The sequence below is a fragment of the Struthio camelus genome, chromosome 1 (assembly GCF_040807025.1).
Source record: "Struthio camelus isolate bStrCam1 chromosome 1, bStrCam1.hap1, whole genome shotgun sequence".
Lineage (NCBI taxonomy): Eukaryota > Metazoa > Chordata > Aves > Struthioniformes > Struthionidae > Struthio > Struthio camelus.
In genome coordinates this window covers 103886489-104030667 of record NC_090942.1, presented here as the reverse complement: position 1 = coordinate 104030667, position 144179 = coordinate 103886489, and the positions used below count along the sequence as shown (strand labels likewise).

The 144179-nt window shown below is 38.7% G+C and overlaps 1 long non-coding RNA gene across 2 annotated transcripts; it reads right to left on the bottom strand.

Moving 5' to 3' along the window:
- Window positions 1–51557: 51557 nt before the first annotated feature.
- On the bottom strand, window positions 51558–123166 carry LOC104144199 (uncharacterized). 2 transcript variants are annotated; one of them, XR_011134769.1, is made up of 6 exons: window positions 123095–123166; window positions 107027–107174; window positions 100323–100414; window positions 84736–85118; window positions 80854–80975; window positions 51558–52997 (listed from the first exon to the last, which is right to left on the bottom strand). It is a non-coding gene; the product is annotated as an uncharacterized lncRNA (long non-coding RNA). The 2 variants fall into 2 exon arrangements; XR_694074.2 differs by lacking the exons at window positions 100323–100414; window positions 107027–107174; window positions 123095–123166 and having other exon boundaries at window positions 84736–95355.
- Between the last annotated feature and the right edge of the window lie 21013 nt (window positions 123167–144179).

Below are 144179 nucleotides of genomic sequence, written 5' to 3'. Positions count from 1 at the left end.
GGTGTGCATTGCAGCGTGTACCCCAGGATGGTGCCCCTGATAGAGGAGGAACAAGGGCTGCTTAACTCCGCTAGGAGATCCTGCCTTAGTGATGATCAGTAGTACTAGATAGTTACAGATATTCATCAAGAGTTAAATAGGTACCAGCTTTTCTATTTCAGGTGCAGCTGTGGTCACAGATACTTTAAAAGAAAGTGGAAGTACATACATATACAAAACACTTTAGGATCACTGAACAAGAAAACTCAACATTGAAACACAAACAAAAAATAGTAGTCTTTACTGTTAAACTTAGCAGTGATTTAGGGCTGAAGACAGCTTCTTGCTATCAAATACTCACCCCTGCTAATTACAGAGTTTAAAGACCAATTAAAATTTGAAAATAAACAGCAGTCTTCTATTTGAAAATTTATGATTGGTATTACAGCTGCAAGATAGTCTTTGATAAAAGTTGATAAAAAGAAGCAGGCTGGCTCTCGTGAACACTGGTGTACATAGGCTCTTGAAAACTGGGCGTCGTGACTGTTGTGTGGTGTTTGGCTTATGCCATGTCATCCCAGTTCTTAAGATCCCTGGATGAACATAGATGCATTTCAGATAAATACTGATAGGGATACATGGTAGCAGAGCAACAGAGATTTGTTTACAGTCTCATCAGGAATTTCTGAAATGCTTTAACAAGAATTTTAAGAGTCTTCTGAAACTGGTCTGTTTTTCAGTTAGGAGGAGGAAGTGCCGTTCTTAACTGGCGTGAAATGCAAAACCACAATTGTTTTTAGTGTAGCTCTGGGGGATTAGCAAAGTTATCATCCTTTATGTATTGAATTATATACTTTAAAGCATTTGAATAATAATTGCAAGTTAGAAATTAGATTCAAGACTGGAATGATTTAAAGGTCTTTAAAATAGGTAAGGCATGTGAATATTTTAATTAAGTATAATTAGCTATATTTTAAAATATTCCTAAAACATTCAATTTTAACATAAAAAAGATTAATTTGGCAGGCTTAATTAAATCCTTTAAATTTAAATGTTCCAAGTGACCGATGATTTTTAGCCTAATGGCATGCTGGAATGGTGCTGTTATCATAAATCTTTCTGGATACCATGTCATTTGGGCCCCACAAAATCATTGGTTCCCTGAGATACAGAACTGTGGCTGTGATGTAAATCAGTCTCTAAATTACTTGGAAAAATATTGTGAAAGTGGATCATTTAATGCTTACCTAACTTTTGTAAAGCCTTTGGAGGACTTTAATGAAGCACTTAGGCAACAACTGTGTCATGGACTTCTAGTCTATTAGATGACCAGGCTGTAAAACTTAATTAGCATAATGTTACAATACGTTGGAAATCCTTAACTGCCGTAAATCCAAGCTTCCTTGTCTGGAACAGAGAAAATTATCTGGTAAATAATCAGCTTTAAAGCATTGCACAGAAACTCGTGAAGTAACAAGAAGGAAGTTTTGAAATAGTGGATTAAGACAAAAGAAATAGAGAATAATTATCCATGTGCATGCTAGAAAGTGTTTTGGAATGCTACATGCAGAGTAAAGTCTCTTTATGTTGGCAGGGACATTAGCGTAACAATAATTTCAGGGAAAATTAACTTGAGGAAGCTTTGAATACTCATTGGACATTTCTTAGTCTGGTGAGGAGGATAGAAGGGGGGGAGGAGAAGCTAACTCATTTTCCCAAACCTTAAATTTGAACTTGACTTCCATGTCAAATTCAAAACTCAAGGTCTGAACATCAACAAATAACATCCTGCAGCTTTCTTACACTGTATTAAATCAGCTTGTTCACAGAATAATCTAGCACTTGTGTATATAGTAAAGAAAATAGCAAAAAAGCCTGAAGAATTTAGCAGAAAGGTCCTCATAACATCATTTTGGTGGCAAAGAGATACAGAAAGGAATGTTCCACTTCTATTTGTGCATGTATGTGGGTGGACATATGGCCAAAAGCAGGTGGTTGTGCATCTGATATACACTTTCACTGGAAAGAGTACATGGAGCAAAGTTCTGGTACAGCCTATTCATTTTCGATTCTCCTATGCCTCCCTAAACATCACCCAAACCCATGACAAATTACCTGTCAACAGACTGCAGAGCTCTAAGATGTATGGTTGAAACAAGTTAGATTCTGTTAAATATAAACAGTTCTCATTAAGGCTGTCTGTAAATTTTATGTCCAGCAAAAAAGAATAAGTATTGTCTAGCCTCCAGATAAGCATACAAATGTGAATGGAAAGGTCACTTTTTTTTCCTGACAATAGCAAGAAATGAAACACAAGATAATTTTAGAGCAGAAAATTTTATTACTGGAAAGTCCTTTTGAAATCTACAGTACAGCTTCCACAGTTCCATAACACCGTAGGAGATCTATGCCACTAGATTTTACTCATCAGAAAGAACAATTAACAAAATCCATCAGATTAACCTAGCCTAGCCACAACAAACTGGACAAAGGAGGCTACAATCATTCCTAATCAGAAAGTCACTTATTTTTCATATTGAGAATAGAAGCACTTTTTGCTACTACTTTTGAGAAAAAAACCAAAGTCTAGCCTACACTACAAAGAAATTGATGCAACACTTACCAAAAAAACAAATACTTCTCTTACTAACCAATAATTTGCTAGAGCTCTAACTACAATAGTTTAGAATGTTCACAAATGTGTTTCAAATACAGCAACATTTTTCATGCAGGGTATTTATATATAACTGTTATTCAGATCCTCAGGCTTTGCAAAAGCCAGGAGCAAGGGGACACTTTCTTAAGGCTTTATTGGTTAACAGGGAGTTCTTGCAAATTAGTAACACGTGATGATGTCCTTAAGGCAGTGAGGTTTCAGCTGGAAGGAGCTGCATACTGCGGCTTGTTAAAAAAGACCTGGAGCCAAAGCATCTTCTTTTTTTTTTTTTTTTTTTTTTTTTAATTCAGTGCATGTGTGTGCGCGCATCAGATCAAAAGCATGATCAGATTTACTCTACTGTTAATCAAAGCATTGCCCTGTAAAGGCATAAAATGACAAAAAAATGCAACCTTTTCAAGGCTTTCTTGCCATTTGAAGCTAATGGTAACTAAAGATTCGGTGGAGGATGGGTCACCTGGTGTGTACGACCACAGCTTGGAAAGCCACAGTTCTTCTACAGTGGTTTTTTTTTTGTTTTGTGGGGTTTTGTTGTTTGTTTGTTTTTTTATTCTGCAAATATGAATCAGCTCTCTGAAAGACATATCCCATTCTTCCACATCTGGTATTATATTGGTTGCTTTAGCAGGTGCCTTTTCAGCCATACATTTCTCAATGGCAAAGCTATACCTTTGCTACTTACTGAGAATGTGGTGTCTTGAAGAGAAAAGACATCAGTTATTTCCTGCCGGAGAAACGAGGCCACAAAAGGTAAACCAGGACTTAAATGAAGAGATTTCAGATGTGGTAATTGGGGTGCGGTGCGTAATGGGGAGAGGCAAAAGAAGAGCAGTGGCACATTTTTTCCTGGGAGACTCATGTTCAAAGCAGTGTTATGCTGTGTTTACTCCCTCAGTAAGTCCCCCTGAAGTAGTATCGGAAGAGCACAGCTTTAGCTTAGGAGTTAGGCCTAACTTTTTGGATTATGGAGAATTTTATGTTCAGTTAAAGCCATTACAACTCCTGTATCACAGCTCTGCCTTTCACAGTGAAATAGATGGGGTGTTGAAAACAGTCAGGAGTGATGGCATTTATGCTTTCCACAAAGGGCTGTGAGTATATAAGTTTCCACCTGCGTAAGTACATAAGGTAGTCCACCTACTGCTTGCCTAAGCTGTATAAGTTGCCCACTTTGACTTCTCATTTCTAGGAGAGGAATGACTATTAGAATTGGCTGTGGTTCCTCCTTGTGCAACTTCAGATATGTTCCGTGTATTTTTACCCAATAACTTATCTTCATAAAGTCACAAATAAACAATGGGGTTAAATGAAAGAAGCAGGATTCTGCTATCAACAGCACTGAGCTTGTCAGTATAGGAAAAGCAATACAAAAATGAAACAAATACATACAAAGCCCTATAGGCAAGAAAGTATTATAGGGAGAAATGAACGGGTTATAATGTGCATTCCTTTTTCTAAAATGAATCATTTTCAGATCTTTGGTAAATCTCACTGAGCTATTTAAAAAAAGCAGATTTCTCATTGATAGAGGCAAATTGGGGAACTTAGTTCACTTCCCCTTTGAAAGCATCTGCTGAAACTTTCGTGTACGGAAAAGCATTTATGGATTCAGTGACCTTATAGTGCACAAAGGTGGCATTTCACTGTTATGCATTCCTGTTTATTGAGCATAAATGAGAAGTAAAAGGGGAAGCGCTGTTGAGGGCAGTAATTTGCTATGTGATAGATGCCATAATAGTCAATCACCATCGCTAGTATGGATGCAAAAAAAGGAATTCCAACAACATGCTTCCTGACCCCTGATTTCCATGGAAGGTACTATATGAATTAAAACAGGCTTGACTATTAATTTACCAGTGAATTGTGACTCACTATAGCAGAATGTAGTCTAAAAAATACTCAGTGTAGAACAAGAAAGTGGTAATATTAGCAAACTATATTTAGTGACATCATGACAGGTGAACAACTTACAAATAGTAGCATGTAAATACAAACACACACATTAATATATCACATATGAAAAGCTGTCTCAGGAAAATGTCTACCCAGTGTGACTACAAGAGAGATCTCTTGTACTGAAAGGACAACAAGGTTTGACTTGTTCTGCATCTGAACTATCATCCCAGTTTATAAAGAAGATCTAACATCTAAGAATCCACGTAAGAGCAAGAGATGAAATACACCACAGAAGAGCAGAAAACTTATCTCTTCATGGTACAGGGGATTTGAGAAAGAAAAGCTCTTAACAGGTTCAGTCTCACAGCAAAGAACATTTTTTATTACTCAGTTGCTAGTTGCTCAGTTGACGCCTAGTCAAACCATTATAGAATTATTCTGGTGAGTGAGAGGATCTTATTCCACGCGTGTATGTGGTTTTATGCTAGATGATTGCATTGACTTCTGAAGAGTTACTGTGGATTACACCGATACCACTAAAATGAGTAAGCAACCTCAGAAAAGCCAGTGCCACAGCCAAAGTTAAAAAAAGGCTCATGAGCTTCAAGCAATTGATGCTGTGTTCACAGATATTTTTTAGAAGTCTGGTCTCAGACCTTATACAAAAAGAATATAGGGCAGTAGAAATCTCTCCTTTCTAGACTTCTTAAACAAGAAGAATCTGAATATGGAGTTCAAAAAGTTTGCCACTGATGAGGAAATAGATTCCAACAGGGAAAACTTTTCCCACCAAACGCAAGAGATTTATTTCCTTGTCAATAGCAGGTAAAGGAGTAAGACAAGAGCTACTCTGTGAGGATCGTAGGAATGCCACAATGGGTTGAAAAGAAAGCCTCAAAAAAGCAAGCCACCAAAAGCACTTTTGAGTACAAAGCCATAGAAGGCAGTTGTATCTCACCTGAGCCTTTTTTGGCAGAAATCAATCTTCACATGTTTTGAAAAATTATCCCTTTTCACTGGTCCTATTTTATCTCTTCCATAGACCAGATCCCTTTTTGTCAGACCCTCTTGTTCCAAAAAGGGTGAGCTGGTTTTGTTTTCCCTTGTAACCAGAGTATGCTGTAAAGGAGTGTCTGTTGAAACCTATTTGTGATGATAAGTAGGAACGGCACTAGTAGATCTTAACTTTAGTGATCTTGGAATATATGGATTTTCCTGGGCATGCAAAATTGATAGAAGGGTCACCAGCCAAAAGTGTGCCCATGCTTATATAGAAGCAACAGTGAATTTTTAGAATCTTACAAACACACATAGCAGCTTATATCCCAGGAAGTTGTCATATATGAACATGGTATAGCAGAAGGGAGAAACTTTTTTCGTCTTAATAATACACTCACATGAAACTGAACAAAGCTGTGGGGGGAAAATTTCTCAGGTACTAGTCTCTCTCTGTGGTCTATAAACAGTTGTTAACTTGCTCAAAGTCAGCCTTCTTTTACAGCCAACCTGGATATCTTTTCTATATAACTTCTACAAATAAGAAATTGCAAGTGTCATCTTCAATGCTTATTTGTTGTATCTGAGGTCCTGACTTTCACTGGGGCAGTGCAGTCCTAAAGTTACTGTGCTGCATCACAAACTGCTTGGTGTGAGAGGTGTCAACCCTTTTAGATATCCAGCGATTGAGAGAGTGTGTGACTGTCAGTCTCTTCTCACTGCTTCCTCAACTTCCTCCGACCTACTCTTTTGCAAGCACGTATCACATGTCTCAGCCTTTTGAACTGTTAGAAACAGTCTGCAGTGATTTAAGTTGCTAAGGATGCCAGGTGGGAAAGTGGTGCTATTCAGCCTGACCAGAATGTAAGAAATAATTAAGCTTAGTGACTCTTTTGTGCAGCTCTGCTAGCTAAGAAGGCAAAAGCACAGTCCCACACTCTGTTATCCTGGAGGCTAGAGTTCACCTCCTGGGTTACTTGCTACCAGATTGGAAAGCAGTGTGGTATTTAGAAAGGAAAGTTCATGCTATGTGAGTCAGAGTGAGTTCCTCTTTTTATTCTTTCACCATGTCAGATACCATAGATTAGCAGTTTTCCTAAGTGATAGTTAATGCTAATTACTTCAGGGTCAATGAGCTGTAACCAAAAAATCTTTAATAAGGTTTTTCTCCTGTAAGGTTCAAAATAAGTCTTTTTTTCAGACCCATTTCAATTCTTAGTGTATATCTGTCCATACGTAACCCGCACTACCATGTGCACTGATGTTCAACTTAGGACTTCTGTTTTTCCAGTTATGCTCATGAAATATGCCTTCTACTCATGCAGAGAGTTGCATGGAAGGCATGTGTAATTCAGCTCTCCTTAACATGACAGCAGCACAGTGCAATATGTTCCTCTCATTTAGCTTCCTTTGTGCTGTCAGATAAAGATTCCAAAATGGCATTATAGGCTTGTAATTTGAACTCAGTAATCGAAATCTGTGACCAGGGGAAAACACCTTTTCTTATACAGCATTCAACTGCATTTCAGGTTGTATTTATTGCAGATGAGTTAGTTACCTCCCCACTTCCTGTGTTGCCACAGAGGGATAGGCTTTGTTTGTTTTTCCTTATAAGCATCTGAGCAAATGCAGAGCTTTTCTTTCTATGTAAAAAACAGGAACTTCAGGCTTTTAGGTCTGGGATTAAATGCAGGAGTTACTGAGTGAAATTTTACAGCTCTTTCATTGCAAAAATTAGATTGGATGATTGTCTTTGTTTCTTTTATCTTTCATATCATCTCAGTAATACCATTCTTCAGACATGAGTCAGACCCAGAAAACCAAGGCAGGAGATAAAATTAATAATTTTGAGTGGCTTTTTATTTATTTTTTAAGGTTGTGAGGTTTACATTCTTAGTCTTGTCTCTAACTCCCTGAGGCCAGAAATTTAATTTTTTAAGAAGAGCTGAAATTCTGATATAATCTGATATGCCAAAAGGGGTCTCTGAGCATTGAGAAAGTTTGATCCAGCACAAAAAATCGACCATTTCACAAATGTCAATTTGTGATGACAGTGTTATTTAGATGCCAGCCTTAGGAATAGTCCTTTATTCTTTCCCTAGAGTAGGAAGAAAAGTGTTTGTAAGATGAAGTGCTATTTTCTACTTCGTATATAAAAATGCTGTTAGCGGTGAAAGCATTTAGTTATGAATTATACAGCATTTACGCAGAGGTTCTGTAATACTTTCTCAGAACAAAAATGGATGTTTTAAAACTAATTGTGTAATATTTTATTTAAATATGCTTTTTTTTTTTTAAACAGCTGATCGAAAATCTCCCAAATGATATTGGTCAGAAAAGAGAATTGGACTAGACTTGTAAAACTGGGCTACTATTTTTGCTTCAAGCAATAGCTTATGGTTAGTGTACTCCTGTAAGATTGTGGAAGCAAAATTTCAGTTTCCTGCACAACTTCTAAACTATTTTAGAGCTGCTGTTTGCTCAGGAGAATAATCCATGTTGCAGACATGGATTACAGGAGATGTCCTGTTGACATTTTTCCATTCTGAGCAGAATGTTTTAAGAATCATTAAACAGCAAAGATTGAAAGTGAGAATGACTCTGTAACCTAGTAGTTAGGAGACTTCTCTTTGTGATGAAACACCTAAGCTTCAGCCTTTTATCCAATGCATATTTAAGTATTGTATATAAAGTGGACAAGTACAGACAGAAGAGATTCAAGAAGTGCCATTGCTCAATGTCCTGGTGATCAGACAGTTCCCAGGCAGATGTGTGACGTGGGTACAAATCTCATAAACAAAGAAGGCAATTGAGCAGGGACTTCTAAATACTAGGAAAAAACAGAGGCTACCTCATTTATAAATCTTACTTGATTGTACACCCACTATTCTATTTACATTTTAGTTTGCTTTTGCAACACATAAATTCAGGTTTCAATTTGCACTGTTGCACGGAAAAAAAGGAAGCAGTAACAAAAGAATTAAAATAGGTTAAAATGCACTTAGATCATCAACGTGATGAATTACTGACAGTCCACAGCAATAGCAAATAAAGAATCAGAAAAGAATATTATCACAGTGTTTAGACTTTTGACTGTGAAAATTGAAAAATGAATTTATACTATATATTAAATCAACAAGAAATGTTGCATCAAGTAAATTTTTGACAGCTAGTCTGCACAATGCTTTTGTGCTCTTGAAAGAACACAATTAAAATTTTTGTTATTTTATGATGCCATTGTTCTGCTTGTATGTATACATTCTGGCTATATGAATACAGCATTCACACTGGAAACTTTCTTGATTACAGTGAAAAAAATTCATACAAAAGCACACACCTTAATTCTGAATAAGAAAGGAACAAGACATAGTTACCACATCTGTTGACTTTTTCCTTTTGTAAGTAATCCAGTTCGTTGACAGATATGTTGTTTTGAAAGGTTTTTATAGTCTCTGAAGAAAATCTTCATCTCTCTCTTAACTTTTGGACGGTCATGCCTGTAAATAGACTGAATGCCACAATCCCACCACCAGCGGCAGCCGGTGTTGAGTACAATGCTGGACAGTGTTCATTTTTGATTTAAATCCAAACATTCAGTTCTGGAGTTTTTTCTCAGCATGGAAAAATAGAGGATGAAGAGATGAGGGATTCAGTCCAAAGGAAGATGTGTTCTGCTTTCCGTTTTGGGGAGGGAGGGGAATGAAGGGAAGGAGTAGGTGAATACATTTCATATGAGAGTACTTTCTTTAGAGTTCATTCTTTAAAGAAAAGCAAAGCTTCATTAATGGGAACCCCAGCCTTTTCCTCAGTGGGCAGTGAACCCCAAAGGGTATCCCACAGTGCTGGTTAGACAACCTTTGCTTTGACAGTGAGAAGACCGGTCTTGTGAAAACTCCTAAGATTGCAGGGTGCAGTTCTTTATCATAGCATTTTATTAGTTGCAGACAAGTGAAAAGGAAAGAGATGAGCAGGTAATCTTCAGCTGAGAACATCTGTGAATAATTCTTAGCCTGCATACTTTGAAAGCTATACAGTTCACAAAAGTGTAATGAAATGAGAAAAGTCTGTTAAAACTAAATAACTCCAGGCTTCATCAGAAACTGAGTCCCTTAAATGGAAAAAATGAACCAGCCACCCTCACAACAGTTGAGCAGTGTGACCCACCACTACAGTTAGGTTTTACAAACTGTTTTGGCTTGATTTTATTCATTAAATTCAAACTGAGGCAGCAACTGATACCCAGTACATTTAACTGATTTATCATTATTTCTTCTCTTCTCCTATGAGTTACAGTTTTATACTTAGTGAGTGGATGTACAATACCTGTGTTCTGTAATTCATGTTTAATTCACCCTTTCTTACTTGACTTTAGTTTAATCTATTTTCATGAAAATAATGAAAACTGACATTGCAGGCAGACTTAGCTCCCTCTTGCTCTGTGAAATCAGTTGAAATTTGTATTCGAAGTGGGCATTCATTCCTGATTGAAGTAAACTGCCCACCAGAATAGTAGTATTAACTCTGAAATAAGGTTATTAAACCTGTTTTTAAATAAATATATGTTCATATATATGTGTATGGATAAATATATATGTACATACAGATCAAACTCATATCTTTTGAATTACAGGATCTAAAAATATTCAGATAACTTTCACACAACTACAGAGTTTGAGTACATAAAATGAGTCAGCCCCAGGTTTATGAATCAGCCTAACAACCTCTATGTATCCCTATTTCTTAATGTGATCTCTGCAAATCCAAGCTAGAGTATCTGTAAGGAGTAGGGAATTTACTTTTGTTCTTCTTACTGTTTCCAATAGAAGCACCCAGGTATTCATGCCCTTGTTGTATTCCTGTGAAAGATACGAAAGACAGATCTGACCCTGAACTCTCTCCTTTAGTACTCAGGAAATACCTAGATAGGGAACCAAAGTATTTTTATATTTGTCTGTCTCAGGTTCACCAGTTACGTTTTATGATTTATTCAGTAAATAATATTTCTTTAAATACCCATGTCATCTATATTATTATTTTAAAGACAAAAAAAAATCTAATTGTAAATCCCTTGTTATATGCAGGAGGCACCTGATAGTAACTACCATAGAAAAATCTAAACTTGCCCTACCTTGTCTGTAAAAGTTCAAGTGTCCTTGATAAACCAAGATAATCAAATTCTGTTCTGTTTTGAGACAAGTCATGGCAGGTGATCAGTGTGCAAATCCTGATACCTTACTTTGTAAAGATAACTGCTTTCTAAATAGGAAAATGCATTTGTTTGCAGGTACCGGAGCTTCACTGTCACATTGAAAGTGCTGCTGTATATGAAAGCATTAATTAAATGGGGAAGACTTGAACCAGAAGAAGTCTTTGTTAAAATTGACTAGAAGGAAGATGAGACAATAACATACTATGTTAAAACAGTCTGGGTGAAGGTTACAAATTGAGTTCCTCAAGATGAAAATCTAAAATTATTCTTTATTCATTTTCCTTAAAAATTGTATTCCTGCTTATATTAGTTGATGAAAAAAATTCAAAGACTCTGTTAATGAAGGAGATGATTGAGTTACAACTCAGCCTATAAGCCTGCAAGGTAGAACAGTCATGCCTAAGCCAACTGCATTCTTTAGTTGTAGCAGGTGACCATTGCCAGCCAATGCGAAGCAGTGTTCATTCAGTTTCACCTTAGCAGTATGCAAACAAAATCAGTGATGATCAGGGCCTCTAGATTTTGAGAAAGCTCAGTGCTGATAGTCATCAGGATCTCCCAGAAGCAAAATAGGTCCATGCGCAAAAGCTCGAGAGACCGGTGAAGAGGTCTCAATGGCTGTCGTCAGGGATTGACATCGCTAGTGATCGATAAGTATCTCTAGCTAGTGAGATCAATCGATTTCGCTAGGTATGGCACTGGATCAGCATGGATGGCTGTCGAGACAGAGAGATATCAGGGGGTACCGATCAGGATGGCTGTGTCTGGATGCGGTTTGCTGGTGATACATATGGCAATAAACAATCATCAAGGGCCCTTGATACTGTTCACAGTCAATGTTGCTATCATTCGCTGCCTACCAAGAGCAACATCGTCTGCAGACTGAAAGGTATGCATATGTCTGGCAATGGAGAAGTATGGCTGCCTATCGATAGGGATCGACATCCAGAGATACAGAGCCCCACTGGGATGCATCAATAGTTCTCGAACATGACAGGCATCGTTGCCGATGGATTTCCATAGGTATTGATAGAGACAGATCTCAATAGGGATCAAGAGGTATCAATACCTATGGATAGCAGTCCAAGCCGAGAGTCAGTGATACCTCTCCAACTCAACTGCCCTCTCAAGCGATACAACTATCAAGCTTGATGGCTCTGGATCTCAGGAGGCATCAATACCTGTCGATTCCCATCCCCATCGGAAAGGACCAGGACGGAGAGTCATGGATAACTCTCAATGCCCATTGAAACAGAGTCCTACTGATAGGCATCGACAACTGTGAGTGTGGAGAAGCATATTTATCTTCTGGTCTGGAGTCAGTTTTCCTCTTGTTAGGCATCAAAGGAGTATCTGCATCGATACCTCTTGAGATGGAGAGACACAAATGCCTGTTGAATTCCATCCTTATTGATAGGAATGGATCTTGATAGGCATCGATACCTGCTGCTGTGGAGAAGGAGGTATAGCTTTTGCTGTGTGGCCGTTGTTGGTAGGGGGTGAGGGCTATGGACCTTGACCGTTGTGAGAGTGGCGGGGCCTTGAGGAATATGGCTGTATGTAGTTATCACTCGGGAAGGATATGTGGCGATATCGAGGGCAATCGGTATGAGTCGATAACTGTCGATGTTGTGCGGCATGGATGATGGCTGTGGATTTGCATGGCTATAGGTAGGGATGGATATGGATGGAGAGGGCTAGGTTTTGATGCCTCCTGATATCAATGCCTGTCAAATGGCATCGATGGCTGTCGATGTCGCCAGGCCTGTCATTTTTTGTTGAGGGTCCACATTTGCACTTGGTAGGCCTTGAAGGAGTGTCGACATGGATATGCCTCGCAATGGAAGGGAATGGGTGGCAGTGGGGTTCCATACCTGTCGATAGGCATCACTATCGATCGGGATCGCTAAGTACCCCTTCCATACCTCTATTTCTAGTGACAGAGCTTGCTGTATAGTGCTGCGTATTAAAATGGCTAGCCTTCGAGGCCTGTCACTCCTGAGAAAAGGCAGTGTGGATTGTTATTGTGTCCTCCTGAGAACACAACGCATGAAAGCTCGAGAGGCCAGTGTAGATCGGGAAGTCTCGATGGCAGCCATCAGAGATTTATATGGCTAGTGATGGATAAGTATTGATAACTAGTGAGATTGATCACTTTGGATAGTTATGGCACTGAATTGGGATGGATGGCTGTCGGGATGGGGAGGTATGGATGGGTACCGATCGGGATGGCGGTATATGGATGTAGTTGGCGAGCGATACATATGGCAAGGAATAGTCATCAAGGGCCCTTGATACTGCTAACAGTCAGTGTTACTATCAGTCGATAGCTGCCAAGAGGAGCATGGGCCCCGACTGAAAGCTGTACGTGCCTGTTGCGATCGGGAGGTATGGATGCTTATCAACAGCATTGATGACCATTGTAATCAAGAGGTATCAGTGTCAATACTCGTCTGATGCCTACCAGGAGTAGAATCATCTGCAGATTGTGCTGTCTTGTTCTGTCCAGAGTCTGCAGAGTTTTGAACTGGCTGCCAGTCATTTTCATTGCTCTCTTTTGACCAGTGCAGGTTTCCTCATCCAGTGTCTGACAAATTTCCTCTCCCTATCCAACTTTCTGACAGCTGTACCTGATATTGGAGCACCACGGTCAATCAGTCCATCAAGACTGACTAGTTCTTGTGGGGGACACGGTACTGACTGGATGGGTTTCATAGCCAAAGGCTGCCCGCTGAACATAATAAAAGTCCAGCATTGAAAATGGTTAGTAAATGGAAGCACTTCTTCTGAAACTGAAGTGTTTTCTAGTGGTAGATGAACGTGGATGGTTTCGGTTAGTTAAGGATTCCAAGTTCTTTAGCTACTGCCTAACTTGACACAAGGATGCTCCGCATCTTTGATTTCATCTTCCTGAAAGCCAAAGCTCACTTCACTAGCACCCACATAGCATCCTTGAACAGCATCAGGATTTCCCCAAAACTGTCAGGCAACAATTGAAACAACAGTAGGAAAAAACATTTTTACTGTGAGGATGGTCAGGCATAGGAACAGGTTGGCCAGAGAGATAGCGTGGGCTCCATCTTTGTAGATATTCAAAACCCAAACGGGACGAGGCCAGAGCTATTAGAGCAACCTGCTCCAGCTGACCCTGCAATCACGGTTTGTTTGATGAAACTGGAAGCCCCTGGTTCCACTTTCTGGCGAGGCTGCTACTTCTTGCTGCGCTTAGTACGAGTCATGCTGTTGTGCTCCAGAAAGAATAGTTTCTTCCCCACAGCAGCTGTGGTGCTCTTAGACATTGTAGATTATGATACTGTTAACACCTTGCCCCTCCCTGTTTCTCAGGAACAGTTGTTGAACCTGTTTCAAATGCAAGGAATCTGAATGGGGAATGCAGGCCCACAGTTCATGCCTTTGTGCAGAAGTATATGCAGGTAAGTGTAATGCATGTACCAAGCCTGTAGAAGGCAGTTGGCTATTACAAACAGTTCCCTATTGAGAGCATATGAGGATCTAAAATCAACATTTACTGCAGCATCTCAAGTAGCCACTATTAATATATGGGAGCAGTATTCATGTAGGAGGATAAATGAACTCTGGTTTTCTGGAGTCAGAACATATTCAAGAATATAAACCCTGATTTTCCCTTTTTTTCTGATGGTGAAGTTGAAATAGGTTCTTCATCAGTTTTAGATTACCGTTAAGAAATTAGTCCTTCGTAGAATATATTTGAAAGTTAAAGACTTACTTTGCTTTATGCATTCATTAAATTGGAGCTTTCATTTTAATATAATTCTGTGTATTTTAAAAGGTAATTTTTGTAAGAGAGGAAGAACCAATTACATAATGTATTACACACTCTCCTTAATGACACAATTTTACTGGAATTTAAGTTAATCACCCTAATTGTATGATATGCACTTTATTAATATTACAATATGCTACATTAAATTACTGTAATTTTATTAGACAATTTAGTTCATGCTCCCTGTATCAGAAATGCAAATCTGCGTCATAGTATTAAAAAGGTTTTGAAAAGCTAAGACTTATTCTGAACCATCTGCTGGAACTTTTATAAAAAATAGAAATCTCTCCATACATAGCAAGAAGAAACTGAATATGATTATGGCATATTTATACTATTTCTGAGATTTTGCCATAGAAAATTAGAAAGCACGTCTATTCCATGCATGATGTTCAGCTACTATGTATTAAAGATGGACTACACCAAGAGCATGTTCACAGGGAATATGGTGTTCCTCTTTCTTCCAGGGAAAACCTTAACTTAAGGACATGAGTGGTATGTAAATAGGGCTCAGCCTTTCAGCTACCTCTTTCCAGACATGAGCACTCCCTCTGCAGTGCTCCAAAACATCTGCACAAGATTTTATGTGCCGCTTGGAAAAAGAGAAGAGTTTACAGAACTTCTCCCTTGAAAGAACGGCATCATAAAGTAACATCATGACTTCTAAACACTCAGAATAATCCTCACCAGAATCTCCTAACCCTGGAAGCTAACTGGGTTGTCAGTGTAATTCAGTCTAATATATTAAACAATTACATACCTACACATGAAGTATACTTGTAATATCTGGCACTGATAGGGTCTGTGTAGAGGGAATACCTGTAAAGTCATGGAAATACTGATTTTATTTAAGTAAATGCCACTGTAATCTGTTGTCTGTTCAAGATCAGCAATACTTGATAGTAGGAGAATATTTATGATGCTTTCTGCACTGTTTCTTATTTTTGGGAAAGGAATAAACATAAGAAATCCTATTGAAAGCCTCTTGCATTAATGAGGTAACATTTGTTACGTTGTAAACATTTTTTTTTCATAATTCCTATATATCTGCTTGTATTTTAAAATACATTTTAGTTCAAGGCTGCTCAGAAACAGTTCGTAATAACCAAACTTATAATTCTCACTGTTTTGGATAGAATAGCTAAACAAAAGACAAAGTGGAAGAATGTGAAATTATTAGCTTCACATTATTACATTTTTAATTACTTCTGCAAGTCAAAAGTAACAAGTGAGTGTCCAACATGACAACTGCATGGAGTATCTATGCCTTCCTCAAAGTTTGGATACCAAAACTCATACTATGGGAAGACAGTTTAAATAGACTTATAATGGAAGACAGAATTTAGAATGTAAAAGCTGGCATGTGTAATTGGCTGCTTGAAAGTAGATGGCTTTTCTGAATCAAGTCATACACTTTTTGAAAGTAGATCAAGTAAATATCCATTTTTTTCATAATTTATTTTTGTGCATACTGCTTATTGCTAACATACATAGTTTTGCTATAAAAAAAGAAGATTCATTTCCATGGATAATGGAAAAATACTGTAGAATTCTTATATAGTTTTAATAGCAATGATAACAACAGAGTAACTTTATATGCAGTCCTTTCAGCTGCCACATACCAAGACAGGAACGCTAAAATTAACAGAGCTCAAAGATATTATTTTATGAGAGGGAAAAAAAAGATTTGTTTTCTTTTCAAGATGTCTCTCACTCAGTGCAACCTAGAAAAATGAAAGTCAGTGTTCTTAAAAATACATTGCAGAAGATGTTGACATTGCATTGTTATTTCCAATTAAGCCGCAATTACAAGTCAAAATCTTATGCATTCTATTACTTGGAGTAAGCCATATATTCATAAAATAAGTTTCCAGTTGCAAATAGGGTCATTAGTATAGTTAGCGAAGATGAATCTGATGGTTGAATTTGTCTGACCTTCTTGCTCCTGTTTTATTTTCACAGTTAGTTATTTACTCTGAGTATGGTGAAAAGAGCACAGCATATCATGCTGACAAAGGCTGAATCCTCTTCTCCTCATGCATTTCTATGGAAATTACAGACTTGAGAAAAAAAGATTAATTTGACCAAATCCCTAGCAACTAGTCCCGCTATTTTAGTATAAATGCCAGTTGTGAGGTATAATTTGTGGTCAAAAAGTGGTTACTTTACTTTAGCATCAGATGCCTAGGACTCTTCTGCAAACCCCTCTTTGACTTGAATTTAGTTAGTAAAAATCTCTGTTTAAACACCACCTTTTTTAAAACAACGTAATAAGAATACCTTTTTTACAACTTTCAGAAACCTTGACCATGTAGTTTCTGAGCATCTCTGGCTAAGATTTATCACTGAATTCATGGAAGTGCTTTATGCCAAGCAGGGGACCTTGCAGGATTTGGGGCCCTGGGGTGCTATGGGAATATCCCAGTGGTGCAGGTTGGGAAGAAAACACATTCAAAGAAAGAATTTTTTGGGGGGGCTTATGAATTTGGGATGTAGAAGGGGCATCTGCACTTTTCAAATAACAACTTTTCATTTTGTTTTTGTGTCCGAATTCATTGATTGTCTACACTGAATAAATGTAGTGCACTCCTGGGTTTCTTTGGGATTTTGGGGGGGAGTAAATGAGCTCATTCCCTCCAAAACAATGCTCGTGTGTAGTCTGGGGATTGGGGAGCACTTCCAACAGTTTATATGGACATTGGCTCCTCCTACCCTACACAATCCTTCAACGCTAGCCCAGCAAGCTTTACCCCTTCAAGTGTCTCACATGCCTTGGGAGTGCAACATGGACCTGAAGTTTCATGCAGGCCTCAGTGACCTGTACCACAGCGTCCACATTATTATTTCATTTTCCAAACTGAAGAAAACCACGCGCATGAAATAATTATATTTTAGTATTCCAAGTACTACCAGCATCCTGCTGGTATCACTTAAATCTATCAAGCCAGAGGACAGACTGTAATAGGATATATTAGATCAATAATACATTAGCATCACAGCTTGACTAGCTGAACACAAAAAGAGTTGTTTTGCTAAAATCTAAATCATTTTCATTGTTAAAACTTTGGATGAAATCTGGATTAGGTTTTACTTGATGTACTTTAGATTCTAACTCCCAACCATTTACCAGAATGATTCATTCAAAAATGTTCTTCATTTGGTGTCTAGGCATTCTGTACGGTCACCTTGCACATGATTTTATTTGAAATGTGACTTTAAGGTTGATGTTCCAGGTGATACCAAAGAAAGTTTTATTCTCATTGAACACCAGGATCAGTGACAAACTTGTCACTTGGTATATGAGCTTTCCCACTTGGCCAACTCCAAAGTTTGAGATGAAAGCCAGACCGGCACATTTTTTTCTTTGCCAGCTGAGGACATGAGTTTAGAACAGTGTTAATAAGCAGATTGCACTCCACTAGGTGTAATTATATAGCTGTGGACCAGGTCCCTCCTGATACAGTGTAAATCGGTTCGACCTGATGAACCAGATTAGAGCCACCTCTCGTGAAACTTAATCTCTTTCTTAGCCGGTATTGCTATAACATCTGGCTGTGCCAAATACTTTCTCTCAACAAGAAGTTCTGGAAAGTTAAATCTTTCACTAACTGTGACAATGTTACAAATGGCATATGTTATCTGGAAGAAAGATGGCAAAGTGCATTCTGTGTTTCCTGTAAGCTTGTGGTTTCCCTGATTTTGCTCTGAAGTTGTTTGGGAGCCCTGAAGGTAGGAAGCTTTTGTTTGTTTATTTGTTTATATTTTGTTTTAATTGAACAATATGTGCCATGCACTGGATATCCTGCTAGCTAAGCTGAAAGTGCAGTTGTGAACAAGGCACTTTAATTTTATTGTAGAGAGAAACTAGTCTGGATCATCTACATATAGCAGAGGTAGCGCTTACCTGACTCATTTATCTTGCAGGAAACATTCTGCAAGGATCTTGTGAAATTTTTAGTCCAGTATAGGATGAGCTGAAGGTACTATTCTAATAGGGCAAATTCTGACGCTGAAATTACAGCACACAGAACAATCAGCTCAAGTAGGAAAAGCTTTCAGCACTATAAAGCTTGCGTTTCTTGTCAAATTTTGAGAACTAAAATAATTTCCAGTTTTAAATGAGCAGTACAGCATTTAATGTGCTTAAAACATTTTGATGACTTTCTCAGGCTTTAAAGTGACTACCTTAAATTTGAACATAAAGCTTTCAAACAAGATTACATGTTGAAAAGTAGCTCTCAGCATCATTTTATAATCTATGATAAGCCAGCACTTACAAGAAAAGAATCACAAATTTTACTGAAAAAGAAAATTATATTTATTTTGAATATGAGGTAGCTGGTTTATTTATTGAGGCCTCACACCCTTTGTATCCTATGCTGAAATGTCATTTAAATTGTATTCACTCTTAACTAATTTATTTCCAGCTCATTCTGAACGTTGGGAAGTCAGTCCCAACTGTTTCTCAAAGAATAAGGACATCCTGTAATCTTTGCATTAAGAATATGCTATCTAATTCGGATTGATATTATTTTCTATTGTGGAGTAATAATCTGACAAAATTAGCATATTTGATTGGCATTTTAGCAAAATTGCTAAATTTACCTCATATTCTTTAGTTTGTGTTTTGATATAGCAGAGGACCTAGTCATTTGGAGAGGCATTTCATATCTGTCTTGAACTAAAGCTAGCTGAACAGCATCTTCAGCACTTAACATTCATTCTCATAATTACCTCTATATTAGAAGAAGTATTTAGAAAGTTTCAGGCCAAAGCCCCCATTTTATCAAGCACTAGAAACTCAGAATGCTGTTGCTGTGTGTTTTATTCCACCCATAAATCTGGAATGAGTGCATTTTGGTGGGAAAGAGGTCCTAAATGTGAGCAAAAAAATTATGGATACACTTAAAACACACGCACACATTTTCTCTTTTCCATTTAAAGTGTGATTTGACATCTTTCTGGTTGTGCTTTTAGCAGAATAGAACTGTGATGTTGATTATCATGGCTGTAGTCCTTTTAGGGTAGCTACTGTTCAGACAAATACAGGCATTACAGGGAATTTATTTTGCCAGATTAAGACTCTCTCTTAAATCTTTTTTTCTTTAATAATAAAGCAAAATAACACACACACATCAACCCCACACTCTAGTTTTATAGTAGAGTGGGATATAGCAATCCTGACTGCAGTATTCTCTTTTCAGTATTGCTTTTAATATTACACGTGGAAAAGGAATGGCTTTTCAAATAAGCATAAACATTGTTTATATACCTTATTTCATTCAATAAATGCACTTTTATTTGCTCTTTGATTAAATGTAATGAACACAATGTTAACATTTGGATTAAAAATACCCCACGAATTCTACCCTAATGTGTAGAGACGATCAAGCGTGGGGACTTTGGCCTTCATTACATATGCTGATTAGAGTAATAGGGCTATAATGTTTCCTTAGAGCCTTCTGTTTAAGAGAGAGTAGATCCACAAAAGGCCCAAATTCCATACTGTAGTGTTCAAAATTTCCTGCTTTACTGTCACTTACCCCTGCTCTTTAGGCTGCATAGTCTTCAGTACTTAATGTTACAATTTCCAAGACACAGAAAAATCTATTTCTGGGCAGATAAGGTGTGCCTAGTGACAGAAAAGACAGTCCATGCTCCCCCAGCTCCTGATGAGTCTGCAAAGCTCAATACCAACACAATCTCTGAATCCATCAATATCCGTAAACTTGATGTTCCTTTTTCTCTCTTATCTGAAGAGCCTATCTGATAGGGATCCTGCGAGCTTGCTCACTGGACTAGTCTTTGTAGAAAAGGTGTGTCTTCTGGTTCAAGTCCTCTCCTGGCACAGTGCACATACCTGTTCACATGCCCCCACGCAGAGTGAGCTGCCAAATGAGCTCGAGGCATCCATATTTGAGGTGCAGGCTCTGGTGTCTGACTTGAAGAATGACAGTCAGCCTCTGCACCATGACTTCCCCTTCTCCTTCCCTTTCACCTTCCCATGGTTGCTGGCTTCAGAGAAAGGCTTATTCCCTGGGGGAGTTTAGCTTTGCAAATCCTAAATGGAGAGGGGCTTTTCTTCAGGCAAGAGTCAGACACCGAAAAAGGGGGAGTGGTAGAAGTGGGAGGAAAATGAAGGCATGTTCATTTCCTCAGAATTTACTGCTGGTTACCTTGGACGAAGCTGAGGTAAAGCTTGGGTTCAGCACCGCCAGAATGCAGTGCACAGAAATGCCCATCTTTCTAAATCTTTCCGAGTTAGAGCATTAAAAGTGCCTTTTTACGTTTTAGCCCTTGGAATCAAAACTGTGACAGCTGCATTCAGCTTGCAGTTATGTATTTTGAGGTGTGGGCTGCTGTGATTTCAAGAGCAGTTTGTCACATGAGTGTTAATCCAAGTCTTTCACCTTTCAGAGAATAACTGCTACCTGTAAACTGTAACACATCCCTCTGTATGAATTTCCCTCTTATATTTGAATGTCAGCGGCCGAATGATCGAGTTAGATCACATAGGCAGCTGAATTGAATTAAAAATATCTACTAAAGCAGAAAATGGTATAAGGATGGGAAGAAAGATGAGAATTAGTCTCTCAAATGTAAAGTGTGCTTTTATATTAGTTGCATGGTAGAGGGTGTCAGAGTAGTGAGAGAAACTGCAGTCCTTGCTTGCATTCTTACAGACTTCAAAGGCAGTTTTAGCTGTGCGAGAACTGCAGGATCAGACATCCTAGCTGTACTTGTTTCTTGCAGCATCTGACTCTTACATGTGGTTTGTCAGGAGAGCTTTTCTCACCGTATGGGACTTGTGAAACATATTTGAAGCCCTCAGTACTATTCAGTTCGTTGCCTACTTGGTTGGGCATTCCTTACACCTTTCTAAAAAGTGCTACTGCAGAGCAAAGTTTAATTTGCACTTAAATGTGGGAAAAGTAATCTTCCTTTTACAGAACAGTTATTATGGCATTTACTTCTTACTGTAGCTTTTAAAAAGCTAAAAAACAAAACACTGGCATGCCCCATGCTGCCTCAAAGGAACTAGAGCATGTCCTTTTCACTTACTACTGTCAGACTGGGGTTCTCCTTTTTCCAAACCTAGTTCCACATACTGAAGCTAAAATGGCATTCTTTCTAAGCCTGCAAAACTGCGGCCCTTTCAGGTCATGGGGTACGGAACAATTTTTGGGCTACGCTTTCAAGCTGGGGAAAAGAGAAAATTAACCATTCCCCCTCTAGGTCTTGATGTCTGGAGAAAGATAGAGAGTTGACGTTATTTTAATACTTATATAAAAGATAAATAGGGGTGTATAAAAATGTATCTTATGTCATTGCATAATGAGGACTTGATTTCCTGTATATCCTGTAGTTATCCTGAGTTCTTGACTGGATTTTGTGCTGACATGCAGGCAGACTCACAGGCCATTGTTCACATTGCCACAGGCTATATGTTCTACACTGTTGTCTGTACAGTGGAGCAGGAGGCTGGTGCCTGCTGGAGAAGGTTAATGTAAGTATATCTGCAAGGCATTCAGATCACTTGCCCGTCACCGATTTCTCTCTGCTGCACTTAATTCCTTTGGGAAACTATGAATACTCAATGGCAGGTCAGGGTACTTGGTAAGACCAGCATTCACAAACTCATCTTAGTGTCCTATATATGACTTAGTACACGTTCTTAGTACAGTTGACAAGGCCCAGTGCATAATTTATAGGTCTATATTGGTAATCAGTCAAAACAGATTCAATAATTTATTTTGGACCCAAGGTCTTGGCTAAAATTCCAGTGAATTTTTCCAGTGAAGCTTTTTTGACAGCTTATGAATTGTGTACAAAATACGCAGAATTACCCTGAGTATCACAAACACCAGAAGTGAAAGAGCAGTGGCACTCTGAACCTGTTTAAAAATAACATGTTCTGACTACTGACCTTATTTTTAGATGTAATATATACATATGGGGAGAAAGTGAACGTGCAGTTTTCCTTGCTAAGCAAAACAAACTGACCTGACCATTAAGCCACCTTTCTGCATCTTGTAATTCTGAGAAATTAATAGAAGGTAATTTTTTTTCTTCTTCCACATGTGCCAGAGTTTCCCTCCAAGAGCCATCTCCTTTAATTGTTGGAAACATGAATGGTAAATGTCATCATCATGACGGTGACTTCCAGCCATCAGTAACACAGTTCGGCAGGTAGTATTCATGCTTTAACTTCTGTCACAGTCCTCATTTTCAGTCAGGCTGTTACTGAGCCCAGGAGTTCAGTTAACTGCTGTCGACCTTTTCCAAGCTCTCTAGTCACATGATAGGAAAGAGGCCGTGCTGCTGAGTGGCAGTCCACAGTGACAGCCCTGCCTCTGCAGTTGTCTTCCTCACCCCTGCATTGCATCTCTCTGGTGTTCCGCGCTAGCCCCTTTGCAGACTAAGAGGATGTGGACAGGATCCCATTGAATGACTTACTGGTAAAGACTTAGCTGAAAGCAAGTTAGGGCCTGTATAATTCATATTGACATCATTGGACTTTGGACCTGGCATCATCTGTCACATGGTCTTGCTTTCCCTCTGTAGCTCTACTACCTGACCAGCTGGTACGTAAGTGTTGTTATTCTGATGGTATTAGTAAGGAGAACTAACCCGCAAAGGGTATTGAGCTGTCTAACTCCCATTGATTCCATCATGATTTCAGTGAGAGTTAAGGTGCCTAAAAATCTTTTAGGTCTGGAGCAGGATGAGTATGTTGGCAACACGGAATAGCTGCAGAAGATCAGGAAACTGAAGCTGGAGGCACTAGAGATATGGGCTCTTCTTTATTTCAGTCTACTCTTTTCAGGCTCATCTTAAAAAGTGAGCTCGAATGGTCATTGTGTGTGTATACAGGGTTATCTGCCTGCCTTTGGTTACTAGCTGAGGTTTAGCTTGACAGGATGTTTTTGAGGGAGCAGTCTTGAAAATTGTGTGGTATTTTTTCAGCATTGGTGGGGACCATATATTTCACTTCTGAAGGAAGCAGGAACAGCTCTAATAAAGAATGTTTTGATGGTTTAGGCTACTCTAAATGAGTAGGAAGTATCCCTATGAAATCAATAAACATTTTAATTCTATTGCTAGTGGTGGTTTTGGGGGAAGGGGGCTAATTATAGCAGATCTGGCAAATATTTAAATACTCCATGCCTTTTGACACTTCCTACAATGAAAAATGCAGGGTTTCCTCTGAAAGGTAACATTGCTTATTGTCAGATACATGTATTTTGTGGGTAACTATGAATAGATTTGTATTTATATAGCTACATTTTTATCAACAGATTTCTTGCAGACTAGAACACCTAAGTTTCTGCAATAACCTTTTCTTTCTGTAAGGATACTTTCCATTTATCCTCTGACATTCTGCTGATCTAGTTTACATATTTCCTCTACTGCTAGTAATTGAGATACTGAAGGTGAAAATCATGACAAAAGACTCAAAAAAAAAATCATTTGGTTAAACCTCTAGGTGGCCATCAAAAATCTTGTTTCAAATGCCTTTCCGCTGTGTGAAAATGAGCACATCTTCGTTGTGACATTCAGCTTTGTTCAAATGTCATGTCTGGGATTCCTTGTGCACAGCAGTATTTTCATAATAAAAGCTATCATAATGCTGTGGCTAACACTTTAAACTAGCATTAAATGAAAGTCTGTGGGCTGGATGCATTTCACACTGGATAGTGTGATATATCTTGCCATTCTCTGGAAGATGATGGAAATTTTAAACTAGCAGTACATGCTTAAGTAGTGCTTTGGCACCACCTGGATATTAATTTCATTCTGATGTTGACTTCCTCTGTGGGCTTCTACGACTTACTTAAGCTCCGTTGATTTTTCCCTTGATTTGTTTATCTTTAAAATAGAGCTAATGGTATTTGTCCCCTTCCTGAGAATAGAGTTCAGATAAAACAGGATTATTATTGTAAAACTTCAGAAGCCACTATATTGAGAACATGATACAAATTCATCTGTGATTTTAGACTTCTGTTAAATGACTGTATCGCATATTTTACTTCTCCTATCTTCTGGCTCTTTAGTTAAATTATATAGTCTTGCCCATATAGTCATTCTTACCTGGCTTCAACAAAAATAGAGGGGATTTTTGATTTTTAAAGACAATCTCAATATTAATGTAACTTAAAAAAATACATATATACAAATATACTTGCATATACAAAGCCATACCTAGTCAAATTCATAAAAACATGATATGTAAATCTTTAGTCTTGCAAACATAGCTCTGGAACCATCAAGGAAACTAGCAAAAACACAAAATTGTATATGCAGCATAGTTAAGTGGGAAAGTTCAAAACATCCATTTGGATGATGATCTGAATATTTCGACTTCATGAGTCAGCCATGTTAATGCCTTTAGTCTTCCTCCTTCAGCTAGCTTTCTCCTACAATGGCTCAATAATCCTTCCACCTGCTACTGATTTCTCCTGGGTGATAGGCCCAGTTATCTATTTGGCATCAGATAATATCATATTAGCAAACGTAGCTGCTAAACAAAGATAAATGTGACGTGGAATTCTGTGCTTAGATGCTTGCTTAGATTTAATCACATAAGTAGTCTTATTCTCCATCAGGACAATACAGGTCAACAGATCTTGCTGAGTAGATCAGTATGCATGCCTTTCCTATCACTATCTTTTACTTACTTTGATGCCAAAGACATTGCCACCATCAACCATGAAAATTAGTCAAAATCTTCAGTTTTAAGTAATTGTGTGTATGCTTTTGCTCACATCTGAAATTCATATATGACAAAAGAACAGTAATTTAGAGATTAAATACATGGAGAGATGAGGCAAGGTCTAGGAGAGGAAGAAAGACAAGGAGTAAGGCAAAGTGCAAGGGAAGGGAAGAGAGAAGGAAAAAGGTTATAAGTTTAGGACTTATGCTAAGAAAGGTAAGTAAAAAAGCTTTAGTGTTCAGTGTCAGCTCTGCTCTACTCTTGACCTGTAGTCATCTTCATCTTCTGTGCATCAAATTCAGAATCAGATAGGAAGAGCTGTATATCTCTCACTTGTCAAGCCTGTTTTTTTCAAATGTTTTATGGTGTGTATATGTGTGCAACACCACCTATCCTGATGGGACTAATTATAAGCTTGAAGTTTGGTGCATAAGTCAGCATTTGCAGGTTTAGGGATTCATTCTGCTTCTTTAAGGTCCAAATTAAATTATTGAAGTAATCTGCAAAGAGGTCTCTAAATTTTAAGTAGGCTGTTTTTGTTAAAAATCAAGATGTACATACTTCTGTTTGAAGAAGCAAAAAGAAAATGTATTTATCTTCATTTCTATGAAGCAACAACCCCTAAGACTGAAAACACACACTTTCGAAGAGCAGTATGCTTACCGTTCTTCTAGCTCCTTAGCAAAGGCACCACATCTGAGTTTCAGAGTTCAGATATTTCCTTTTGAATAAACCAGTAATGGAGAGGAAGAGAAGGAAGTATTCTGAATATACTTGTTTCTGTTGGATGAAAGCAAACTGAGCATTGAACTGCCGATGGATTTTGGGAATTAAACACGTAGGAGGCTTGCTGACAATCTGCATTGCTTTGGGGGACTTGCCACTTGCTGATAACAGTTGGGATAAGAAAACACTGATTTTAGTGTGAAATAGCTCTGAAGGCCTAGAGACCAGTGAGATTCATGATGCTGTGGCAGTTACGACAGAGTCCAGAAAAACGTAGAATCTAGGGATACTTTCCAGGCCAAAAGGAGCTGTTGGGTTTTACTTATTTTCTGCATGTCACAGTCAGCTGTGAATCTCTGCAGCTAGATGTTCCTCTTGCTTCTTTCCAAATGAAGGAAAAAAAGGAAAACTGTCAAGGTAATTGCATGAAGCACATAATACTGGTAGTTGAACGTAGCTTATGAAGCAAGGGAATAAATGTTAAAAGTGTACTAAGCGATGAACAATATGTCATCAGAAGCAGTTCCTGAACAGTATGATTACATGTGAGCGTTTGGCCAGAGTGGTTTTAGGCTTCTTTGAAGGAAGATATGCCTGCTGATTTCCTGGGTTCATTATGCTCATGTGCCCCTATTCTGTTTCCAAGGCTACTTGCATTTCTTTCATGTTGCCATTAAGTCAGCTAAATACTTTATTTCCCATCTTTTCTCTTTTATCTTTCCCCTTTCTCCACCTATCTCCCACTCACGCTGTTGAATCATCTGGTTAAAATGAATCTTTATGAAACCCATTGAAATGCCATTATGTTCATATCTGATTTATTTTTCATGAAATAGGCTTTTCTGTTCTCTGGTGCTGTTCAATCTATATAAACTGGCTATTTTAGTCAATGGAAGTTTTTATGGTTTCAGCAAATCAGACTAAAGAAGAATGCAACATATTAGTGAGGTGAGCCATGCAACATTATGAGATGCTTCCCTTAGGCTCCCAAACGTGAAGCAAACCCACAGAGCTATCATATTTGATTGATATAGTCATATTTGAAATGAAATCCAAAGACGACCAAAATGAATCGGTATCAGATTAAAGGCTTTTCTTATGTAGGCTGAATATATTTCTGTCAAAACCTGAATTTGCCTTTCACTAGAAGGCTTTTTAAATGCATGACCAGCAGAGCAATTTTCACAATTAAAAAATATCATACCTGTGTGTAAATGCAACTGTCTATTATAGAATCAATTCTAGCGATATCTTTAGAAGTCTTGTTTTACGTCAGTAAAGACAACAGAAAGTTTTATTGCACATTTGTGATGGTAGTAACAAGTACATCTTCTCTACGATGTGAGTCTTGATGTAGTCTTCTAGCCAAAGGAATTGCGATATGCAAACCTGAGAAATTGTATGATCTTTCTGAATGGCCTGGCATGTCATAAAACTCAATTATAACTTTGTATCAAGTATTCAAAAACAGAAGAGCTGAGCACATATAAGAACATAATCTCCTAGGACTGTGTAACCAAGCATTTAATGTATGATTTAATTTTATTAATATTGTCAGAAAGCAGTTTATTGACTAATTATGAATAAACAAGTGTTCCCTTGTCTTTCTTAAGTTCTGTTTAGATTTACTTTCCCTTACTTTGAGCGTGCTGTCCCCCTTTCCAGCAAAGTCTGCTTTCTCTCTTTGCTTTTGCATTTCTGTGGGCTATGGATTCATTGAGGATGCCAGGAAAAGCAGTCAGAAGCTCATCAGTCCAGTACTTTGAATCAGTATCAGCCTGATACTTTGCTTTTCTCCACAGCCCGGCTAGTAGAAAATAAGATACACTACATGGCATTTCCTTTCCAGGGACTCAAGAACCATGATGAGAGCTGTGAAGAGAAAGGTTTTGTGATCTTCAAGTATGTTTATTTTTTGCCTATGTATAACATTAACCCAAACATGGTATACGTATTAGAGAGGGGAAATTCCTACTTCTGCTACAGACTGGGCTGGTAACATCTCAGGGTATTTTCTGTGTTGATTCTTGAGCCAGCAAATACAAGCAAAAGTTGTGATTCTGAGAAACCTGTTGTGTTTAAAACTGCTTTGGAGTTGATAATGTATTACAGCTCTGTCTTAAGAGGATGACTTCATTAGTGCTAAATCAGAATAGCTCTTAAATAAAAGAATTGTGACAATCATAAATGCAGATATAGTGGTATAAAAGCATAGAGTGTCCACAGGAATGTTTTGTGTATGATTAGCTTGGGAGATGAAGAACATATTGCCTGACGAGACCTATTGGCAATGAAGATGAAAGCTTTGTGGGACACAGGAGCGTGTTACTGTAAGAACTGGCAGTACGAACTTGAAGATGCAACCAGTTCCTCTCTTTTTTTTCTCCTGTCCCTGCTTCCTAGTTTGTGGTGCTGGGGGGTGTTGCAGCTTTAACTACATCTGAATTAGTTTGCTTGCTGATAAATATACCTATTCCACTGGAACGTTGGCTCCTGTGACATTAGACTAACACCGTGTTCCTACAAACATTTCTACACGTATATAACTTAAAGCTTGTGAGTAGGTCATTCAAACCAAACAATATCCATATATGTTTATATTTTTAAAACAAGACTTCCCAAACTGGTACGATCTCATGCCAACCCAAATACGTGACACAATTTGGAGGGGTCCATCTATTCCGAGTCCCCTTGTGCCATGGATATGGAGATTCTTAGAGCCACAACATCATCTTCCTCAAGGATATCTTTGGCCCTTGTGCCAAAATACATCATTTAGCAGCTGTGAAAAGCTGGAAATAATACCAAAAGCTGGAACTGCTACTGGATGCCTGCAAGAGGGGGTTGTAAGGCTGGAGGTGTGGCTCTTACTATGTGAGCAGCAGCTGTTGCTGCTGTCGAGGCAGCTATTCACTACTAGCACTAAAGGTGTGGGAACTGCCTGATAACAACGCAGGCTGGAAACCTGTGGCTTAGAAACTACACAAGTGTTTGTAGAATCCGGGTCTTAGTGCTGTAAATGTGCCCATGAGAGGTAAAATTATTTGCCAACATATGTGTTGATTAATTTTTCTACCAAAGATGCCACAAGTCATAGGCTAGTTACTTACAGCAGACTTGATAAATCTGAGTTACTGCTAGCTGCTTGATCAAGCCCCTGTATAGAACAAAATATGAAAGCCAGAGCTGGAGGCAGGCCAAGGCAGGAGCTGTGCGATTCAGGCTTCCACACCACATCGGGCACTGCTACCATTCCTGCCTCTTCTCATTTCCCTCTTAAATTCACCTTTGCTTAAGCAGATCCTGAATTTTAAAGCAGTTTGTTAAATCAGGGCCCAGAATATCCAGGTTGTCCAGACTTTAAAATTGCACAGTATTATTTCTGATACATTTTAAAAATAAATATACATAAAGGATCAAATATTGCACAATTGTAAGGAATTACTTTAGAAAAAGTCTTTTTTCCTTTTTCAGAAAAGCTGTAATGTATATTCAGTTTTCTAAATAAAAAACTTGTTAAACACATGTATACTCACATTTTTGTTTCCCATGGGACTAATAATGCATTTTGTATACAAAAATTAGTTTAAAACTTTTGCTGCGCTTAATTTAACTAACTGAGATTGTTTCCAGAAAGAGTGATTGCAGTTTGTCATATTAACAGTTCCTCCAAAGAGACGCTGATCTGGGAATAGCAAAGGTTTTCATTTAAATTAAACTTACTGCTAGCATTCTCGCAGAGCAGCCTACAATGAATTAGTAGTAGCTCCTGATAGTCTGACAATGTGACTTAGGATTAAATTTTGTCACTTGGCTACTAACAGGTCGCATTCTTTCAGGTTTCACAGAGATTTTGTATTTCAGAAACTATCTGAAAAGCAGATAGTTGGCCTGGCAACAGCAGGGTCACTGCCTGGAGATGGTCGGGATGATTGGGCTGGTGTAGAGGAGAGTGTCCTACAACCCAAAGAGCTTCTTGCTGAGATAGACACAATTCTTGCTGGCTTAGCTGCTGCCCTGCATAACTGATTGGTGGCTGTGAAAGCAGCTTTGCTTTTGCAGCTTTGAATCTAGTGAAAATCATGTCATGTTTAGTTAGCCGAAGTCTAGGAACCTATGGTACATAATCCTTCTTTTGAAACAGTGTTTTACAGTATGTTCGAAACGAGATGCTGTGAGACAGCCTTTCCGTAAGAACAGCTGTGTAGGGTCTGTTTAAAGGTCTGTCTTTACCAGTGGTCACTTGCAGGAGCCTATGGAAAAGCAAGTACAGGATGAATTCTGGTGTATTCTCTCTAGCTCTTTCCAAAGCTCAAAAATTAGTAATTCAGACACTTCTTGAAGCACTGAGGGTATCCTTTGATATTCAGCACACTTCAGAGGATTCTATTTTTCCTTCATCAACTTGTTCTGTTGCCTTTCAACCCCCTAGAAACTTCTAAGCATCCACTACATCTTCTGACAAGGAATTCAACAGTTTTAATTGTACACTGTATGAAGAAGAGACTGTTTTTGTCTATTTCGAACTTGTCACGTCCAGGTTTCTCTTGATGTTCCTTTTTTTTTTTTATTGGTAGAAAACAGTGAATAATTATTCCCTATTCATCAGAATTTCAAGTGTGTGGCTTTCAAGTAGTAATTTGAGAATGCAAATCATCTATGCAATAGAGGTTATGTTTCAAGTTGCTGTTGAACTTAATCATGAACTCTCTGAATGCACATATTCATTTTTCAGTTTGGGTGACTTACTAAACCTGTAAATGCCAATTGCAGATATTCTGAAAATAATCTGTAGACTTCTATGTGTTATTAAACATTTTCAAATACAAACTAGATTAACTGGCAATGTCAACAGGATTAAACACAACTAAAAACCACAATACTTTCTCTGGTGAATGTGCTTCATCCAGATCACCTCATTCCATTTAGCCTTTGTCTTCGATATACGCATGACTTTCCTGTTAATGATGCTAAGATCTAAGTCCTGGCTTTGCTGTGCAACCATTTTTTCTAGCCTTCTCATGCTTAGATTCCCAAGGCATTTTCTGAAAGATACAGAGGAAATCACACAGATAAATTTATAGAAAAATGGAAGAAAAGGGAAGAAAAATGTTAGATGTGAAGATTTCATTTTGATTTTCATTTCATTCTGAACTATTGAAACTGGCCCACCAGAAGGCATTCTAAAATTTCATTGAGCAAGGATTAAGTGTGCAAATGATGGGAAGAGAAGGATTTGAATTTTACAGATCTCAATGTTTCATCAGTATCTGTGATCAGGTCATGAGATTTGTATATGCTTGATTGTTTTTTTTTTCACCTATTCAATCTTACCAGAGTCAAAAGAAGACTCAAGAAAGATGCAAGGAATTCAACACATGAAGTGTCAGAATTTGAACCCCAGGCCGATGACCTGTCAAACATGTAAATGCCTATTTTTAAAAAGCTCAAATCAGGTGTTTCAAAGTTATATTTAAAACAATTCTCAATTTCTTTATTAAAGCCAAAGTCTCCCATACCCCAGCTGTCATTGCAGGAAGCAGATGCTCTTAAAAAGTATGGATATTATATCCATTTAAAAATACTCTCTTAAAAAAAAAACATCAGTTCATTTACAGCTATAAAACTTAGCTATGCAAATATATAAACCAAATCGGTTTATATTCTCCCGTGCCTTTAGCATTAGCCTGAAACTAAACTGCATTGTATCCTCCCCACTTAAAAGCCTCCTGAAAAACAGATGACTGTAATACTATACCCCAAAAGTATGCCCCAGGGTTTGCTAAGCTGATCAGCAGTATCAGTATCGATGTCCGCCCTGTTGGACTAGAGAGATGTTGAAATTTTAATTTTGTTTTTGTCCCGCAGCAGCATTTTAAATCCGTACGTCAGCTAGCAAAGCTTCTTATGAACTAATAAAGTTAATTAGAATTGCAGCCTATAAATGGCTGAATTCTAAGAAATGCATTTCCAGCTTCTGTTTAGGGCGTTTAATGATACTACTATGTCCAAATAGCTGTTGCCAGTGAGCAGCCACAAAGTCCTCCATATCTCTTTTTGCTAGAACTGCAGTGGAGTTTTTATTGTTATTTTAAATATTCTTTTCCAGTAATGAAAATTTCTTTACACGAGATGCGTGTTCTAGTTAACAATCCTAAGTGAAAAAATGCTCTACCACATCCATCACATATGATCAATCCAGATGGTTAGAGCATATGGTAACAGTGAAGTTGTCACTGCAGCGCCTTTGAGTACCCAAGTCACGTGCCTGAACAAAGGTATCACCGTCTTTACTGAACTGACCTTGATGGAAACAAGCAGAATTTCCCTCCGGGTGTTCTCTGCTATTTTGGCTCACTATATGCCACCAAGAAACTGGCTTCAAAGCCAAAAATACACCAAGAGAGGGCTTCCCCAGGAGATTTTATTAGATAATTATTTTGAATGCTTCTGGCCAAGAGAAGTCTAATGAAGACAGATGGCAAAATGGAGGACTCTCTTACAAAAGGAGAGAATTTTTTTGCCCTGCTGGATTGCCTCTCCATTTCTGGAGAAGATTTAAGGATGTTCCCTGCATAGAGAAAGAGCTTCATAAATATTGCAAAACTATTCCAAATCTTCATAATGATGCAGTATTTTTTCGTAATTTTAGCATTACCTCTCTTTATATATATTTTATTGGGGTGTGTGTTTCTAGCAGGAAATACTAACCATACTGGGCTGTGTAAATGTGGGAGGTGGAAATAATGCCTCCATTTTATGAGCAAGAAGGAAAGCACAGATTAAGTTATTCAGATAACACAGTGCATAAGGATATGAGTCATTTTAAATGTGTGAGATGCCAGAAGGAAAATTAATGAATACCAAGTAATTTAATCCTAGCTGTACTGAAAACGGGAATTCAAACACAATAGGTAAGGCAAATTGCAATGTCTCTCAGCAAAGCCAGTTCAGTGGTAGAACAGCTGCTAATTTAGTCACATGCCTGAGGAACCCAAGCAGTCTAATCACAACTGCTAACTATATTTATGTTACTGTGACTGCTATATTACACAGTGATTTTTCTATCTCTAAAATATTTTCATTATCAATGATAAAATATAGTGACTGTCGCTGTAGGGTTGTGGACTCTTGTTCAGGTGTGTGAATCCAATTTGGTATGTCATCCATAAATGAAGAAATGATGAGCAGTAACTCAAGCAATCCTAAAGCCTGCATAACAAACAAGCCAGCAAACAAAAGCTGAGTTGTTGCAGGGTTTTTAAGGATGAACCAGGACTCACACTACTGAAAGAAACAGAGAGTTACCAATAGTCAGTCTTTTTTTCAGATCTCAGTATGTTTCCTAGAGTATGAAAGGTTCAAGCTTTGGTTGTTTCTTGAAAAGCAAAGTAAGGCTAGCCTTATGGTTTGGTCTGTGCTTCTGGTAACATCTCTCCTAATTTCTCTGGGCCTGCAGAGGAAAACCTTTCTTCTTATGTTTGAAATTGTTCCAGAAAATAAATGTTCTGCAAATGCATTGTCTTAAAATGTTACTTGGTATTAAATCAGCATCTTTTCATATTTTGGGGGGCAGCCCTGCTTTACTATTGGTTGCTGATCACATGCCTCCTGTCTTTCAAATTTCTGTAGGGCGTTCACAATTAAGATCTACAATTCATTCTGTGTGGAAACCTCCTGATGCTAAGCCTATTTCTTTTTAGATCTTGAAAAAGTATCATATACACAATTGCTTAAAAAATTTTCCCTGGAAAATGTATTCAAAATAAATCATAGGAGTCATGCTGAGATTTTATAAATTTTTATGTTAGCATCAGTATTTAATTATTTACAGTATTGTTTTTTCTAGCTAGTGATAATTGATACAAATATGAGATATTTGCAGATATTTGTATGGGAGATATTGTTGTATATGAGATATTTAGAAATCCAAATGTATTTAATTCCATTTTTTAAAATGCCAGCTATTTTAGTGTAAGACTTTTAGCTGAGTTGCAAGTATTATTAAAGTTTGTTTTTCTTTTATTTTTCAGTTGAAACAGCATTTTAGAACCATGTACCTCAAGTTCGTTTCTTGTAAGCTTTGGGACACAAGAAAGAATCGTATCTGCACTTTTGTTTGCAGTAGATGCATAATTTCACTGTCCTGAATTTTATAGTTTCTTCTAATTGCTTGAAAATTATTAGGCTTCCTTTTTTATTTGTCACCTGGGTATTGCAAGGCAATAATGCAAGGTCACGAGCTGGTGCTGTAACAGGGAGGATTGTACAGGTGTGTGAGGCAAACCAAAATTAAAATAAAAGTTTGTCAGCTAGATAATTATGTGCTAATATTTTCTCAGACCTCTGAAGTCTTATGCATGCCAAGACATTATTTCTTAAGCAATAATACTAGGTCTGCATGTACGTTTGCAATACTTAAGTCTGCTTAAGCACAGGGACCCCAGTAGACCACACCGATTTTCCTCTAGTCCATTTTGAATAGTTTTCCAAGTTTATAATAGCATTATAAATGGCAGTGCCCCAAGATCTGACTGTGCCTTCTGGTTTGTGGGCAACAGGTACAGCCTGGCCTCCAGGGCAGTAACTCTGAGCACGCACTCACGAACCTGGGAGAGGACATAAGCTCATGCTTTATACATGGCTGTAAGTACTGCTCTGAATCACGGCCAGAGATCTGAAAAATGAAACATTTCTCCCTGCAGCTATAGGGCTTTCTGTTCAATCGTTCTATCAACCCATGCTAAAGTATCTCAGAAACTACTGAGGAGAAATTGACTTCCTAATGTTGGTGTCAAAACAGGTGAGATAGGGATACAGTATTTTATTTTGTTTTGTTTTGGGAGTTTTGTATTCCATGACTTGAAAGCCTGGAAATTTAACTATTGTTTAACACAAAACTCAATTGCTCAGACACTTACATTACTCCATGTTGGCACTGTGGATATAGTTATTACCTAATAATTATGTTTGATACTAATAATAGTTCCACAGACTTAAAAAAGCGCTATCCATAAACAACTCTTAAAATATCTTTTCTAATAGAGAGTAGATACTTGCCATGTTTTAAGACTGTTGTATTTGCCCGAAAATGTGGCTGACAGAAGTTTGTCAACCAGCAGGGTTGAACCTGTTATTTATAAATGTGGTAATACCAGGCTTTATAAATACCAGGTACTGTCTCTGCCTCTAGTCAAATGAGCTGCAAGTGGCTGTAGCTACTTTAGTTTTTCACCAACAAGTTACTGTTATCTTCAGTCTTATACAGGTAGTGTGGACAGTTTAACTTACTACCTAGTTCTTATCATGTACAGTTTCAGTTACTTTTAATTTTCCCACAGCTTAGCAGTTGGTAGTGAAATGTGCTATGCTGAGACGCTGCTTAAGGTGGAAATGTTTGAGGGACTTCCAAGTAAGCCATCTTTTAAAATGATTAGAAGAAATTAACGACTTTGTTGAAGGGATCTGGCCTTTGATTTTTATTTAGAGTCCTTATATCACTGGGAGGCTGCCTACTGTCTTGCCATGCAAATTTGACTGTTGAATGTTCTGGAAAAAAGGATTTATCAGCAGATTGCTGACTTGGCAATATATTGCCTGAATTTGGCAATTAATTGTCCTGAATTATCAGGAGATTTGGCTATATTTAGCACATTTCATCTCCTGGTTTGTGTGCTTCTGGGCTCTTCCTAGGCACCATCACCTCTGTAGCGCTAAACTTCAGCACTGGTGAGGTTTACCTGTTTGCCTGTTGTAAAAATGCCTGCAGAGAAACTGTACTGCATCTCAGCACTCGTTCCGTAATGCAGAACCTCAGGGGCTCATAGTCAATTTTAATTCTGACACATCCTGACTTCCAAAGGCTTAAGTGTTTAACAATAATTTTCTGATAACAATGTGGTTTTTTTTAACACAATGTTTGTTTTGGCTACCTCACTTAGAGCCTAAACCAGGGAAGATTCCCACCCTGAAATCGAAGGGCCGTTGGTAGGATGTGAGTCCATGCAGCTCCAAGCTCTTTACTAGACATGGCATGGATCATGTCCCAGGTTTTATATATGCACAAGTTAGGGGAAGAGATCTGCTGCCTCCATGAAATTTGATTAAGTTGATAAAACCAAATGATTTACCTCCTTGAATAAATAGACTAGATGAACTACTGTGAAGCATTCATTGCCTTAGCCTTCAGGTACTTAGCAGATGCTAAGCAGCAAGAAGTTAATGTTTCTTTCTCTCCTGGGTATTTCTGTCTAAACTATTAAAGTAAATTAAAAAAAAAGAGATTATATTATTTTTGATAAAATAAATGTAATATGGACGAGAGTCGTAACTCAGAGGCAGGTGTAGGCATTGCTTCCTGTTTTTAGCAGTTAATAATAAACTGTAAAAAAAAAAGTATTCTTTAAGATGTTCATAAAAATCCCTCTGGAATCTCAAAACAATTTTTTAGACCACAAACTTGTTGATGTATGTTATAAAGTTGGTAGGTAACACTCCTGACTTCGAAGCCTGTGCAGCCAGATGTGAGAGCAGCCTGACCTTAAAAAAGTCAATGTTAGAGTAATGGCAAGAAGAAATGACTTTGGAGAAGTCATCCAGTAGGGAAAGTGACCAGACCTGTACCAGTAATATGATTACCATTTTTGGAGTTTGAATAAAGCCAACATAAATGATGACAAAACTTACTAAAGAGGAATGAACCTTTGAAAACAGACACGTGAACAGAAATTGTGAGAGGGATCCTTAGTGCTGTGGATGAAGAGCTCATATATGTTGTCAATGAAAAACTAGGATGCTAAGCTCTATTCTGGTTAGAGTTTTACTGTTGTTTGTACTGCCACAGCTCTAAAGAGCACCTATGTTGTATGGACTTTGTATGGCTAGATACTGTACCAGGGCCTTGCCCCGCAGAACTGGCAACATATGCAGCAAGGACTAACAAGATAGTCCAAAGAAAGTAGCAGTAGCACCACTTACAAAAGAGAGCATAAAACACAGGAAACTGAATTTTTCAGAAGCTTTCAGGACCTAGTTGAATTTAATATTGACTTTGGTGGATGCAGCAGAAACAAAGATGCACTTATTTTATCACTGAGTGCCTTTGCTGAGGAGAGTCAATTACAAAATACAGACCTTGATCAGCTAAATCATGCATCTCTCAGTGGAGCCCTCACCTACGAATAGAGGTCTGTCCAAATGTTGGAACATGCTTATTCTGGGCCTGAGTGATCTGAAAAGGGATATATGTAGCAAAGCAGGATCTGGTCCAAGATTTGTCACAAAACTAACATTCCCTTCGTAAATACTAGTTCTCAGTTTCCTATATTTGTAATGTCTCAGTTGCAAAGAAAGTGAGAGCCCAGGTATTCTGCATTATCTTTAAATGATGAGCATCAATTAGGAACCATTTCAAGGCAGATAAAATTAGGGATCAGTACCTTCTCCACCAGCTTCACCGACTCTGATTTGCAATGGGGATGTCTTAAAACATGATGTTACAACATATCCCAGTGTTCTGACAACCAGCCTGTCTTGTGGTATTCGTGTCAGTGCTAAACTGTTTAACAGTGCTTGCTGCAATGCTCCATGCCTCCAGCTATGTCTAGCATATGAAAGCATACAATCAGATCTATCTATTTTAGTAAAGAGCTATTAAGAGATGCTGAATAAATGCCTATTAGAAGTATTATGTATGCAGATGTGATGAACAGTCTTTCTAGTAATGAACCATGGATAAATGCCTACTGATGAGCAGACTGCAGAATCCAAATGGTTTTAGATAGACTAAATGTTTCCAATTCTGCTTCCAGTATTGGTGTAAGTCAGAGTAAAATCTGATTTTTGAAGAAAGTTGGCAGTCCCAACATAATAAAGACCGTACCAGCCGGACTAGTTTTCAGCATATTCTACCTGCCTCAAAAAGTTGATGTTAAAGTAAGCAAACAGAAGAAGATCAGGATTTATATCCAGTGTCCAGATAGGAAACTGGAGAGCCAAAAGACTAAATGTTCTTGGTCAAGTTCACCCTGGAAATCAGTAGTTGAGCTGAAAACTGAACTCAGTTTGTTTGGCATCTGTGCCTCAGCCCATCGCCAGAAGAAACTGGTTCCTCCATCCAAAAAGGAGATGTCACCGAAGGTACTACTGCTATTAAAAAAAGACAAGCTCTGAAGGGACTTTTGGTATGGCCAGAGATATACTGCAAATGATTCTAAATGTAGAGAGGAAAACTAAGTAAAACAAGGGCAGGACAATGAAGTTGTCTTTATAGAGTGGAAGTAATTCTGCTGATAACAGTCAGCTCTCAGGAATTCCAGTTTCATAACTGAAACCTTGTGGTGGTAAAAAGGTGTAAGGCAGTGTGGGATTATAATGCTGTATAAGAGACACAGGGTAAATTTAGGTCTAATATTTGCCTGTGCCCCTGTGACCGTATACAAAAGTCATCCCCAGCAGTCCACTCCAAATTAAAAATCCAGTACTTGTCATCTCAGAAGACAACACTTCCACTACATATTTATTTCATGGAATGGAAGGAGCTGCCAAACTTTTTTTGACAATCTTAAATTTCCAAGCCAAAGTGAATATGGGTGTTACATTTTGAGACTAGGGAGAAGCAAAACAAAACCAAAAAAAAAAAAAAAGGAAAAATGGCAAGTCTTAGCAGTCAGCTAAATGAGCTCCTTTAAAAAGAGCCAGATTTCATATGACACCATTCCCAGGAGCACCGCTATGGCTTAATAGCATTCTCCTGTTCAGTAGAAGCTTGTGTGCATGTTTGATTGAGTGGAAGGAGTGCAGGGGAAAAATGAGAGCACAAATGTATGTTTTGGCTGCCATATAGTCAATACAGTAATAGGTCGGCAGAAACATCAAAACACAATCGAGCTGTCCTCAGGGCTGTGAGGGAGCGAAATTTGTTGGGCAATCAGCCAAGGGAAAGGAGAAGAGGTCTTCTGTTGTTCTTACAGCTCATCAAGAGGTGCTAAAGAAGCAAATTGAAATTGCCCTGTATTGAAACTGGAAACCCTGCTGTAATCCGCATGTACAGTTTCATGATGTGTAGTATAACACAGCTGCCACTTACTTTCCCCAGAGGAGACTAAATGTGGGGGATGAGAAAATTAACTGTGCATATATAAGTAGTGCACATACAGACAGTTTATAGCGTGGTGCAAGAACTTTAACACAGTGAGTTTGGGGGGTGGATGCAATAGCCATAATAGCTTGCATAAAAACTGCTGTGCCCTAGAAAATAAAATATTTCAGGAGCACCTGAGAGGTTTTTTGAGAACTTTCCTGTGTGAAAGGTGAAATAGTCGCCAATGTTCAGCTCTTGGAACAAACTGCATAAGCAGCTTAAACCATTATATCCACATGTGAAAGGGACACTCATATAAAGTTCTGTGTATTTGGACCTTCCAAGACTAGAAATAGGGACCCTTGTTCCCTAAAGGGATCTATAGTCTTTCCTTTTTAGTGCGTTCAGGATCACATTTCTAGCTCCACTATGTGGTTTTATATTCATTATTAGTACTGGGAAAATTTTTAAAATTTTTAAATTTTTAAATGCTTTGATACAATTTAACAAAAAAGCAACTATCTTTTTTAACCAATAGAAGCTGTGAGGCACAGGCCATTTCTTGGTGTTCCTCTCACACTTCTGAATGGCCTCAGGGCAGGAGTATGTTGGATGAAGAGGTAAAAAAACATATATATAGATTTAAATAGAAGCAGAAACATTTCTATGGCAGATTGGTTTACATGAAAATGATGGATTGCTTGAAGCCCCTTGAAGATTTGATCCCATACAGAAGGCAAAGACCATTAAAAAGGCATTATCAAATCATCATGTGGCTCTGCAGCTTTTTTTGTATATTCCTTTGTATGCTTGTGTATGCAACAGAAACAGAGGGCTCAATAGTATCTCTTGGGCTTGTAAAGCCTAAACCCTTGGTTCAGTACCAAATGATTTCTCTGATTCCGTTCATTAACTCACTGGGCACCATTTCCAAAATGGTTAGGATTTTTGCTTTGGTATCCAGCTGGCAAAGCGTTCCAGAACATCCTTCCTTTTGCGATAATGATCACCTTCAAATTCCCAAAATAACTTTATTCATGGGCAGCTTATATACAAGTATTCTTGTGACAACCAGTGATTTTCAGCTTTACTGAATCTGTGTCCAGGCCCATTAACATGCAGCCAAATTTGGTATGGGAGCTCCTCTGCCACACTGAAGAGCTATCATCTCCCTCTTTTGCTGAATGGGTGACTTGCCTTTGTTTAGCAGAGAAAGCATGGTAACCTGGAAAACTTTTAAGGACTCTTTGTGGATGCTTGAAGAGAATTTTTACTCTGAAGACAGACATGCAATACTACAGAATCACAGAACTGCTGAGGTAGGAAGGGCCCCCTGGAGATCATCTGGTCCAACCCCTCTGCTCTAGCAGGGTCAGCTACAGCAGTTTGCCCAGGAATGCATCCTCCTGGGTTTTGAGTATCTCCAAGGATGGAGACTCTACAGACTCTCTGGGTAACTTGTTCCAGTGCTCAGTCACCCTCACAGTAAAAAAGTGTTTTCTTACGTTCAGATGGAATTTCTTGTTTTCAGTTTGTTCCCAGTGCCTCTCATCCTATCACTAGCTGCCACTGAGAAGGGTCTGACTCCGTCTTCCTTACTCCTCCCATCAAATATTTATGCAAGGTGATAAGATACCCCCAGGCTTTCACTTCTGCAGGCTGAACAGTCCCAGCTCCCTCAGCCTCTACTCCTATCAGAGACTTGCTCCAGTAGCACCATAGCTCTCTTATACTGGGGAGCCCAGAACTGGACAGAGCACTGCAGGTATGACCTCACCATTGCTGAGCAGTGGGCAGCGCTCTTCCTAGCATTCCTCGCAATGTAGGCCAGGATGCCGTTGGCCTTCCTTGGCTGCAAGGGCACTCGTTCATGTTCAGCCTCCATGTCCTTCTCTGCAAAGCTTCTTTCCAGCTGGTTAGCCCCCAGCATGTACTGGAGCATAGGGTTATTCCTCCCCATGTGTAGGCCTCAGCATTTCCACTTGCTGAACTTCATGAGGTTCCTCTCTGCCCATTTCTTCAGCCTATCAGGATCCTTCTGAATGGCAGCATTACAATCTGGTCCATCAGTCATCCTCCCAGTTTTGTACCTTCTGCAAATTTGCTGAGGGGTACTCTGTCCCAACATCCAGGTCATTAATGAAGAGGTTAAACAGTATTGGCCTCAGTATCAACCCCTGGGGGACACCACTAGGGACAACTTCATGCTGCTGATCAGAGCCCTTTGAACCTGGCAGTTTAGCCAGTTTTCAGTCCACTTCACTGTCCGTTTGTCTAGCCCATGCTTCATCAGTTTGTCAGTGAGAATTATAGGGGAGACATTGTCAAAAGCCTTGCTAGCATGCATCCCATCAGGGCCCATGGCTTCAAGTACATCCAGTTTAGTTAAGTGTTTCCTAACCTGATCCTCCACTGAGAGTAAGTCTTTCTTACCCCAGACTTTCCCAGCAGTCTCAGGGAGCTGTGATTCCTGGTTGGACAGTCTTACCAGTAAAGATTGAGTTGAAGAAGTCGTTGAGTACTTCAGTCTTTTGCTTGTTCTTTGTCACCAAGACCTCTGTCCTGTTCAGCAGCAGGCTCATGTTTTCCCTAGCCTTCCTTTTGCTGCTGATGTTCATGTAGAAGCCTTTCTTGCCCTTCGTGTCCCTCAGCAGGTTGGACTTTGGCTTTTCTAACTCTGTCCCTGCGTATTCAGACAGTGTCTCTGTATTGCTCTTGAGTTACCGTTCTCTGCTTCCACCTTTTGTAAGTTTCATTTTTATGTGTCCTTGCTCATCTATACATGCCTCTTGCCATCTTTGCTTGAGTTCCTGCATGTTGGTATAGGCTGTTCTTGAGCCTGGAGAAGGTGATTCTTCAAAACCAACCAGCTCTCTTGGACTCCTTTTCTTTCCAGGACCACTGCTGCTGGGATTCTTCCAAACAGGTGCCTGAAGAGGCTGAATCCTGCTCTTCTGAAGTCTGGGGTTTTGATACTTCTTTTTGCCTTTTCTCTCCTCTCAGGATGCTGAACTCCACCATCTCATAGTTGCTACAGCCAAGGCTGCCCCTGACCTTCACATCCCCAAGCAGCTCTTCCTTGTTAGCAAGTAGGAGTGCCTCCCTTTGTCAGCTCTTGGCTCACCTGTCTTAGGCAGTTGTCATCAGCGCGCTCCAGAAACCTACTAGATTGCTTGTGCCCTCCTATGTTGTCCCTCCAGCAGATATCAGGGTGCTTAAAGCCCCCTGTAAGGACCAGGGCCTGCAAACATGAGGCTTCTTCCAGTTGTCTGAAGAAAGCCTCGTCTACTTCCTCCTGATCAGGTGGTCAGTAGTGGGCACCCACCACAACACCGCACCTGTTGGTCTGCCTGGTAATCCTGACCCATAAGCTCTTGATCGGCCCCTCACCCATCCACACGCAGAGCTCTATGCATTCCTGCTGCTCTCTCACATAAAGAGCAACTCCCCCTCCTTGCCTTCCTGGCCTGTCCTTCCTAAAGAGGCTGTGCCCATCCATTGCAGCACTCCAGTCGTGAGATTCTTCCCACCACACCTCTGTGATCTCAGTGAGATAGCCCTGTAACTGTATGCGAACCGCTAATTCACAGAATCACACAGGATCACGGAAGAGTTGGGGTTCGAAAGGACCTCTGGAGCTCATCTGGGCCAAACCCCTGCTCAAACAGGGTGAACTAGAGTAAATCCTCTAGTTTTTCATTCATGTTATGTGCATGAGTGTAGAGGCACTTCAGAGAGGCACCCAGACATGCAGATTTCCGAGAAGAGGTATGAGAGCTTTTCCCATAATGTTGTCATGTTATTTACATGCATATGTTTGGGGTGCGTCCCTTGCAGCCCAGTTTTGTTGATTATGAGGTCATTCTTGTCCGCATCACCCTGCACCCTTTGCTTACCAACCCATTCCACCATTTCACTGTCAGTTGCTGTCTTCCTTCCTTGTTTTTCCTAGTTTAAAGCTCTCCTTGACAGGTTAGCTAGGCTGTTGGCCAAGATGCTTTTGTCCTAACTGGATGGTCAGGTGGATCCACTCTCTGTCTAGCAGTCCTTGATTCTCAAAGAGGTTTCCATGGTCATAAAAAAACAATACCCTATTGTCAACACCAGCTGCACAACCAGTTGTTCACGTGCAGGATCTGTCCACTCTTCCTCAAGCCCTCCCCCCTCACCAGCAGGATCAAGGAAAAAATCACCTGGGCCTCCATGCTCTTGACCCTCACCCCCAAAGTCACACTTTATATTCTCCAGGTCTTCCCTGGCCATATGGTTACTGCCCACATGGAAAAGCAGTAGAGGGTAATAGTCCAGGGGCCAGACAAGGCTCAGCAGCCTCTCCACAAGGTCCTGGGTCTGACAGCCTGTGGCCTCAAAGCTGCATCCTCCTACAGGAGGGTCAAAGGCTGAGTTGAGGGCTGGGACATGCTGGGGAAGTTGCTCCAGGTGGTGCTGGGGACCCTGCCTTGCAGCATGCAGTGGTGCCCCCCCCCAAATGTATCTACAGTGTGTTCCACCTCATCAGCACCCCTCTGCTAGCAGCATAAATGTTGTCCCTTTTTTTCCCCCTTTGAGATGTTGTCGAATTCTGCAACTGATCAATAGGAAACCCATTACAGGAAATACAGGTAATTCTGGGTAATTTAGCATTTGAAAGCAAAACAACACCCATTCTCTGTAAAAATCCTCCATTAGTCATTTTCTCAACATACATCTATTGGACTTACTTTCCGTTAAACTGTGGTTCTAGTAATCCCTGAGGGAAAGGCATTTCACTAATTTTGGCACTGCTGTAAGATATTGTAGCCCAACCCAACAGCAGACTCTGTGCACGTGTGAAAACTGCCAAAACCAATGGATGAAATACCTAGAAAAATACTTTTAAAAAATGTCCCCAAAACATATGAAGTGACTTCATAGTGAAATATACCATACAAGTGAAATAATACTGTAAATTAATGACTTTTTGCAATCTAAACATGTGTAGGCTTCACAGTAATGATCCATTGGGACATTTTTATCTCAGTAACAGAATAAACTGGCTACAAGTGCTTGTCGGGCATGATGAGGCAGAATAAATCTATCTGCTAAGCTCATAAGGCGCTATAATGAAAAGTTTTCACCTTCATGTCTGATAAGTTTGACTCATTGGGCAGATGTCATAAAAACTGACATTGAGGCAACCCAACCCTATTTGGCCAAGCATTGAGGTTATTCTTTTTCATTTTAATCACAGTCTTCTCAGTGGGGGCAATGAGAACGAATGCAAAATTCCTCAACTTGTGGTATAATCAACAAAGATTTTTCGATACTTCTGGTTTTGCATATGCAATGTAAACTATATTACCAACAGTATCAGTAACACAATACCTTTTGCTTTTATTTCTTTCACAGAAATAAGGCAAATTACAATGTCTAGTGCCATCATCATTTTCAGACTGCATGTGCACACCCTGCAACAGCCAGGACCAGGGCTTCATATGTAGCACTTACACAAAGTCCACAGAGTGCAGTGGCTATGTGGGCTGGAATCTGCAACTTGACTTGGATATCAAAGTTAAGTAGTTTCATCTTGCTGAGCACACAAATCTAGACTGCACATCAAACTATCAACAAAAGGTTACAGAGTACATTAGCATGGGTTATATCGATCAATCAGCGCAACTGATCCACACCAAGTGATTTCTTCATGACTTTTTTAACAACCTGTACTTGAAAAAAAGACTGTTTTCTGCAGAATAAATGAGTCACATTCAGGATTCAGGACACCAGTGTTCATTGTCCAGGTTTGCCAGAAACTTATTTTTTAACCAGACCATTAGTAGAATACCTAAGGGGGTCTAATTTAGTCCCACAAGGGCTCCAAAGTGATCAGAAGTCTAACTGTACTAGAGGGATGATCCTCCTACAATTCATCAGCCCTTGCAAGAGGCAATGTATAATAGCCTAAGAACCCATAGCAATGCCACCAATTTCCTTATGGCAGTTCCTATATTAATTTGCAGAGTCCAGGTGATGAGGAATAGCCAAAGTACAATCAAGAAAGCCATTTCCTCTTATGGTTTTCATTTACCTCTTAACGTTTTGCTAATCAGATTCAACAAAGTTTAAAACTGCATCCCTTTTCCAGTCTTTTCATGTAAGCATTTTCTTAGTTGCATATTAAAAAGGAACCCTGAACATGGTCTTTTTAATGTTCATTTATTTTTCTTTTTTGACATTCTCAATGAATTTAATGAATTATGAAACTTTTCTTTTTGTTCATTATTAGCCTGACATACAGCCTCTGTTTTCTCTAGCAAGCTGTGGGTGGTCACACATTTGCCTGTGAGCTTTGTATGAGCTAAGCTACCAGACACGCCACTCTGGTTTTATTGAAAACCAAATGACCACCCCAGGACTCCTTTTCTATAACTGGAAAGCCTCTGTTTCTCCAGGGTCACTGCAGCGAAGGAGGTGTCTCTCATTGACATCCCTGGGTTTTGACTTGGGCCCCTTGCAAATGTTTTATTTAAATGAGTTTTTAATAGTTTCATATATTCAACTTTTACCAATTCTCAAGTTCAGAAAGAGTAGAAATCTTCTGGAGTTGAATTTAAATGTATCATGCTGTTGGTAAAAACATTCCTTTGATTACAGCAGCCAGCTGCAACTTTTAGTAGAATTAGCAACTTTTCTGCTTTATTTTGGAAAGTACAAGCTGGTGCTGTGCTGTTCTGAAATCCAAAACTGGAAATTAGGAACAAGTGTTATGCATATAAAAAATAACTGTCAAAGATCTGAGACTTCTGGAATGGTGGGGAAGAGGAAAAAGAAAAGAAAAAAGAAACATCTACAGCAACCCCCTCAAGAGGCGGAGAGCAGGCAAATACAGTGTGGAGCAGCTTTGAAATTCTGGGGTGAGCGAAAAAAAGGGAGAAAAGTTTGAAAGCTGATCTTGCCAAGTTTGCGACTCTACCGATTTCCAGCTGCCCTGTTTCGAATATGTAAGGATAAGGTGGGGGCACCACCTGGACTCCCAGCAGGGACAGATACACAAACACAAGGCACACTAGGGTCGATACTGAGTGTTTATTACCCCTGCGTCTGAGCAGGCGTTCCCCAGTGATTTCCCGATCAAGACAATAATGGAGCGGGAGAGTCCCTGGCACCGCTGAGCGTCGGTCCACATTGAGGAACACTGCAGGGGAGCACTATATGAGGTTTTTTTTATGTACTATACACATGCGCAGTAAGCATCTTGAGCTCATCGCTACTTCCGATTCAAAGCCCAGGTGTAGCACCACACTGGCACAGGCTCAGCTGCGTGACTGCGAGTCAACATGCCCGTTGATGCTCCTTTTCCCATAGATCGGTGTGGCTAGCTTCCATCACCTATCTCCTCGACGTTCTTCCACGTATTCCCATACAAAGTAATTTTCACGTTGTCTCTGGATTGTTGTTACAAACTCACAGAGTTACTTTTCCAGTATCTCAGGTGACAGCAGGGAGCAATGCGAATGGCAGTCCTGGCTCTGGGTGGGCAGGAGGAAGGACCTGACTGATGCCCTGGCCAGGAGCAGGACTACCCCAGTGTTGCCCCCCGAGGTGCCAAGGCTGGTTGGGTTTCAACCGGGCTTTTTGGCCTGAATGCAGGAGCTGCTGCGAAGCGGGTCCTTTCACTGGCATCTTCTGGGGGGAGGGAAACGGCTGCTGGTGCTTTTAGGTGCAGACGTGCAGTATCCCACATACCTGCCAAAGCTCCTTCAGTGATGGGAAAATTAGGGGGGGAACTTTGTGTAACTAACTGTGTTTCCATACCCTTTTAATTTTGCCCTACAAACACAATAGCTCTGCAGGAAGGCACAATTTGTCTCCTGGTGTGGTATATTTAGACAAAAGGTAAATCTGATTATCTTAGCTCAGACAATCCAATAGTTTTAAGCTCCAGATTTTTAATTAGCGGTGCATTGCCCTCAATGCTGTGAAATTGTCTCTTTCTCTTCTGAAAATTGTGTTGTCTTATAAAATCTGTGAAAATGAAGTGGAAAATAACATCTAATGTAAAGAAATTCAGAAATATTTAGAATCATAGCATTTTAATTTAAAAAAAGAACAGGTTGAGGACGTCAAGCTATTTAGGGTATTTTGTATTCATTACTATGGTATGTGTAGCTTGCTGTCACATAAAATACTGAAGTAGTCTTTGGAGAGTGAATTTAGGACGCAAAAGAAACCCACACATAGCACATGAGCTAGGAGGTTTCATTTATTCTTTGTTTGCTCGGAAAGGCGGCTTCCAAACTCTGCTTTCCACCTCACCGCTGGGGGAAGGCAGTGGCCTGCGGTACTCTCCAGCATCGCTGGGGTTAATACTAAGTTTTCATTTCCCTCTTCAAAGCTGGCCACCTTGGGCCCATGCTCTCCTCCATCTTTCTGCATTAGGATGAAGACAGGTTATTCAGCTCGAGAATACAATTTTTAACATTGCTCAGTGTTCTGCACTGTGTGTCTAGTTTAAAGTTATAGCCTAAAGGCTTTGTTCACCTCTAGCTTAACCCATTTTGAAGTAGAACTGCAAGACTGAAGCTAGTCTCACTGGCTTCCAAACTAAGTGTTGTAACCCCAACAGTGGGATGGTATGTCTATGCAGCTCGCGAGCTGGACAGAAGTTCAGTTGCCTGGCTCACTGCTGGAAGGAGGTTTAAAAGCTCACAGGTAAAATGGGGAGCTGGGGAAAAAAATGATGATCTAGGATTAACTGCTTGACATGATGGTCATTTTTGTCATATATAATAATTTTCATTTAATATTATTGAACAAGAATTATGGAGCTAATTTTCAAACTTCTCTTTCCGTATAAGCAATTCATTCTAATTCTTATTTCCAATATATTATTATTCTACCTTGCATCCTGTCTGATTGTTTCATCTCTTTTAGATGCCTAGTTACTTTTTAATTAAAAATTAATAACCTTATTTTAATTTATCTTGTAATTTGGAAAAAGAAAAGAACAATAGAATGGTTCTTGGCTTTCTGAGGAACAGTATTTCTGTGCAATGATAGAAGAACCCAAACGGCAGTGCATCTATCTCAATGAATATCTGGCTCTGGCTGACAGCATACCAATTGTTCTGCCACTCTTATCCTTTGGAGGTAGAAGATAATTTGTGGAGCTGTGTGGAAATGTCAAAATAGATAAAAGGCTACCCTGTACATTTCATGCATCCAGAAAGGGTGTTCTTGTGGGAACCAGAGCCTGTAATATGAAGAGATGATCAACTTTGACACAACACATGTTTTTTGGCTTTGGAACCCGGCCTCATTTTCCGAGGGTTTTTTGAAAGCCTCTGTTCTGGGGGTATGAACAGTAAGCGTTTACTTCACAGAGCCTGTGTGCCAGGAATTTTCTGAAAATCAGGAATTTTTATGGCATACCAAGTCAAGCATGAAGAACCCTTTATATTTCAGGAGTTTGGCACTCCGGCAACACTAGTAGGAGACTAACTGCAGATGAGCCACAATTCAGCGCAGGCACGCTCGTGACTCAAGCAGGTGGCGCTTTTTGTGGAGTTTTTGGTGCTTCCTGGGCTCTGATTATTGATTTGCTTATTAGGCAAGAAGATAGCAAATGTTCTCCCCCACTCAATGAGAAAAGAAACATTTCACACTGACATTCCTGCTTAATGTCGCGTTTGAGTGTAAACCACAACTAGGCAGAATATCCTTAAGCAGTGACGTATTTGTGCAGCCAAGGATACTGTCACCTTATCAATAGAACGTGGAGGGATATTAAACATGATAACATGTCATTTTGAATCAACTTTAAAATCTCTTGTTTCAGGACTAGTTGTATGGTGATTATATATTTTAGATAGCAGATTTATTCTTGTCTTCTTTTTCCTAAAAACAATCAACAATACAATTTTAAGCTTCCTGAGGGACTGAGAATCTTTATCCTCTGGGTGAGTTTGATATCTCTGAGTAAGTCTGTGAAGTTTGCTAATGTGTGCAGTGTACTAAATCTGGATTGCAGTAGAGCTTGCTCTAATTTGCAAATTAAAAACAAATATACCTTCCCCCCCATATTCTTGGACTATGACATTTGAATACTTCCCCTTTCACTTAGAACTGCAAATTCAGAAGGTTTCTATTAGTAATTTATGTTGCATGATGACCATGTAGGGAATATGCTTTTCATTTACAAATAAACTTTGACACTGGGCATCTGCCATTCTAAGTTGTCCTTAAAAAACTGTCAAGCAATATTTAGAAGATAAGCCTTTTTCTTATTGCATACATAGCCACACACATACATGCTTTTTAGATCTGGAGACATAGTACTATGCATTAATAAATTAACCATGTGTTTCAGAAAGATGTAACAGACTTCTTCACTGAGTTTTATTTAACTGAACCACATGTAAAATCTTGTCTATTTTTACTTTTATCTACAGTAGTTCTGAAGGTGATAAAGGACAAAAGGAGGTCAGAATTTCTAAGCGTTGAAGAACGAAATTTGATAAACTGAAATAGTTTAATTACTGATAGGATAGAGGGGTGATCATTTCTTTTCAGGGTAACTGAGGTAAAATATTGGCTCTGGTTGGGCAGCTGTTCACACAGCTGGAATTTGACAAGGATTTCGCCCCTTTCCCCTCACAAACATTGAAAGCAAACTCTTACCAGGTCCTGTTTGTCCAAAAGTTGGTGGGCAGTTGACTAGTGTCCATTGTACTGCCTAATTCTGTGTTGTCACCTTTTGTTCTCTTGTCTGGAGCTACCTCTTGTCCCTCTGTGTATATGTGCACTGTGATTTCTTTAGGGCAGGTATCATCTTTTTATCATATGCTTGTACATAATCTGGATTGCTTAACATTCCAGCAATGCACAGTCAGTAACATTCAACATCAGGAGAGAGCTAGGACCACAATCTAATACCATTTATTCTGTTGATAATCTTAGAAGTAAATGGGCCAGATATTTAATGTAATTTGCTTTATTTTTATATTTGTTGTTATTTGGCTAATATTGTTGCTAATCTAATTACGAATATAAGGCATTTTCATTAAAGTATAGCTATCAAAACTGGATGTATCAGCGCTTACAATTCAGTCTCTGTTGAAATGACTGATTAGTTTCTTTCTTTTTTTATTCTACCTTGAGGCCTTTTTGGTGCTGTTTGAGATTAAAGACAGAAAGAATAAAAGAATAATAGAAGGAAAAACAGGGAGTAATTGAAACTCCTTAAAGAAACAGGATTTTTTAGAAAAAAATCACTCCTATTTCTGGGGTAAACATTTAACTTTTTGGGTGATTCTCTTACGTGAATCTCTGAACTACCAGTTAATGAGAAAGCATAGTCAGCCATTTTCTGTCTTCAGCCCAAACAAGCTGAAGTGAGTTTGCTACTTAAAGTAAGTAATCTCTGCCTTATAAAACAGCACAGGCGTGTCTATGAACCAAACAGATTTTGAGAGAGCATTTCAAATCTTACTTGTTGAGTAGTTCTGGGTGATTTGTAAAGCTGTTCTTTTCTATTAGTTTAGAAGACTAATATTTCAACTGGGGATTTTTTTCCTTTCTCTTATTTTTTGCATACACTGAAATAAAAAAGCATCTACAAATAAAGTATTAGAATAGATTTATATGTAGATAATGTTTTGCTTTTTAGTAGCAAGGGAGAGGTCTAATGGTTTCTTCAATTGCAGAAGCATGATTTTTGCAAGTCTGGAGTTTTGAGAACCTCTTTTCATCTCAAGCGCATACAAGAAATTGGTGTTAAAAAGTGATCTAAATATGAATCAAATTTCAATTTTCATGAATTTTCATTTGAATTTTCAATTCAAATTTCATGTCAAAATTTCATGAGAGCAAATACGTAACATTCAGACTGTGGCATCCAGGACTGTCAAATAATTTATAAGGTGTGAAAAAAGGTGCAAATATTGGGCTGGCAACATTTGAAAATCACATAAAGGATTGTAGTAGGATTTCCAAAAACTCCCACAAAAACAGATGATTGGATAATATAATTACAGATAAAAACTGTAGATAATTTAAGAATTTTAAGTGGAATGTGTTATACAATATGAAGGCCAATTTGAATTACTTATGTCCTTTACTGGAATCCAACAACTCAAGGAAAAAAAGTCAAGACATAATTGTGAAGAGGTTTTTTTCAGTGCATATTGTATGAAATAGAAATTAGAACACATAGGAAAGCCTCAAAAAGTATATAAAAATATCTCATTTCCACAGTGTACAAATATATATAGAGAGAGACCATTCTAAAGATAGAAGGATCTTATGATACTCTGTGAAGTTCTGGCCATATCCCTTAGAAATGGATATGATAAATTAGGATTTTTTTAGATGACAGGAACAATTAGACATCTATATAAAATGTTGAAGTTTATTTTCCAGAAAAGCAGCAATAAAAAGACGTATGACAGAGCCATAAAAAAAAAAAAAGAATAAGGATAAGACAGAGTCATTAAATAACATTTTACTTCTGATTCGTAAATTATAGTGAAAGCAATTAATTTAAAATTAACAACAGGAATTATTCTTTTCTATAACATACAATTAACTTGTAAAACTCTTTATCAGAAGCTGTGATTGAAGTTGAGAGCATAAACCAACCTTTGTGGCATAGGTGGTTTAGCACTTCGCAAGTGAATTATGAGGCCATTTTTGCACTCTGTGAATGAGGATAGCAGAATTTTCCAAGATGAAGAAAACCTACTTGAAACAGTGTTTCTTGTATCTCCCTTTGAGGACTTGTTACATGCTATTGTTAAAGACATGGTTCCAGATCAGGTCCACACCACATCAGGTCTTACATAGCTATATTAAAAGACCCTTATTTTACTAGAGTTAAACGGCTAAATTCCAGTCTTACTTACAATGTCAAAAATGAGAAGATGTCATACTTCAGAGGCTGTTTCATCTGTGCAAGCACGTCCCAGAATGCTGAGATGATCTTGACCCAATTGGTAAGTCATCTTTTTTTTTGGCCACTTTCAAGGTGCTCTAGGAGGACTAATGCTCATTAAAGAGATAGCTGTAAGGCCGTGCCTTTGCACTGAACCGATACCTTTAACTGAAATGTTAATTAGGACTTGTTTGCCTATCCAAGTAACGCTTGGCAGTATCATCAAAGTAATGCTTGAACAACTTTGAAGAAGCATGCCGCTTTCAAAAGCTAAGCAGGAGGAAAACCTGAAATGGCTGAAAGAGTACTCCAGGTGGGGAAACAAATCCAGCTGCCCAGAAAAACAGAGAGAGAACAATATCCAGAAATTCTTCATTGCAGCATACACTGGTTGTGATGTGGAATTGGATGTTGACTTAGCCATGCAAAGGAGAGTTTTACTTTGTGAGTCATCACTGTCATGAATCTCTGTCTGCCTCTGAAGGACAACGGGGGAGCTCCATTGTTTGGGGAACGCATCCCTGTGACACGGCGGGTAGTAGAGCAGAATCCCTCAGACACAAGCGGCAAGTTCCTGTATCTCACCTTACTTCAAAATAGTATTTCATCTCTTTCAAAATCATATTCCATAGGGTAAAGGAAATATCACACTGAGATTGTCAGCAACATCTTTCACTGCTCAAGTGGCTTCTTTTGAACAGCTGTTAAGATACCATTTTAGCCTCACATTTGCTCCGAAGGGATAACGAATAATGACTATGACTTGAAAAAAACATTGGAATTCCTAGGCAGAAGCCTTATTTATATTGCACTTATAGCATGGCAGCAGCAGTGTCCATTTGCTTTTTGTCTGATGCTCAGACTCTGTGTCCTACTGTGTGAGATAAAACACAGCAAGGGAGTAATCATTCCTCGCTCTTACCTTTGGGCAAAATGGCTGATGTTGTTGCAGCCTGAGTCTCAGGGGAAAAGGAACCAAACAGCACACTTTGCTCTGTCTATGCCTGTGTGGATAAAGGACAATGGAAATTTAGGGCATGATCTAAGTCCCATAAAACAAGCCCCTACAAATCTTCCCGGAAAAGTCTTCTAACATCACTTCTACCATCTCGTCCCACCGCAGGGAAAGGTAGATTATGGACCAACTGCAGCAGTGCTTATTCCATTATCTCATCCTAAAACTGGGAACAGAATGTCCACAGAAAGGGAGGCTTTGGGAGAAATTATTTTAGCTTTTCAGCTCTGTGAGGATGAAGAGAAAAACAGAAAAACAGGCTCATCACATTCATATGCCTCCTTTGGGTGCGGTCTGCTACAGAGCAGAAACTATCCCCATCTCCCTAAAGACAACAACTGATAGTAGTGCAGAGAGAAAAATCACACTGAATACTGCTTCTTCCGCAGAAACGCAAAAGGAGAAAAGTGGCTGGTGAAGTATTTGATGCTTTCAACGTATTTTAAAGGGCAATAAAAGTTCAACAAAAATGTTACATACCAGTAAGTTCAACAACTTTGTTGTCAATTAACCTGTGAGAATTTAGCATTGTTTTTCATTATCACATTTCTAGAGTTGTACAAAATGCAACATCTCCTTCCTTTTAGCACTTACAAATAAGCCAGTGTTTGTAAGTTGTTGAATAAGGGTTAGGATAGTTTTGTATAACCAGTTCCAGTTAATAGTCATAAAAGCAGAATTTGTATCAACTATTTGCATGGAGCATTTTTGGCTCCTGCGTAGGTTGCAGAAATTTTGGCTGAATTTCAAGACAAAGTTGATTTGAATCAACCTTACTTCAGCACATGCTAAAGAAATGCTTTGCCTGAACCAAAAAGAGAAAAAAACTTGGAATTCTTATACGAACAGTAGTGCTATATTGCTTTTTCTTTAAAATGTATGTAAAAGGATAAATAGAAAATTTCAACTGCATCTATACTTCGAATTGAATCGCAGAATTTCACATCATTTCATCTATGTGAGATATATGATAAGAGCAACCAAGCCCTTATTATCATTCAGTGTTAAGGTCTGTGATAAGATTTCCTTCTCTCATTTAAATCTACAAGAGTTACACCATGTTAGCTGTACAGTACAGTACATTTCCCTGTGCCATATTCTTTAGAAGGGAGACTAACTCATGCTTTGCTTACCTTGAATAATAACTTATTCCACAAATAAACTAGTCACAATAGGCTAATAGACATGTGCGATGTTGTGGTCCAGGCCCGATTCTGCCAGTATCTTTTGTGATGAACCATACAGAATGAAATGGCATTAGCTGTATGCTAACCTTGTTAAAAGTCAGGATGGACAAATGTGTCTCTGAGACATTGGTACAGCTGTATGGGTCATAAAGGATAGCCGACGTCTAGAGTTTGGTCAGTTACTTCCACAGTTGTATAGATTATTATTTGAAGGAGAGCGGTAGCAGCGCACTCTTTGCTGATACTTGGAAAACACAGTAAATATTTTGCAGAACTTGTCAATTGCTCTCAGCTTGGTGTGTAACATTGAACTTTTATGAAGTGTTTTATTATTAAGGATTAACTACAACATTACCTTTTAATAGGATCATAAATCTTTAATTACAGTTCAATATGGTACCAACTAAAATTGCTTTTGGAATGAAACAATTTTATTGTATGTTATGAATAAGAAATTTCTGTCAGAGAAAAAGAAATCATAACTTCTCGGGGAGAAGTTAAGGCATGCACGACTCCCACTGACTTCAATGGATGTGACTGTCTGCCCAGTCATTAACACAGAATTTATCTGGTTTGCCACTACTATATTTACTATTTTTAATGCCCGTTAAAAATTCAGTCCATGCTGTGATTGCTCTATTTTTATTTGTTCTTAAACTCCACAGTGGTGTTAGCTCTAGTTGTTTAAGAGATCCCATTCCAGGGAAGCAAATTGTCATGGCAACTTTTTCTACTGGCAAAAATCAAGCCACTGCAGAAACAGCAGGTTGGTAGAGAGACTTTTCTTCAAAGAACAAGAGCATTCGCTGAAGCAGTATTAAAACTACAACTGCAATTTCTTGCCAGTTGAAACATGAATGTCCAGTACTGTTGTCGCAATTGCAAATTCAGCTCCAACTTAGTTTCCTTTGGGTTGGCTTTCCTGTGCTAGAAAAAACTTTCAAACGGTAGCCGAGCTGTGGCAAGGGAGATAACTTTGTCCCTTACAAATGGGACTCAAATACTATTGTGGTGAGTGACTTTTTAAATTTACAAAGCTACGTATTATTGCTTGGAGGGATAGGCACAGCATCTACTTTAGGCACCTGCCATAAGCATCACTCCTAGGACCGAAGCTGCACTCCTAGGACCGAAGCTGGAAGTTTAAATTCCCTTTGGGGTCAGCCTGGAAGTCGCCTGCAGCCTGGGAGAGGTGTGGCAGATAGCAGCCTGTTAGTCACCGGCAGTGTGTACAGCTCCTGAGGCTGTATAATGCATCTAAATAATCTTTTGTTAGTTTAATTGTCAGCATTTTGTTTTGCTTTGTGTTTTAAACAGCAGCTGACTTTTGTATGTGAATGGTTTTTGGGCTACACCCTTGGATTGCATCCATGTGTGGAAGGGTAATACATCCTACCCGCACCTAAACTTTGGTTCATGGCAAAGAAGAAAGCAGTGCCAAAAAGAGTGCTGGGCTAGGAAAATGAGCTTTGCAGCTGCATCCTGAATGGACTGTAAAGAAGTAACACTTCAATTGCAAGGCAAGAGAAAAGGCACACTGTTTTCAAAGCAAATTTTTTCCAGTCTAGTGATATAAAAGCCCGTGTTTCCTCATTAGAGTAAATGGCACAGGGAATTCTTTCATACGTGTGGATACGTTGTCCAAAGCAATTGTTTGTGTATATTGGGTGAAGCTGCATCATAAGAGCTGTTGGTTTAAGCCACTGTCCTTCCCACTCTTTGCAGGCATAAAGGATCATTGGCAAACGAGGTTAGTATTGGTCCCAAGGCTGTTCCACAGGCTGTCAATTAAAAGATAAAAATTAGGTGATTTTGCAAGTGAAACTGAATTTGCACCCTTTGTATGCAAATCTGTCTAACTGACAGGGATTAAAACAGGGAGAAAGTTAACTCTGTATCATTTGCCCTATACCTTTCTTGACTGGTTGGTAATACTGTCCTCAGTTTTCTACAACAGCAGCTTTGACATAAGCTCATACCTCATCCTGGCTCTGCTTTCCTCTCAGATTTACGGGTACCGAGATGGTATTGCAAAGGTAAGATTGCAACACATTTGCATTGACTAACTGGTAACCAACTTGCTTGAGAAATCATAGCCGTGAAGAAGCAGCATCATAAGAGCCAGCCTGGCTACGCTGCATACCTGCCATCTCCGGCAGATTTAGTCAGTTTGCATTGAAATTCATGCTGCTACATGTTCACTGCTATGGCTATCTAAATTAACTAGATTAAAAGTAGTGCTGACATTGACTCCCCATTCTCCAGTTATAAAGGGATGCAGCTTAACACATCCCTGACTATTGTACCAGCTTCTGTCCTTTTGAAATAACTTTTCCCATAACTTTTCCCACTGGCTGGAGGCAGTTGTACATTGGCTTTGGTTAGCTAGCAGGCTTGCAAGAGATGAATGTTTCCACAGTAATTGTGTATCCTTCAGAAGCATTTTGCTTTCCAAAGGTCCTAATTCTCACAGCATATGGTGAGTATTTTTGCAATACATACAACGGCCACGTTATCTAGTTGCATGTACCAAGAGGAGCACATCTGTAGAGTGAGACAGTACTGGGGACGCCATATTTCAGGCTTTTTTTTTCTATTAGTTCAGACTGCCTCTGTTCTGGTCGCATGGGCTGGATGTCCACCTGCAATTAGAATGGACTCTAGGTGCTACTGGAGTGCAAATTCTGGGTTAGTTTTATCCAAGAGAATGCAGTTCATGCAATAACTGGGTATAGATAATTGCACAATAAAAACAAACAACAATATAATGCAGGACTTTGGAGGAGAATGATATAAAGGTTGGTAAAATCTCTTAAATTTAATTTAAAACTACAAACAGTGCCACATCAATTTAAATGTTATGATTTATGGCAGATTAAGAGGGTATGGTTAGATGACTGAATGCTACATTCCCAAAAGTAACAAAATTTGACCTTTTTTTTTAATCACATTTTAAAACTTCTAAGATTTGCCCTGGATTTTCATACTTAGCTTTGCGTAACAGCAGACTTCCCTTGAATTATCAGTACACTCTCAATCTTAGCACCATCATATGTTGGGCATATATACAAAAATCGAAGCCTGAACCTACCTGTGTTTTTGCAATCTATTTTCATAGCCCGTTCCCTCAAGCAATCGAGGTTGCGATTTTTTTTGTTTCTTAATATATTCTATGGAAAAGTTTAGGTAATCTAAAGTGGCAACAGCAAAAAAATCCTCAGGAATGTTTGTCTTTTTCTTTTCCTAATCTGCTACTAGCAGATTAGATTATGTTCATGAATGAATGCCACCAATAATATGCCTCGGTTTGTAAAATGCTTTTGTAACATATTCCAGATTAGCATTTTTACTGGAGACCAGGTCTCTGTGCTGGACTAAGTAATTAATTAAATACTGCCTTGCCACCCACTGTCTTGCTGATAGATTTTTTTTTTTCTAACAACCAAATCTTTCTGTAAAACAATGTTGTGGGTTTTTCTTGGTCTAGACTCCCTCTTGAATGTGCTTTATAATGTCAAAGAGACTGAGAGGGCATTTCTCACTCCATTTCCTCTGGCTATAATTTACCACTGGACTGTAGATGTATGTGAAGTGTAACACAGTGAGAAAAATGGGTATTTCTCATGATATTGATATTACTGTGTATACTGTATAAAATACAACTAACTTAAACTCCAAGCCTGGTGAAACATGTGCCATTTGTGTTTTAAGTAAAGATTCTGAAAGAGTTTTCCTTTTGAGTTTATTCTTCATTATTTTTTTTCTTTTCACAAGGATTAATTATACAGGGCAAATGCTAAAGATAAAATGGCTTGTACAGAAGTGAAAAAAAATCTGGTTTCTGTACAATATATCTGCGAAGTCAGCAACACGGTTACAGTGATAATTTTATGCTGGCAGCCTAGCATCTGGCAGGCTGACTTCTCAAACTGACAAGCAGTCTGCACATCAAACATACAGTCAACTTTTTCTGAGGAGAAAAAGTTGGGAAAGTCTGTGCTTACTGCACCGAACTGTCCTGCATGCACATGACAGAGCGAGCTGACATTTCCCTGGCAGCACCCGGGAGAGTACATCTCGTCAGGGGAGGGCAGGTCCGATTTGGAGACTGAGGTTTTCCCCCGGCCTCTGCAGTTTCCACAACTGGCTCTGAAGCTGCTCGCCCTTATGCGGTGCACAGGGCAGGAGACCTGGCTGTATTTAGCTCAGTGGTCATGCGCCCAGCTTCATTCCATTTTTTTTTTTTATTCTATTTGCCAGGCCACACAAATGTATCCATCTACTCCAGGTTTTTTTTTTTTTTTTTTCTGTGAATGTCTGGGCCAGAAAGCTGATGCTGAGCCCTGCCTGCATTTCCCTGGAAAGCCTGCCTGTATTTTTGCTGAGATGAAAGTCAAGCCTGCAAAAGTCGAAATTTAAGCTCTAGGCAACAGCTTCCATTAAAAGATGTTTGTGGCTAAGATATTGCTGTATTTTTTCCAGGATGGGGACTGTTTTAAAGCAAACACTGCGTGTAGCCGGGGACGCCATAGAAGCCCCTTCATTCTGCTGGATTCCTTGTGTTAGTCATCCTGCCCTCACCCTCCTTACCAGAGTCTCAGTTTCTGCCTTTTCCTAGCCATCGTTTATCCTGATGTCACAAAGAAGGTCCCCCATGTCCTTCATGGAAGATGAATTGAGGTTTTTGTAGGAGTGTTTGAGGCTTTATGGCTTTTTTTTAAAGGCTCTTTTGCTGCAGGATATTGTGCCACTATATCAGGAGGATATAGCGCTGCTATTTCAGGTCCAGCCTTGGGGAGGCTCCTTATTCCTCCAGGGCGACTCCTTTTCAAGCTCCTCATCTATAGGAATTGTAGCAGCTATTACCTGGCCCGGGCCCTGATGAGAGTGTTGTGTCCTTAAGGGAGAGCGGCTTTTATTCCTGCTCTTCCCACAAATGGGCTCACAGAGCGTTTGAAGGGAGAGCTCGGCATTTCCGCAGAACAGTCCTATTTAGAAAAAGCCCACAGGTCTCGGGTCCTTTTGAGCTGCCGTTTTTCGCTGGCACATGCGGAGGGGACAAATCCAGCTGTTCCCCCTCCCTCCAGGAGCGTGAAAAATCCCTGATGGAAGGAGACCAGGCGGAGGGAGCGGCCCTCCTCAGGGAGGGCATGAATCCTAATTGTAGCAGCTCAGCGGAGGGTAGAAAAGGGGGAAGCAGGGAAGCCTTTCTCAGTTCCATTAAGGGTTTGGGGAAGTATTTCAAGATTGTTTGTCTGAAGTGTGATTTAAAGGGTTCTTATGCATAAGTGGTCTTTATGGCTACATAATCAGTGGTGTTATCCCCCCCCCCTCCCGCCTCCTCCTTCCCGCCCCAAAGCAGTGCCTAACTCTTACCACCAATATTCTGCTTGTGGGTGCTGGGCTGCCGGAGGGTTGATGCAGCAACGAGATCCTAGGCCCTAATATTTATCAAATATCCCAGAGCAGGTTTCATCAGAGGCCTATCAATCAGAGACGTCCTGCTCACTTGCAAATTGAGTGATTAAATTTCCCCTGCCTAGATTTCTCTTTGTAGCTTCATTCACTTTATAGCTTTTTTTCCTTTTTTTCCTGTTAATACATGTTATTTCCTGAAATGGTGGACAGTATTTCTTCGCTTCTTTTGTCCACATCGTATGTAGCTGTATTTGAACCACGAGAATTCTGCCCCATATAATATTTGTATAGCACTTGTAGACACCCTAAGAAATCATAAATATATCTGGTTCTTTGGTAACATAACAAGAGTTCATTCTTCACTATACCTTAAAATAAATATATCTGCATTTTATACACCTGGAAATAAATAAAAGCCAAATCATTTATGGTGGCATTGCCCTTAGCAGAGAAGGCACAGTGACCTGGAGAACTTCCTCCAGCTCAGAGCTTTTCCCTGTCAGCACCTGATCAATATGTGGAGGGCAGGAAACTGCTGTGAAAAGAGAGGTTACAGGCCCTGAATATTTTGTTTGTTTTGGGAAACAACATATCTTTCAGCTGCCACAGCTCTGGGCTATTTCTTTGCTATTACTCCAAAATAAGTTTAACCCATAACTTAGGTCACCAGAACTATATGGAAAGATGGATGTAAATTCCTAAAAATCAAAAAAAAAATTCACACACCAAATGAAGATACAGAACAGAAAGATTTGACTCATGGCCTACTGATGTGCATTGTTGCTCTGATGTAAGTTCCATTTATCAGAAAGGTACTAGGAAGAAATAATAAAAAATGTTGTAACTAAGCCTATTGCTGAGATCTGCACCTCAGGAATATTGATTCAGTGCTACTAACCCACACCAAAGGCAGGGGTCCTTGCATTTTATGTATCGGTAATAAGGTGAAGTAGTGTTTCTTGATGATGGTCCACTCCAAACACAAACACTTGATCAATATTCAAGGCTCCTTTTTCCTGCTGGAAAAGTCCACAGCAGGAGAAGCTGAAGAATGATTTGCTTTACCCAGTTAGGTTTTAACATATACACTAGGGGAATATGTTACCACTGTGCTTTTTGCTCCAGAGTTGTGAGAGAGCTTTTGGGCTTTGATGTGTTCAGGTTTTGCTTGTAAGTCTAGTTCAGATGCTGCTGTGAGATTACCACTGCTGAGAGTCTAAAGGGAAGCTGGATACTCATTTTTACTGTAGCAGAATAGCAAGTGAGACCTTTTCAATCCCACACATCCACTCACGATGCATCAGAGCTGCCAGAGTGGGAGGGTAGCCGGGGTGGTGTTATAACAGGCTGACAACAGTAAGGGGGCCAGAAGACTTCCCCTTATCTTGGTAACTTCCTTCACTTTGTAATTATAAGGAGGAGAGAGGCCAGAGAAAGCAAAGAAGGTGATGAAAGTGATGACATATGGAAGGGGAGAGAAAGGAACAGACATTAGAGTAGGAGCAAATAACATGTTTGCCTTGGCACCTGAAACAAGCTTCGTTGCCCTGTAAGAGCCATATATAAAATTAACCATTTTCAAAATTAAAAATAGCACTCTATTAGAGCTTGGCCAGTATAATGCATTTTCATATCTGGACTAGCATTCAAATACAAACTTCTTTTCAATAGAGAGGCAACACCAAATTTGGGTGTAGCTACACCCAAATTTGTGTAGCTACACCCACATTTGTGTAGCTACAAATTTAATCCAAGTGAAGTGAGTCAAGAACATTCCTACTTTTCTACTGATGCTTTTAATGTAATGTAATGTCTAGTATAACGTAATACTGGCAGGGAAATACAAAGCAGGGAAAGACTTTGTTAGAACGGGAGTATGAATATCCTCTTAACATTTATGCAGCCCTGCTCATGGCAGTATGTTGCTATCTGCATAATTTCTGTAGGAGACCATGGAATGACTTAAGAAGTAGGGCAATACCATTGACCAATGTTCAGAATCAAATAAAGCTCTATCCCTGAACAGTGGAAGGACTAACCACAAGTAGGAGTGAGCCCAATGTCCCTGCTGCGTTGCATGGTTAGGGGTCACTTACTGTTGGGGACATTATATGTAGACTATTAATTTTCTTATTGCACCTTACATCCACAGCAATGCTGTTAATGACTGCCACTACTGAATGACTGTGGGCCAGTGGTCATACAATGTCTCTTGCTACATCTCATGGTTTCCAGTGCCAGTCATCATAGCAAACATTCATGTGCCTTGGTCAGCTCTGCTAGGGACTCTGAAGGCCTGTCAGTACAAGTGTTAATACACAGCAACCTAAGAATTTGCAGTTCAGCGTATAAAAGCATAGTGTACAAGCCATTCTACAATCCTTCATGTGGACGCTGACAGCAAAGTGTGGGCACAGAAATGCTGAGTGTTTCTGTCCAAGGGGGTTTGCTCTGCTCTAAAAGAGCACACGGCAAATATCACCCTAGCCATTAGTGCAAAATGGCCGCTCACTATAAATGCACCTCTGGCCACATTTCATACTTGCCTTTCCCACTATACAAAATCTAATTTTCCTTAATGTCATTCTGCTAGTACATTATCATCCACTTCTGTGCCCTTTCACACTGCTGAAATGGTGGGAAGAAATGCACGCTAGCAGGGAATAAAGCATCTTAGAGTGTTTTGTGAGCTGAGGCCTAGTGTCTTAATCATTCTGATAGTCTGCTTTTCCATTTTACAGCAAAAATGAAGTCCAGGTAAATCTAAAGGGACATTGTGGCTTTTTCCTTGATTCTAGCACATTTTCTCTTTATTTTTTATAGCATTATAAGCTTTATTCTAAACATTTGTTAATGTCACTGCTGCAAAGAGGCCCCATTTGAATCCTATTTCCTCTTTCTTTTCATTGCAGATTAAATGTTACAGAAAGTTACAGAAACTGCACCCAGGTCTTTTCAAACTGGTGCACCCACAATTATGAGGCAGGCAACGCTTAGCCTGCTGAGGTAGTTGTTTGTCTTAATAACTCTAAGCAGCTGATAGTTCAGCTTCATTACTATCACTATTACTACACTCATCCGCATGGATCAGCAGAGCACCTTATCCTTCAGAGATCCTTATCCTTCAGGTAGCACAAATCTTGTCCCTTCACCAATGAACACAGAGCATCCCCTACCATTTTATGACTCAGTATTCTGATACTGCCATGATAACTACGATTTAATGTTTGGATGGATGTAGCATCTTCCAAGATTAAAAAAAAATACATTTTAAAGGACTAAACTAATAAGCAACATCCCTTCTCCTGTGTGCATGACTCCTCACTTGTTTTTTTTTGAGGTTTTATGCAAGAGTCTAAACAAAGCAAATGGGGCTGAAGATATTTGCTTTAATTCTTGCTGTAAATGGATATTAGAGAATGTATGGATTTTCCTTTCCGTTCCCATCACTGTATTTAAATGCAACATACACTAATTCCTGACTGTGATGCACAGCTATTCTCGACAGTGTCACTGGTTATGGTACAGCTTCTCATACATGTTATCTGAGCCTCCTTAATGAAATATGCTAACCTCCAAACACCTATGCCATCAACAAAAACAAAGGCTTTGGGTCCTCACAAATTTATGCATTAGATCACAGATTTTAAATACAGAAGGAAGCATTAGAGCATTAGTCTGAATTCTCATCCATCATGAGCTGTAACATGTCACTCTTCCATAAGGCAAAACTAATTGATTTCATGAAAAACTGGCTGGGTTTCGTGCAAAGGTACATCTTCTAGAGAAGTATCAGGTCTTGACATGATGAAGTGAAATCTTGGTAGACTGACCCAGTAGAATGGCATTTTCATCATGCGCACATTATTGTTGATGTGCAAGCTGTCTGGCTTCACTTCAAGCCATTGGTTTTTTTTAGACAATTTGCAGTTACAGAGCTCTTAATAACTCGTATTTCCTTTCACGTGTATGATCATGAAATTACTTCTCAAAAATCCCCGCCACATTTCTTGATCAGCTAAAGCGGCCAAGCCCTTTAAGTTCTTCTTCAGTCTGGAAATTTTCCCAAACTTCAAATTGTTTCAGAGGCTCTTCCTGCACCCCCTGCAATACTCCTTATGCTGCCTCCCCCATTCTTTCCCTCACATTCAGAATTTTTTCAAACATGGAAAGCAAAGCTGGTGCTGGCATTCTGGCCTGGTCACGTCAAAGGCACTGTACAAAACTGCCATTGCTTTCAAAAATCACTTCTACCCATGTAGGTACCCAACAGTGGAGAACTTGGCTTAAGAAGTATAGGAAATTTCTGCAGCTCCAGTACTGAGAAAGGTATGGTCTGTATACATATAGGCCTGTCACTGATTTGAGAAAAAAAAACCTTCAGCACTAGTAAATGGGGTTCTCCAAGCATTCAAAGCAAAGGTAGTCTTAAGCTACAAAAATTGAAATCAAGATCTGGAACACCCTAAGGACAGCTTAGGAAGGTTTATGTAGGAATTTGTAGTTATTCTTCAGTGGTCTGGAATTTAAAGAGAGCCTAAAATTCATATCTAGGCTTTTGACTTAGGTTTAACTCTAATTTACATTGAGCCATGAGTATAATGTCTTCGCCCAGCCTCCTCCCAAGCCTCTCCACATTTTCCTTTCTTTTGACTAGCCAAATTGCTTCCAGGAAAATAAATAGTTTACTAAAAATACAACTGTGGAAACAGAACACTCCTTTGTTGCTCTAAGGACATTCCAGTATTGCTATAAAATTAATTCTGTCAATTATATTAAAGCACAGAAAAGACAAAATTGACTTGGGTCTTGCTCACACACCTATTAGTTTCACATGAGGAATATGCTGTTACATTAACCAAGTAACCAAGGCTTGTCATAGGCAAAATCAATACCAAATAATCTTCAGACAGATGCATTTATACCATATTTTGTTTACTTTGCCTTATAAATGGTCAGTTCCCAAGCATTTCCTCAATGATTTTTGGTTGTGTTCCTCACTCTACATTGCATCATCTTAATTTTGTGGGTTTGCCATGCCACATATTTAAAACTGTATCGGGGGGATTCTCTCATACTTCTATGGTGGTTACAGAGTTTGTTACAGCTAACCCCACACTAGTCCAATTCCCAGGAAACTGAGGCAGACAACCCAGACAATTCTTGGAAAGCAATGGAACATACTTGTTTTTGTTCTTGCAATTAACTCACACACAAAATCTTTATAACGTGCATTTTTACCTGTCTCCACAGTTCTTTCATTTGCTAAACTGCTGCATTGGAATAAGAGTCATGTCTAAAATTTGCTGTATACAGCCACTCTTTAACCTCCAAATTCACTATTTGCAATGAGTCTTTAAGAACTAAGAGCAGTCTTTTCTTTGGAGGATTGAACTGCAGTAGTGATCCAAATAGTGGAGTGGATGGGGAGGAGCCAGGGTGGCAACTGCCCTATTCCTCCAAAAGTTATACTGAGAGGTTCTCTCTCTGGTTGGGAGACATTTGGGACAGAAATCACTCTAAACACAAAACAAACCTTATAACTCTGTAAACATGATTCTCCTCAAAACAGTTTATAATTTACTATAATAATCTGCACTCAAATGCCTACCTGTCAGCAAAATAAGCATCCTTTGAAATAGCATAGGTAAGTGATGAGAAAATTATTAACATCATAAGAGAAAAGAAAACTGATCCTGTGGAAAACAAAGAGGGTCAAACTCCCTCAAAATACTGACCACCTAGAAAAACATGGAGGACAAAGGCTGATCTGGCTTTTCGGATTTTAGGAAGCCCAACAGACAAGCACTGGTGCATGTGTCTGTGCTCTCCATTGCTTGCCGCCTGGGAATGTTTTGAAAAGGAAGGTTTGGCAGCTGAATATATCAGCTTCAGCCTTCCCCATAAGGACTGACTCACAGCGATAGGCTGGGCAGTAAGGGGCAGGGATGAGAAGTGCATGGGGGAAGATATGTCCTTGTTGTCCATCCGCTTCCCCCAGCAGGGAACTAGGCTTGGTGGGGGGATGCAGCATCACAGCTCTTCGCTCAGGAAACAGGAGCAACTAAATCCTCTTCTGGTTACTCTGGCAGCAAAATAACCGCAAATATTTTAAATGTGGAAATAAAATAAGGAAATCTATCTTGTTTTCTTGGGATTTTCTTCAGGAGTATGTCTGCACGGAATTTGCTGACAGAGTATTCCACACGTTCTTCCCATAATAATCCTCCTTCTAACTTCTAATTAATTTTACCCTTTTTCTAAGATGCACTTTTGCCTTCCAAAAAAGCCATTGTCTCTAATTTCTGCCAATTGTTCATTTGCTGCCTGTCCTTCTTGAGATTTCTCACTTCTGATTCATGAATCCATTAAAATGCTTTCCTTTGAAAAGCGCCCCTCACCACTGTGTCAATTACTTTCCAGTGTTAGTGCTGGCGAGAAGAACTTCTGACTCTCCTGAGCAATTAAGCTGACAGTTATCAATAGCAAACACCATGCACTGTAACAAAATGCTGCTGAGTTAGAAGCCATAAAGCAATGGATTGTACAATACAGCTAACAGAAAATGTAATTGTAAAATGGTTAGCCCATATGACTTCTTTGAACCTTTGGCAGATGACGTGCTTAAGTAATGCATTTAGAAAGCTCAAACTCCCGGCCTTCCTGTGTTCTGAGCTCCATAAGGAAACACCGATACACACACACACACACACACACACACACACACACACACACACACACATACGTATGGGTATATTTATATTTTAAACAGGTCTGCAAGCAGTCTGCAACACCAGTGTCATTCTGTATGACTGGGTTTCTTTTGAAAACATATTTAAATACATCAGTGGATGGAAGTAGGGGTCTTTTAAATCAAACCAAAACACAAACAATAAATTATAGTTATTCTACAGAAATACTTACATAGATAGCATGCAGTTCATGCTCAAGTCCACCCCGCGTGAAGTACAATGCTCCAATTCACATATGAATTTTCACTATTTTTATACAACTTCCAGCAGAGTCCTCACCACTGAGCCCTCCTTTGCTTTTCTCTGTGAGGGACCTATAACGTGATGTGTCTGAGCTGCTCTAGACACAAAGTTGGCAACAATAACAACCGGCTTTAGGTATTCACGATGCAGGAGCTGTTCCAGCTAGGGTGGCAAAAACAACAGCAAGACAACAACCCTCTGCATAGTGTTATTGTGCATGTATCCCCATATCTTATTCCATTTTTTGAAACATTTTCCCTCTGCTCTCCCGCAGTGATTTCTCTGAAATCAGCCAGTTTACTCTGGGTTAAAACTCTTGAAACTGAATGAAGCACGAAAACCTGTGTCTGGACTTGACAGGGTATGCAATGCATTGAAGAAGGAACCAGACCCTAAAACAGTGAACTGAATAATAAAGTAAACCAAACATTTACATTTGAACTACTGTTTGGGTGTGCCAAAGCACTCTCTAACATAATCGCACTGTTTTGCATCTTTTATTTGGAAGGAAAGTCTTTTGGTATGTGATAAAAAGATACTTTGTGACTGAATGCAAACACTTGGACTTATTGCAGTTGTTTTCTCCTATCTATACCATCAAATAATGGTTAATTACATGATTTAACACTAATTTCTTGTGACAGCATTAACAGAGATATGTACTGCATAGCGGAGAACAATCCAGGATTCTGAAATTGGCTGTGGTTTCAAAACGTGATTCACCATGGTGTTAAAGAACACCTGAAGGTTATTATGACATGTATACGGTATAGACAAGCCTGCATTTAGTACTGCACTATGTGCTTTGTGAAGTGTAACAGCACTGAAGTTATACATTAACTCTGTGAAATTGCAGTGTTCTTGCATATTACATTAATATCAGTTAATAGGGAATTAGTGCCACCTAATGTAAAAATGTAACCCAAGTATCTCTTTTAGTAAAAGGGAAGACTCTCTCTCTGGCATTTGCAGTAAACATTAGTGGAATAAAAATAACCATGAATTATGTAGCTGTTAAGTATTACCTATTCCTGTGCTGTTACACATTGCATATTGTCCTCTTTCATACACATTGTATCTTCCTCTTGTTGCTCTGATGAGCAACAAATATGCTGTTTTATTCTAACTGAGAAATCGGCCATCCCATACCTCACTAACGGAATAACTGTGGTAATGAAATACTTCCCTGTCACGCTCCTGTGTAAACTATAATTATTTTGGCCCCAGTTCTGCAAACCTGTATGCAAGTTCTTAATTGCACTCAGGTGAGGAGAATTAAGTGCATATACGAACGTTAATGTGAGCAGGACCAAGGTCCTATGTGCAGTTTTTCTCTTAATTAAAGCTACAAGTCTCAATTCCAAAGAGCACTCAGTGTCTCTGGCTATTTTATAAGAAATAAATGATACTTTAATAAAAATTAGTGATTACAAAGATAAATATAGAGAAAGAGTTCTCTGATTCCCCACGGACTACCTATCAGATATCCGCTATCTGAATCTAGCTTTACCTAAAAGAAAGAGGAAAGAGAGAGGGAAAAAACAGTTGCTGTTTCACCCAGAATCCTTTTTTACTTTATCACACGCCAGGCTTCACGTGCACTGCCTGTAAGCACCCTTCACCTTTCACTCTACCATGGGAACTGAGACACACAGGCACATCTGAAATGCTGAACGTTTGAGCTAGCCTAGGGGTTTGTTCCTACCAATCCCACTTAGGACAGTGTTCCCAGTGAGCGTAGAGAAAGCAAAACTGTGTTCGGTATCTCGATTAAAATGTTTATACTGGGAAGATACGATACATACACCTCTATGGCTCTTGTGTATAACAAATAAAACAGTCAACAGTAGGATGAGTTTGCTTGCTGAGATGTAGTCACAGGAGTCAGACTTGCCCAATGATACTTTGACATTAACACACCGTAATTCACCTTAAATGTTACTAGGACAGCAGTGACTGAGACTACATATTCCAATAGCTATAGCATGATCTAAGCGAGGGAGAGGGGTCAGCAGTTTAGGGCCCAAGTCAGTAAGCTCCTTGGCCCTTGGCATATATATCGTCATTGGCCTCGTTAAATGCTTCGCTGAGGAGTCTCTTTTACCATTTTCATCTTCTCATTTTAATGCCCACATATGCTGAAGCACTATTATTATCTTTGATATTTTAAGGAAGAATGCATTTGAATCTAGATTACTTTGGACATTAGCACTGTGAATCATGATAGGACCTTTAAATGTCTAAACTGGAGTGAATCTGTATATTGATAAGGGAGACGTAGCTGCTGGAAAATGCTTTGTTTTGTCAGCTTAAAAAAAAAAGCATAACATTGTATGACACTTTGAAAAGAGTCAGAATGAACTATCAGTAAATGGTATTAATTACTAGTGCTTTTGAAAATATGTAGCTCATAATGCTATGACCACTTCCATGAGGCAGAAGTGCAACTGTATTGGTTTTCTTGCCTGATTGATAGAATATTATAGATGAGGTGAGGAAAAAGTGACCAATCAGCTTTTCTAATATATTCAGTGATTTTTAGTGAACCTCTGATGTCTGATAGTAAAACTGAACAAACAATTTTAAGAGAATTATAGTCAGAAATCACAGAAAATTGACATCTCTATTTATAATGTGTGTTTGGTGAGATTCTCCATTTGCTTACACTAATATTTATAGCAGGACAGTTAATTTTTCTTAGAATGAAATCTGAAATTTATGAAAATTATAAATGAATGTAAATTTGTGAATCTTAAAAATCGCAACTGTTATTCTGCAATTTTGCAAAACAAAAAAGCACAGTCCAAATATTTTAACCAAAATACAGTACTTAGGGAGAAATGTAGCTAGACGAGATGTTTTGACTCTTTTCTAACAAAATGGAATGACTTGCGCTAAAATAACTTTTAATAAATAAACTACGTAAAGATGTCTTACATTTTCCTCCCCACTAAAGTCATTTTAAACTTGCACTATTTTAAAGTTACTCACATAATCAAAAATTCAAAATCTAATTGTAAAAGTAATTATTTGTGTCATGCACTCATTTCCTTTTATTACAGCTCCTATTTAACTCATATTTTTGTCACTAAAATGTAAATGATCAAGATGTTTGTAGCTGCCTTTATGTCAGGTTATATATTTAAAGCATAAATTGTAACTCTCAGGATTACTACTCATCCCAATGCACAGCACATGCATTCTCGAACAAATTAAACAAAGTTGTACAACCAGGCCTTTGAGATAGTTACACGAGTCTCATCCTAAATGGTTTGCCTATTTCAGAAAGCCTTTCATACGCATAAATGGCAATCTGAGGTGACTTTCGTTGCTGAGCTAAGCTAGACTGTGATGTGCTAAATGGTGCTAGGCTTCTCCCTGAACCTTGCCATTTCTCCTTTTTTGAAACCAACAACCATATTCTTTGAAGTTGACTTTATTTGGTGTCCCATATGCCTTGGTAACAGCTGGAGAGTGGCTCTTCTGTAGCACCATGCTGGAAAGATGCCCTTTCCCCATAAGACCAGGGACAGAGGGGCCATTCTTCGCTCAGGAAATTCCTATTTTCCTAAAAGCCACTATTCCATCATTTTTTCTCTGAAAGTTCCTATTACAACATTGCATCCAGCAACTGGAAGAAAACTGGTTGAAAAGCCCTGCCTTGCTAGAAGAGCATGCAAGGCAGATCATGTCACTCTTTGCAGAACTCAAAACCTGTCCTGCAGCCAGCAGCTCTGTGCCTGCAGGGGGTGAGCTGCAGCACCCACTCTCCATTTAAAAACCCTTGAAATGCAGCCCTTGCAAAAGCAGTAATTTGGGCTAATCTTTTTGGTGGTTGTTGTTTTTGTTGTTCAAACTGTTTGCAAATACAGGCAATCCATTCTTAAAAGGGGCTGCACAGTTTCAAGGGGTCCCCTTGGGAATTGCAGGAGAGGCCCATTGCCAGGCACTGAATCAAGTAAATGAACACTGCAGAGTGGGGCTGAACATTGCACGTGCCGAGGGCTGCGTATCTCATGGATGAGATGGCTTCATACTGGATCCTTCATGAAGTCCACTGTGCTGTGACTGTGGCCTCCCCATTTCTTAATCCCATGCACAAACTACACTCCTTGCTATGATCTCTTCGGCCGTATAAAGGTTTCATGGGCTTTTGAAAGCATTTCACGTCAAAGCAGTCCACTTTCCAAAACGCAGCATGTTCAAGGCAAAAAAGCATTGTATCACCATTTATCTTATCAGATCTTTTAGCATTGCATTATGGGGTGCCTGCACAGTCCCTCCTCTTGGCCACACGGCTGGTTGTACAGCAAGAGTTCATAAGATGGATGATTCAATCTTACAGAAAGTTCTCAAGGACAGTGTTACAAGAGCCATCCAGATAAATGCAACTTTAATCAAAATGGACTGCCAGGGACAAAAGACTGTTCGAATTGGACATAAGATCACTCAGTTGCATTTTGGCCAGGGAACGGAACGGGATTTGGATTTAACAGAGATTTGACAAGTATCGTTAAACCCACAGGCATGGATTGTGGTAGCTGTTGTATTGTGCATGATATTGATTATCCTGATGACACTGTGCTCTATACAGAAGTTATAGCGAAGAAGTGAACATATATATGAAATGAGCATAAGTTGACTGTGAAGATGTTGAAACACTGGTGTAATCCAGCTAATGGCTGAGGGGTGAGTGTTGGGGGTCTGCACAGCCCTCCTCATGGTCAGACGGCCTGGATGGCAACAGCTGAAAGGCAGAAATCTGAGTGCAAACCATGACCCAAAGGTGTCAGAGAGGCCCTTTGCCCAAAATTGGTGGAGGTAAGAGAGGAACATGCCCATCAGCTGGATTAGGAGGAACATGCCCATCAGCAACCGGGGAATTACTAAAAGACTTTTGAAATGAAGAAGGAGCCAGCTGGAAAGAAGTAGTAAAGAAGCACGCAAGGCTGTGCAGGGGCGAGAGAGCAAGGTGCCGGCACAGAAGGGTGTTGAGCAATGTGTATATTAACATTGTGTAAGTGCCTACTATTGTGATTTATCTGCCCTTTTGCTGATATTGATCCTGAGGGTATAGGTCACGGACTGACAGTTATTTATGTGTTATTAATAAATCAATAAACCTCCTTGACTGTGATTTGATTTAAACAGCATGAACTGAGGAGATTTTCCCTGCAACAGTCATATGTTTCAATGGACTGTTCTGGGCATTGGTAATTTCTGCTCACATGTACAAGAGATTTTTTTTTTTCCCTTGAAGCCTCCCCCCCTGCCCCCGCCCCAAGTATGTTTCTTAAAGCTGACAGAAAATTACCTTCTGGACACTAGTTAAGCCAGGAGGGTATTTCCCCCGTCTCCTTTTCCCATACCATCATTTTTTGAATGAATTAAAGTACAGAGAGAAGGAACAGCCAAATAACCTTCTTACTAGAATAATTTATCGTTTTCACTAGATCCTAAAAAAATAGTAAGACCTGACAATATACTGAGTAGTGGAAGATGGAGAATAAACAAAAAATAATCCACTGATGAAAGTCAAAGAGTGAAGATTCCCTCGTGATACTTTGCCATTCTCCTGGTCTATGTTAAATTCAGTTAGCACGTTGAGACATATTCCAGTGCCTTTTGTTCAGCTGTGATTCCTAAGGTGAAAAAACAGAAACACCCCCCTTTTTAAGGGAATTTATTGTTAAGTCTCATGGTCTCTACTATGTTTGAGAGATCGGTGAGAAGGTGCACAGTCATTACAGTTTTGCTTGCTTGTGAGCTGTTGCTGCAGCAAGAACAATGAATGCTGATTTCAAGCAGGCTAGCTTGTCTGTTTTCTAAGCCATTTCTTTATGCCGCCTTACATTAAAAAGAAAAGAGCATCTTGCTCTGTCAGAAATACTGGGAGATTCTTATTAAGCTGCAAAATAGTTATTCACTATGCTCTTATGATCAAACAGAAAGAGGGAAATCAGTCCCTGCACAGAGCAACTGTGCAAGGCTTATTGCATTCCTCAAGTCCCAATTATGTTTTCAGAACAGTGCATTGGCATTATGAAGGCCAATTTGCCCACAGACACATTGCACACAGTATGATCCACTTGTCCTACATGGTGAGCTTTATCTAAGGTTTCTAAGCATGCCTTCTCCCAGCAGCCAAAATCTTCACAAATCAATTTCTTGTTGAGACTTTTGTAGGATTTTATGTTTCTGAAGAAATACCTGTGCAATGTGCTACAGGACGCTAAATGGTCCATGCTGTTCATGTTTTACAGTCAAATTTCTGCATTTTTGAGACTTTCATAATCCATATTTCTGGACAACTGCAAGTGTCACATTTCAGATATGTGCTAAAGGAAGGGAGGATTTTCATGTAGTTTATGCAGTCTTTGATATTAAGGGTTATTATCCTTGCGGGAAAAAAAAGCATTGTAATTTTAATTTTTTAAGGAGTATGCTGCAAGTCACCCCACTTTGTGGCTCTGTGATTGTGAGTTGCTATTAACTCCTTGCTGACGGGCACTGGTGAAAACCAACCAGCTGAGTAGTATTCAAGAGGTATATCAGGAAATACATGTGATCTCCTTTCAATTGGTAAAGGTAAGGTTGCAGTGATAAAGGGCAAATAATGAAAGAAAATGAAAAGGTAAGAAGAGCTGATGTTCTTCCTTTTTCTGAGCTTTCATCACAGCTAGCTATGATGAGATAAATCAGTTGCGCTGAATGAGGCCGTAGTTTCACAATATGGCAGGCTCGGTTGCACTGAAGTTGGAGGTAGTCCCATACAAACAAACCTACTGCTTGTCCCCAAATCCAGTGCGTGATACCCTCAGCTGGGCCAGCACATTATTTCGGGGGGCTGCTTCGTGACCCGGAACTATAGGACTCATCGGGCTTATGAAAAACATCTGCATTTTGTGAACTTGGGTCTTCATATGCGCACAGCTAGGCAAGGGGTATCTTATAAGTGGAACGACCCCACTTATTTGGAAGGTTAGAGGGCAGCATGTTCCTTCTCAGGTCTCTCTTGCATTAATCCTAAGGCAGTACCCTGTTTGCCAGCCCTGAATGACATTTCTGAACATATTCTGTCGTTTCAAATATTTACACAGAAATAGTTGATCTGGTCTGCATTTTCGGTTAGTTTTCTTAACAAAGATATCGTGTTTGTCTAGTCTTAAATATATCTACCAAAGCAATGGAAAAAAATACAAAATCAGATCTGAGTCAGATTCGCCATTAGTTTAGACTTCCTTTAAGTCAAAAAAGAGCTCAGCTTTTGCATGTAACATTCAGTTGTAAGATTTAGTCAAAAGCAGGCATACAGGGCATTAGATAGCAGTATCAGTAATGTTGCACATACTTATATCCCATGGTCCACATGATGAAACAGTTGCCATTTCTTCCTTTCATTGCAAAACATGATAAGCTTTCTTTTGTTATCCTGTTGGCTTTTTATTTCAGAAGAGTCTTCATGAAAGTGTTTTTTATATTTTCTCACTTCAATAAAATTGAGTCAAATACTTGATTCCAATATGGTCTTCTTACTGTATATTAAGAATTAAGTTGAGAGCCTATTGTAGCAGCTTTATTTGTCAGAGCTAGATCTTTAAAGACATACCTCACAGTGTGATTTATTTCTATTAAATTAGTTATTTGTCCTCCTCGTTGTAATCTTTTCAGGAAGACAGCTAACATAGTTTGAATGCAAATTCAACCCTAGGGAAATAAAACACATAGGGGAACCAATGTAGTCATATTCCATTTCCATTAATTCATTCATTTGTTAACCTCACATTTGTTTCAGTCTGTATGAGATACAAATTCTGTCATTCTTGCACTTTATTATGTCGCTCAATATATTCCTTTCCCAGAATTAAATTATGTTTGTTGCTGGAAAATAGCATAAATTCAGAGAAGGGTTAGAAAAAATCTTTGTCGTAAATACCTATATTTATATTTTGCGATGATGGCACACCAGAGCCAGCACACGTTCAAGCGTTCTTGAGAACAAAACAGGTACTGAGAACATCATCAGTAATTTATAGTTTAAGCCTAAATTGTTTCCAGGCAATGGCATAAAGTTATAAGAGCTGCTATTTGTACTACATGACAAAAGAAAAGGGGTCAAAGGAAGGAACTAGAAGAAAAATACTGCTTTAGGCATTACTGTGGTTGTTTGTTTAGGTCACGAATCAGGCATACACTGAAGACTGTGCTCCTTATTAATCTACCATGTAAGTACAAAACAAATCACCTGGGTGACTCTGGGCCAGCATCTGTCCTGGAGCTGTTCCACTGCTCTCCTAAATACGATGGCTCTTAGGAGGATCGGACAAATGACACTACACTATCTTAAGAGCACACCTTGGATTTAACCCTCCTGATGCAAAACAAAGCTGAGGAAAGAGAAACACTTCCCTGGTGGGTTGTTCTTGATACCCTCATCACTCTTAAGGAGACAGATTTGGGCCATACATGTTAGACTCTTCTTCCTCACCAATTTCAACCATACTTGACTAGAAAGCTATACCTTTATGAAAAGCCATTCTTATATACATACATACATATATATCTGCATCTTGGAGAAAAGGCAGTCTGAGGGGCTTATTGCACATTGCAAGGGACATATTGCAGAGGAAGAGGCTTAGTGAAGGAGGTTTGTTCTTTGGGGAAGTTTGCTCTTTTCTTGCTGTAGATACTGTGGACAAAACTATCTGCATTAAACAACTGGTAGAGTGCTGAAACATTACCAGAAATAAAGGAAAGCATCATCTTCTCAGTTTGTGGAAAAGCTGGCTCCTAACTTGCAGACCAGAATGCAATGAGGATCGCTTCTGCAAGTGAGTTAAAATATAATCCTGCTCCATTACAAACAAAGTGATTCTACCTGATGACTTAACAGTGATTTTTGATTAAGACCTTGAGCTCTCCAGTTCAAATTGACATTGGCATCTTGATAAATGCAGATAAGATATTCTTTATTCAGACCCTTTTTATTTTCACTTTTGAAAGGAGTTTTAGCTTAAGAAACTACAAATTCTTTTTAAGATCAGTGTTGGCCTTTGCAGAGCTTGCATTCACATATGTCACAAAAGGGGCAAAAATGTATAAAAATGTGGTTTGCCTGCTGGGACCCCAGTACCATCTGAAAAATGTGTTCAATGTAATAGAGGAATGAATGAATGAAAAAATGTCTGAAATGTCAAAAAAAAAAAAAACCCTTAAGAGATGGCAGTTGCACCCTCTTTGCTGTTTTCCAATGACTTCTAGACATCATATTACAAAAACAGAAACGTAACAGGCAAGAGAGAGTGAAGAAGAGAATTGGGTGTGAAAGAAATTCCCACTGCAAATTTTGTTCTGCAAAACCCTGAACAACTGGGTGCTGTTGCTGGACAAAGCAGGCCTATGAAAGAGCCCTCAGTACCCATACCACTGTGACCTACAGCCATTAACACAACAGATAGCTGGAAGAATTACTGTCATGCTACCAGTAAATAGCGCTAGCATTACTCTACTACATGCATAGCTGTAATTTCATAATGTGCAATTATATTGTGTTAAGTGAAGCTACTATTTCCAGGAAGAAGTGGCATCAACTGAGTGTCTATATTTGGGGATCGTGAACTTCACTTTGGCTGTAAACATGCCAGCCCTTGAATTAGACCTCTGAAAACTAAAATCACTGAGAGGACAGGGTTATTGAATGAAAAATTGAGGCACTGCAGCTATGATAGGTAATGTTCTTAGGATGCAAAGTGCCTGCCTGTTGCCAGGGTGGAGGTGTCTTCTGCAGCCTGAAACCAAGAGCAAGAGATGCACCTCTGCACCCAGACTTGGGCTCACCCTGGCCTTCCAGGAAAGGTCAAAGCTGATTCCAAGAAGGAGCAGCCCGGGACAATCCCTTACTCTTGAGACACTCCCTCCAACCTCCCTACATCCACGTATAGTAAGATGAGATCTGCTTGGTCTACACTTGTCAAATGCAGATGCTCAAAATCTGAACCATCCACTGAAAACTGGAAGCATCTATTTTATGTTGAATCCAACAAATTCTTCTGACAAATAAGCAAGAAATTCCACCGTTGTTTTCTAGGGTCATTCAGTTCATTAAAGAAGTACACTTGCACAGCTTGGCCTTATCAACTGAACAGTTTGCCTGCATACTTAGGATTGAGCATGTTCCCAGGAACAAGGATTTTTCTTTAATCAGTCAGAATTGATAGGCTGACTGAAAGGCTGGTTTTGCCAGTTTTTTTATGATGGTCAGTGATTTGTGTCCTTGGTCTGCTGAAATAGCCTCCTTGCAGTCTTGGCCTGGGAAGTATAGTGTGGCTAATAGTCTTTCATCCATGTATGCAAACTTAGCAGGTACATTGCAGCCCACAAATTCGGAGTTAGTTCCTATATATTATATATATATATACATATATATATATATATATTCCTATATCTCCTTCTAAACATCTTAATCTAAAATCTGAGGAGAACACAAACAACCATCAGTTCAGCATGACAAACCATTAGAGGTGCTAAAAGGAAGGTATATTATTTGACTTGCTCTGCTATTAATTTCAATTTTTTTTTGGTACTCATGCACCTACTAACAAATAATAGCCAATTCTGTTATATTTCATTATATCATCCTATTCTGTATAGTAGAGAACAGGCAGCTGAATGAAACCCTGTCAATGAAGGCCTGTATTAAGCAGACTATTTCCATGTCAAAAGCTTCTTTTCCTTGACCACTGTTTAATGTTACACTGTAGTAGCAGTAATGACTACTTGCTGTGGCAGTTTTCCATGAATTTATACGAAGTCATTGACATGAAAATTGAGCAGTATTAATCCGCTTTTATTCTACATGTAATTGTTGCAGGTAGGTGGCCTTCCCTTATATATCCTGTATTTTAATATGTATTATACTGTATATAATTAAATGTACATGCAGGAGGCAACTCTCTTTGAGCCTTTTGAGACCTGTTTACTTTATTTTAAAATGTTTTATGGTGGAATAAAAGTTTACAACACTCCAGCCTACAAAAATGTAATCTGTTGTAAAATACCTCTCTAATTGAATTTGGAGCACCAAATGACTTTCAAGATATTACACACCACTATCAGAAATGCACTGGTGATAATACGCACCCAGGGCGAGTGTCATAGAGATTATCACCCTATATGCCACTTCTTGTAGTGGCCACTCATCTAACATATATCTGGGGTGTTTTTTACTACTGGAATATCCAACTCAATCTTGTTTAAAGCTGATGTCCTGGATATTGCCACTGAAATGCTGTAGATATTCTTTTTCTTGCTGTAACTTCACTTCAGATACCCTGGGGAGTCTGAATATTCATACAGGCCTGCCAGGATACAAAAATAAGATAAAGATATAACCTTCCCTACTCATTGTGTTAGTCACCTTTGATTTAAAAAGATCCCAAAGCAGATAGGAGCTTACTTGGAGGGTGGCAAATGCATGAGCAATCAGAGCTTTCAGAAGGGAGATTCACTTAACTAAAATAATCATTTGTTGGGACAACAAGTGTTGGGACAAACAGACCCATGAGGAATTGCATCTATATTGAAAGAGCAAAGGCTATGGGGAGGCTGGGACTGCAGTCACTTGCTGATTGTTTTTCCATTGACCTAAAGTGCAGTAGCTCCTTTCCTGGTGCTTGCTATTTTGCACTGAGCAAATGAGAATAAACAAATATATTGTTTTGCACTATAGACCTCAACAATCTGTCATGGGCCTGACTTGTGCTACTTTTGGCCGTTCTCAGGTTCTTATGTTACTAGCAAAGTCCTAAATAAATCTCTTGAAGACTTTGACACCTTTCCCTTTTATTAATTTGCTTTCTTCGGGGATGAGTTTATTTTTTTATTTTTGTAGGCTTTTTAGATAAACTTGTGTCAGGATGCTTTTAGGGGCACAGCTTGGAAGGGATGGGTGCTGGTGACAAAGATAGGAGGTAATAAGGAATGTTTTGGAGCCTTCAGGTTTTTTGTTAGTAGGTTCATAGCTGTAAAGATGAGGGGTTTTCGATGAACATTTTCAGTGTTAAAGTCCAAAAGTAGAGTTCTAATTAGACCATCAAAAAGGTGGCTTGAGGTGAACAGCAACAGCACTTGCAGACTCTTCTGTATTCAAGCAGAAGAGTGGATTTTTTTGTAACATCTTCAAAATCAGACCATTTATTTTATTTTTGCATAGGTAAAAGGTGTCATAAAAAAAAAAAAGCAGCACAAGTATTCTCCATGATTATAGGAGACAGAACAAGAGTAAACGGTGGCAAGGGCAATTCAGGCTAGTCATTCTCAACATTTTCCAATGGTAAGAATAGGGAAATAGCAAAGTTAAATGCCTGGTGAGCTTGTGGAGTCTCCATCATTAGAGGCATTTAAGAACAAACTGCTGATCTTGCCACTTGGAAGAGAAGATAACGGGGAGAGCTTCACAAACCCTGTGACTTTATGAGTCTGATTTAGGTGCTAAACGTAATCAATTCGGTGGTCATACAAATGAAAACAAAATGTAAACTAAGAACTTCTGCACAACCTACTAAATTTTGTACAGTTACCACACTGCTGGTCAGAAACTCTTTAGACCTTTGAGTTTGCCATAGTGGTAAGATGATTTTCTTCATAAACTGTTCTACAATTTTTTAAAAGGGAAACGAGCTGCTTTAAACCTACTCAAAAGTTGAAAATTGGAATGCGATTTTCTACATATATAGATGCATCTGCAGGTGTGAGACCTACAAAGAAAAAGTTTCAGATATAATGAGTGCAATAAAACTCTCAATTTGAAAGTGATAACTTTTTTGGCTCATTTGATTGTTTTGGATAAATGCAAAAATTGATGAAATCTTGTAATTCACATGCTAAATGGCAACTTCTTGGGTCAAACGACTGCCAATTTAGTAGGAGAATTAAACTAGTGGCCTGATAGCTCTGTAACTGATTTGCGATTCAGGGAAGCATGACATTTAGTCATGCACCATGGTTGGTCACCAACATATTGCTGTGCTGACATTTGAACATGACTGCATTTTTTTCTCTCTCCATTGCATATTAGAAGTTGGGAAATGAAAATACAGAATTAATCTGAGGCAGGACTATTAGTATAGCAGTTTCACCACTCGTACTGACTCTGCCCATGTCTGCACTGCCCTGTTACAGTGCTGCCTGTTAGTGGCCCTGGTGCCAAAACCCTGTCCTGAATTATCCATCTTTTGGAAAAACTTTAGGCTGCCCAGAGGCACCCCAGGCTGTTATGCTAGGAATGAGACTTTGGGAGCACCCTATCTTCAGGCTGCTCTTTAAGCTGTCTCAGCCAACTGTGAGTTGGTTCACAACTCACATCACATTACGTAGCCTAGAAGCTTGTTGGGGCAGATGGTCTCACTCTGCAGATCTGCCCCGTGGAAACTAAACACGGTCTGGGTGAACGCTAACGGGGCTTTGCCAGGAGGCTTTACCAATCCTTGTGAGATTAAAAAACAGGCTAAAAGGCACTCCACCTTATGTGCAAACATGGACATTTTTGACATCCCAAGACCTGCAACATGGATGCAGCCTAGGCCATCGTTACTGGGACAGCTTTCAGGGGCAACCTAACAGAGCAGTAAGTGTGACAACTGAAAAGCTGTCATATAGGCTCTCTACACCCCCCAAAACAAGAACAAATACTTCTAATTGCCTACAGTAGAGAGTAAACCAGTTTTTATGATACTATACACGTGGATCCCTGCTTCACGCACCCTTCCTCAAAGCCACTTTCCCTACACACGCATCAAGCAATTCCATCACTATACATACGGTTTGTACCAGCACAAGAGCTGAACAATAGCACTGGCAGTACTGGCCCCCATTACTGATTTGTACAGTCATTATGCCCAGCTGTCAGGGCTGCGAGAGAGCATGGCTGTGACCACATCATCTGATGGAGGATGGCATGATAAGTGTCCAAAATACCTTCACACCATTTTGATATGTCTCCTACTACCTTGGAGGTAGCACTACCAGTACTACCTGGAGGCTTCACCTCCAAGTTTTACAGCACTGCTTACACATTTTTATGAACCGTACAATCCTTGTAAGAACTTGAAGTTTTCCTTCTTGCATAAATTTTTGATGGCAAAAACAGGTTTGCATACCCACGCCATGCAAATACAGCAGAAATCATCTTAGATCATCTGGTGCTCAGGAAATGCATGCAGAGCAAAGATTGCTAGTTTGTACTTACATTTAGCTGCTTAATGCACATGGCTTGATTTTCCTTCTGGAAAGCAATCTTATTTGAAGGCAGGAATACACTGTGATGACAGCAGGTGCCGTGTCTTTCAGAGAAGCACCTCCACAGAGCTCCTTGAGGGAGAGGAAAGAGAATTACTTATAATGTCTCTTAAACATGGCATACTCAATGCTAGTGGTCCTAACCCACTAACTTTGTTTTTTCCTATTCTAATCTTTCTTGCCTCTAGTGGGTGAATTCATTACGCAATAGACGCTCTGATAGCAGTCCCCTGACTATTAAACTGAAAAATTTAAGCAGCAACCCTGAAAGCTTAGATATTTTAATTGAATATGTAAAACTTGGTCATCTAAAAAAAATCCCAAGCAATATTTCTGAGATATGATAATTAACATCCCAGAATACTAAACAGAAGATGTAAAATAGTATACAAAAAGATTAACTTGTTATAACCATACATTTAAAAGATGTTTAAAATGTAAATGAATTTAAATTGCTGAAAGGCTATTCAAATGATTTATTTTATATACAATAGATACCCTCAGAAGCAAAAAAGGCAGAGATGCACAGTGAATGATGTGTCCTGCTACTGGCGCCTGTGTGATTTTACTATTACTACAATCTTTACTAATCTACAGCATGCAACAAAAGCTTTGTCAGTATAAAAACTAATTTTTTTTCCTGCCCCTTGCCTAACGTAAGGTAAATTTTAGATTAAAATGAAATGGAAGTATTGAAACCTAAAGTAAAAATTTCTGCTTATAAAGCTCTCTCTTCTTTCTGTGAGCCTGATCTCATCTTTGATATACCAGGAAATAAGTGAACCTCTTTAATAAAAAATCCCAAACCAATCCAAATATAAAATAACCTCTCCTATCTCCCTTTCTTTCCATATCAACTTCTCATGGCTCATAGGATACGATGATCTTGTTTGAGATGGATTTTGGAGAACTTTGATACAGAGTTATTACTGGCAATACAAAAAAAGCTGATTTTTTTTGCCAGAGTGGGTGGAAATTATTAGTTTTAAAAACTGATGACAGAATTACACGCATCCTTGGGGACAATCCTAAAGTGCCACGTTTTGAATTTTAGAAAAAAAATTGATACGTCAAGTTGCTAATGCATGAACAATTTTTCTCTTAGTAGGACTCGTTCCAGTATCTTCACGTGTCTTCCCAAGTCTTCACCACTTAATTTTTCTTGAATCACATTCTTACTGTTGACTTTTTTAAAGATTTATTTGGATTTCACACTAAATGGAATACTTTTAGAGGTAAGTAGTCTAATGTAGCCTGTAAAGTGTAGGAAGAGTTTATTTTGAAAGACTTTCCATTACAAAGAAAATATTCTCCGGTGTGATGTGGGGAGTCACGCTTAAAAACAAAGAGGGCAGTCAATTCACAGCTTCCTTACAGGCTTCAGCAGTCACTAGATAAGTGTATATGGGACCAAGGTAACAGCAAATTTATGTTCCTTGCAATGCAAGCATCATTTTGTGTTTATGAGTGTAGGATCTGTTACAGTGAGCATGTCCTATGTGCTACAAAAGACTCTGAGCAGGACTGAGAGTGACATTTCATACGTTTGAAGCTGGCTTGCTTGTTAATGATGTAGCACAGAGTTTAAGAGAATGGGTTTGAAAAACATTTCAGAGATGACTAAGGTGGATGTCTTATGACAGTTTCTACCAGAGCTTGAATAAGTTAACTTTTATGCATATGCCAAACCAGTGCTGTTGCTTTTCTTTCCTAATGTGGAAATGAGTCATTTCACACTGCTTAGGCAATGTAGAAAGGAAATCTTGAAAACGAGAAAGCAGAGGGAGCATCCTCCAGCCTTGAAGTATCAAAATGGTATGAACAAAGTTAAATAAAGTGACCTAAACTAAATTATTGTTTGGTATCCTAAATATGAGTATCCTTGCTGGCACTTACAATTAACTCTGTTACATATTTATATTAAGTGGCTCAATAACAGCCACAAAGAAAAAGCTTCAAAGATCTGATGACAGACCCAAAAGTCCCTTTCCAGCTATGTCAGTAATCTGGTAAAAAAACATTTTCTCCTTCTAGGAGCACTGTTTCTTTTCTCTTGTATCCCTCCACCGTCACGGCCCCAGAAACGTTGCTATTATTCTGAAGGGTTTTGTCCCCATAAGTTCTTTGACATAAAAAAATACTCAGAACAAAAATTCACAGAAGAAAGAAAACTTGTTCCCAAGCTAACAGCCCTCTGTAGATAAGGAACATTCATATCCTACATATATTAATATTGAAGACTATCTCAAAAGTAATATCACTGTTATTTTAAATGTAAATTATGAGAGAATTTCTGGCCTGAGAAGAATTAAAAATACTGAAAATTCAGAGGTATTTACATGTGACTCTCATGTAAAGGATATTCATATGTATTCACATGCATTTACATACATATGTATACATATTTACATAGCTCTTGCATATATTTTCAGTGCTAATCCTGCAAACATTTTATACACATACTAAAATACGTAGCTCAGTAAATGTTGAGATCTTGTACACATTATTAAGCATATCTAAAGGTCTAACCTTATCTTTCAACTTTTTGGGTTAAAATAGTTACAATGAGAAAACATGAACATGTTGTGATGATGACGACATTGGAAGTTATTTATGTTTAAATGAGTATCAACAGAATTGATCAAGGGTCCTCTAAATGGAGCTCCATAAATTGGATACTGCCCATGCCATCTTTTCAACATTGCCCACAATTTGCTGCTAACAAGAAAAAGAAGTAGGCTCCAAATTGCATTAATTGCAAAAGTTGTCTGAATGTTCCAAAGTCGCTTTAATATGAATGAGAACTAGATCTGTAAAGTATTGCTTATGACACTTTCTGAAGAGAGAAAACAGTAACTGGTGGGAGGGCACCCTAATTAAATCTCAAATATAAGAGAAAAAAAGAAAAAATTTCATCACAGAGGCAGAGCATAGCCTTGGATTGTACAAATTACTCTTTCTTTTTTTTGGGTGGTGGGGGCAGTTGCTAAAGAAAATATAATAATTATGGGAAAATAGTAATGTTCAGTTAACCTAGCAGTGCCTGATCTAATTCCCAATTAATTTCCCCTGCTAAAAAGAAAAAAAAAACCTGAAGAGCTAAAAATAACTCCTTGGCACTCTATTTTCAGTGCTTCAGCTATTGATTCCTACATCCTCTAATATCTCCCTTTTGCCCTTGTGGACCCTACACTTATTATGTGACAGTCTACTAAAAATCAGTGAGGCAGAGAAATTCTTCTTATTCCTTTGTCATGCAATGCCCTCGCACGCTATCCCATGAGCTCTGTATACCTTTTGTTAAGTTCCTTACATAGGCCCACAAGGAAAACTACAGCCCAGTCTGTGGTTTCATTTTGAAAAAGCAATCCAAAGTAAAGAGGAACAGAAGAATTGCATTCAATGCTCCAAGCTGGCAAAAAGCCTGTCTTTGCAGCTGTCCAAATCATCAGCTGCCTGAAATATTTTAGTGCCAATCAGCCAATCTCTTTGTAGGCAAGCTTTAAAAAGAAAGAAACTGGCAGCAGGAGGAAGGCATGAAAAATGCCTATGCAACAAGTCACGAAACAAAAATTGGCATATTCCCTGCGTGTAGTGCAATGGAAAATAAGACTCAGAGGCAACTCCAGCTCTGCTTTTATGTTATATGGGAGAGAAGAAGAATTAAGCGTTTTGACTTAGACTCACAGAGAAAAAAGATTTTTCAAACTTGAAACCCAAGGGGGAGATTACCAATTAAGAATGAAAAACACAGCCAGTGAAATGTGCCCTCCCTGTCAGTTCTTGCTGCCAGCAGTGTAGCACAACAGTTACGTCAGCCAGAATTTCTTACCACATTCCTAGCAAGCTCCAGGAGCCGTAGCATGTCCACGCAAGCCCTCTTGCAGATGATGCAGACCTTGCTCTCCCAGGGGTGGCACAGCTGTGCTTGGTCTCGAAGATACTGTGCAGATCTGGAGCCCAAACCCCTGCCTGGCATTGCTCCATCCAACTATGTCCAAGCCGTAATTTTACGCTGCTCTCTTTTCATCCTATGTTGGGAGTGCTGCTGTTTTTTAAGTGATGACTATATGTTTTTATGTGGCTGTTTTTTTCCAGGGTGAAGTCTCTGATAACAGCTGAAGGTGGCTGTTACAAACCTGGGGTGCAGCTTGCAGGGGGACTGAGCATGTAATTCTCTTGTCTTTTTATACTCTCCACAGTAAAACATCTCAGCTGAAACAGGGAAGGAACCCTTAAGTGAAGATAAAACCCCAAATACCAGGGTGTGGTTCAGATTAGGTTATCTGTTCAGTGTAACAATCCTGCTTCTGCATGGTGTCATAATCAGAAAGGAGCTAATGAGGATTGATACATGTATTTTTAATACACCATGGCTTTCACTACTATTTTAAGTGTAGTAGGCCAGAGTAATAGGGGTGACTTTCATTTAACAGTGTAAAAAGCACAGCTTCTTAGAAATATAAACAAATCAGAAAATACCACTGCACATCTTTCATAATTATAAACATTAAGATCAGTCAATGTTGTTATACAACAAATTTTTAATAGTAGCCTCAGTAGCATAAATAAGGTTAATCTAAAGCCTACTGTATATAAAATGCAGCTGCAAGTGCAGTTAGCCTAGGCTAGACTCATCCTTACATTGCTTTGGAAGTAACATTCTGGAATGAAGGCTCTTGAAAAAAACCTAAAATCAATGCTTTTCAGCTCACTGGGAAATGCTTAAAATGCATGTTTTAGTTCTGGTCTAAAAGATTTAGGGAGTATCTTCTGATGGGGAAAAATAGCCTATAGAGAAAACAAAATGCGTTAATTCTTCAGTTTAGACAATTGCAAAGGTTCAGACATGAGAGTGAGTTTTATTATTTTAATCTTCACTTCAGTTAGGACAGAAATGCCACTCAGGTTGTATTTGAATTGCTGAGTTTTGCTTTGATTTCCGAGTCATTCCTAAAACCAGTCCAGATTGCCCTCTTGATTTTATAACTCTCACTGGACAAATAATTTTGGAGACTAGTGCTAAATGGCTTCCAACATGTTCATCTGTAAGGCCCCTAACCTGAATGTATCCCAAGCCAAAAATGGCATGGGATTTTACCTTAAGAGATCTCAAAGGCATTAAGTTCTCATTCTCTTGAATGAGGGACTGTGGTGACTAGCATTTCAGAGGTTGCACTCAGAGGCAATCTATGTTTATAGTCCAGATATAAAACCAAAATACACAACACTGTCCAATTCCCACTGTTTTCAAAACAGTCACTGTTGTCCTAGAAATCCATTAGCCCTCTGAGAAAGAATGAGGAATTAACTGATTTGAAAATTAAATCATCTTACTACTAATAAAGGTACTATTTTTACAGACAGGTCATGAAGAAGTTGGATTAAAAAAGCACATAGTATCAAGAAATATCGGTGTTGCATGTTCACAAACAAAAGCATTTTCTTTTAGACATAATCTCTGTTACATATTTTATACATAAGATGTAATACATATTTTCAATATCACCACCTTTTCCCTTCTGTAAGAGGAAAGCTTTCATACATTCAGACATTCTATTTTAAAGAAGCTGAGTGACCTTGCACAATGTTTTAAACTTTCAGGAAATCAGGCATTTGATAAAGTAACATTTGTGTGATTTGTTTCTGTACTTGTTGGCAGACTTACTCTTCTCACAAGCTTTGCAAGAAATCTGCCCCCCACCATGAAATAATAGACTCATTTTTTGAGGAAGTGGATTTAGTGTTTCAGTAGGGCACACTTAGAAATGGTCTTCTGTTCCTATTAGAATTTTTGTTGCATGAGGTTTTCTTGTTCTGTGTTTGATTTATCATTTCTGACTTTTTCCATTTGTGATAGAGATCCACAAACATGCCAGGAAAATGATTTTCACCCAATAAGCTCTTTATTTTATGATCCCCATTGTAAGAAGTGTATGTGGTCATGCCCCAAATTGTATCTGTTCTCTGATTTACGCGTCTGAGAACTTTACAAATGGAGGTGAACGCTTCTGATGACCATAGCAGATCTGTACTGTTTTGCTATAGCATGTTCATGCATGAGAATGAGCATGTGAATTCTTAAGATTACCTGAAAAAGCAAAAATATATACCCACAAGACTGACAAGGGCTGAAATGAAGAGGGATATATTAAAAAACTACTGTACAAAACTGTGGGCATACCTGGCATATTGGGGGGTGTATATATGCCTGTGTTCATGTATATCTGTACAAACCCATACTTTTCTGCTCATGCTTTTCATTGTCCGAATGATAATCTTCATTCTGAAACATCACTGCAGTAGTGCCTTAGTGTTAATGAATTCTGTCAAAGGCCATCGTCTAGATGTAAGAGAAAAATCACTGTCTTCATTCCTTATAACATCTGTTAGTAGACTCTCCATAGTAGTATCTTCTTAGGTGGTAATATTTCATACCACTGGAGAAACTAAGCACTCCATGCCTTTGATTGCACCTTAATTGGTAAGTATATCCTGCTTGCCTAGCATGTTAACATAGTTTTGTTATTTACATTATTTTTTCCTTTTATCTGCTGTTCAGTACTTCGCTGTTTCGAAGACCGTTGTCTTCCTTCTTTCTTGAACAATGGCTGCCTCAGTGATTCATGAGGCACTGTGCACATGGCTTGTTGATTTGACTGTAGGTTTTGGTTATCTTGAATACTATATACATATTACCCATTCTGGGACTAAGCATATTTGAAGAAGAGATTTAATTATACCTTCCTTTCCTTTCATCCTATCAGTTTATTACTTTATCTTGTTTTTGAAGAATGTAACAATTTCCACAAAGAATTTAATGATAGGATGAACTATATCAGACAGATGGCTTCAAATTACAGTTATCAAAATTCTGGCCTAACAATCTGCTCTTTAATAATTAAGCATTGAAGAGCTCTTACTTTTAAGCTTCCTTTAGAAATGCCATTTCTCTGCCATGCATGCAACTGGAGGAAGGAATAACAAATTAAATAATTTTTTAGCTAGTGTTTTCTGCTCTTACTAGGGCACAGGAACACCTTTCTAGCCAATGTCTTGCAACTGCAGGAATCCTCTTTACATTCCATTACAAAGATGCCTGAAACAGCTGAATTACTCTAAGTCAGATAATTCCCTAAAAAGTACAAATATTACCCAAAAAATACACACACATGTATTTTTGTGAGAAATTTTGTAAAACTATTAGATTTGTATGGCAGAGAAAGTTTTTGTCTTCAACTAGTGTAAAATTCACTGAGACAGTGTAAAGTCAATACATCTAACTTACACCTGCCAGGGACCTGACCTCATGCCAGATATCCTCTCGGCAGAGTTTGAAAACTGCATGTTTTCTAGAAAGCCTGACTCCAGTGGAAACATTTCATCAGTGGAAACCTACCAAAGACCACAATCAACTTATATCTCCACTTCCGCACAGCCTTGTCGTATGGATGACACAGAATCTATCCCGTGATTTCACCTTACAATTGTTGTTGTGCTATTGCTGCTGAAATTACTGCAGTCTTGCAGCTTCTATGTTACACGCTTGCTCTGCTGTCTGCTGATTTTCCTCTTTCTTAGTTATCCTGATTTTTATATGTAGGTATATACCTACACATATATACACCCACACAAATATATAATAAGCATATACACACACATATATGTATATCATATATATATATATATACATATGTATACACACCCCAAACCAATAGTTCAGACCTAACCATAAGGTCTCAATTTTTCTGATCAAATGTTGAAATTTCATGGTAAATATGTATTTATTTTAATTATGATTTTGTTTTAAGTCATTTTGTATCCAGTCTGCACTTTGAAGTGTGGCCTGAACAGACCCACCCACCCCTTGCCATGGTTTTAGCAGGTATTATAGTACTTTCATGTCAAAATCATACACTACTCCTTTGGCCCAAACCTCCATGATCTTGGAAGCGTAATTTCTGTGGGTATCTTCTTTTAGGAACCATTTAGACACTGATCTTGCGCTTTGGTCTCTAATCAGGCAGAAGCACTGGAAATGAATGGAGTGCAGGTTAATTAACACTGATTTGCAAGGACTTTAGAGAGCATTTGAAGATGAAGCCTTGATTCCTGAATATCACTTACTTTTTAGTCATTTGTCTTTCTGTTTCTAAGAAAATCTGTGTTTTTGCTTATTTTTCCAAAACATTCTCAAAAATACTTATGTTTTTGAAAAGGATGGATGCAATGCATCTTGGGAAAATGTTCAAAATACCAGTCAAAATATGAAAATCGCTGAAGGTGCTCAGGAGTATGTTTGACCACAGCTCCTCTGCAGTTCTCCACATCTGGGCCATGAAAGAACAGCACAAGGACCCACTTCAGACTACTGGGAATAGAAAGGAGGAGTCTCGTATTGTGCTTTAAACGTTAGGAACATTAGATAAGCACCTGTAACCCAGAAGCTAATGCAGGGGAAAGCAGATATGCAAAATGGCGTGGCCAGTCTATTTTTCATACTTTTACAAATCTGTAAACCAAACATTAATATTTTTAAGTATGTACTTTCCGTGGAATTCTCTTTGCTCTTTTAACTGTGTTTACTTTTAAGATGCAATTTTCCTAGTTTCCCAAAATGCATAATTAGTTTCTAAAACAAGAAACATAGCTCCATTTGTTTATCTAAGGGTCTAGAAAAAGCTCCCGAAGAGTTGTTCTTGAATAAAAGAATACAGATGCTAAGTGCAATTAGAAAGAGGAAAATAACTGAATATTTATCTTCTTACCTGAGAGACTGAATCATATTAAAACCTTTCACGCTTCCTTGCAGACATACTTTTCTACAGAAGGACAATAGGCTAGCTCCCTCACAGCTACTTTAATCTGTAATATCAATAATATATGTCACAACGTTTCATGCCTTGCAAAGCCTACAAGCATGGTAAATTTAACTTAATGAGTCTGCTATTTTCATTTTCTTGAATTAGCAAAATATGCTTACATTAGATGAACGGAGTTACTGACACAGAAAGTGAAAGTGAATTGGAGATCTCATGTAGTCCGGGAGGCAAGGGTTTCCAGCATCCCCACTGTCTACATGCCGGAGTCCTCTGGAGTAATACCTGTAGCATCTCCCCTTTCTCCTTATGATGCTTTATGTACTAAGCCAATATTTGCTTATAAATTTAATGTTGTTTACAGTTTGTTTTTTTTTTTAGGGGACTTCCCCTGACCAAATGTAGATGTCAGAGTAAATATCAACTTGTGAGCTCTTTATGCTAAACTCCATTTGCCAAGAAACCAGACAGGTAGGTAGTCATCTGATCTTAGACAACTGCCTTTCAAGACAAGATGATTCATATTGCAGAAATACCTGTTTCTCTCTACTGACTATAAAAATCAAGAAAACTAGCTCAAATGAAGATATTTAAACTGCAGGCATTTTTACATGTCTACAGTTGATGTTCACCAAAGTAAATTTAGTATGTTTATTTCGTTGGATAAACTTGACCCTTCAAACCTACTGATGTCCAGTGGAACAGGGATGCAGAGAGAATGATTAGCACACAGCTTATGTCCTCACCTGTTTAATGACAATCTGAATGAGGGAAACACATGTAAAACCATGGGTTAAGATCTGATGTACTTTGTACTGTACTGGAACGCAGAAACTTTTGACTAATCTAATACACAGGAGTTCTGGTGGTAGAGTGCCCAAGAAATTCCCAGCTCTCAACCAGATGTGTAGTGACCATGTCATAGGAGAAAGCTGTTGTTTCATGATATAACAAACACACTTCATCAGTGTGTGAAAGAACAAATAATCCAGGGCAGTCTGTTTCTTCCCGATCACTTAGGAGATTTAAAAGCTACATAACAGGGAAAGGCAGGCGACATTTATTCTGCGGGTTTGACTTAGTGTGTGGGCCATGGGTTCTCCATCCCTTTCACAGAAATTACCTTCAGGGAACCTCTCAGAAAGACAATGTACTATTGTAGAACAAAACCTTTTCTTACTTCAAATTCACAAAAAAAGCCATAGCTGATTGTTATGTTTCAGTCTAAAAATTCCTTATAATTAGAAAATATTCAGAAAAAAATTGGTTAACTATTGTTTTCCTCTTTCTTTAATCTCACTTTTGCATTTTCTCATTGTTGGTGGTAAAAGGTAGAGGAGATAAAGGAAGGAACATAAAGTAGTGGAGATAAAAGAAGAAAAGAGGAGATAAAACCTAAATCTTTTGAACTATCCTTAAAAAAAGACTACCTTCCTCTGTTCTTTTTTAAAGCTTCTAAATAAACATTTAATTTTTTAGAATTTATTTTACAGAATGACAAAATCACAGAATAGCTGACATGGGAAGGGACCCCTGCCCCAATTCCCCTGCTAAAAGCAGGATCAACAAGAGCAGGCTGCTCAGGACATCATCCAGTCCAGTTTTGAGTATCTCCAAGAACGTAGACTCCACAGCCTCTCTGGGCAACCTGTTTCAGTGTTTGACTAGCCTCACAGTAAAAGTTTTCTCTTATGTTTAAATGCAATGTTTTGTATTTCATTTTGCGCCCTTTGCCTCTTATCCATTCATCAGATACCACTGAGAAGAGTCTGGCTCTATCTTCTTCGCTCTCCCCCATCAAGCATTTATACACACTGATAAGCTCTGCCTCGAGCTTCCTCTTCTCTAGACTCTCTCAGCCTCTCCTCATATGAGAGATGCTACAATCCCTCAATCATCTTTGTGGCCTACCTTTTCATGGCAGGAGAATGGCCAGCTTTGCCCGTAATCCCCCACATGCCCAAAATCCCCACATGCCCAAAATCTAAAGTCTTGTCAGTACTGGAAATTTGGTGCTAGAGACCTGTATATCTGTCAGCACCCTTTCGGAGTCATCTAGAGAACAGCAAAAGCCATGCTGACTGATTTTAGTCCTAGCTGATTTAGTATTAGCTGATTTCAAAAAGTTACTTGCATAATAATGTCTTTAAATGAAGTGGCATGACAGCGGCATGACTTTAGTCACTTTGCTTTGTCTCCAAAGCTGCTGTGGAGCTGAAAGGAGGGCAAATATGCCTCAGTTATATGCCACTTTTCCTCTTTGACTGGAAGCTCTAAGGCACCATGACGAGAAATAGCTTCTTTTCCTCCTAGACTAGAGCTAGTATCTGCATTCGTTCACAGTACTCAGTCTCAGAGCAAGAGATAAAAGAACCTGAGCAGGAGTTTAACATTGTGGTTCCCTTACTTAACACAGTCCCAAGCTTCCCTATAAATTACAGTGTCATAAGGTAACCGAGCTTCTGTCCCACACCAGGTTCTCCCCATTTGGCTGATCTCAGAGCTGAGTCCTTGGGTTAGGTTAGTACACTGCACAAAGAAAGCATGAACAAATCAATGCCTTGGTTGGATACTAGCTGAAGAGCTAGGAGCAAAGTCTTGCTAGCCCACCAAGCTGAGGCTGTATGCAGGTAAAGGCCAGTAGGATTTTAGTGTGAGCCTTTCCAGCTCTTCTGATCTTATTGCAAACACAAAGCCATCAAGACTGCAGTAGAACTCAATTCTCCCTCAGTTTAAGAAAGATGTTCTATTTTCAGTTGCATAGATTATAGTTAATGAGGTACCGTGGCGAAAATATCGTAACTGACAATAATATTAATCATTGCAGACCAAGTGCTTTTTACTAAAGTAGTTGTCTTAAAGTCAAGAGGTAGCAAGTGATTGAAATATCAAGCCTGTAATTTGCTGAAAAAGAGCAATGCAGCTACTCTGTCTCGTGCAGTGTTTGTTACTGGCTTTCCTTTTCTCTGAATTTCAGCCTACAGTCCTTGAAAAGCTTAACTTGCTCAGTGTGCATTGATTTATTCAAGGAATCGACTATGTGGTCAATCAAATAACCCCGAAGTAATTAATTAGAACGTGTTTAGCTCATTGATTTGTTATTATATGATGCTAACTTCTGAAGCTAATGAAGGAAAATGTCCCAATAACTCTTTTTGTCAGAAAAACTGGAGTGGAGGCTCCAGCTTCAAAGAGGTTTCTTTCTAATCAAGCTGTGCAGAAGTAGTACAATATTTAATCTTTTTTTCTAAATGCAACTGTTTACACATCAAATTTTTAATCTTTAAAAGTCTAGAAATTTTAAAACATTAATTTTAACTATAGTGATTATATTGGGGTACTTTTAAATATTTAAGCCTCTGGGCTAAACTTGGATTTCAATCTGAACTTGGACAACGGCGATTAAAAAAAAAATCCTTACTTTTGAAATAAAAGCTGAGACTGTCATATAAATATATCATTCTGGGCATTAGGAAGATTACTGTAGTATTGAGGAAGGTGTCTTTCCTTGGGAAGAGGACTATGGTTTCTAGAGAATCTAAGCCTATTCAATGTTATGGTTTGACAAGATGGCTCAAACATATAACTCAGCTAGCATGAAAGGGCACAATGATGCAAATAAATGAACATTTCCCAAAGTCAGCTACTGGAAAAAATAAGGTCTCTGCCCAGACAACAGAGAGAAGTCAGAGAGGTAACCCAAACCTGCAGACCTGCAAGGAAAGGAAAGCTGTTGAAGCAAAACCTGGTGCCTCACTAAGAGACAATAAAGGCTGTATCCTGTGCTGCAGCACCCTTGTAATTGGCATAAGATTCTGTCTGTGAGAAAAAAAAAACACTTTTGTCAATCTACCTCTGCAGGTACATTTACTCAACCAAACCCTAAGTGTGAAACAGAGCTCAGGAATTTCTATCACAAATTAGTCCCCCTAATTTAGTCAGCAGTATCAGGTATGTAAGAGGAAGGCACAAAGATTTTTGGCTGTCACCAATTTAAGGAGTAAATAGCATCAACAGGGAGTCTACTCTTAATAATAGGTAGGAATGGGCATATATGTTAAATGTTTTCCTTGCAAATTTTTCCCCACCATGACAACGTAAACACTGGTGCCTTTTTAGCCATAGAAATGTCTATCCCAGTTCTAATTTCTGTTGCACTGTAGAAAACATTATGGCAAGTTAACTTTTTAAATCTTTTTGCCAATTGTCAAAGTACTTTTCAAATATGGCTGATTGCTTTGCATTCTTTTTGAATATGCCTCTGTTCTCATACTCTGAAAATAATTTACAACAAAATAAGGAACATTGGATAAAATCACAGAATCACAGAACAGTTGAAGTTAGATGAGACCTCTGGCAATCATCTGGTCCAGCCCCCTGCTCCAGCACAGTCAGCTAGAGGAGGCTGCCAAGGAACATGTCCAGACAGCTTTTGAATATCTCCAAAGATGGAGACTCCACAACCTCGCTGTGCAACCTGTGCCAGTGTTCGGTCACCCTCACAATGAAAGTGTTTTCTTATGCTCAGATGGAATTTCCTGTATTTCAGTTTGTTGCCGCTCATCCTGTCAATGGGCACCACTGAGAAGAGTCTGGCTCCTCTTCTTTACACCCTCCCTTCAGATATTTATACACAGTTATAAGATCCTCTCCAAGCCTTCTTTTCCCCGGGCTAAACAATCCCTGCTCTCTCAGTCTCTCCTTAAATGAGAGATGCTCCAATCCGTTAATCATCTTTGTGGCCCTTCACACGACCAGATGTGATCTCATCAGTGCTGAGTTAAGGGGAAAGATCATCTCCCTCAACCCGCTGGCAATACGCTTCGTAATGCAACCCAGGATACCATTGTCCTTTGTTGTGAGGGCACACTGCTGGCTCAAAATGCACTTACTAATTCATATATTCTGTTACTTACCTTTAAATTCAAAAATCAAAGGGAAAAATCATTGTACATTCAGCCAAGGCCATATTTTACCTATAGCTGCAGAAAATTTGCATACCTACAAACTTGTTACTTTCCTAATTCTGTCGGAGGCTTTAAGTTGAGATATTATTACTCCTCCAAAGCACAACTTCTAGATGCAAACTTATAGGTTAAGCTAGGCTATATCATTTCATACGTGTGACATCTCTCCAGCAAAAACTCTCAATACGACAGCTATGTCTTGACACAGAGAATTAAAGACAGTATAGACAATACCCCACTGAGGTGATCAGTGATCCTCAAATATTTTCAGCAATCTTTTCTAGGCTTCAAAGACTAATATTTTGCTTGCTTTTCTCATCACTGTGCATGTCAGCAGGTGTTTTCATTGTGATGTCTATAGTGACCCAGAGGTCTTTTTCCAGAGAGGCAACAGTCTGAATACTTGAACATATGGGAGAAAGCAGTGTAAGCTGGTATTGTAAACTCATAACAGCAGCAGAAAAGAATGAGTGGTCTGAGTTCTATTCCATGCAGAATCAGTTTCCAGACAAAGATCACAGTCAACGTATTTGTACAGTATCTCAAAGTATGCAATACAGCCTGGAAAGAGTAGTGTCAATTTGTAGATACTGTTAATTACTCCAGTTCCACTAATCACAATGGAAACTTTTTTGTAGAATATTAAAAATCAATTTGAAAAGTAATTACTTCACTAAAATTAGTAATTATGTGCTATAGCCATCTCAATCTTCTTTAAAATGAAGAACGACAAGCAGCTTTTCTCATTCATTATTCCTTATGAATTAAAATAGTGAGACTCTCCTATTTAATCTTAAAACAAGGATGGATAGCTACAGTAGACATTCCTGAGCCAAACAGGTAGAAGGGTTTGGGTACTCAAAGGATACGCTAGCAGTCTGCCACAGAAACCAGGACTGAGCTCTATAGCTGCTGACTTTAACAAAACATGGGTGGAAGATCCTTAACCTGTGAAGACATACTCCCAGTAAGAAGACATAACCCTAGCGATTCCACTTTTCATCTGGACACATGAGAAAATAAGAAGGACAATTCATTGTACGTATTCTGTGAATGCTGAGGAGGCAAAAGTTTTTAAATTCAATGTATGGCTTGTTAAACTGATTGCAAAGACAGACTTCCTGGGATAAAAGACCAGGGCAACGGCAAGGAAAGAACCTATGTCTGCAGTAACTCATTTCAATACTTTAGCTATTTGTGCAAACACAACTTTGTTTGCAGATAGCTGCACATGTATTTTTAGCACTATTTTTAATAGGATTTACATGTGCAGTCCTACCTGGTGTGTCAGACGTCTTAAATGACTTCTTCTATGATCTTCAGAGCCATCCTGTACTACTTACCTATGTAACAGAGAGTAATCTGCCACATCAGATAATGGAATTGGGACTCTTCAGCTGAGAAGGTTTTGAGAGACTTATTTGAGTATGATAAATTCTCTCTTGCCCCATGTCACACAGAGCAGGCTTGAACACTGTAGGTCCTGTAGCATCAGCAGAAATTTCTGAGTTGCTGTCATCTGGGTCACTGTAGGGATGGGAAGGCATCACAGGTCCAAAGAGGGCATGAAGAGCAGGAGGGGATTCTGGGTCACATGCAGAAGATGAAGGGCCAGGGAAGGGTATGGCGGATCCTGTATCATTTTCAGGAGTGGAGGTGATATGGGAGGGCAGGTTCCACATCACTTGCTGGAGAGGTGGAAAACATTGCAGGGCACGGGCTGAAAGGCTTCCAATCTCATGCTCAAAGAGGGATATCCTAACAGCACTTTCGCTTGTAAGTACAAGAAACACTTGTGCATTCAGCACTCTGGACTGAAAATACGCTTACACAAATTTGCAGGTATTTTCACAAAAGAAGGTCAACTAAAGGCCTCACTAAATGTCTCCCTTTCAGTTAAACAGCCACAGCCTTCCCACTTACCGTCTCGTTCACTTCAGCGAGCTTCTGGATGTTATTACATTGGCCTGCATTTTAGCAGGAAGGAGTTAAACACGCTTATTTGCGTATTCTTCCTACTCCTTCATTCTACATTTAGATAGTCTCTTAGTGCATGCTGACTGACATTTTTTCCCACACTTTGTCTTGGTTGTCTTACACCTTGAATAATGAAAGGGTGAGAGATAAAGGAAAGTTGTCAGAACACCAGTAAATTAGGATCTGTAAAAGTGAGCTGGTTAAATATTCAACATAAGCAATCATTGGAGCACCTGAAAAGCCTGAGAAACAGCAGCAAAAGTTAGCTGTTTCATAATTCCTTGAGTTCCCTATCAGAAGTGAGCAAAATGTCCATCGTTGTAATTGAGTCAGAGTGCAGGGCACTTTGAATGGCTCATTGGTGCCCTCGGCACCTTCTGTTTCCATGACATGGTAATGCCACGACTGGCTGTCAGCACAGAGTGCTGAACACATTTTCTATTTCTAATCATGGGCCAAACTTTCAGCTGCTGCTTCTGCAGCAGAAGGTGACAAACAAGTACTCAGCAGCACAGAGTGAGCAGAGAAGAAGAGATGGGACCTGGATGGGTAAGAGAAAAGGTGAAGATGGGCAGTTCTACTTACGCCACCTCATCCGCTACCAGATGTTGAATCAAGCATAGGTTCAGTGCAGGTGAACTCTCCACCTCCAGCAGTAGGGGAGGAACATAGGGAAAGACTCTGAATCTGGGGCTGCTGCCTCTTGATTGCCATCTCTTGGCAAGGCCATGATCAAGTTCTGATCTTTCTCGTAGCAAGTCCATATTTTTTTTTCTATCTACCATGGACATGAAATACAGTCTCTATAACAATCTGTTATATACTTGAAGAGTATTATTGTCTAAGTTCTCCTATTTCCCTTTTTCTGTCCCTCTTTTCCTTTAATTTATATTAGCCTACACCTTTCTTGAAGTGTGATGTCAAAAACTGGATATAGTCTTCCAGATGGTGTCTTGCCAGTGAACAGCACAGGAGCTATTTTACATGTCTTATCTGTATTCCAATCAAGCATTACTAGTTTGAATAGTTTAATCTAACTTTATAATGTAGCTATCTACACCTGGCCTGAGCCTTCTCAACATCCTTTAAAGTGAATGTCTCAATTTTCAGGTGTGAAATCTGAGTATTTTACTCATATTCTTTAGAAGAGGTGAGCTGCACCTCAAAAGTACCTGTTTATATTGGTTGATCATAAAGAGCTCATGGGACAATCAGCTAAAGTATAGGCACTCACCTGCAGTGTGCATGACTGCTTTTGGTTAGATAAATGCCATCTTTTATCAGCCAGCTATTTTGTAGTTCTGGGTGTTGGAGAATATAGGATTGGAAACAATTACTTGGATCATTGAGTCCTGTCCCCTGCAGTCATGGACAACCAGGCTATATATATCTAACTCAGAATCAACTTCACACACTAGAGTACACTGCAAGTCACAGAACACTTCCAAATACTCACTCAACCTGTAGTGAAAGACCCAAATCTCAACTGTAATGTGCCTCCAGAAAAGAAGAAGGATGAAGCATCCTATAGTCCTGGCAGGGCACATTAATAACAACTACCCTGAACGGCCCCAAGCAGCATACTAGACCAGACACCACACAGGAGGGCCCACGTTTGCTACCAAACTGACAAAGAATTTAAATTTCCTGCCAACCCCCAAACTGGTAGTTGTTTTAGTCTGGCATGGATGAACACAGCACCCCAATCAGATACTTGGGGGAAATCCAGTACACACAGTGCATTCTGCCATTTATCTATAGTTAAGAATTGCTTCAGGAAAAGGTAATCCCCATATCCTGAAACTACAAATTGTGCATGAGTGGATTAAAAAAAAACACTCTTCTTGATCTTTTCCTACATTTGTCACCTCCTGAAACCCTGCGCCATACACACGTTCACTAACAGCAAGAACAGCCCTACTGTGCGGCTCTAATTGTTACTGTCCTCTGTTGTTACCACAAAGAAGTGAGTGTAAGGTCTGAAAGCTGTAGATCACTCAGAGTGGCTCTGTCAATAAGGAGGACCACTCCTGCATTTATTCACATACAGACACACTGTTGATTTTCTAGAGATGTTAAAGAGTGCAGCATACTTGTTTGCAGTGTAACAAATACCTACTTTTTTGCAATGGATTGCAGGTAAATCCTAAATACTAACAGAAGAAACATTGCATTGTTAGTATTTTTGGATGAAATCATGACATTTTATATACCCTTAAGGAAGAGTATTGTTTGTTACCCTGACTGATTTAATTTCTCACATCAGTACACATCTTGAAGTCAAACCTTCTCACTCTCTCTTTCAATCTACTGAGAGTACTGGATCTGCTTTTCTTCCTGTATGTGCTTCCAGTATGTTGTTTGCTTTAGACCTTTTTTTTTTAATGGATAGTCACATAGTCACCATCACTGGTCTCATTTAATTTGGTTTCTGCATTTCATGAAAACAGAAATCACACAGTTAATTTTGCAGTGATAGGAGAAAGTGAAAGCCAAAATGGCAGAGGTTGCATGAAAGTGGTGAGGAGGTACAACACTGTGGTAAATCAGCAGGTACAAATTTGAATGGAATCTCACTCTCTAGCACCTTAAAGACAATAAAGACCTAAGGCAGCTGAAGTTTCAGGCTAAGTTAAAAGTTAAAATTCTCAAACCATCACTTATATGAAGATGTCCAATGCATACTGTTTGTACCCAAAGAAAAAGAAAGGACCAAATTTAGAGGCATGAAAAAAAACTGCAGAAATGAAAGCCTCCCATCTCAAGGTGAAAATTAAATTACTTACTTTAGGAGGAAAGTTATGAGCTTACATGGGTCTGATTTTGAAATTTTGTGTGTGTGATAAACTATAGGAATGACGAAAGATGCAGCTGAACTGCAAGCAGTAGGCTTTATAGATCTTAGGATATCAGAATGCCTGGCCCCAGCCTGTTTCAGCAGTTTCTGAAACAGTATGGACTGTGGTTTTCATCCACATTCATGAACACACAGAGCTTTCCTTGCACTGACATGTCCAAAGTTGTGATGGCTAAGGAGTATAATTTGCATCAGATTTAAGAGATCTCTCTGTTGAGCTCAATTATTAGAAAGCAGAAGCTATAAAATGGCAAAAAAATCATCTAAGTCAGAAATTCTGAATGCTCATCATCATCATAAAGCATTGCTAAGATTGAAACACAATTGAACTTAACTTCACACTAACATATGAGGAAAGCTGGAAATGACGTGCTTGGAGACTTTAGATCATGTGCCAGTCTTTCAACCTAATTTGGTTCAAGCATATTTTCCACTAATACTTACATGTTTGCTTTTTTGGAGGGAAAATCTGGCTTAGCTTTCTATATTAACACATTCTTTTATTCCCAAGTGATGCATGCTAAATAATTTCTGTTATTAGAAGGCATTCAAATTTCCATTCTAGAAAAGTATACAGGAGACATTTAAAACAGAGAGATGTTTCCACTTCAAATATAGAAAGAAAATCAGAAAAAAAATCTGTATATAGTGGTAGGAGAAGAGCATCAGAGCAAACAAACTTTGTCAGATGAAAGTGGCTAGCTGCCTAGCTTCCTCATGTTCTTTTTTAGGTTCTTGCTGAGACATACTTGAATTTCAAATTGTTTTTTAAGCTGGTGAATAGCAGGTGCTGCCTCACCAGCTCATAACAAGTAGAGAGGTCCAACTCCATGGAGTCATTTTTCCCTGCTTCTGGATGTCTTTTGTGCTTGTGGAGACAAAGCAGCGGACCTAGAAATTAGAAATTTTAATTGAAAGTACACACACAAGGCAATTTTGTCACTCTCTTTTGAACGCAGAGAAAGCAGGATGTTATTAATTTCATATACTGTGGGACATATTGTGATATATTATGAAATACATATATATATATATATAAATAAGATTTGAAACCAGGCTATATATCAAAAATATCAAAATCAAACCTTTACCACTATTTTTATTTACATACACAGATTCTTAGTATATGTACTACATTAGCCTATTTAAGGGAAATGCTAAGGGTAGCAAGCTGAGAGAGAACACTCCAGGCCCTTTTTCTGTACAACTTCTTTCTGAGGATAAATCATAGGACACAAGAAATTAAAGGGTCTTCATTAAAAGACACTCTTTTTCTTGCACTTCCCAAACCATACCTTGTTTTCTGTTTTTTTGCATGGGTTTAAGGACTTTGCAAAACTAAGCTTTTGCCCGTACTTGCAGATCTGAAAGGCAAGCAATGCATTCCGCCTGTGAAAGGAAACGTGCAGTAAAATTGCCATGTACTTCCCAAAGTGAGAACATTAGCATTGTAACAAAGACAAGTCACACTGAGTACAGTAGTTAGCAGAGACGGAGAAAGATCAGAGAGAGTATAAAGGCTATGCTTAAACTGTGAAACCTGCAAGCGTTCTCAGCTCGTGTCAAAATCAGCGTCCTGACTCTGCTGGAGATGGTCTACATGTTCTCCCATGCCATGGTTTCCATGGGAAGGAAATCTGGGCATGTATGCTGGAAGAAATACACAGCTGACTGGATTGCCAGTCTAGGAGATCAGGGGAACCACAACGTTTTAAGGAGAGGATCTCTTGTGCTTAGCAGAGCTGGGATTTGAAATCCTGTCTTGCCTATTCCCAGTCAAATATAAGAGAGAAACTGAATAACACAAATCACCTGATTGAAAACTTTACTTTTATCTCCTGCAAATTGAAAGCAGATATAATATTCTCCCATATTAAATAAACTTATTTTATATAAACTTCTTTTAAATAATCATATTTAAATAAACTATTTAAATAAATTTACAATTGATGTAGGCATAACAACAAAACTCATCAAATGGAACCCTTTTTTCTGAAAAGCAGCAGACTAACTCTCATGTGGTGTGATTCAGTGCTAATCCATTGATTTCAGAGAGGCTGTGTTGATTTACTGCAGTTGAGGATCTCATCCAACATTTACAAATTCCACTTTAAATGAATTGTCATAGAGACTGCAGTATTTCAAACATTTGGTGTGTGTGTGACCTGATTGCACAGCCTATTGAGCGGGGGATTTATGTATTCTCATTACTGAGGAGTTATCTAGAATTCTTTATGGATGCATTTGTGTTGGATGATGCATAATTATCAGTGGCTAAAAATGACTGAAAAGCTACCCTGAAAAAGTCAATGCAAATTTGGATAGACAAGTTATTCTATGTTCTGCCCAATTCCAACTGTTATATAATAGGAACACAAAGTCGTCCCCCTCAGGCAGGTGGAGAGATAGCCTATTTTGATAGCTCTCACCAAGCATCTAAAAGCCACGGGAAAATGCGATATTGTATTGGAGGCATCAAGAGGACAGAACGAGAGGAGTTCTTTGTTCTGCCACGTGCACAAGTGGCATTATCACGAGAAGGAATCAGTGCTCACAGGTTTTGTGGCAAAATTTGTTTCATTATCTCTATCTGGAAGGGCTTTCATCTGGCAGTTCTGGCACTTTGCATCCATTTGTGATCCCTTCTCAAAAGACCACCATGGTATTGCAGTGGGATAGGTAGGTATCCCCTGCCTGGGGAAAAAGGTGGCTAAAACCTGCATATTTTGTAAAGGATTGTCAGTTTTACAGCCTCGTCTGTCTTTGATTTTCCTCTTTAGAGTGAAAAGTAAAACAATCCCTGAAACTCAGTAAATTTGTTCACCCTCGCATAGTAAGACCAATTAAGTTGGGCTGTTGGGCAAACAGACCATGACCAAATTCATGTCTTGGAAAATTTTGTTTGCCTTATCTGGCAGCCCCTCCAAGGACAGGTGCATTTTGTTTGAACTCTAATAGAGAATGAAATATATCCATTTTCCTAGCTACACATATGTACCACCTACACCGTCTACTTAGTCTCCTTGTTGCTGGTTGGCCAGTTATTTGCAGGTGTCATGGGAGAACTGGATGAACAAGGGAAGAGTGACCTTGTGAACAGCTTCTAGAAAACCACTCCCTGCATACAGGCCGGTGTGAAAGAATGTGGAAAGTTAGTAGTCTGTCAACCAAAATGACTGCATCTTTTCTTCTGCTTCTGGATACACGTTTTCTAAGTATGTCAGCTGTTACAGTCTCATCTAGCAGATGACTTTTCTCCTTCTTTTAGTTTCATAATCCTTTAAAACACTGTTCATTAGTCAGTCATTCTTTCATAGCAAAACTCAGTAAGGGAAAGATTGCTTAAATCCCCCTGTCTGTTAAAAGATAGTTAATTTAAACTGTTTCCTATAGAGGAAATGATTGAGAAGATGTGTTTTGCATCTTGGTGGGGTTTTTTTTCCTTCTGGGCATGCGGCAAGGCAGATTCAGTAAACAGATCTAACCATGTGTAATGAGAATCATTCCAGTGCTTTAGGTTCATTAGTCTCACAGTATGAACTTTAATAAAAATGAATTTGACTAGATTGATACAATTACAGCAACTGGGGATACAAATTGTGTACACATACATGTTTATAAAAAGGGAGATTATTTTAAAAGCGTGTTTGGATAAATGAAGAGAATAATGTGTATGGCTGGGTACGTGTCAGTCACTATAATTCTTAGCTCACAGAAACGAAACTTTCAATCACTGGGCCCAAGGGTCACTTCACTCTCCAATTATGCCAAATTATTGACAATCCACTTTCAAGAGCTGTGATCAAAGAAAGGTCTAGACTTCATGCACAGGCACAAAGGTAGTTCATTGATCTCAGAGGGGACTATTCACCCATTTTAAATGTATGCACATGGGCAGGTAAGCTGATGAATTGATGCCAAAAGCCTTGCATAATCCAGTGAACTTGGCTTCTTTACACATTTATTTTTCATTATGGCTAATGGTGATGTAAAGCTCTCAATGGCATTATGCACCTGGGCTTGGGACGTGCAACTGTGGCACACTGCATGTATAACTGAAAGATAAAAAGGATCTACAAGCTAGAGCACAGGGCAACCAGATGAAATTACCCTGTCTGTTTGTCAGGTTTGCATAACAAAGGTGTCATTTACACACAGGTCTTTTCAGTCATTCCTGCTTGCCTAAATACCATGTATACTTTTTTTTTTTTTTTTTTAAACCTGACTTCCTTTCTATAGTGGAAGGGATGCATCAGCCTTGAAGCACCGCAACACTACGCCGTGCCTACAATGTGACATTGTAGGATCAAATCTGACTATGAACCCTTGCTATTAATAAAACACAGAAGATCTGCTGGATAGCGTTGCTTAGTGAACTCTCTACATCACCATGCTGTCTAGTCTCAGCTTCATTGCTGTTTTGTTTTCTCTCTTCTCCCATCCCCCAGTTAGTTACCACATAAGTGTGAAATTATAAAAGGTACTTCGCTATTAAGGCAGGATTAAAGATTTTGCTTTTTGTAATTATTTGGTTCCCTACTTTCTACATCTCCCTGTAGTCACTAATGTTAGCACAAGTACCATATATAGAAAGGGCTCATAATACTGCTAGGCCAAATTTCCACATATTTTCTACATCTGAAGATCATTTTGGATGACCTTTCACTGTTTTGCAAGCTCACTCTCTCTCTCTCTGCTGCTGCTTAAAGCCGCTACCTTAAAATGACATTTAACTGCTGCTGGGAACTAATTTTAATACAAAAAAAAAGCCTGATCAGCACCTTCTGCGAGAACTTGACAGTGCTGTTGATTAGAAACTGACTCCAAGCAGAAGCATAACAATTCTCTTTTGATTGTCTTTAAAAGGAAGGAAAAAGTAAACAACAGGCTTAGTGAAAAGAGAATCAGCTGAGAGGACCTGACCACTTGGAAAGGTAAAATACCAAAAAAAGCTTCTATTTGAAAAAAAAAAAAAAAAGTAATTTCTTCTGCAATTACACTTCAAAATGAGACCAACAAGATGATTAATGTTCACTGTAACAGAGAGGTATGTGGGGTATCATATCTCTATTAACTTGTGCATATTTGGAAACACAGTATTGCACAGAGACAATCTGTGCTCAGCTCATGCTTATCTTGCCAAAGGTAAGTGTGTCAAGACATGAAATTTTGAGAATTGCAGTGAAGAGCAGCTTAGAAATAACGTCTAATTAGAAACACATACACCACCACAGCATTTCAGTTTAAAGATGGTACAAATGTCTAAGTACCAAAATGCTGTCCTGCCTTTTAAGAAGCTCCCTTCCCATGGTAATGCCAGTTCTTTCAGCAGGCAAAATACATTCTAGCCCAATAAAATTAAAGTACCTGTCTACTTTAAGTTACACAACATGCTTGAGACATAAAAGACAAAGTATTAGATTTAGACTTTGTGAATGACCTGGAGTACAAGTTAGAAGTAATTTAGATGATAAACGGCGCAGTTACTCAACACTGAATATCACCAGTAATCATTTTAAAAATCTCTCCACTTCTCTGCACAATTTTACAATTGGCAGTATTTGCTTCTTCCCATAATTCAAATTCCTCTGGGAAATGCTGTCTTTACAGAAGGCAATGATTAGCAACATTGTTAAAGTAGGCCTGAAGTTCAGAAGGAGAGAGAAGCTAAGAAAAATGAGAATGTAAAATGGGAGTCGTGCACACAGCCAACAAGAGGCTAAAACAAGTGTCTGTTAAATGTGGACAAATACACCAAGTGCCTTCGTTTTATGTTCTGAGGCTTGCTGACACGTAAGTTAAGCAGTCAGAGTATTAACATGCAAACATCTGTCACTTCTGTTTCTGTTTGCAGGAAACATTTTGCGCTCTGAATTTGAAAAGGTTAGCCTCTTATCCCTGTGCTTGTAGGGAGAGACGGATGGAAGTTCTCACTCACTGAAACGGGACTATGTCAAAGACAATGCAATTTTCCACCGTTCAGTTTACAGCTCTACACTGCAGGTAAATCCTGATGATTTGCCTCAACTCGCTATTCCAAAGTAGATCTTTCAGCTGTGTCAGATTGCATAATCTGTGCTGCACTGCATCTGGTACAGGCTGCTTGCAGATAAATCTGTCAGCTGGAAGCTCCCCATTGGCAGCTTAGGGAGCTCTGCTTGTCGGCCTTCTGCTCCTCAGCGCGTGCAGAAACTCACTTCAGAGTATTCGGCTAGCAGAGATGTAGGGCCAGTGCCTTGCATGCATCACAGCAGAGCAGAGGCAGGAGCAGAATCTATCCTTACCTCCCCATTTCAACTTGCCAGGTTCCTGCTCTTCTGCAGCAGAACAACCCTCTGCTCTTTTTCCTTCTTCATCTTTTTGCCTAAAACCTGTCTTCTCTCAAAGCAGTGCTTTTCATTAGCCTCCAAAAGCTGCCTGCCTCCTAATTGACAGGTGTTAGTCAATAAGCAGGGAAAGCCCAGGTGGGCATAACTGGGAGGGAAGTGAGCTTGCTTTGTTGTAGGCAGAGCAGACAGCTTTTACAGCCATCCATGCACGGCTATAAAGGGCAAAGCTATAGGATAATTGGGGTTTGTTGCACATTGTAGTCATAAGTATTCTAAATTCTCTTGGTTGTTTTTTCACCAGGTCAAGAAAAAACACTTTCCAAAGCTTTGTTTCCATCACATTCATGCAAGGCTTTACTATGCAGATATATAATCTGTACTGCTATAACGGGTAATGGTGCCCTAAACTGCCAATAGGGGCTTGGATGGGTTTGGCTTGGTATACAAAAGCCTGCACATAAACATACTGAGCACATAAACTGAGCAACACCACATTCATACAACAATCCAGAGCCTTTGAAAGTGTATGCTTTGTATGCTTTATATTTTTCTTTTTAACATACAGGTCACTGTCATCTCTATCGGACTTTACTCTCAATTTTTTTGTTTTGTTCTGTTCTGTTCCCTCTCCTCCCCACGCTCAGCTCCTGGCAATTTTGCTAGTTCAGTAGTTTTGCAATTTATTTTCTGGTGAGAAAGCATGGATTCGTAAGTATGGGCCAGAAATGAATTAGATAGCAATAATACAACAGCTATCGACATGCTTTTCCCTGAGAGAAACCTGGACAAGGAGACAGACAGATAGAAGGACAATTAGCAAAAGGCACCCACACAGCCCAAGGAAGGCCACACAGAGAAGCATTTTAATGGAATGAACAGACAAGACTCTCCAGAAAAACTGAAGAAAAACAACCCCAGTCAAACATGAACGAAGACAACATTTCTCTGTATCCTCTGGCAACTACAAGCCCATTCAGAGATCACTTTAAAAAAAGTATTACCTGCTCAGTTCATGGAAAATGATAATGGTCATATGCTCTGCTATGCTTGCTGCTGGTTACTATAATAGTGAACCTACTGAGAAGCAGCTTTCAAAAAGCTAGCCAAGCTAACCATGTCCTTTCTGTTCGTTTGCTCACCCTTAGGTAATTCTTTTTCCCCAAACTTTGCTCACCTTATTTCAATCTTTCTTGCTTCAGGCATCTGGGAAGCTGGAGCTTTTCTATACAGCTGACGTGAAGTCACTCACCTCTGAAGAAGGCTCCTCAGATGGATTTGGGTCAGCCCACTGGAACCTGGGGAACTGTTACCCTTTTTCTGCCCTAGGAGAACATTTACGAATATGTTTAAGTTTGATATGACATTATTTAACAGCAGATATACTTCACCTAATAAACTGTGTTTGCAGAAGAAAGGGGTGCCCCTGCGCGTGTAGCCGTGCAATGCAACAACGTCCTAATTTGTCAGGGGCCAAAACAGAGATGAGTCCTGAGTTCTGTTGAACTTGCTGAAACAGCAAGCTGTGGAGCGTCTTTGCCTTGTGTCTGGCTCTCATGTGGTAGCCACCTACTGCATGGGACTAGACACAGTAAAATCTCTTGCCTACAGTAGTCAATGTATAATGAGCAGAAGGTAAACAAAAAAGTGACTTCATGTCAGCCTTTGGTAAAACCGCTACTGTTGTCAGTCCTCTAGGGCAAAGACAGTTCCTTTGCTATTTAGGGATACAGGAAGGAAAGGGGCATCATGAACAGATGAAATTTCATCTTTATAATTTAACTGTTACCATCTGCTCATCATTTCTTAGTTGCAGAAACCAGTATGAGCTCATTATGGTACCCTTATACTGATTATAGGAATAGTGAGTCACATTAATTCCAGGTGCATCTTCACTGGTTGGTGGGTTCACACCAAGAATGAATTTGGCTGACAGCATATTGGGAAAGCTGGCAGTTCTCTCTCATTACATATAGAAAGCCTGGTTCTGCAGGGAAAGAAGTAAAACAATTGAAAGCTATGGATTTTCTATCCTTTTCAGGCTTAAGTGGTACAATATAGTGCCTTTTCCTACATTTATTTTGTTAGGATGTCTTTTCTGGTTTCTCCTAGGAACTGAATGAAGATTGAATGCAGATCTTTTCTTTTGAATGATTGACAGAATGTAAGGTTAGACAAGTCTATTTAGAGACAGCCATAACCACAGCATAAGGGATCTTGGAAAATATACAGACCTTATAGTGGTGCATACCTCCCTTTCCCCTGAGTACCTTTCTATTCTAGTCATTGCTGACAGAATAAAGAACTATCAAAATAACAAAGTTCAGAATAAACCTCTGGAAATTCTTATGAAGCATGAAAATACTGTGCTTCAAAATCCTGGATGGAGGAGAGTACAATACACGTGCAGGGAGATGTTTGGAGGAAAAAAATAAAAGAAAGTAAACCCTACCATTAAAACAAAGAGAGCTATAAGAAACACTTTGTATGAACATTTGGGAAAATGTGACACAGAGGCAGGGCAAATATCCTGAAATTTTAATCTCAGATAATTCTCTTCTTAACTCAGGAAATGGCTCCACAAACTTATAGCTAGGTTCTTTAGGTCACATACAATTTTTCAAAATACTTCTGCAATGGATCCCCAGTTCTGATGACAGCATCTTTGGAGAAAAAAGGATAGATATAAAGAAGTCATAAGTAATATCATCTAACATACAGAAATTAAATTATTTTGAATTTTTAAAATGCTCTTACGTTATGCATCAACAAGTTAACTGTAATTTAATAACCACAGTGAACTACACTTCATTTACAACATATATAAAACCAAATGTTAACCAGAAAAGATGGGGGAGGAGGGAGATGGCAGTGAGTGAGGACAACCATAAATTACAACATCACTCACAGCAGTAAAGCTGACAGATGGGGAACAGTCAAAATCGAAAAAAAAGCAGAAGGAACAGCAAGGCATGCTTAATACTTCCTGTCCTACTGTCTGTGCTAGGAGAGGTTTTACAGTCACAGAGATGAAAAAGTGGAGCGAAAGGAAGCAGTGGGTAGAAAGGTCTATAACCCAAATGGATTCATTGATTCCAGGCAACCTACCTTTTGCTTGGGAGTAAAGGGAAGAGGAGAAATACATAGAATAGATTCAGCTCAGACAAATGCAGTGTATAAGGTAGTGAAAAGTTTTCAGAATTAATATTTAATTAGTTTTAAGGGAGTATGAACCTATGTCCTACATTTGTCTAGTACTTCATCAGTATCTGTTCTGCCTGTCTAGATTCTTCAGCATACCCATGACTGTAATGATTGCCTGAAAGTGAACCGTCATAGTCTTTGGATGAAATCCACACAGTATTTAAGAATAAATTAACTTTACATGTTTGGCTGAAACAGAAGGGCAAAAACTGTGTTATCAGTGTATTAACTGATAGACAGACAGACTGACAGACATTTGACTCTTTAACAGCAGGGAATGAATACTGAGAATCTTTTCAGGGACTTAAATTACGATGCAGCCCTGTTTAGTGAATAAATACAACGAAGCCTCCTTTCTCATCTTTGCCTTCTCCCCACAGAGAGATGGAGGAGTATCCTAGAAAGAGATAAACAAAGCTTCTGTAAATTTTTGAAAAGAATTTGAAGATCCTTGAAAAAGCATATAGCTTAAATAGCCGGATGAACGAGAAGGCAGAGAAGTACTTCTCATTATTTATTCACATATCCTCATGTCTTCCGTACAATCCATCATTACTGCAAAAACCATGGAAGTTCCTTATTCATATAAAATATAATTCTTACTACACCAAGCGGTAAGGAAGAAAAAAGGGAAGGGAGTGATCATTCCCAAATACCATGTTTGTATTAGGATTATTAATGACTCAACTTTTTTCCAGTGTAGTGTATCTTTCAAGGAGTTTGAAGCTTTTATAGTTTTTGACCTATCTTGTGCTCTGTCAAAATAAATAAGATAAAGCAATCCATATAGCATAAAGTGTGTATAACAAAACAGCAGTAGGTGATATTTCTGAAGTTCAACAATACCATTTTTCAAGAAAAGATAGGAGCATGGTATTGCAGGTTTGTACAAAAACGGCTTTAGTAATAAGACTTTATGTTGTTAAGCTTCAGGCAGTGCTTGTTTTTCTAATATAAATCAGATTATTTCAGCAATCAGCAGATAGAATGATGTTCATTTGAATATATGAATAAAAGCACTCAGCATCAAATTCAGCTCTTCTATCGCATGCATTCACTATGGAAGGAAATTGATCTGAATATCTGAAAAACTCCGTTGTCTGTTCTCTTGTGAAGTCATTTAGGACTCTCTAAAAGTCTAAAAGTCTCTCTAAAAGTCTTTGGGACTAAGACTTAAGCGTGGAGTTCTCTTTTGGTAGCATGTCATTTTACACAGGTTCATAGACCTTCACGAAGAAAAAAATACTAAAGGATTTAGTCCGTAGGTTCTCACTCTATGCACTTATTTGGAATGCACTCAAAAATAAGTAATTAAGTATCAGCTAGCAAACAATTTTCTGTCTCCATTTTCAACACTGTCATCAAGAAATATCCTCCTGTACTATGCCTGCATAAAATCTGAATGCAGTTACCTCTCTCATTGCAGTACAGCTTCCACAGATACATATGCATATATACACACGGGCTCTCCTTGTCTTGTCTTAGAATACGATAACTTCATGCTGCACAATGGATCAGTCTGCTGATATAGGTTAGTTTTCTGAAATAGTAAGCAGCAGGACTGATCATGGTGCTGGGAATCTGGACATATATTAGTTTCACAGAATTATATTAATAATGGAAACCATTGAGCATAATCTATTTATTTATGCATGTTTTTATGTAATCGTTATCTTAATCCCTATAAACTTGTGACGGGGAGAAGATCTTGTTTAGTACTGAGGACTTCTCCAGTCGAGATATCAGAATCTTACATGAGAAAATACATTTAAAATCATTCTTATGGTTCAATTTTTAAGTTAATTCCTTTCAGCAACTGTCTACTTCAGTGGACAGTCCACTTTCAGCAGCTAAACCACTTTCCAATGATAGCATTATGTAAGCTCATTTTCAATTACTAGTACCTCGCTAACCAGCACTTTTTCACAGAATCACAGAACGGTTGAGGTTGGAAGGGACCTCTGGAGATCATCTAGTCCAACCCCCCTGCTCAAGCAGGGTCCTCTAGAGCATATTGCCCAGGATCACATCCAGACGGGTTTTGAATATCTCCAGGGTTTTGTATATCTCCAGGGAAGGAGACTCCACTACCTCTCTGGGCAACCTGTTCCAGTGCTCTGTCACCCTCGCAGTAAAAGAATTTTTTTCCTCATGTTCAGATGGAACTTCCTGTGTTTCAGCTTCTGCCCGTTGCCTCTTGTCCTGTCGATGGGCACCACGGAGAAGAGTCTGGTGCCATCCTCTTGACACCCTCCCAGTGACATGCATGAACTAAACTCCACATTACTATCATCTGGAATGGCTTTCCATGGATTCACTCATTACAACGTCTTAAAAGATTTCCACAAAAAAGAACTCCTTGGCTTCTGCATGGACATCTGACATCTAGTGTATGAGGCAGGTGAGATGTAAAGAGCGTGGGCCAAATGACATCGATCCTATTTATATACTTTCCTGTTTATTAGAATGCAGTGATTATGGAGGCAGGGACGCAAATGCACACCTTCCAAGTGTTCACCAGGAGCCCATCAGCTTGGTTCGGGGATGGTACTCTTCAAAGACTTAATAATTTTCAGGGAAGTTGGTCAGTTAATACATTAACTTTTTATTACACGATTATTAAAAACATTGAGACTAATTGCTATCCACTTCACCACATCACTTCTGAAAATCAAGTTACATTGCAACAGAATGTAACAAAAAGACCAGTTTTAAGCACCCTAACTTTAAAATGAGTTGGTCTGGTTCATGTTTTTTATTCCTACTGGTAACTTGTATCATTTGATTACAATATGGGCTGCTTGGCAATCTATGAAAATGCCTGTGTTTATAGAATTCCAGTGAGTACCAGTCATTATTGACACCATCTGTTTACTTCAGTGCTAACATTTTCAATCTGTTCTGGTTAAAGGTAAATGATGAAGAGGCATGCAAGCAGCTCTGGTAGATGAAAGAAATTCTGCCTGTATATGAAGATTTTTTTTTTTTCTCCTCCTTTCTTATACTTTGTGCAAACATGCAGGGTTCCCATACACTTAAAGACAAAATAACTTATTAAAGATGAAATGAAACAGAAAGGTCTATTAATTTTTGGCATGGAGACTGTATGCTTGACTTTCTGTAATCAAAGGTGTCTTCCTTGCTGGAATGAAAATATGTATTGCAATGTCCTGCTGAGCAAACAGATATATTTTCTTCATGAGAAATGAGAAATATAACTTCAATATAAAATGTGATCAATGTGTTAATTAATAGCTGGAAGAGTTTATGAGGAAGTACACATGTGAGTAGCTTATTTAAAGATAAGTAAAAGGAATTAGCCAATTATAATACATGATTATACTCAATCTCAAGTTGCGTGTTACTGACTGTTCTATGATATATGAGTAATAATTACCTGAAATGTTTTGAATCATTTACTAATCTGCTATAAAGTGTAGCTAGAGCTTTATTAAACTTACAAAAATATCCCAAGGATGCACAACACAATAGATCATTTCAGTGGTTAGTTTTCTATGGTACCTAATGAAAAAAATGCATATGAACATGTACTAAGGTGTTTGTCAAAATTTGATGGAGTTTGCGATTTCCCCTACAGTCCTGAATTTTATTTTATTTTATTTTATTTTATTTTTTTCCAATGAGATAATTCCAAATGGCAGAAATTTCATTTGTAAGCTGACAATTGGTTAGTGAGTGCACAAGCTTCACTTCATCTTTTCTTCATCTTAGCATCATTAAAATGTCTCAGAAAAAAAGACTGGAACTTGCGGAGTTCTTCATGATAGTCATCTGTTGCTCAGAGGGGTCAGAAGGATGGTCTGTGTTTTGAACTGCAATGTAGAATAAAGGTATCCAAGACTGGGTATGCACTAAAAGCATTTTGAACAAGGTAGCACAAAACTTTGAACGTTGTAATTATGAGGCCATAGTTCAACCCCCGGATAAATCAACCTGCTACGCACACTAAAATGACTCTATGACACTCCATCCAGCAGGTTTCAGAAAGTCACTAAGCATTCAGTGGTCACTAAGCATTCTAGAAACCAGTTTTCAGAAGAAAAATATTTGTTAAGTCAACATAGTATTAACATTTATGTTACCACCATTTTTTTAAACTTTTATAGATTGGATGACTTTTATCTGTATTTTCCTAACTGGCTATGCTGTTATTTAGACCCCTAAATAGTAATTCATCAATTTTTCCCCTTTCCCGGCCCCCTTTTTATTTAGCAGACATTTCTTAAAACATGATATTGTACTCTACGATGCTACAGGAGTGGCTTTGTTAATATTACACTAGTCTGGCATTCCTAAGCAGATTTCTCTCTTTAGAGTCTTTGACTGTACAGAGAGTCACATTCTTGTTGCTGCTTCCTGTATAATTACTGTAGCATGCTATTTTTTCACATAGCATTAGATAGTTCTAAAATTTTACTTTGACACATTTTCTCTTATTATTAACACTATTTGCTACGCTGTTCCCATTTTTTGGCTACTTAGCCCTCTTGCTGCAAACACAACTGCTAACTCTGCCTACTCAAAGCCGTTAGCCGCAGCTTCTGTTCTTTAGCAAAGATATTGGCCCAATGTGTAGAAAAATCAATATGTTTTAATTTATTTCTGTCACGGCTAAAGAATTCACGAGACGTTATTTAGTAGAATTAGTCTGCAATGTACTTGATTACACTCTGGTTAGAACGTACTAAAGGCACTAGAACCCAAGTGTCCTTGTAAACGTAATTTGTGAATTGTCAAGATGTTAGTGTTTATAAAGGGAATGCCATTATTTTCACTATCTGTTTCTGATTAGTCAGATATTTAATGGCATGCTGTTGTTCACAATAACTTTCTGAAACAAAATGAATTAACCTACTTAATGGAGCATGGACCAGGAAAATGCCACCAAAAAATTAAGGCACCAAAATGTGAATGTCAAATATGTTGTCCATTTCATATTGGCTCCAGCTTGGCTTCTCAAGAGTTATAAGGATAAATAGAATGGGAATTTTTTTGGAAAATGCTACCTGCCATCAAAATCAGGACCAATGAAATATTAAAATGCATAATACTTGATAAAAGAACAATAGAAGTTAAATATCTATAGTATTTTTAAAAATATTTCCCTATGCCTCCAAAACTGCCTCCAAAATATTAAGGGACTATCAAAACCCAGAGTTGTAATATCAACTCAAAAGAAAAATATTTTTCTAATTTATTTAATAAATTGTCCCGGCATCTGGTAATTATGAAAAATATGGTCAGAAGTGTACAAAATAGAAGCTAACATAAATGGAGCAAAGCTGGGAATACTGCAAGTGGATGCAAGCCAACTGTTTCAGCTACAAGGATAAAATAAAGTTAGTAGTTCAAAATAATTACTGTTCTTTGTTTCCCCAAAGTGTTTGGGAGAAATCATAATTTATAGAAGTCTGCAGATACTTGGAGTCGCCAACAGCAACACTGTGGACAAAGAAGTGAAATGCCTAAGTTGCTGCTGTAATTTTGCCCTTGACCCAGGCTACGGTTTTAGTCTCATCATTTACATTTTCTTAGGCTGGTCACTAGTTTTCTCCGAGGCAAATGGAAATGACGTTTTTTTACTCCAGAGAACTTCACAGAGTGAAACAACTAGTTAAGGTATATGTAGTTTCTGGGAAATTCAATAATTCTGTAATAAAGCATGGTTAAGACCTGTGATTACAGACATTTGATTTTTGTACATGTCTTTATTTTTCTCTCTTATGCCACTTCAGCTATTTCGTCTCTTTTGTCACTATTGCCACCTAATATTTGGCTCCAGCCTAATATATGGCTTTTTGCCATCCCCAAAAGCTTTACAGCCATCACTATAAGAACCAATAGAGGAGGGAACAGTACAGGAAAACCTAGCGATGACTGCTCAATGCACGGATCACTCTCATCTTGTCATGCCGAATTCCTGACAAAACTGCCACTTATGTTCTCTGGTAGTGCACCTTGTCGGAGCTCAACACGTCTCACTGTGGATGCACAGTCCTGGAAAAGAGTTTCCTTCCTCCATCTCTCTCTCTTCCCCTCCAAGCTGATGAATAAAAATAGCAAACATTAGCAAAACCTTGCTATTTAAACTGTTTAAATTTCCACAGCTCATCTTGCCTGAAATGCATTAGAGACTGCTCACATGACCTAGAGGCAACCATAAGCAGGGAAACAGGGATAAGCTCTTCACCGAAAGAGGGCTGACGGTGCTTTATTAGCAACTGCATCTGTGGCTGGGAACAGATGTGTGTCCGTGACCTATAAGATCAATGGAATTGGGCAAGAAATCTGCACTGATTCTTAAAACTGTTCAGCAACTCTCTCTGGGGCACCTTCTTTTTGCAGGACAGCCTACTAGAAGCAAGCAGATTTAAGAGTTTAAAGCCTTTGGTCCGTGTTATACTTTTCTGCTCTCTCTTGTTAAAGTCATCTGGTGTCTGCTTGACTTACTGATAAAATTAAACGTGTATCAGATATGAATAACCTATATAGAACAGGATATGCCACTTACCTAATTATTGTTAGGAATATATTGCCTTAGAAAGAGCATCTTCCAGAGGCTATGACCTGTCAAACACCACAACTGCAGTAAATGGAAAGAGATGTCATTTTTTTTCTGTTAATACAGGTCTCAGTTTATTTCTTCCTCTTTCAGTTTTATTACTCTTCTTTATGCTAAGGTATTCTATGTCACTGAGACAAAATTTGACATCTTTCTCCAAACAACTGTTCAAATTGGATGCCATTTTTACCATCCAAACATTGTCAAAGATAGTAGATGGTTTGTAACAGCCAAATCTCTTAGGCATGCAGCACAAAGATATGTAAGCAGGTCATCTCTTTACATACTCATCCATATTGGAAAACTGCTTAAGTTATTTGTGGAACAGCACATTTTTGTAGAATAGATACACACCTTATTTAATTGAGCAAAGCTGTATATTCTGCGAGGGGAGCTCTCTGTGCAGATGTCTGCACTGTGTACAGCATTGTACTCTGTGGACATGCAAATTTTTTTCACAGCTGCTCAAACACTGCCTTGAAGCACCAAAATGATTTGGGCAATTAAGCTATAAGGAAAAATAACTTACACTCATTAAAGATTTGTATCTTTTAATATTTTGAATTCTTACAGCACATTAAAAGCAAGGAAAGCAAGGCTGAAAATTCTTATTTTTAAACAATATCTTTTAAAAAACTGAAAATATATTGCGGTCATTATCCTGACTCAAAAATGGCCAAATGAAATACATGTTTTCTAAGAGCAAAAGCAGCAAAATTGATAACGGAAGGAAAGGTTTGTTTCTTCATATATTTCATATTACTCGCCGTGTTATTTGTCAAAGTTGCTTTTTAAAATATAAGCATCAATAGATAAATTCTATAGCACAGTAAGAATATCTGCCCTGCAATATAGCCGAGCTATAGTCAGACAATGCTATTAGGTCTAAATGATGTGACTAAGTGACTGAGCCTGATAGGGACCATTATAACAGAAGACATTCAAGTTTCTTAAATGCAAGTATTCTAGGTGTCTTTCAAGCAAGGAGTCCCTGAAACTTACCAGCTCACAGGGTGAATTAAACACACTTAACTAGCAAACCAAGCATAGGCTAACCAAGAGTGCTGCAAAAACTGTGTTGCTAGTAAGACTAGAAACTGGCTCCCAGCCCTAACTGGAGGGGCTCTAAACTCTGCTTTCTTTATCTTTTCCCTTCTGGGAAAGGAGCAAAATGCAGTTGTTCTGTTAGTACTCATAAAGAATAGAAACATAGTATATGCAATGAAATAGATAATCCAGAATACTAAAGAAATTTGCAAATCTATATGGATCTATTTCTCAAGAAAAACATTAAAATTTTCTTACAGTAATTAAAGTCTATTCTTATTTGTCAGTAAACCAGACAAAAATTTACTATCTTATGGTCCTTTAGCCTTGTTGAAATGCTCTATTTTCAGTTTGCTGAAGCGTACATTTCATTAAAATCATTATATCCTTGTTTCTCAACCAAGAAGCCAAGGACTGAGCTGACATGGGGACCACTGCCACCAGTTGTCATCTTCACTGATCCAAAATAGAGAATTCTCAGGGTCAGACAGGCCTGTTCTCCTGTTCCTTGAGCCTTTGTTCTTTGGAGGGGAAAAAAAAAAAAAAACGTTTCTACTGACGGCAGTCTTGCATTTGCAATCTGAAACCGGGAGCTTGTGTCTATTCTCACTGTCCAGGTAGAATACAGTGGTTTTTTTTACCCTGGCCTGAGCTGAAACTTGCTGAAGTCAATGGAGAGCTTAAACTGAACAGAAACTCAGGATTTCATAAAGACTTCAGTATAATGACATCTTTTTTAATCGTTGGCATCTTCTATGATTATTAAGTTCCTCACTGGAAATTAAAAGAGGGACTAAACAGAGCCATTGCACATTAGATTACTGTACTACAATTCCCATTATTTATAAGCTTGCTCAACCACTATGTATTAATTTATACATATTAGAACTACTATACAGTAATTTAGTCTGCATTAAAATTGCAGCCATTTATACAGTTGACTCATTTTCCTCCCTGGAAACTGGTGGTCAGCAATTGGTGTCCAATTTACGATATCCACTATCCTAACTGTAATTTCTCTCCAAGGACCAGAGCTTGGAGCTTGGCTACCAGAGCTTAGGGATATCGCACTGCATAACAGCAAGGTTTTATATTCTCCAGTACAAACCTGTGCTGTGCGGGAGATATTGTTCCACTTTTTAAATGTTAGCAGCTTGTCCCTTTTTAAAATAAATTTAGAGGTGACAATTTTACATAGCTAGTGAATTCCTCCTCTGCCTTACACTGGATGCAGTGCAGTCTATGCAGTGTGGTACCAGCACGCACCTATTGATCTTACTTTGTACAATAACTACCACATCATAACAGTTCAGCTGAAACCAATGGAACTAATTAAGCAACAGGGACCTCCAAGTCAGAGAATCATAGATTTGCAGCTGTAAAAGATCTATCGGTCCATCTGTTTTATCTTCCTGTCAGTGCAGGACGTTTCCATGCAATAGATCTTCCTTTGTTCACTATGCTTCAAATTGTGCTAAAAGAGTAGGGCTTTCACAATGTGCCCCAGGAGACTGTTCCACGGCACAATAAATCTCACTGTCAGGAATCTCTTTTCTGGGTTCAGCAATATTATACTTCTTTAAATGTGTGCCATTCCTCTATTTACAACTTCTTGTTCGGTCTGGAAAAGCCCTCCTCTTCATCTCTCAGCTTTAAACATTAGCAGATGGCTTTGTCCTATCACACTTCTCCCACTGAGTCAAGCAGCAGTTTTGCTCTGTTCGGCCTTCACAGAATGGTTTTTCAACATGAAATTAGACAGATTCATATGTAAGAGGAAATTGGTCCATCTTCCCCTTCTCCAACATATTTTAAGGAAGCTAAATGGACTCACACAGAGTTTCTACAGGGAGGCTGCACAGCCACCTCTTTTCCTCTTACTACCAATCTCTTAAGCATTGCACAGAGTCTTTGATCCTTTTTAGGACATATCAACGAGGATCTCCCTGTTATAAAAACTAAATACGAAAGAAATGTAACCTATACCTTTCCTAACATACTTTATCAAAAATTAAGGACGAGAAAAGAGATGAGCTTGTGAAAAGCAGAAGCATTTGAATAGGCATAATTAAGAATAAAAGAGCCCCCGAAAAAAGAAAGGGATAGCTTGTTTCTTCAGAAGAGAACTACTGTTAAGGAAGAAGCAGGAATCTTTAAGCAAGAAAATTGTTTTAGAGTTACAAGGAGGTGACGCGCTGCTTAGATGCAGCTCTGCCGAGTTCTGCCTGGCAGACTGTAAATTTGCTTCAGTTTTGAATTTGTAACAGAGCCTGATTTCCAACTTAGGCATAACAGTTAGTGCAGCTCTGATTATACTGCCAAATGAGTGCAGCTAAAATGAGTGATACAAATAAGGCAAGTGACAGCACCCAAATAAAAAAGAAAAAGTTACTCCTTTAGTAGCTTACTGCTCTTATGCTTTAGTAACAGCAAAAGAAAGGCACATTGTAGATTTAAGTCAGTCTCCTAACCTTATTATCTCTATAAACTTCAGTGTATTTCGGAGAAGGAAAGACTGATTTTTGAAGAGAGAGGGTATAAGAGATATTTACATTATTTCTTTTTCTATGGCTTATTTCCAACCTCAGGCTTTTTATAATGCGGTTAATGTAGCTCTGACATTAATTTGCGATGAAGACATCTTGAATGATTGCGTGTGTCAGAGAATGTTGACTGCTTTCTTGTGAGATATGGCAAAAATGTTTTATAGAGTTTCCAGCATCCGCTTATGAGAACTGAATCACTCTGGTTGTCAAGGTTGAAACAGGCCATTCTCTGAGTGGGATTTTATTATGCTGTTGGTGCATTCTATTATAATTCCTAACTTCAGCACCAATTAAGTTGAAGTGTGTGTCCTGATGATTTATAAGAGACCCCAGACCACATCTTTTGACTCTCAGTAACATACTATTTTCTTCTGTGCATTTTACTAGCTGATTTACTGTGCTCTACCACGAAAAAACCTGGGTTCTGTTTGAGTCTGCTGCTCAACCTGCTGTAGTTGCTTTGAAAATTAATTGTTTCATTTGGGTTACTTTAGATCAAGATTGGGAGGGTGGTTAACAAAATGCTCCATTTCTGATAGGCTTGAAGTCAGTAGTAACAAAGTAACAAGCAAGAGCCTGATAAAAATATATTCAATATTCATTACAATGAATATGAGAATGAGAAAATGAGATTGTTCTTTTCCCTGGTTGATCCTAAATGTTTCTCATGTTGTTTTTGAGAGGATATAATGCTTTAGCTACTGCCTGTTTTGTATTGCAGCTAGGGAAACCTAAGGGATGAGGGGGAAACTCTTGCTTTGTGCTAAACACCTTTACTACTGATACTTAACCTTGTTGTAAATCCTTTAATAGCCACAGACTCCTCTATTGTTATCACGCCCTTCTGAGCTTAGCTAGCTAAATATTCCTCCTGCTTCCTGGTAAAAGTAGCCTCTTTCATGCAGAGTCCTTCCTAATGCTCAGCAGCAACCAGCCGGGTGACTGTGCCCCAGTATCCTGCCATCTCAACGCTTGCTTGCTTAGGCTTTGATTTCACCTCACAAACATACCATACTGGAAACAGGAAACCATACACCATATGGTTGCACCATAACTGGAAAAAGGAAAGCATAATTCTTCATAAGAAGCATTAGGCCTGATGTTTAATATTTAAAAAGAAAAATAAAATTAAGGCAAGTTCCCTGATGTTTCCAGATATCGTAGGGGACAGGATATGAGTCACTCCAAGAATAATGTGGCAACCCTCACAGTTTTATTCTAACTCCTGAAATTTCCTCTTTCCCACAGTTCCAGCTCCTGGAGAAATGTAGTTGTGAGGATCTCTGATGACATTGTTTAATAAAAAAATGTTTCCAGATCAATGAACTGAGAACATTTTGGAATGACAACGCTGTGAAAGCAAATACAGGGATCCATGCATCTAGCTAGAAAAAAAATCACTACATAAAAAAACAAAACCATTTTTTGTATTTGCAGAATACAGAGAGCATTGGGGAAGGGGGAACAACCCATGATCTTTGAATAGTTCAGGCTGAGGATATTGAAATATTTTATTTATTTTGAGCTTGCTCCTTGTCCTGCGTCCTACAGGAGTAAGGGAAGGTGAGGCTAAAATGCAAAAGGAATCTCACCAGATAAAAGCTGTAGAATTTATGCAAGTAAGCTCTCTTAGCACATCTGTGGCCTCTTTTGACTTCAACTTAATCACAAAAGTAGCTGCAACATAAAGTTTTCAGAAAAGCTCAGAAAGGTCCTATAGTGTTCTTGAGACCAGCAAAAATTATGTGGTCAGCGGTACCAAAGCACTTTTGTTTTTGCTTTTTTCTTAACCTTTCCTTCTCCATCTATCCTTTTCACTTTAAATAGTTTTCTCTCCCAACAAAGTCTTCCAGGATTTTATCCTCTTTCCTCTCTTACTGCAGAGACTCGAGTGAGAAAAGAATGCAGCCTACAGTATATTTTTATCAAGAGGCTTTTCTGGAAAGAAGATATAAAATTGCTTAGTTTAGTATAGATTAGGACCTTCGGGGACTTCATATGTATATAGCTGGAATATTAACCTTGGGGAAAGGGAGCAGTGTGTACATACTAACTACTTTTCAGATTGCTTGACTCTTCCCTAGCACACATTGCACATTGGGGAGCCATTACAATGATAACAATGAAGAGCTCCCTAATTTCTATGAGACTTCTTGTGTTATTGTTGTAACTTCTCTGGTATAGTGCATAGCTTTCTTAGTAATCATAGCACTCATTCTCTATAAAGTCTATGATGCAGTTGCAAAACTGTAATGCAGAATGCTACTACTTTGTTATATGATGTTAATCTCTTACTACTATTATTGCTGTGCTTATGTTCAGGTAAATTTAGAATAAAAGCTTCAGTACCTTTCAGATGGTGGTTTTGTACTTTGATCTGCATGTAGAGTGAATTCAAACAGAATGGCAGTATTTTAATATACTAATTTCTTCTCATTGGAAAGATCAGTTTTCCAAATTCTTCAAGAGTGGATGCCTCTGGGCTGAAAATAATGTTATTTCTGGGCAACAGTGCATATTTAAAAGTATAACTTGGGTACACAATCTGCAATATATGACCTATTTCTAAGAAAGCTGAGTTAAAGAAACAGTTTTAACATAAAATATTTCAACTGTTTTTCACAACAGTTTTCAAAACAAAGAGTTTTTTATTTCAGATAAACTTAGCACAATTTCAAAAACAATAAATCCTGTGCTATTTTATCATTCATCAAATTTTCTAAAAAATAAATAAAATAATTCAAGTAATGTCTGTTGAGTTTTAAAGACTTCTAAATTATTAAGGTAGTAGAAACAACGGTTCCTAGGATGAATAGGTAGCTTAAACAGTTAGAAGAGTTAAACTAGTCTTTTACAGTCATAGCCTCTTCACAGGCAAACTTGCTTTGCAGGTAGATTTTTTTTCTGTGCCAGTTCATTCAAGTATTTCAGTGCAGAGAGTAATTTAAAGTTGAGAAATCACTGAGGAATTGAAAAAGTAGGAAAACTGTTTTCCTCTTACATGGTATGGCTGTAAATGAGAAGTGAGAACTAACAGTCCCATAACCTAGACTAATTTGGAGCCCAGAAGGATAACTGAACTTACCAACTAAAAATAATGCTTTTCTTTTAAAAAATAAACATTTAACTTATTTTTTGTGCTACATGAAGCCTACTAAAAGGTTCGCCTCATGTATAGCTATACCACAGTCACCTTCTCAGCAAAACAAACTGTGCTTGTTTTTCTTCTTCCATACTGTTTTGTTTTCTTTTGTTTTAAGTCAGTGTAAGGTGAAGATTGAACCCAAAGTATTTTCTGTTTTAGACAGCAACGTGAAACCAAATTGCAGCTTGCTAGTCATTCAGAAAAAAATATATAATAGGCTTATGTGCACTAGACAAGATTTTCAAGGCAGAAGAACAAAGGTAGCACACAGTCTCCAAGGTGACTCTAGCTCCAAATAGGTGGCAAGCTGTTATTTCCTCTGTGTCGCAGCGGGACTGACTGCTGAGGCAGTACAACAAGCAGGGGAACGCATGCCTCGTGATGGAGAGGGGGCTTTCTGACAGGAGGCTGATGCACCATTCAGCCGAAAAAGGTGCTGGAAAAAAGGTTATCAAAGCATAATGCATTTATGAAGTGTGGCATTTTGAGTATAGCTCTGATACCCCTTCCCCCACATCCTTTTCAGACAATGTGCGAAAATGCGTCTCAGGGGAAAAAGGAGGAAGGTCACAGCATCTTGCCTGGTGGGTAATGGTATACAGATGAAGAATCTTTCACAAGGTGTATTCAGTGGGATAAAGAAAGAGATTTTACTGGCTTCTAAATATAGAGCTGTCAATCCCTCCATTAGGCAGAATATCAGAATGCATTTATACTTACAGTGGGGAAAACTTCAGCCAATGATTGAATCTAAAAATCCTCCAACAGTTTAAGCTGCAGGCAGTGGCTTGATTATATCCCACCTCGGCTCAGGCATTCTCTAAGCATAGAAAGTTGTCTATGTGCAGACTGTCACCCGTTCACTGTAATGTCATATGCTTTAGCAGCATTGGATCACTTACAGGGTCTTTTTCTATCCTGGACCATGGCATTTGTCACTGCAAATGTTTTGTCCATAGCCTATAGAGCACACAGACTGCCTTGTTCCACATCAGTAACCTTATTTGCCCCTTCAGCTAGGAAGTGTCCATTTTTTGAAACAGAACTGGCCTATAATCATTTAAGGAGAACTAATCTGTAGGAGTGAATCAGGAATGAAAAAAGCCCCAGTTAGTAGATTTCCTTTAAAAGACTGGGAGAAAGTTCCATTTTTTCTTTTCCTCTTTTGGCATTGTATCTAAAATGAACTTTCATTAAAGCTTACTCTATCTGCACTCCAGCTACAGTGGTTTAGAAAAAATGCCTCAAAAACAGTGCAGCAACACTATGCAAGGATGTGGTATCAGACCATAATAGAATAAAACAAAAATTGAAAATGATTAAGCCCTTTCAAAGCCCTCAGGTTATCAACTGTAAAAAATAAAAACAAAAAACCCCAGATACTGGATGTAATGCTGACATTTTTCAGTCAAAACCAGGGTACTTGACATTAATATGATCCAATTCCTGGTACTGCAGTGCATCATCAGAGTTATAGTTTAAGTGCCTCACGTACGAGTTTTCCCCAGGGAGCTGGGCTCTCTAGCCAGACTGCACCTCCCATGGGGCACCAGAGCCTGTAAAGGCATGATGCCAGTTTGGGTAGATTCATGAGGATGCAATCTGAAACTCACTTTCCATTGTGAACAAGATTTTGAAAATAAAAATTCATTTCTCAAAACTCCATTCATACTTTGCATCATTTTTTCTGTTTGTACAAAAAAAGACTGAAAATTCCTGACCCACACTAAAGAAGGTGCTGCTATTCAGTCATATAATGAGTTTATCTATACTAAAGACTACGATGTAGCATAAAAATGTTAGTAGACTAATATAACACAAGTTCAGCTAGTAAGAGAATTTAGAGCAATTCAGTCCACAGAAGTAGGGAACTTGGTAGATTTGCCCTTGCAAGCTTTAAAATGAACAGCAGAAGTTATCTTCTGTGCTGCTATATATGAAGTACCTTGATGTACAGAGTTCTCAAGACAGAATGAACTGAATAATGATAATTCTCAGTAACATTCTTGTTTCAAACTTGTTTCAAACCAGCTTCCCCTCCTTCTCTTTCTCCTCAGCCCTGGTCTGTTTGCCTTTAAAACTACCAGCTATCTTGGATCAGATATCTGTATGTGGGCTGGGGCAAATGCTGGAGTTCTTTCTCATGTTAATAATACAGGGAGTTCAACGTCTTAAAATTCTGTTGAGAGGTAGTTGAAGGTTTTAACAACAAGATATTCAAGAAAATGATGGCATTGCATTGCAGTGTTTGGGTTTGAAAAGAAGCCCCCAAAGCTTTGTGAACTTTAGTGAAGAATTCATGATTTAGTCATTACCCGTGTCATAGTCATAGTAACCCACTGCGCCTTAACATTTCTTCTCTTCCATTGTTCCAGTTTTGATTCCTAATTTTAATCCCTGAAAGTTTGGGCTACATTATTAAAGAGCAATGTTTAATGAGAACAATCCATCATCCGCTTGTCAACCTTAGCTGTCATGCTGTTCAGATCTACCTAGTAATAATGGATTTTTTAAGACAATCAATAGCTTGTATACATACACTTCAGGTTGCAAGAGCAGCGGATCTGAGAAGAGGGAAAAGATAGCTAAAAAATGGTCTGGCACATGTCTTTGACTCAGCTGACAAGATGGAGAATTTGAAAATGGTACAAAGTAATAATTTAACTAGCAGTACAGAGATTTAACAGGACACAACTTAGCATTTCTCAAACACAAGAAAATATCATTCAGATTGACTCATATAAAAAAAAAAAACTTTTATTTTTAAAAAGCTAAAGGACAGATGTTGCAACATGGATTTGCAAGTCAATACTGCATCCTGGAGAATAAAGACTTCTCTTCACAAGAGAAATACCTGACTTCTCCAAAGCAGAACTTTTATAAATGACTGCAAAGTACACTGACCTTCCTGTAATGAAGGAAATCACCAGCTGATTCTAAGCGTAAACGGACCAAAGACAAACATGGGAAGATCTAAGGAAGCTAGGAGACTGGACCCAGAAGAAGTCTTCAGCCTCTAGTTGGCCTATTCAAAGCAAGCCCAGCCTTGGCAGCCCTCATTTGTAGCGCTGAGGAAAGTAGGGCCAAGAACAAGCTCCAACACCGCACTAGCTGATCACCCATACTGCTGACATGTTATCGTGCTCCCTGGCATGGATTTGGCCCCTACCAGTTAGCAGTCACTCAGACAACACACTGATTTGGTTTGAGGAGTAGCAGAGACTCAGGACAATTGCCATTGTATAGATAAGACTGCACAAGGTTTAGCTCCCTTTACCATATGCCATTCTTCTACCTTTTGCTCTGTAAACTTCAACCGGTGTTCGGTGTCTGTGATGCAAAGCCTACCTTCATGCAAGAGAACTGAGTGATCTTAGCTCTGTTTTATGAGAAAACTAACCTTAAGGTGAAAAAACCTTATGGTGTGAGAAAGCTATCGGTAAGGTGATGAGACAAGGCCAAACAAGATAAAATGTGTAAAAACAGAAAACAAAGGTGCATATTTTTAGATGGGAGCAGTTAGCAGCTCAAGGATTCAAGAAGAAAAATACTTAAATGAAAAAGTATAGTGCTATCAGAAAAAAAAAAAAAACAGAGTCACAAGATGGTAACTCAGCAATACAGGAGGATCGGCCTTCCTAGGAAGCAAAGGAGACTGACCCTTCACCACTTGATTGACAACCGCTTGACTGGTAAAGCTTCATTAGGCATTGATGAGCATATTAACGTTTAACCTAGTAGCTCATCATCACAGGTACTAGGTACTAGGTGTTTTAGTCAATAAATAATTGCTTTGTACTCATAATTTGTGCATATCCTGCCCACAGAAAGTACTGTATGGTAAAAGTTGTGCAAATGTAGAGACCCAGAGAGCGAGGCTAGCTCCCTACACACCCATGTGCACACACATCGAGCATTGCAGGGCCATGTGATACCTACCCTCAGTTTTATGCTATGAAAACATTACTTCGAACTGAAAAGGAATGAACACGCACCCATCCACACGCCCACACTCACTCACTCACTCTCTCACTCTCCTTAGGGCCGTAAGTGCACTGCATGGGGGCCAGAAGAGACAAGTGGTCTGCAGCATTTTGACATGGTCAATCTAGCCACAAGAAAACAGTCCTTAGTCCTGTTTTATCTAGCAGTATAGTGTAGTTTTCCTGACCGTCTGCTACTTGCCTGGCAGTAGATATGAAACTAGCTAATAATTTCACTTCCATTCTTAAAGCAAGGTTGAATGAGCACCGAGAATGAATTTTTTCAGCTCTACTGAAGGTTCAGTTTGGCTGAGTTTGTGACCTCAGGAAAGGGCAAAAGAAAATCTGCTGAATAGTGTAGATAGCATATTTTCAAATATATAATTTAATGTTTCATAAATAAGGAGACCTTATAGGATGGTACTTGGGGTATACATATAGGTAATAAAAGAGAACCTTAACTTGAAGTCCCTTTAAAATCCCTCTCCCAGACAATTATAACATCCTCCTTTACCCCAGCAACACTCCATTTTTACCTTGGTTACTTAGGATGCAGGCTACTTTTCTCTTCAAGAGCCAATTCCTTTGAAAGTACTGCCAGATCATATGAAAGTAGTTACAAATGTACAATAATTTTCTTTGCTGATGACTTATACACCTAAACTCATTATACATTCTAATAAATACTAAATGCAAATGGAGATCTCTACACCAGCTAAGACTCTGGCTCAAATTAATTTAACTCTATAATCCCAAAAAAACTTGCACATACTTTTAGCGGTCCTGTTTGTGATGTGTGTAGGCATGCGCATATATCTGTGTGTGAGCAGTTACAGACACTAGAGATCTGAGTCTCAACACAAAATGGCATAAAGAACTTTCATATATGTGATTAATGTCAAATAATTCTTGACCAGAAATGCGTGCTGGAATCAACTATTATGACAGTACTTTGAGATCTATGGATGTGATTAAATTGGTGGCAGAGGTTTAGGAATAAGATCATATAAATGAAAGAGGAATTCTCCTAAGTGCAACTAATTAACATTTTCATTAATTGTAACGTGCATGTGCTGTTGTATCACTGAACACTAGTACACTAACAACTCTTAGTGTTCACTAGTATGCTAGCTACAAAGACCTGTCATCTAAAAGTATGGATGCGGATATGGTTAAAAGGTTACAATGGCTATTGGCATTGTGCAATCTGCAAAATGTAGGAAGTAGAGTTTATTACACAGAGCACTAAAAGGAATATGAGTTCAAAATCAAGCACACAGAAGCTGGCTATGCCAAAATGCAGGTTACTTCTCTAGTCTTTATTCAGCAGTGCTGTAAGGAAGATAGGTTGCATTCACTGGAGTCTAAGTTGTCTGGAAGTATTACATCCATCTGTACTGCTCACTCCAGGACAGAAACTACTTTTATTCTCACTTTTATCACACATGGAGGTTTCCTAGGTTTCTCAGGTCTGCTAAGCTGAATCTAGTTAAAGCAAAAGTCAATATTAAGTTCAAGGCCATGAGGAGAAGCTCCTGGTTGAGGAAGAACACTGGTTACATAGTCAATATGACCGTATTTGGCATATGTGATTGCTGCAGTTCTAATGATATAGGGTGCGACTGAGCCTAAATATATTCAAGAATACCAAAGTTAGAGAACATGAATGGAAAGACTTTAATCTAACGGTAGCAGCATTTGGCAGTGATAATTACAGAGGAACCATGAACTTAAATCCTGGTTGTCTTGGAGCCTGGTCAGCCCATTTGCTTCCAGTCAGAAATTTCAGGTTAGTGCTCATATACTCAGCTCATGTGAATGGTCCTTCAGTATATCACGCAGCAACTGCGGAAGGTACACATCTATCATTAAGGTAAGCAGACTGTTGGAGCTGTAGAAAAGGTATTGTGCAGTTTTGCAAGACAGTTGGGGTAAGGTTACTGTAACAACCTTTGAGCTTTTACATCAAAAGCCTTGTTCTAAGAGATGGTCATCCTTTAGGACACACAAAGAAGACTTAGTGTACCATACATCATTGCAAGCAGTCTGAATTTCAGGAGTTGAATATTCGTAAGCTATTGACCACAGGCCAGATAGCAGAAAATCAAGACTCTTTTGTACCAAGATCCTTTTGTACTACAGTTACTTAGAAAAGTTCAGGATCTGGCCTTCTAGTTTATTTAGATCGATAACAATGAGTATATTTATTCAAGAATATTGCAATTTGCTGCAGACAATTTGTAAACAGAGGTAAAATCAAACAACTGCGTGTTTGTATTCTTCTCTTCATCTCCTTTGCAATCCTGGAAAAGTGAGAATTTTAGAACAAGTAACCTTAGTCTTTTAACTTCCAAGACAGGAGCTGAAGAGCCATCATATAACTGAATATTTTCCTAATTTCTATGCACCATTTTTTGCTTCTACCATTTTTGAAAGGCTTTTTTAAAAAAACAGGCAACCAAAAAACTATACAAAGCCAGACAGCACAGAAACAAAAGTGCAGCTTCCTCTGCCTGCATGTGGTTTAGCAGGTAGAAAAGAAAATGAATGCATTTTTCGTACAGCAGCTGTAAGTCATGGGACCTGACAGAGCAGGATTAAATAACTTCAAAATAAGAGATAGATATTCTTAGGCATTCCTGCTTAACTGATAAATGTACAGCAAGCAGATTAAGCAAGCAGCAGATGAAAGAGAGAGAGAGTTGAATCAAGAGCAAAGAATATGCTGACTTCAAGAAGAGAAGAGGGACACGGAGAGCAGGTTAGCATACACCTGTAGTTCACACACTGTAGACCTGGATGCTGCTTGCACTCTTTTACAATTCCTCTGAGGTCAGATCCAGGCTGTTTATAGACAAACGAAATAGAACTTGTTTTACTTTTTTGATAAGTATGCTTTTTACACAAATGCTGAGACAATAATCTTTCCTTCTGACACAGAAAAATCATATTGCCCCCAACGTGTGCTTCTCTCCATGCAGTGGAAGCAGGATTAAAAAAAAAAAAAAAAGTACTGACTGTTTGCTTAGTGATTCAAGGTGATTCTACCTGCATCTTTTCTTCAGCTTTCTTCATCGTGATTCCAGCTAGAGATGAACCTAAATTAAAAATCCAGAATGCTGGATTCAGGTTCAGACCATAATACAATGCTGTGATAAACCCACAGCTATTATTTCCAAAAACCAGTATATATTTTGATGAGGGCAGCCTATCAGGCTTTCTGAAGGCAGTCTAGGAGCCACACTGAGAGACATCTAGAGCAATCACCTTGGCTAGAACTAAAAACCGTGAGGCCCAACGGTATTTAAGCATGTGCTTTTTAATACTGAACCATCCTAATAGGAAATGCTTTAATTTGGTTACATCATCTTGGAATAAGATTGTTTTGATTTTTCCAATGTAAAGCTGGAAAAACTTTGGTAAACTTTTAAATTTGTGGATCTGTGGTACGTTAAAAAAAAAAAAAAAGATAGGAGGGGAGAGAAAACTTACAGTTCCGGACCAGCTCTGCAAAAATAATCGAGGAACTTGATGCAATTCTTTTGACTTTATCTACATATAAACATTTTTAGCTTTCTATATTTGTGAAAAAGACTATATTCTTTTCTGTTATGTCTTAACAGACCAAGAGCATCATTTACAACCTTGTGAATGTGAGAAGAGCATCTGGTAGCCATTGCCGCTTTTCTACCTCAAACAGTGCATTTCCAGTTTCACATTGATGTGAATGTGTAAAGTTACAGAAGAAAAAGCTACAGTCATGTTTAAATGAGCCCTTGTTTAACTGATCATGCTCTTGCATTTATCTCAGCCTCCAAGAAAATTCATCAACCCTGGACAGTATTATCATTTAACATCTTCTCTTCTGGAACACGCGCACATCCAAAAATAACAATTTTGCAACACTCTTTCATTATATGCCCACTGACTGACAATTTGCTTACAATCTGCTCCTGCCATCTGAATCTTGTTAAGTTCGAACTTTTTTGGTCAGTGAAGGATGGTTTTACTTCACAGAGTCCAACACAGAACAAATAATTTATCAAGGGGCTACTTTTAAAAATCACAAGACTCACTATGAAGGTGAAACAGAACACTTCAAATGCCCCACTGTGGGCCGCTACTCTTTTTACATCACACGCCACTCCCTAGATGTAATAGAAGTTGGGTCAAACGCCTTACTTCTATTAACATGCTCTACTTCCTGCTACATGCTATTCTATTAAAAAAAAAAAAATCATCCTTGTCAAATTTTCTCTTTTATTAAATAGATCCTGACATAAAATATTTCTCTCCTAGGTTCCACATCTCACATGTAGATTGCAGACCACACTGCTGTGTGCAGTCTTGTCAACAACCTGACAGGTGAATCAGGTATCAAAGAATTAAAAAAAAAAAAAAAGACTGTCTACTTTTCAGCCAAAAAATCACAGAGCAGACATGTTAAGCTCTATTCTCCACATTTATAAAACTGATTCTGACAGTTACTAATGATTTATACAGTTCAAAGAAAAGACCTTACATTGCAAGAAAGTCTTACATTGCTCAGCCAGTGTGAGCAATAGCGTGTGAAAAAGGAATGTTTTTGCATCCCATGGAATGAAGTATATTACTGTACACCCATTACAGAAAACAGCCACGCTAGGGGCATAGGTATTACTATTCCTTCCAAAGAAGGAATATGTTTCTATAAGAAACATGGTGGATTTGAAGATTGATGAAGCAAGTATCTTACTATACTTCTGGTCAGTTTGTTTAAAGTAATAATTCCATTTCCACCAGGTTTTTACAAAAACGGACCTATGGAAAAAAACTAATCCAGATTAACAACTCTGTCATGAATGAGATCTCAGAATTGAGCTAGGGTTAAATCGCGAACTGATTTCCAGCTAACTGTTTCTCTTGTAGTTCACATTTCTGGGTGTACGGCTGCAAATCTGCTTGCTCATACTGCTGTTTCCTAGACTGGAGTGACTATTAAATTTCGTAATTAGTGGAATGTAATTATTTCCTGTAATGGGCTGTAAATTCGCATTATGCCATAAATCATTCCTATGTACACTTAAGGATTCATTACTCTTAGCAACTGACTAGCATATTTACTAAGCACAGAAATGTTTAACCTGAAGTGTTTTATAGATGAGTGGGGAAAGTATGAGTTGTTCTCAAATGAAATCTCTTCAGTGGGGAGAAATGGTTAGCTGTAGGAAAAGTGTGATTCTACCACAGTGGTTAGAAATAAGACTTGAGAACCTGATTCAGCAACGTACTAAAAAAAAAAACGCACATCAGTTCCACTGGGATCATTTGTTGTCCTCATTAAAGCTCTTAAGTACCTTTCTAAATGATCTTCTGAAATAAGAGCCACGGAGAGAGACTTACTCTTATGACTAAGGCAGATTTGTAGGAGGATGAGGGTACCAGTTTTCTCCACGTTTACAGAACACAAAAATCCACGAATCTGCCAAATCCACGTCAGAGCAGCTGCAACCAGGTCTGCACCTCAAACGGGAATGTCCTCCTGTATTCCCCCTCCCACTTTTTCTGCAGTGCAGTCTACCCCCTGCTTCATGAGCACATGTGCCAGACGGAGACTTTGGCTGCTGGTGAGCAGGCCTGGAGCAGCAATGATGCCTGGACTTACGCTCAGAAAAACACAAGCTCCTATCCTATCCATCTCCTAAGTGCTCTACAGACAAACCTTGTACAATTTTATACTTTGGGAGGCAAGAATACTGAATGATATTCGGGGCAGAGACAACTCCTTTTCCTATACTCAGGTTTGTCCGGGTGGACACAGGTGCCCACGGGAGTCCCAGTGGCTGAGGGACTGCGTGGCAGTAAATAGTTAGTGATCAAGGCCATACCGAAGATGGAAGGCAGTTGTGATGAGGAGTAGAGTTTCTTATACCATTACAACCAGCTAAAGACTCCACATTTCTGTAATCTTTAAATTAGGTCTTCCTTGGTAGTACCCCACTTGTCACCTCTTGGTGAGTTAATGGAACCAGAAAGTCACAGATCTAACAACACTGCCCCCAGGAACGGGGAGTGCAGGAAAAGGGAATTGAGCTAAAAGGAAAAAATAAATAAATCTCAAGGATTCAACAGAAAATTTGTATTCTCTGTTGCCAGGCAATTCAGACTCTTTTGTATCTTGTCCTTGTAGAATTTGTGTACATATACACATGCCTCTGCACTTCCATATTCAGAGAGGCCTGACTTTTCAATAGAAGAGATTCAAGCAATGCATATTGAGACTAAGCTGGCAAACATCACCTTTCACAAGATGGAAGCTTTCAGGAAAATTTTGTCTTGCATTTTTCACACACTGCAGCGATACCAGCTTTTGTTGCACCTTTCTCCTCTCCCAAATTAGAACTTATCCTACATTTCTCCTTCTCTACTCATTCATAATCAATGATAAAAGCAAAAGCTCTAGCAGTGGTAAGGCTGGATCAGCTCCGGATGTCTTGCCTGAGACAACCCTGCAATCTGCAATCTGCTCTCTGCAGACTGGCTGCTGTATCCATGGAGGGACCAGCCAACATTCAAAGAGTGGTCAGAATCTGTTTTTCTTACTGCTTGTTGGCAGGTTAGATATTCCTCACCATTAAACCTTCCTTTACTGTGATCCTGATCCAGCAGTACTGGCACAGACAGAAAGCCTGTCTATAATATTTACAAGACATGTATAACATACATGACCCTAATTTAAAAAAGGATAAATATAAAACAGAAAAAAGAAATCCCCATCTGCACCCAAACTGTTTGCAGTTACTATTGTCCAGATGTCTGAAATGTGCAGGCTGTAAAAATATTCTAAAGCCCTTCATATCCAATAGTGTTAATGATTGCTTTAATTGGGGGCGGGGGGGAAAAAAGGATAATCCAGCAGAGAGTAGTAATGAACTAAATACCAAAAATGGGAATCTGAGAATAAGCTCAACAGATTTGCTGGAGAGGCAACTGCAGCACAGACCTTGAAGGCATTACTCTGTGGCCAACAAAGATCAGTTATGCGCTTGTCTTAACTCTGATCCTTTGCATGTGATTAACAAAGGTGAAAGGAAGCATCTCCAGGGACCCGTCTCAGTGAGAGACAGATATATGCTTTAAGACAGTCTTTGTTTATGCTGTGACTAAAGTTCAAATTCTACTTCTGTTCATGAATTTACCCTGTCCCCACTGGGCACTGTCGGATCCGATCAGCTTTATTCCCTTGCTTCGTGGAAAATTCTGTCTAAACATGCACAAGCCTTTTTGCTCCCCTGAGGTTTTGCTGGTGCAACTGAAAAACCTAATATGGTTATTTCAGCTAAACCCATGGTAAGCATGTCTTTGTTAGACCTCAGTAAAACCTAACCCAATTAGCAGCTCCTATCTGTAATGCTTTTCTAAAAGGTGGCACCTGGGAACAAAAAAGCATACTTCACTGGGCTTCAGAGAAGATCATCATGGTAAACTGAATTACTTAGCAGAAATCAATCTTTGAAAGAAACCTTCTCTTCAGCTCCCGAAATGTTTGACCACCAGCAGCTGTTTGACAACAGTGTATGGTTATTGAATACAGCAGCAGTGTTTCACATTCTGCAAGTACAGCATTTTCCATCAATATAGTTATGAGGGATGTAAATTAAAAGACGTGTACACAGCAATGTTCTGGCAAGACTGTTCAAGAATGAGCTCAACGTGATTTTAAAGACAAGACATTGTGAAGAGTTTTAGGCATTTAGAGTATTTTAGGGCACGGCAAGAATTCAGCAAGAAGCCTGAGACCTTCATAATCCTGTTTTTGACCAAGTTAGCCAAGTTTCAGCTGACAGAAGAATGACAAAAATAGTAAAAGTTCTGCTGCCATGGTAGAGCAGAAAGTCTGCTTATTGTCTGCACACTATGAAGGAGGAATGTGGAACAGAACAGGAAAGCTGTGAAGAGCATGTCATTTTTTGCCATTTGCTGGCTTTCAAATGGGGCAAAGAAGATCTTAAACATAAAAATGATAACTGCTTTTCAGAAACTGGATGTGTAGTATTTCCAACTAAATATTAAAAGTAGGTTTTATTTAGCACTTCCCCTGTCCACTTTAGATCCTGCAAAATACCATTAAAATATACATTACTTCTGAGATTCATATGTTCAATAAAAGGTTCAATAACAAGCTGTTATTGTAACAAACTGTTTTCCCTTAACTGCATACTTGCTTAAAGTAAAGCTTTTTCAGGGACTTCTGTCTCTATAAAATATCCTATAGCAGAGTATAAAGTTACAAAAATATGGATAATTATCTCTAATTTTTAGATGAATGAACCAATATTTCTTTCCTCTTTTTCATTTTTTTTCTCCCTCCAGATTATCATACATCTTTAGTAGCTTGGAAAAACATGTTGTGAATTCCACCAATTCTTTATCCTATGTAAAAGCTTTTGAAACACTGAAAGCTGGGACAGGGAGGGAGCACTAGTGACCAGCAGCTTGCCTGTATCCTGCATTCAGGCCCTGTTGTGGTCAGATCCTTGCTACTAACAAGGATTTTTATCCAAACCAGAACTGTGGCAAGATGTTGAAGCTCAGTGTGGAAGGATTTGTTTCCAGGATTATGGAATTGCTCATGAACATCCTATTAAGAAAGCCCTTTCAATCTGAATAGCTTTTGGTTACGCTGATGTTTTTTCTCCTGTAGGATCTTTCAAAGACAGAAAAATTAATTTCTTTCACCATCAACCTTTTCCCTCCAGAGTTCTGTCCTGGAAAGCTTCTCATTTGCCGTGTTCTTTCGTATATCTCTTTTGCCTTTTTTTTCCTTTCCATTTGCCATCTGCTTCTTGGCACTCCTCTACCACCTCCACACATTAACATATATCTGATGATTACTTAAGTCCACAAGCCAAACCATAATACACCTTCTTAAGCAAACACCTGAGCAAAGATCTCTTCTGAGACAAGGTAAGGGCATCTCAATTCATTTTGTTATTTTGTTAGTGCTAAAGCCTACATTGCTTCAAAACCATTGCTTCAAAACCATTGCTCAGTTAAATGAATCCATGCTAATATGATCTTAGGAAGCTAGGATACACCAACCCAGAGCTAGCATCTGTTGTGTAGGACTAAACTTACTAAGCCTGATAATAAAGCCTATCCAAATAAGTAATCCAAAACCCAGTAATATATTTGCTTAGCATTACTGAAGACATTTGTTAACTCAAATGAACATACTCTTGAAAGAATTTGAGTTTAGAAAGGTAATGTTGCCTCTATAGATAATCATAAGGATATAAACAATACTCTACATTGCAGCCTAGAGGCTTAGGTTTCTTCTTAATGGAACTATTACTCAACTCCTTTACAGTTAGATATCAACTCCTTTACAGTTAGATAGGCAAAACTTATGATTTTGTATTTATTATTTTTTAGTAATTAATTTTTTCAATTATGTGAGAAAATGCTTTGGGGTGACCACATTTTTAACTCTTTTCAATGAGGCTGGCTACATTTGCACATTAAACATATTAAAAGAAGAAAAACTATTCATGGAATTTAGGGTGAATTTGCTCTCAGGAACCTTCTGAGAAATGCTGGACACTCTTGCAGCCAAGCAAAAGTAGCAAATGGTTCTGCCTGCAAGCACATGGCCTATTAAAAGTGCCTTTATATCTCCTCTCATTTAGGAATTCTCAGCAAGTTTTAATCCTGTATGGCCATTATCATGAAAAGTGTTATTTGCACGCACAGACATTAGATCTATTCATTAGCTTCATTAGTTGTCATTAGCTGGCATAGTGGACAGTCAGTCTGTAGGCTATGCATTTCATAACAAATGAAAAGGAAGCACAGAGGAGAAAGCTTTATGTAGCAAAAGATGACAAATGAGTACAGCTCTATCTCAAATTCACAGTTAGTACAAGATAAAATGAGTACATTCAACAGCAAGTCATAAATCAAGTTTATGAAACGAAAGTAAAGAATTCATACACAAATGGAATCTTTTGACAGAAAAGCCAGTGTTTATCACTTCATATTGTTAAAATAAATAAGAATAAATCAGAAACAAACAAAAAATACTAATAGGAGCAAATATCTAAGAGAGTAGTGGAGTGGGAACAGAGAGTAACTAGATAACAAAGCAACCTTGTCTGCACTGGGTACAGAAGGGATATTTAACAACAACGTGACCTAACACTCTAGAATATCTTTAAACATTTCACAAAGCTCCTAATGTGGGCAAAAATTGCCAGATATAAACTTTTGCTAGATTGCAACTAATGCTCTGATGAACCATGGGGGTATCCTTTATTAACAGTATATTTATAACGGTATTAACCCTTGTCTATAATAGATCTTTTATATGCTTTAAAACATTTTTATGAAAACAGTTCAGAATAGAAGGAATGCACTCATGACTTTCTCTTGGAGTAGGGACAGAAATCTGTTCTTAATGTTGAGGATATTACTGCTTTAAGGCACAGTAAGTTCACATAATTTTGATACAGTAAATGCTATATTTCATCTCATTTAAAAGCATAATGAATCACACAATGTTCCAGTCAGTCAGCTTAGAGCTTTGGATGGGAATGAAGAGTTGCTGGGAACCTGTACATTGTTTTCAATGTGTGAAAACATCTGCAAATCCATCTTGACATCATACACGTGCTCTGGCAGATTTACTACCAATAAAGTTTAAGGAGAGACTCTCGTTAATTTCACTGAGATAACAGGTAGCCCCTTTAAAGAAAGTAAAAGAGACAGCACAGATATTTAATCTAAATTTCAATTTTGTAAATGTTTATCGAACTGTTAAAAGAAAAGTTAAGTTCCCTACCTTTTAGAGAGATCTGCAAAAGGTTTTATTAATTAAATATAAAATATCTATATAAAATTTTCTCTACTGAGAAAAAAGTTTATGGCCACTAAATACACTCCCCCCCCCCCCCGCCATTTCCACTGGATTTAAATAGTTCCCATTCCAATAAACTGAAAGATGTCCAAAGAACAAGTTAAATATGAGGAGAAAGGACAATTTATAGGAAGGACTTCAACACTCTATATCCCTTACCTCAACTAAAGACTCTGTCTGAACCTTAAGATTCTTATTATCACATTATGATTCCTTTTATGAAGAATAACAATTTGCAGTATTTAACTACTATAGACTTGAATAAAATACGTGTCTCCTCCTTAGACATGTTTTCTTTAGTGTCCTAAGAAAATCTTCCAGCTGCTACCAAAAGGTAGCAAGAATGTGCTAGTGAAACAAAGACTGCTTAGGAGAAATACAATAGCTAAGAGAGATAAAAGTACCTGATATCACCTTTGATTAATGACCAAAACATCTAAAAAAGCCATTGATGGTCTGACCTAGGAAGAGTGGATCAGAGGCCTTTATTCAGATTCACATGAACTGACTTAATTTTAAAATGGCTATTTTACCTGTGGTAAATTCTGGTTGAGATGAGAGGAAAAAAAAAAAGATTAGCCAGATAAACAAACATTACAGCTGAGTTGTTGTCCCAGAAAAAAGGAATACTATAGTTGGTAAAGTGTATATACCTAGGGAAAAGACTATGACTTCTATGATTACAAATCTGGCACTACATTTCCTTTAATGGGTAAAAATCAAAATACAAGTTTAACGATTGTTCAAATGACTTGCAGTATGAGTTTATCAGTGCTATGTAAACAAGTTACATGGTGAGCCTTTCTGATGGGACACCTTGATATTTGCATTTCCCTAATCTTCAATATAAATTGGAGAAATCTGTAAGAGTGGAAAGGAAAGTGTAAACACTAGGTGCCATTTTTTAATAAGCAAACCCATTTTAATAATGATTGAGCCTATGCTGTAGATGCTAACAGAATTTGACGGGAGCTGGGGTAGGCTTTCTTTGTTTTGCTTTATGAAGCACAGGCCTCTTGAGGAAAGAGGAAGGTCTGGACTAAATTCACACGACTCAAGTCATGTAAAATGCCTCCTTGCTATGTTAAGCTGCATAGATTTCAAGGAAAGGGGAAAAACAGACGTAGATGTAAAAGGTTAGGAATGAGTGATCTCAAGCAGTCTGTGACTTTCAGATGCAGATCACTATCACCTTGATTTTTCCACCTCTATCTGCTAGTTTGGATATGAATCCTTTGTGGCTTTATTCATTGCTTCCCCCGCCCCATGCTCTGATTTTTATTCCAGTGTATGATGTATGCTTCAGTAAAAAGGCGTCCATATAAAACACATCCTAAGATGGGAATGCATTTACAGATAGACATAAAGGATCACTTCAAGAAGAGAGACTTTTTCAAGTATGGCTTCTCTAAAGAAAGAAGGGAAAATGCTTAAATGCTAAAAACAGATAAATTATATAGCCTTTCCGAAATAATCTTGCACAAAAAGAAATTAAACCTTCTGACTGGGATGAAGGAAAAGTAATGTATCACAAGAAAGCAACTGGTGACAAGCCATTGATTTCAATAGCATAACAATGATCAACTGAGAATCTGGCTGAAACTCGCTTGAAGTTTTGAAAATGAACCAAGAAAGTGAACCTTGCCAGAACTGTCCATCCAAGTTAATGCATAGATCTTTTTTATTGGACTCAACCAAGACACATTCATCCTCACGCATCATTGGTCCTACTATAACCAGGAGCAAACACAGCACTTTACAAAAATGGCTGTTTCTGCTAAAAGTTGTTCATTTTAGCATCTTCAAAGTTCTCCTGGAATTCCAATGTTTAATTTATCTGCTGCTATTGATCAGCTTCTTGTTTAAGAGAAGATAATTGTTCAGGTGTATCTTCAACAATCAATAGTATTCGATCAAATGAGATTTTATTTAGTATTTCTGCCAGCTTGTATTTGATGCTTTGCTCAAGCTATGTGAAGTCAGATATATCAGTTTTCTTATGGGCTCAGCATCCCCACCTAGAGTCAGATTTTCAAGAGAGTGTTGTTCCCATTTAGACTATAAAGTAAGTGACCTGATACTTGAATTGAGCTCACACTCACGCTAAAAGATTTGCAGACCTGGCACCAGTTGTCGATACTATGCATTTGCATACACGGCTACAGGAAAATATTTCTCACAGTGTGTGGGAATAGGAGTTTGTTTATTTAACTTTACATGGTCTAAATGAAGACATCTGCATTGGAATGTGTCATCCTTATCTTTTTTTTGTATGTAGAATATATATATCCCTTCTTCTGTGGTAGAAATCAGAATTTCTAATGCATGATTCAATTCATACTAACATAGAAAACAGACTAGAAGAATCACATTATAAAAGTGCCTATTCCTGTCCATTCTTTATAAAGGGAGTCTAGGTCAAAAAGCTCACATGTAACTGTTTACACTGTAGCTGGACTCACCTTCATGGTTTAGGACAGAAGAGAAATCCTCTTCCAGTATTTAATAACAACAATGTAAACATGACTTCTTCCTCATATTTGACATTCCTCATTTTAAAGTAGTTGTTACATACACTATATTTAAAGGCAGTATTACCATTTAACGCTATCACTTTCTCTAAATTTGGGCAACAATACTTAGAAGATGGGCTTAGGGTTTGTTTGTTTTTATCTTGTGAAGAAAAAAAGAAAAACAACCTAGAACGGTAGCCACCCTGTATTTGCAATGACAAGAAATACAAACTCTTATTGCAAGAGTTGATGACATTTTATGATGATATTTTCTGAAAAATGCTTCCCCCAGCCCTCCAGAATTTGAAATATTGTTAGGATGTTCCTGATTCTAGGCATACATATTCATATACAAGGGTTACACAACTACAAGCCAAAGACTTGAAATGAAGACTGTTTAGAATAAGTACAGTCAAACCTAATAACAAGTAATGAGTTGTAGAAAGTAGCATAGGTGATTTAGTAAGCGGCATTTTCCCACGTTGAATGTAAATTCAAGAAAACTCATCTTTGTAAGGGTGTGTTGTTGGGAGAGTCTTCCTTCATAAGCAATCAAGGTCAACAGGTACTTTCGGTTATAAAAGCTCTTAGTATACTTAGGAAGACATCCACAGAACTTCTTGATGAAATAGTTATTTGCCTCATTCTGCCTTTCTAAATATTTTTTAATGCTTCAGCTAAATATATGCTTCTGAATACAGGAGAGTAGCCTTGCTCTGTGCTGGTAAAGATGAAGAGTATATGTATTTTTGCGACTGATGATACTGCAGGTTTCCTACAGTTTCAGGATGACCAGAAGATACAATCTCAGTTTGCGGAAGCCTGGGCACCCTAAAGCATAGATATTGAAGTGTCCAGCAACAGGGAAGAAATAGGGAGTGGGATTTTGGGAAAAGATCTGACTATCTGTCTAGTTGTCCCTCAGAATAAGCCTTAGCAGAGGGACAGCTTCGCTGCATCAAGGAGGAGACAGCTGCAGTCTGTGATCAGTTGCAAAGGATAGAGGTGTACACAAACTTTCTACTTCTGAGTGACAGGCTGGGAAAGTAGGATACTAAGTCCTAATTTGACTGAAAACCTATTCATAAAGGGTAAAAGTTTCAGGGGCTAGTAGTGAACTCATAGCCCCTTACTGCTTAGCCATAGCAGGTGCCTTTCTAGTGCTTGAGAGCTATGAAAAGCCCTTTGGGTAGATGAAAGTTTCTGTCTGAGATACATTGATATTTTTTGCTCAGATTGTTGAAATATTGGTTTTGCACACACAGAGTAAAATACTATAGCATTAGACATAATTCATGTAGTTACAGGCATATATGAAGCAACACAATACTAGGAACCAAAGCAAAGTGGTGCTCTTTAGAAGTGTCAGTGGGTTCCATGCTAGCATCCCTCTTAAATGCCCCTTCTTCTGTGTTTTGTTTGTTGTGTACTCTTGAGAACAAACTGAGTCTCATAACATTTTTTAGGCAAGTAAGTGATTATCTGTCCTTAAAAATCAGTTCTCACTATCAGTTCTCACATTTGTAAAACATAAAAATAACATCAAATAATACAAGTAATTGATAGAATTGGTAACAACCTGACCGGTGCAACAAACTAAGTCATTAACATGTAGGAAGTAGGCAAAGCAACCCCTATGAGAACATTTTCTTTAGCTGGAGTAAATGATCAAAAAATGCTTTCTGATCTTCCTTGCTGATTACTGTGCTGTTCTTTGGTTTTGAAGGGTGGAACTTTTCTCAGGTAACTTTGATGTCTATAGTGCAACTGAGCACATCTGAGCTAGTTGTTTAGATTCCTTTATAACCATTGGAGAAAAAGCACTTTAAAAGGGCAATTTATCTGATCTATTTTAGACATGTACCTAAGCTACAATGAACCAAACCCTAGAACTGCTTTTTCACCAACACCTAGTTCAGATGTATGGGCTAAATCCCACCTCTGGTGCCTTTAAATGTCTTAATGTTCTGTTTACTGGCAAAGCATGTGCCTCATCCACCCTGCCCCCTTTCCCCACATAAGCTAGCTCTGAACAGTGAGAGGTATCTAGAGAAAACATTCAGTATAGCAACATGCTCACGGGTTAAAAACTGAGTTTGATCTTCATCTGTACTATGGTTTTAGCATTTACACTGTTTTGCTAGTACTGCAACCCTATATTTGCACAGGATGTTTATGGTTATTATATCAGCCATTTCTCATCTATATTTGCAGAACATGCTGATGGCTTTTTTTTTTTTTTTTGGAGAGTCAGCTGTTATTTTTTCCATCCTAGGGAATTACAATGATGTTATTTTAAGTAAGAACTGATATTCACAACCAAAAGATTCATTTTACTGATACCCTCAACATATTTCTGCTCACAGCACACTGACTTGCTAACTCAAGCCTTTTAGAAAGACATCACATTCCCAGGAAAGAACTAGGGACAAGGTTCGCACAAAAACTCTGCCAGCAAGACAAAACCTTATGTTATTCCCTCTCTCCTTGAGTGATGGAGAGATTGTGAGCCTGTTAGGATCAGAATTTTAGGGTAGCATTGCTCCCAACTCTAAGCATTTAGCTCTAACTCCTCAGCAACCTCCAAATATTTTTCAGTTGTATTTACTCTTCCAGGTGATACCTCTACACACACAGAGCATGTTTTGTAGCTGCATAAATAAAATACTACTAATAAAATCAGGGACAGATATATTTAGTTGGTGTGCTAAGTAGAACAGGAAGCTGCGTTTTATTTTTTTAAGCTGAACATACCTGCAGGTACCATGGGGTGAAGATATCAATTTCAGTCCTCCTTATCGAACATTTAAGGAAAACTTGTTCTCTGTCCATCAAGCAGGAGGCCCCACTGCTAGCAGGCACTCAAGGTGCTGATCTAAGCTAGATACTCTTTTCAATCCACTGCTTGCTGTAAATAGGATTCTGCTAAAGGTAAAGCAAAACTATGAAGCATGGAAGAAGTACACTGCCGTTTTTTGTATGACTTCATTTTCAAAGATAAAACCGACTGATCATACTACACAGTGGAGTGTAACTCTCAATCTCTGCCACTGATCTAGCTCTAAGATTCACAGGCACTACAAGAAAGCTTCTTTTTTCTTTGGCTGGATTGAGGAATGCAAATATATTGTAGGTTAGACATGCACTTGACCACAAGTACAAGACTCAATGCACCAAAACCTATTTGGACAGAGGGAGAGGGGCTGTGTTTTTCAGGGAAAAAAGTATCTGAAATCAGAAGCCACAGCTTCTCTTTGCCACTCGTAATGACATATCCAAATAGAGAGTGAATCTGCAACATGTTTAGCAAGTTGTATGCTTTCCCACAGCTCTTGAGCACAGTCCATGTTTCTGCCAGAACAATTACTCTGCCAAACATCCTTCTACCTCCCCAGTTATGCTTAAATCAATTGTTTTGTCTGGAAAAACAACAGGACGAGCTCTGGCTGAGCATAATAATATCTAGGGAGAAGATATAAAACAGTCATCTGTTTCATCTTCTGCCACTGGAGGAGCAGCTTTGATTGAAAACTACTTTTTTGCTTGCCGGTCTAACTTGTAATAAATTTAACAACACAGCTTCATCTACAGCCTTTTAGAGAGGGTGCTGTGGAACTGAATACATCTCACTATCAATAAGTTTTTCCTTATTTATGAATTTTTTCTTTAATAATTTCCCTCAGTGACCCCTGCTTCTCTGTCCGCGCCATGGAGTTCTCTCTCTGTAAGACTTACATTCCTAGAAAGACAGTAGCCTATGTGTTCAAACCTCAGTAGAAGCTTACCTAGGTTAGCTCTTGTTCTTTCCTCCTTAAGTAGTCTACAACAGCTCCTTCAATTCTGCTCACTAAGATGCTCTCCTTTTCCTCTTGTTAGCAGCTGAGTGATGTACACATTTCAGGTGTGACAACCTCAGGAGTGCAAATCCACAGCTGTTTTTCTTTTTTGAGGTTTGGTAGAGACAGTAGCTCTTGAGATACAGCTAAATTTTGAATTGTCAGCAATAGGGTTTTTTTTTTTTCAGTAAATGGTTTCCTTCTCCTATGAAATTCTAAACTTCTCCTTTTTTCACATTAGAATAAAAACTAGATTTATTTGGTGATATTTTGTCTGCAGCTGCAGATTGATTGGTCCATTTCTTCCCTGTGACACTACGTCCATGGAGCTGCAGAGAGAGTTGCTATCGTACTTTTTCAGTCATTCTATCCCCAGTGAAACAACTAAAAGTTCATGAGTGCTAATGAGACAGACTTTACAGCCTAGAAGAGCTTGTGAACGCCTATGAGCTGGGAAAACGCCTGGTTAGAACCAAAGTCAAACAGGAATTTGAACATGACACTTCTACACCCTTTCACCTCTGAGGTTGTTAGAGAGGCATTGAGAAACTTTTAGCTTCATGGTTCATTGACATTTTT